The sequence below is a fragment of the Psittacula echo genome, assembly GCF_963264785.1.
Source record: "Psittacula echo genome assembly, chromosome: 3".
Lineage (NCBI taxonomy): Eukaryota > Metazoa > Chordata > Aves > Psittaciformes > Psittacidae > Psittacula > Psittacula echo.
The window spans coordinates 36,743,104-36,884,497 of record NC_137736.1 but is presented as its reverse complement, the minus strand read 5'-3'; the positions used below and the strand labels follow the sequence as shown (position 1 = coordinate 36,884,497).

The 141,394-nt window shown below is 41.7% G+C and overlaps 1 protein-coding gene across 1 annotated transcript; it reads right to left on the bottom strand.

Moving 5' to 3' along the window:
- Nucleotides 1-79,339: 79,339 nt before the first annotated feature.
- LOC308218713 (amine oxidase [flavin-containing] B-like) lies at nt 79,340-138,248 on the bottom strand. Its single transcript, XM_080613063.1, has 15 exons — nt 138,082-138,248; nt 112,407-112,501; nt 111,298-111,435; nt 97,415-97,519; nt 96,568-96,659; nt 93,711-93,852; nt 92,295-92,444; nt 91,463-91,622; nt 89,503-89,599; nt 88,659-88,712; nt 84,427-84,484; nt 83,280-83,377; nt 82,078-82,189; nt 80,248-80,310; nt 79,340-79,838 (listed from the first exon to the last, which is right to left on the bottom strand). Exons 1-15 carry the CDS (start codon nt 138,125-138,127, stop codon nt 79,683-79,685), a joined length of 1,566 nt encoding a protein of 521 aa, XP_080469189.1. The 5' UTR covers nt 138,128-138,248; the 3' UTR covers nt 79,340-79,682.
- Between the last annotated feature and the right edge of the window lie 3,146 nt (nt 138,249-141,394).

The following is a 141,394-nucleotide window of genomic DNA, read 5'->3' as shown; positions in this document are numbered from 1 at the left end:
AGCTATTCCTGAGCAGGAGTTCCTGTGTGCTGGGACTATCCAGTCATGTAATCTGACACAACCACAAAGTCTGCTTGAGGGGCTGGGGAGGGAGCTTGGTCTTGCTCTTGACAAGCCTTTTGTGGCATGAAATGGTTCTGTACCCTTACACACTTCCCCCAGGTGGGTATTTCCACCACCTGAAAAAACACTGTCCATATCTGTTAAAAAATATTCATCCATATTTGTATTTGTGGCAATCAGAGCCATTCATTTTTGTGCTGACTTCAAACTTGACATCTGAATTTCATAGCTTTTGTGTGCCCATGCAAAAGGGATCCCAAATCATCTGGAATACACCCATGAGCTGGCACAATCCAGCCTCATTTTTTCCACGCACATTTCTATTGCAAATTGCATTTTCAATTGCAAGTTCAATTCAGCTGAACTATTCTCAGACTGTTAAACAGGGCCAGGTACAATGTTCCCCACTTAGCAGGGAAAAAGCATGTCTCACTGCTGTGGGAGCGGTAAGAGGCAAATGAAATAAAAGAAATTGATTAAAATTGTCATTTCTGAAACTCCTGCAGCTCCCAGGCACCATGCTGCTGCAGAGAAAGGGCAGCATTTGTCAGTGACTATAGACTAGTTTCCATCCTGCTTTAATGCTCTTTCTGACAATCAGAACAATTTCCCTGTTTAAACATTAAACATTTAGCTTAAATATTAACAGCCTGGCATCTTTCTTAAACCAATTTCAAAACAGAATGGGACTGAGTTTATCACTGCTGACAAGTCTCAAAGCAAGCTGCTGCTGCTATTAAAACCATGAGGCTGAAGCACTGTGGAAACACCTGTTTCTGCTGGAGAACAAGTAGGGTCCTCACCCGGACCATGGAATGGGACAGCCTTTGGTGACCTTCCTTGAGTAGAGGTGCTCAGTGCCCTAGTTTCTGAAGGAAGAGCCCTGCACTCCCTTGGCAGAGTTGGGAGATGCTCTGTCCTCTCATAGCATGGAGTGAGATGGCGGAGGCTAGAGTCCACACCAAATCCCTCAGCACCAGGGAGGGAACTGAATTGCATTGACATGTCTGAGAAATGGGAAAGCCTCAGGTAAAAAGGCTGCTTTTTGATGCTTGGAAATAAAGCAAAGATCAGAGAAAGCACTGGCAGAAAGAGCAACAGCGGGGAAAGAGGGGAAAAAAAAACAACAAAAAAGGAAAAATAAAAGACTAATCCTCCATGCTAGCAGTGAAATAAGAAGCACCATGGAGCAGATCAGGTGGAGATGATGCATGTGAGAGAACCTACCTCTTTTTTAATTAAATTACTGGGTTTTCTTACAGATACCGCAGCAGCTATGCCCAAGCCCCTCACAGCAGGTCACATAATTAGACTGTCAACACCTTTGAGAGCCACAGAAATCAGCATCTGGGATGGAAAAACACTTCTGTGAGACTTTTACACTTCCCATTGCCTTTCTGCCCCTTTCCCCTCGGCTGCAGCTCCTGCCCCTGCAGGGTGACATGGCTGCCCCCTCTGTGGCTGCCACCAGCAAGCCACATGGGGATGGGGACCTTGGAACAAGACAAGCTGCTGGGCCACCAGGAGCTGGATGGGCAGGAGGTGCGGGAGCAGAGCTGCTGACTGGCTATTTGGCATCCTTGGCTCAGGAAGGCTTTTCTTCCCTCACAACCTGCCCATCACACAACCTCCAAAATGCCCAGCATGGGAACTGACAACCCAAACTCCTCTGGTTGGAAACCCACCATGTGAGAGGTCACGAAGACAAAGTGCCAGGTTGCAGGGACTGCATGCTTTGATGCAGTGGACATCAGCATCCCCCAGGTAAGGCAGCATTCCTCCAGCCATGCTCTAGCATGCAGGTAAGGACTAGGTCTGACCAGATTCACCTGGGATGTGCTAAAGGCACATCCAGACTCAAGATACACCATGGGCGAGCAAGTGCAGCTGTACTTGGTCTCTCTGATAGCTGTTCATCAGCAATACTTTCCAGTCCGTATTTGATCCAGCTCCTGGTTTTACGTTTGATCTCATTTCCCAGGATCAAATATACCCCCAAACACTGGCACAAATTAGCATTATATATTTGAACAAATATACCACCCACTGTGATGTGCCAACACTGTGCAGTCAGATGGGCCATAACGTGCAGGCTTCTCACCAGCGAGTTCCCACGTCCTATTGATCAGGTTCTGCTGCTTGGCAGCAAGGGCTTTCCCCAGCCAGAATCCAAGCTGGGAAACAAGCTGATGACTGCTCTTAGGTTCTCTGCGCAGAACTCACCTCCCAGGTCCTGATAGCAGTGTCAAGAAGTATAAATGTGATCAAATTCTGAAAGTCCTCTTCTGTGAAAACATCCTTTTAGTCGGTTTCCTTCTTTCCCTTTTGGACTGTTTCTCTTCCAGGAGCAGTTGGAAGCAATTTTGCTTTGTAAATGCTCCCTGCAACAGTTGCTTTCCACACACACACAGAGAAAGCAAATTTCATCTTGGTGAAAATCCAGAAGGGGGAATTAAATGTGCTCTTTGTTATTGAACTGTAACTTTTTCTTTTCCCTCTTAGTTCCTGCACTTGGCAATCAATGCTTCAGGCTCCAGTTGCAGCTCCTGTTCTGCTTTTTTTTCTTTGTAGTGCTTGGCTTCCCAGTTTCTGTTCCTCGCTTCTTGCTCTCCTTGAGTTTTTTTTAGCCTCATCTTGCACAGTAGAGAGAGACAGAATAACCCAGGGCACATAGAAGGAGCAGGGAAAAAAGTTTCTTAAGCAAGAGTGCCTTACTTATGAGAGGAAAGGAAGCTTTAGCAGAGCAGTGATGGTAGCTTTCAGTTAGGAAAAGAGAGAGAAGATATGAGCCAGGCCTCCCCATATTTATACTTCAGCCATCATCCTCCATACCAAAGAGGCTTTAACCATTTAGCTTGCTAAATTGCAGCACATGTTTCACACTCATGAATAACCTGGGCAATAGTGTCCATTGCTAAGTCCACCCCTCGATCACGGGCCCATCTCTATGTTGCATCTCTGCCCTGATGGCCTGAAGTGTCATGGGCCCACCGGGCCAAAAATAATTCACCTTTATGTTGCCAATCTAAGTCCATCTGAGCCACTTCAATCTTAGCAGCTTTATCCACTTGTTGGTTGTTCTGGTGTTCCTCAGTGGCCCGACTCTTGGGTACATGGGCGTCTACATGGCGTACCTTCACCACCAGGTTCTGCACCCGGGCAGCGATACCTTGCCACAGTGCAGCAGCCCAGATGGGTTTACCTCTGCGTTGCCAGTTGCTCTGCTTCCATTGCTGCAACCACCCCCACAGGGCATTTGCCACCATCCATGAGTCAGTATAGAGATAAAGTACTGGCCACTTTTCTCATTCAGCAGTGTCCAGGGCCAGCTGGATGGCTTTCACCTCAGCAAACTGACTCGATTCACCCTCTCCTTCAGCAGTTTCTGCAACTTGTCGCTAGGGACTCCATGCACCTGCCTTCCATCTCCGATGTTTTCCCACGATACGGCAGGACCCATCAGTAAACAAGGCATACTGCTTTTCTCTGCTCTGAACTGCCCATCTCCTCTTCCAGGTGTTCCAGGAGATGTGCTATGCCGCAGCCTATAACCATGGATGGGTCAGACAGGGGGATGAGTTTGCACTGCCTATGACCTTACTAAGCACAAGACAAGACAGATGTCCTTTGCCACCTCTATCTTCCTGCTGTTACTCTATGAAATGTAACTGTGAGCTCTGCTGCTGCTCATGGTACAAGAAGACAGCTTCCACTTGACATGGGGTTGAAAATGAAGCAAAGGACATAATTACTGCTCATGTTGGTGCTGGACTTCCATTGGACATTGGTGTTCTGGTTTCAGCTGGGATAGAGTTAATTTTCTTCCTAGTAGCTGGTGCAGTGCTGTGTGTTGGCTTTAGTCTGAGAACAATGCTAATAACAGACCCATGTTTTAGTTGTTGCTAAGTAATGCTTACCCTGATCAAAGACTTTTCAGTCCTGTGCTCTGCCAGTGAGGAGGGACATAAGAAGCTATGAGTAAACAGAGACAGGACACCTGATCCAAACTAGCAAAAGGGGTATTCCATACCACAGCATGTCATGCCCAGTATATAAACTGGGGGGAGTTACCTGGAAGGGACCAGTCAGTGCTTGGTTGGGCTGGATATTGTTCAGGAGGTAGTGAGCAGTTGCATTGTGTATCACTTGTTTTTCTTTGGTTTTATCCCTCCCTCTCTTTTTCCTATTAGCATTCAAACTAGTATTAATATTAGTAGTATCCTCCCCATACCAACGGGGGGAGTAAGCAAGTGGCTGTGTGGTACTTAGTTGCCAGCTGGGGTTAAATCACAACACGTGGCCAGACCATTCACTCTAAAACTCTTTGGATTATAGCCTGAGCACCATTATTTTCGTCAAAACTTTGGTTAAATCCAGGGTGTCCTGCTGAATTATGAAAGGCAGAGCCTAGCATTAAGTGGAGGCTACTGTTAGTAGATGCCAGCTGCAGACAGCTGTGCTGAAGTATAGCTGGCGTAGATCTGCTGCAAAGAGGGAATAGGCTGAAATAAAGGCTGCCATCTTCTGGTTATGTAATAGCAGTACTTTCTCATCCAGCAAACAAAAATGTGACAGAAGCTTAACAGTGATTTGCAGAAAGGTCTCAGTGGGTATTGCTGCACTGGTGCTTACCATTCCCTTTGGGTACCCAAAATATCAAACTCTGGAATGGAAACACACTAAAGGAAAGGAGTGCTACTTCCCAGCTTCAAGCCCCGGTTTTCACCCATCTCTAAGCTTCAATATGCCACACTGGAGGAAGCAGAGAAAGGCAGGGTCCGCCCCTGCAGCCTCTGATTCACGACACCAGCCACCCTCTGGCAGAAATCAGGACAATGAACTGGCTGCTGCAGTACCCCTCTGTCTGTGCTGCAAGACTTCCTCTGAAGGGCAGCTGAAGGCTTTTCTGTTGCTTGGCAGCATGTAGGAGCTGGAACAAAAGCGTGAGCGCAGATCCTAAATGATCCTAAAACCTGAAAACTCCTCTTCCCTGAGAATGGGGTTTCTTTGAGGGCAGTTTGCTTTACAAAGCTAGATAGAGGTATTGGCTCAATTACACAACCTCTGAAAAAGCGCTTTGGACAAACTCCAATTCATAGAGAAATTACTGGGAAATAACAAAGTTTCTAATTTATACTCTTGTTCCCCTTTGGGCTGAATTGGCAAGTGGAGGCTGAAGTAACTTATATCCTTGATTTTGACCAAGTGTGAGCATGCATTTCAGTTGTTGAAGATAATGACTGCACAGCCTGATGGGACATCGCACAGCCTCAGACCTGAAATAAAAGTTTCTACATCTGAAATTGTAATTTCTGCTAAATGCAACACTGCTGTGCAAAGTGTTTTCTTACAACTTGGAACATATGCAAATTGGGGATGAACAGCCTGAGAGCTGACAAGGATGCCTCAGTGCATTATTAATACTCTTCCTTTTCTCCCCTGTCCAGTCAGAATGGTTCAGCTTCATGGTAGACTCATGGTATTGCTAGGTCAAAACATTACAAATACTTGAACACATGCGTTCCTTGTTCCTTCATAGTTTATCCTTTCAAACTAGATGTAGCTATCCCATCTACAAAAAGACCCTGGAAGCCACTCATTTTTCCTCAAGAACAAGACTGACACTTAAGATGAATAAGGGCACTCCATATGAGAAAAGACAGCAGCTCTTACCAATCACTGCTTAAATGCAAGCTTATATTTCTATCTCAAAAAAATATCCTCTAGGACAGCAAGCCCAGGTCACTGCTTCTGTCTCCCATATCAACTCCGACTTCCAATGAGCATCAGATAAAGCAGTCAGTCCCAAGAAGAAAAGGCAACCATAAAATATCCCATAATTCCATATTCCATGAACTGCAGTCAGTTAACCCCATTCTTTGGAAACAGATGTTTCTTTTATTGGTTAGCTGGACATTTCTTTCTTAAAGTTTCTCTCCCCAACACAGGTAATGCTATAGATATTGGACATGGTGTGGCTGCATAGCACAGATACATAACAGTATTCTTCCACACATTCCTTAATAATGTGTCTCTGATGTTCTCCAGTCTACACCACCTTCAACCCACTCAGCTTACCCCCTTCTTAGCCTAGATTTAGGTGCTCTCAGACTTCCCAGTTCCATCTCTTTAAGCTGCCCATCCTTTCACAGTTATGTCCCCACATTGTCTCTAGTTTCTCAGATTCTTTAATGCAAGCTACCTTCAGTCCCTATGTTTAAATTTGCTCTATAATTATTTAGTCTATGATGCTCTCACAGACTCTGCTTCCTTTTTTTCTTCTGTTTCTGGTCATATCCATGCTGACCCCGGCCCCAGGCAGAAAATTAATAGATTTTTGTATTTTACACTGGCAATGAACAAAACCAAGAATTTTGACTTTATAGCTCACTCAGAGAGCAGTACTGTCAGTGGAAAGGAACTTATACTTTGGTGCTAATAAATGTTTTAAATTTTTAATTCATTTTAAATTTCAAAGAACAGAAAAAAAGTGCAAAAAGTTGTCAGAAAAGGAGATTAACCACTGAACTGTGCAGCCAAGAAAATATGATGTTTCTACTGATCATAAGAGCCACTGCCTTTTGAATAACTAAGCAATTCAGGGCTCAGGACTTGTCAGGCTTGTCTTGACTGACTGTGGATATTCTTACGCTGTGACTGCAAAAACTGCTAAAGGTCAGGAGAGGGGCAAGAGGGCTATGTCCTTCAGATGATTAGTGACTCTGTAGTATCTTATTTCCTATAACTTGGCAATGTGATAGTTCTAGTCCACTTAATCCTGATTCCGAAGTGGAATGGCTGAATCATACGCGGTAATGAGCTAATAAAACTAAGTAGTAGGTAGGTGGACTATCTAACCTGTGAGCCAATGAGGAAAGAAGGAGAGACCAAACAGACTTTGTAACAAATAAGAAAAGATAAAAAATCTTTGGTGACCTAGGACAGAGGAGGAAGTAACCACTGCCTTCACCACCAAACTCCTCCCAGTGGAGAATCCTGGATGATAATGACCGAATGCAATTCATCCCCACTAATCCTGATCCCATTAACCTTTAGAGAGGGATGTAGAAAAGGTAGACGTAACATAAGGGCAAAGTTTTGGTACTATACAGTCTGTATATAACATTTTCAATTGCATCATGCAGGGAAATTAGTAGTAAGTGGATAATTGGACTGCATATATTAGGTTCATAGTAACTGAATATCCTTATTGTATTGTGAATAGATTGTCAAGACGTGAGTAAGACTAATAATAAAGTCGTACTTTTACACAAGTTCCCTTGCTCCCCTTTTTATGCACAGGGTTGTTTTTTTTTTTTTTTTTTGAGAATAACAGATTTTAATAAAAGATATATTAAAGTAAATAGGTGTAGCAGCTGTGTTTCAGGCTGAAGCAACTGCTGTCAGCAATTCGATAACCACAATCTGAACATTTGTGCTGGTCTCCACATGGCAAAAATAAAAGTATGATAAATTCAGAACAACTGGAAGGATGAAGTAAACCCAAATTACACTGGTTTTGGAGAGGTAAGTACCAAGAAAAAGGACTGCAGGAAGTACCCAAGCTTACATGTTTTCCTAAACTCATCTTGCTGGTTGCAGTATTAAGAACAGAATACTGGCCTAGATGAACAGAGGTTCACCCCACTGGTCAGAACCTAAACCATTCCTAATGTAAGGACATTGCATTAATGCCTGCAGAAGTCTCAGGCTTTCAAGCGGTTTTTTGAATTTGGTTTTTTGGGGTATTTTTGGTTGAATTTGTTTTGGTTTGTTTTGTTGGTTTTGGTTTGTTGGAGGTTTTTTTTGTTCGGTTGGGCTTTTTTGGTTTTTTGTGTGTGTGAATAGCATTCCTATAATGACAGGCAAAGCCCTGATTTATGAACTTGATCCCTACTCCCTGGGACATTTTGATTTTTAGTTGGTAGCAGTCAAACATGCACCTAGTCCAAGAAGAGTGGCTTGACATGTCATCTTTGTCTTAATATAACTGAAGGTGTGGTTCATTTAATCAGAAATACGTATCCAGGGATGTTTTGAAAGGCAGTACCAATCTAATGTGTGTCAACACACACCATGTCTGCAATCAAAGCTTCTTCTGCCTGACAAAATTTATCTTTAGTCTTTGGGTGCGCTTTACACAACTAACTTGACAGTTAGCTACTTCTAGATTTATCAGGACAAAAAATGTACATAATGGGCATTTCAGGTTTCTGTCTATAATCTAAACAGAAATACATAAAAATCTCTCTTCCCCAAAAAAGAAAAAAAAAACCCAAAACCCAAAACAAAACCCCAAAAAAAACATTTTAACTTTTAACTGAAAAATACCTGCAAACATATGTTAAGAATTCAAATTCTGCCTAATAGCCATCATTAGACAATTAAATATTTAACAATATTTATCACAGTGAAATATACTTTGCTATTGAAATTTTATAAAAAGGATTAATGTTTGTGATCTCCCTAGCTGTGACAAAAATCAAACTGTTTCATGAGACATTTCTACAATTACATAATAGTTTGTTGTCAGATACTTGCGTGCAATGATCACAAGCAACATCTCAGAGGTTCCTTTTCACTTACTTTAGAACTTACAGTCTGTCAGTCTCCTTTAACTGTAACACTTCTGGCAAGGGTTGTTTTGTTTGTTTTTTTCATTAATTATTTAATCTTCCTGATGTGCAGCTGACAATTAAATCAGTTTGTCATGTCAGATACTTGACTTGATTAGAAAGTTGATTAGGTGTTTGATTGGTAATTCAGATACTTAATTTTCATGCATTAAAAGAATTCACACGTAAAAAGAACTATCTGACAAAGCTGATAGAATACATACATATTCTAATGGATCTTTAATAATTGCAGTGGTTCCGTGACAAACTAATTGCACAACTTTATAAAGAATGAGGGCATTGTTTAGTTTCTCCTAAATTTATTCAACACCTGTCTGAAAATGCACAACTCTTTTTTCCCTAGTCTCATTTTCTACTGTAAACTTCTGGTAGCATAAATTCAGGAATGAATATTTTGCTGAGGAAAAAAATACGTTTTCCATGTTACTTTTCCCCTCTAAAGCTTCCAGGAGATATCTTATATAAAGCATACATTATTTCCTGTGGTCATTCAGAAAATACATTAATTTCACAAAAGCCCAGCACATAGTGCTCCACTGCAAGTTTTGTGTAACCTCCTTAAGATCAATAACTCTATGAAAAAAATAGCAGATAATGAAGCAAAAAAATTTAAACTTCTATCTGCTTAGATCCTAAGAGAATTAATGTTAAGATTATTGTAACTGTACAAAACTAACTCTTAGGCATTTTGAAAAAGCTGTGTAGAACCAAGTATTGAGAACTCAATTCTTCATGCTATACAAAATTTACACCTCTTCTGTGAGCTGTTTATTTTGTTTGCTTCAGGGTTTTTTATGAGCTGTTGTTGGGTTGGAGTTTTTTGCTTAGTTTTTGTTGTTCCATTCTTTTGTCTAGTAAGCGCAGATCTATATGCATGCACAAACACAAACTGATACAATACAATACACATATTACACACTGATAAAATACTCCCCAGATAAGATCATGCATGTTAATATTTTTTAATCTATGTCTACCACTTCCAGCAAAAACAAAATACTGCTTCTTCTCTGGACCTTCAGGAAGATGCATTTGTATCTAGGAGTTCAGTATTTATACGTGACAAAACTAGTCTTTGGGGGAATGCTGTGGGAAAACAGATGCTTCACACCATGGTTATGATGAAAAACAGTTGATGTTTGGTATGTGCGAAATGAAGTCAAACTTTTGAGCATGCGCCACATAGAATTCAGACATTTTTAAAACAGTGCTCAGCTGCTGTCCATGAAAACTGTCAGGAATACCTTGAAGAAGAAAACGGATAATACAGGCGTATCTCTATGTAGTAGAAGTGACATTATTTTACTGTATGGTTTTACACATGCAAAAGCCTAATACACTGGAATGTAAATAAAATCTGTTTATTTTAGAATAAACACAAAGAACTAGGGTGTAGTCAGTATTAAGTTATTTTCCTTGGAAAAAACTGAGGGAACTTAATCTTGATGCTATTAAAGTCTCTGGTGTTTGATGACACCAAGTTATGTGGTGCAGTCAGCATGCTGCAGGGAAGGTATGCCATCCAGAGGAACACTGAAAAACTTGAGAGGGGGCCCAATGCAAGATCAACAAAGCAAAGTGCAGGGTTCGGTACATGGGATGGGACAATCCCAGGCACAGCTACAGGCTGGGCAGAGAAGTTACTGAAAGCAGCCCTGCGGAGCAGGACTTGGGGGTGTTGGTCAATAAGAAACTGAACACGAGCCAGCAGTGTGCACTCGCAGCCCAGAAAGCCAATCGTATCCTGGGCTGCATAAAAAGGAACGTGACCAGCAGGTCGAAGGAGGGGATCCTGTCCCTCTATTCTGCTCTTGTGAGACCCCAGTTGGAGTACTGCATACAGTTCTGGTTTCACCAACACAAGAAGGACATGGAACTTTTGGACCAAGTCCAGAGGAGGGCCATGAGGATGATCAGGGGACTGGTGCACTTCTCATGCAAAGATAGTCAAAGAAAATTGGGGCTGTTCAGCCGGAAGAGAAGGCAGCTTGAATACTTCATAGCAGCCTTCTGATATCTGAAGGGGGCCCACTAGAATGCTGGAGAGTGACTCTTCATCAGGGACTGTAGTAATAGGACAAGAGGTAATGGGTTAAAACTGAAACAGGGGAGATCCAGGTTAGATATATAGAAGAAATCGAGTCATAAAGCACTGCAAGAGGTTGCCCAAAGAAGTTGTGAATGCTCCATTCCTGGCAGTGTTCAAGGCCAGACTGAACAGAACTTTGGGCAACATGGACTAATGGGAGGTGTCCCTGTCCATGATGGGGGTTTGGAACTAGATGATCATAAGGTCCTTTTCAACCCAAACCATTCTACAAGTATATGATTCTATTTATAGTGGCCTGAAAAATTAATGTATCTTAGTATATTAATACATCTGATAACATGATGTCGTGGTTTAAGCCCAGGCCGTAAATCAGAACCACACAGTCTACTTCCACCCCACACACACCTTTCTTCCCTCCGCTCCTGGAGGGGCAGGGAGGAGAATCGAAAAATGCAGCTCCCACGGGTCGAGATAAGAACAGTTTAATAACTAAGGTATAACACAAATCACTACTGCTACCACCAATAATAATAATGATAAAGGAAATAACAAGGGAAGAGAATACAACCGCTCACCGACCGGTACCTCGCCCCCACCCCGCAGCGTTCCAGCCCTTCCGGGCACTCTCTGTTCTACATCCCCAGGCATGACATGCTGTGGTATGGAATACCTCTTTGGCTAGTTTGGGTCAGGTGTCCTGTCTCTGCTTCCTCCTGGCTTCTCCTCCTCCCTGGCAGAGCATGAGACTCACAAAGTCCTTGGTCAGGGTAAACATTCTGACCAGCAACTGAAAACATCGGCTTTATCAGTATTATTCCCAGGCCGAAAGTCAAAACCACAGCGCTGCACCAGCTACTAAGAAGAAGAAAAACTGACTGCTGCTGCTGAACCCAGGACAGTATCCACCCCTTATTCCATACCATTCACATCATGCTCAGATCCCACATTTTCAATATACCGTCACTCTCATCTCAGTGCACTCTTATCCTAGTGCACGGACCAATCCCTATAAAGCTGCTGAGTCCATTCGGTCCATGATGTTGGGCTCCATCTCTTGTAACAGTCTTTCAGAGCAGGAGAGGCTGTGTGCAGTGTTCACACTCGTGAATAACCTGGGCGATAGTGTCTATTGCTAAGTCCACCCCTCGATCATGAGTCCATCTCTGTGTTGCATCTCTGCCCTGATGGCCTGAAGTGTCACGGGCCCATCAGGCTCAAAATAATTCATCCTCCCCTTCAGCAGTTTCTGCAACTTGTTGTTGAGGACTCCACACAGCTGCCTTCCATCTCCAACGCTTCCAAAGCACTGGAGGGGCCCAGTGGATTAGATACTCGCCCATACTGTCCCACACACCATGACACTCATGGCTGTCCAGCCTTGGGGAAAGCCTCTTGGTCCCCCTATATCGTCGTCTAACCCCAGACAAGACCCAAACCTGACTCTGCTTAACTCTCAGGATCAGACAAAATGGCCGTGGGTAGAACACACTCTGTGTGTGTGCCAACATGGTGATTCCCATCACAATCAGCAGGCAGGTCCCAAGGGTACCCAAAGGCCATTCAAAACCTTCAGAACTCTCAAATGCTGCTGCTGTACTTGTCACTGGGGCTGGTGTAGCTGCTGTGCTTGAAGGCTTTCTCACCACCAGGTTCTCTTCTTCTGAGTCCAGATCTTCCTGCTCTGCCTTGCTGGGAAATGCTGTGTGGTCTCCTGCGTCCTCCTGGGGCTCAAGCTCGTAGCATTTGGTGGGCAGCTGCCAGGGAATGCTCTCGGCCGCCGCGGGGCTGGGCTCGGCTGTGGGGCTCGGCTCCCCCGCCGCCTCCTTCCCCTCCTCGGCAGCCGCCTCCTTCCCGGCCTCTGGTCCCGCTCCCGCCGCCACTTGATTCCCGAGGCCCCTCTCCCGGGCCGCTTCGGCTGCCGCCGGCTCCCGGGGCTGCTCCCCTCAGCTCCCCACAGCCTCACAAAGACGGACGCGAGGACGAGGGCCAGGACAGTGGAGAGCAGCGGGACGGGCAGGTACAAATCCACGGCCACGTCCATCCCGCCCTGCTGCCGGAGCCCCCCCGTATCGCAAGCCATTACCATAAAATACAATGAAACAAGAACCTTAGCCCAAGGCCCACACTTGATAAACACTAACACAGCAAATGCTGGCTCTAAGTAAGCTACAGCATTCTGAAACTGTGACATCAAGAGAAACAACTTTGAGAGCCAATAAATCAGCATTGTGCCTTGGTCAGATCTGTTGTTATCTCAACACTTCATGCCCCACATTGGGCGCCAAAAAGAACTGTCGTGGTTTAAGCCCAGGCCGTAAATCAGAACCACACAGTCTACTTCCACCCCACACACACCCTTTCTTCCCTCCACTCCTGGAGGGACGGGGAGGAGAATCGAAAGAATGCAGCTCCCACGGGTTGAGATAAGAACAGTTTAATAACTAAGGTATAACACAAATCACTACTGCTACCACCAATAATAATAATGATAAAGGAAATAACAAGGAAGAGAATACAACGGCTCACCGACCGGTACCTCGCCCCCACCCCGCAGCGTTCCAGCTCTTCCGGGCACTCTCTGTTCTACATCCCCAGGCATGACATGCTGTGGTATGGAATACCTCTTTGGCTAGTTTGGGTCAGGTGTCCTGTCTCTGCTTCCTCCTGGCTTCTCCTCCTCCCTGGCAGAGCATGAGACTCACAAAGTCCTTGGTCAGGGTAAACATTCTGACCAGCAACTGAAAACATCGGCTTTATCAGTATTATTCCCAGGCCGAAAGTCAAAACCATAGCGCTGCACCAGCTACTAAGAAGAAGAAAAACTGACTGCTGCTGCTGAACCCAGGACACATGGGATATCTTCAAACCACATCCTGAAAGATTATGAGTTTCAGGTACAAAGTGGTGCTGAAGTCCCTCTCAACATTTACCAAATTCTAGTGGGTAGTTTGTATGATCTTCTCAGTCTAAATACAAATGCCTTCCTGTATATGGTAAGAACTGCACAAGAAATATAAGCATTCATAGCCTTGTTTGTTATTAAAGGAATTGGGAAGAAAAAAGGTTAACCATATGACCAGAAACAGCAGGATCATAATAATGGATGCTGAGCTTGGTTTATCAGCAAAATAATCAGTATCTTTTAAATATGTATGAAGATTTAGATAATTTTCTGTAATTTACCTACCTACTGCATATTATCATTGTATCGTCCTGGATAAAGAGAGGACCATGGATTATGGAGATTCTTGATTGTGTTATCAAGCAACTGAAAACATCGGCTTTATCAGTATTATTCCCAGGCTGAAAGTCAAAACCACAGCGCTGCACCAGCTACTAAGAAGGAGAAAAACTGACTGCTGCTGCTGAACCCAGGACACCACAAAACATTTACGTATCCATCTACAGATTCATTTATGTATACATGCATGCCATCTACATATACATGTAGGTGTGCACACATTTTGTGATATAATGAATTCAGGTTTTTCGGGATTCTTTTCAAAGTGTCAGTATTAAGATTGAGCATGTTTCTTTGGCGTGTCTCAGAGCTGTCACCTACAAAGTGACACCTTTTCCAGATTAGAATATGAAATTTTTAATCTGAAGCTGTCTTTAGAAAGGGTACAAGTAGCTGTGATATATGTTCTAGTCCTGCACCTGAGTTGTGGCAATCCTCAGCACAGCTACAGGCTGGGCAGAGAATGAATTGAGAGCAGGCATGTGGAGAAAGACTTGGGGGTGCTGGCTGATGAGAAACTGAACATGAGTCAGCAGTGTGCGCTCGCAAGCCCAGAAAGCCAGCCATGTCCTGGGCAGCATCAAAAGAAGCATGACCAGCCAATATTCAGCGTGCTTGGACCTTAAAGGGCTAATCTTTATGGACTGGGCTAAGTCTATCAGACAATGAACTGAGCTGTCTTCTGTACATTCTGTGATGAGCAATTTATATAAGAGGAAATATTTAACTAGGAGTAGAATAGGTGTCCCTGTAAGCAACATGGAACAAAGGGCATCAGCCTAGGCCCTGTTGAAACAAACTCTGGTAAACCACTGTTAAAAGAGAAACATTATTCTTGAGTTTCAAGAAATTATTTAAATATATATATGACTTTTTCTGGGAAATTTACTGAATATATATGTATTACTACCATATAATGCTTGCTTTCAGAATGCCAGGCAGAAGGATCCCCAGTGTCTCCAGTGCTGCAATAAAGAATGCCCATTTCCTAAGATTCCAATACAAGTCTCAGAGAGTTTTATTTGCCAACTTTCATGATATCACAGCACATGAAGGGGGGTGATCCTGCTCCTCTACTCTGCTCTCATGCGACACCACCTGAAGTATTTTGTTCATCTCTGGGACCCTGAACATATCAAGGACATAGACCTGTTGGAATGAGTCCAGTGGAAGGTCATGAAGATGCTCAGAGTGCTGGAGCATCTCTCCTATGAAGACAGGCTGAGATAGCTGGGCTTGTTCAGTCTGGAAAAGAGAAGGCTCTGGGGAGATCTTGGAGCAGTCTTCCAATACCTAGAGAGGGCCTACAGGAAAACTGGAGAGGGAATTTTGACAAGGGCATATAAGGATAGGACAAAGGGGAATAGCTTTAAGCTTAAAGAGAGTAGATTTAATTAGATATTAGGAAGAAATTCTTCATTATGAGGGTAGTGAGTGTTTCCCCTGAGGTTGCCCAGGGAAGTTGCGGATGTCACATCCCTGGAATTGTTCAGGGTCAGGTTGTACTGGAGGTCCCTTCCAACCCAAACCATTCCATGATTCTATGATTCTTTGATTATTCTTTCCGGAAGCAAAGACCGAGAATGGTAAAGAAGTGTAAAACAGTTGAGAACAGTGTGCTTGAAAGTAGCCAAAACACAGCCTGAGTTTTACAAAACCAGCATTCAGTTAGTACAATTATTTGCAAAGAGATTCCTGATGTCAGAATCTGTCAGAAACTGTCAGAAGCATGCTTTCTGCAGCAATCTTACTAACTAGACAGTTCATATTGGGGAACCTGGATTATTTAGTTTCTCACTTTCAGTTTTGTACTTGTGTTTCCATCCCAGTTTTGCATGCCAAATGCTCCAGCTAACTGGGGAAATACAATCACATTTTTCAAGGAGACATGAAAAAGCTAAAATGGAGGGTTGCTCCCTAGTGATACTCATTAAAATATTCAGTTTTACTGAAGGAAGGTAAAATTCCTTATGGACAGAAGGTCTAAACAGTTTTACAGAGATGGAGGTGTTCCAATGTAGATTTAGAATAAAAGCTTGAATTTGTCTTTGCCTTTAACAGAAATCCAGGAAGACTGGCCTTCTTAGTCATTTAACCTTTGTCTCTACAGGCTACTACTGTAAATATTATCAGCTCAGAAGTGTGGATGAGTGAATATCAAAAGGCAGCTCAGACAGACAATACACTTCAGAGGATCTTCTCAAAGCTCAAACAAAACTCAGCAGGTGGGGTGGCAGATAGATATTTTATATATATCAAGGAAGCCAGTTTAAGATTTCATCCACAGCAAGAAATTAAGAAACCAAAAATCTGAGAAATACGCATTCAGACAGAGCAGAAAATGAAGAATGGAAGACCTTATGCTTGCACAATATTATGTACATGTATCATCGTTACATTGCTTGGACTGAGAAATATGAGCTAAGTTGAATCAAAGATGACTGTGACATTTGAATGGTGTAGTTGTCAACCCTTGGAAACACTGAATCTTGCATTCATGTGCTCTGGTAAGTGTCTGTTTTAAAAAGACATCTTGGTTTGTTATTGAGTCTTCTAGCCATTTTCCGAAGGTAGTTTTCTTCTCTTTAACTGCTAATTCTAAAGCCAATGCAAATAATACAATTATTGACTGCCCATTCTATTGTGGTTTTAATCAAATTTAAAATTTTTCAGAGGCTTCAATCTTTGCTAAATGAAGCCTTCAACATTAAAAAAAAAAAAAAAAAAAAATCATGAGCACCCACCTAACTACTTTTAGGATATATTCCATCCTCATTTATGTGAGATGCTTTAGCTTCTTCAGTATGAAAAATTCGTGGAACTTGAAATGCACACTATAATTACAACTGAAGATACAAGACTGCTTGTACTCCATGTAGTTGTCCATTCTCTGAAGCAGTTTATAGCATTTATAAGGATTATACTGTAGACACTTGTAACATTAAGATTTATACAAACCAAATATAAATGTAAACATGACTATGTGCATAAGTACCATAAGGAATAGCATAGCAAGAGTAAAAGCATGGTCTGTCCTGATAAAAACTACTACCATTACAACATCTGAGAGGTTGATATCAGGAGTACAGTGCCAGCACTCTCATATGACAGCAAATGACTCTCCATTCTCAAAATAGGAGGCCAGTCACAAGGTGGTAGCATATCAGTTATGCCCTTGGTTTTCATGTTAGCCCATCAAAAAACCAGATCTGTTTCCGTCACAGAAAAACAGGTAATGCAACCTTGATGAAGGTTTATGGAGATGGAAATAAGAAAGAATGAAAGAACCATTCACTGAAAGTTGGTAACTTATAAAAAGCTATAAAATAACTGTCTAAACCCTAGTTTACCATTGCCACTCAAGAGGAACCCCAGTGGCGTGATGAAGACATATGTCACAGTTTAAGCCCAGCCAGGGCTACTGCAGCCCAGAAAGCCAACCGTATCCTGGGCCGCATCAAAAGGAGCATGACCAGCAGGTCGAAGGAGGTGATCCTGCCCCTCTACTCTGCTCTCGTGAGACCTCACTTGGAGTGCACAGTTCTGGTGTCCTCAACATAAAAAGGACACAGAGCTGTTGGAGCAAGTGCAAAGGAGGGCCACAAGGATAATAAGAGGACTGGAGCACCTCCCATATGAAGACAGGCTGAGAAAGTTGGGGCTGTTCAGCCTGGAGAAGAGAAGGCTGCCTGGAGACCTCATAGCAGCTTCCCAGTATGTGATGGATGCTGGGGAGGGACTTTTTCATCAGGGACTGTAGTGGCAGGACAAGGGGTAATGGATTAAAACTTAAACAGGGGAAGTTTAGATTGGATATAAGGAAGAAGTTCTTTACTGTTAGGGTGGTGAGGCACTGGAATGGGTTGCCCAAGGAAGTTGTGGATGCTCCATCCCTGGTGGTGTTCAAGGCCAGTTTGGACAGAGTCTTGATTGACACGGTTTAGTGTGGGGTGACCCTGCCCATGGCAGGGGGGTTGGAACTAGATGATCTTAAGGTCCTTTCCAACCCTAACTAATCTATGATTCTATGATACTATAAGCATCCATTTCCCAGATATCCCTCCTCTCCCAGCACATAGGGCACAAATACAGATTTTGAGACAGCAGAAAGAGCAGCGATTCATGTTTACCCAGTATGTACTTTTTTAGGAATAAAATCAGTATTGCACATTTAGTAAGTATGAATGCATACATAAGGCACATAGTTCTTACCATAATTCAGTCAACCCAGCAGAATGTAACTGACAGTGATCACCTAGAGGGCATCACAGTCAACTTGTGTGCTCCAGATTGTGCGTTCCTGTTTGCTCCAGTTTGTTCCAATAGGTAGAAAATATCCATAGGCATAAGGGAACATGTTTCAACTTCATTGTTCCCACCAGATAATTAATTTTCTTAAAAAAATAATTTCCAGTCTTTCTGTATATAAAACATATATTCCTATAAATATATTCTGCCTTGGTACATCAGTGTCATATTGTGAAAGAAACAGTCACTGAAAAATTCTCAAGAAAATCTAATGTTTAAATAATGTCTGACTGGCCACTTTGTTCTTGAAATTCATTATTTATTTATAAAAGATCAGACTCAATACCATATATTCACTTTTTTCCATAGAATCATACAACGGTTAGGGTTCCAACACCCCTGCCATTGGCAGGGACGCCTCACACTAGACCATGTTGCGAAAGGCTCTGTCCAACCTGCCCATGAACACCTCCAGGGATGGAGCATTCACAGATGACAAAAAATAATCTCCTTGCCATAAACAGAAGTTCCCTACACTTTTTAAATTACTCTCGTCCTAAGAGAGTCTGCAGTATGGCAACATGATCAAGAGATTTGGGGCTTTGGTACTAAATGTGAAGAAGGATGGAAGCAAACCAGATGTCGTGATTTAAGCCCAGCCAGCAATCCAGAACCACATAGCCACTTGCTCACTCCCCTTCTTTCTTCCCTCTACTGCTGAAAAATGGGGAGGAGAATTGAAAGAATATAAATCTTACGGGCTGAGATAAGAATAGTCCAGTAACTAAGATATAGCACAAACCACTACTGCTACCACCAATAATAACAATGATAAGGGAATAACAAGGGAAGAGAATACACCTGCTCACCACTAGCCAACCAATACCCAGCCTGACCCGAGCAGTGATCTCACCCTTCTGGGTAACTGCCCCCAGTTTATATAGAGGGAATGACGTGCTGCGGTATGGAATACCTCTTTGGCTGGTTTGGGTCAGATGTCCTGTCTCTGCTTCCTCCCAGCTTCCCATCCTCCCTGGCAGAGCATGAGACTTAGAAAGTCCTTGGTCAGAGTAAACATGACTAAGCAACAACTAAAAACATCGGTGTTATGAGCATTGTTCCCAGGCTGAAAGTCAAAAACACAGCACTGAAACAGCTACTAAGAAGGAGAAAAATGACTGCTACTGCATTTCTATGACACCAGATCATAGAAATACTGACCAGTGGCTTTCTGGGCAAAAGCAGGGCTTTTGTTTCTCAGATTAGAAGAAGTAGCAATGTACTCAAGTTCTTTCCCTGGCAAGACCTTTTCTGGGATGCAAGTGCCTCCTCAGGTGTTTTAGGAGAAAAACCAAAGTTCCTGCGAGAAAGAAAAGGCTTATACAAATGCAACCATTGCAAGACCTTTTCGTCTTCTTGGACAGGTAAGTATCAGACAGAGAGAGAAGTGAAACCCAGAGGTGGAGAGAAGAATAAAAGGGGAAGGGACTCATCCAAATACAGAGACTGGCCAGGTATGCATTTGACACTTTCTTTCTGTACAGAAATGGTAAAGAAAATTCAGAAAGGCATAAGGCATATGAAGCAACGCTGAGAACTGCAGGCAGTCTGTACAATGTATTCCAGCAAATGCAAGGGTAATACGCGTGTCGCAGTCACTCAGCTCTCTTTACAAACAAATCAGTCTGTGGACACTTAGATTTGAGACAGTTTTGTTTCAGACAGCTGGGACACCTCCTAACATCTCCCAGTGGCATTTAGTTAGTCTTCTGTTTATAAAGTATCACAATAAACACTGGACATCTATGGTAGATCACACTAAGATCTTGAGAGCTGATGTTTCTCCCGTCAGAGTGTAGAGAGATCTGAGGGATATTTTACTTTTTTTTTTTTTTCCAAAATAGGATTTAGGGGTTGTTGGGTTTTTTTGTTTGTTTGTTTGTGAGAGGATATTCATCATATTTCTGTATATAATTATACAGACAGATAATTCAAGGCTCACACTGTACTCAGTTCCATAGCTCTCCATGGTTGCTTTCTATCTAAAATGCTGAAGGCCAATTAAAATGGACAATTACCAAGATTTTATTAGTTCAGTTACATCTATGTAAGCTTTGAATTTTCCATACTCTGGAAGAGCTCAATATGCCTGAAGGTATGGTAGAATCTCCCATGGACCTTGATTTATGTCTTTGTCTCTAGTAAAATTATCAATTTTACTTCAATTACACAATTAAGGGAACAAAGTCAATGTCAAGAACTGCTGGAAGGACCAGCAAAAGAAGACTGACAAGTACCCAAAAAATTTTCAGCACACTGAGACAGTTTCACAGGTATCTATACACTGTAGGAAAAAGAAGAAATCAATGTGCTTATGCCAAGTGGCATTCAAGAACAGAGAGTGAAATTTAGCTACTTGTACTTTACAGATATGTCAGTCTTCATAGAGTCTTAGAATCATAGAATGGTTTGGGTTGGAAAGGACCTTAAGATCATCTAGTTCCAACCCCCCTTCCAGGGGCAGGCATGCCTCACACTAGACCATGTCACCCAAGGCTCTATCCAGCCTGGCCTTGAACACTCTCGGGGATGGAGCATTCACGGCTTCCTTGGGCAACCTGTTCCAGTGCCTCACCACCCTAACAGTAAAGAGCTTTTTCCTTATATCTAATATGAACTTCCCCTCTTTTAGTTTAAACCCATTACCTGTCCCCATTACCCTGTTGCTGCATTCCCTGATAGCAAGTCCCTCCCCAGCATCCTTGTAGGCCCCCTTCAGGTGCTGGAAGGCTGCTATGATGTCTCCACGCAGCCTCCTCTTCTCCAGGCTGAGCAGTCCAAACTTTCTCAGCCTGTCTTCATATGGGAGGTGCTCCAGTCCCCTGATCATCCTCATGGCCCTCCTCTGAACTTGTTCCAACAGTTCCATGTCCTTTTTATACTGAGTACACCAGAACTGCACACAATACTCCAAGTGAGATCTCAGGAGAGCAGAGTAGAGGGGCAGGATCCCCTCCTTTGACCTGATGGTCACGCTCCTTTTGATGCAGCCCAGAATATGGTTGGTATTGTGGGCTGTGAGTGCACACTGAAGCCAGCTCATGTTCATTTTCTCATCTACCAACACCCCCAAGTCCTTCTCTGCAGGGCTGCTTTGAATCTCTTCTCAGCCCGGCCTGTAGCTGTGTTCAAAACCAGACTCCTCCAGGCAAATAATTGTTTCTTCACTTGTTTCCATATATGATGTGACTGAGTAATAACAATCTGTGTAGCTCAGCATTTAATTTATTTCTAAACCCTAAGAGATTTCATAAATTTAGAGCTTTGCCACCCATCTGCTTGAAAGATCAGTCCACCAAGATTTTAGAAATTTATACAGTCCTTACGATGAACATATATGCAGCTCAGCTGCTGCTTTACCTTACTTTCAACTGGTAAACTTTTAAAGCTTTTAATTTAAAAGACAGATGAATGACACAAACACCACTTGTTTCCTCTGCACCTTCATCTAGACCTTCCTTCTCACTCCTTTCTCCAGCTTTCCTACATGAATACTTTCAATCTTTCACTAAATGAACTAAGATGGATTTGTAAATGGTTGTGTTCACAAAATCATGTTTTGCAGTACACCAACTGTTTGCCTAGAGCTCAGTCTGGAATGAAGAGAAGTAGCAATATACATAGAGAAGAAAAACTGTAGGTAGAGTGGCAGTTCATTGAGCAGTAAAATGTTTGAGGTGGACCTCTCTAACCCTTTTCTTTACAATAATTATTCCAGTAACATCAACAACTCATTGAATTTCTACGGACTTTTATCAGAATTTAAATGACAACAAGATAACTATTGATACACAGAAACTTCGGAGCACCCAGGTAATGCATATTTAAATTTTTTTTTTAACAAATCTTCTTTCCTGCAGTCTGTACACAAAGACAGACTTGATTTTTGTCTGCCAGCTTTCACTGTCTTCTTGTTTGCAACAAACTCCATTCAGTCCTCCTTGGGTCCTCAGGGCCTGTCATTGTGTCTCCATCACATCTCTAAGCTAGCATTGAGTCTCTAGGTCTCTGCTGAGGGCCTGTACTTGCAGCTTCTCTCATTGCTGTGTGAATCACCTGCACACGGCTAAACATCTAGCTGTACAAGCTAGTACCTCTCTGTTTCATCTGTTGCAGATGGGAAAAAAATATAACCACAAACATCATAGAACATAAAAGAAAGAATTTCCTGTTCCTTCCCACTCTTGAAAAAACAATTTTGAGAAGTTGTGTTTGTACAAGAAGTGTTAAAACAAACAAACTAATGAGATTTTAGGGTTTTACCTTCTCACAGGAAGAAGTCTTTCTTGTGCTTTACTCTTCACTCTGTTAAACCAAAACCAGATCCACAACCATTCTTTGTTTCTCCCAAATGAAACAGCTTGATCAACACATTTGTAACTCAGACATCTGTTATAATATTTTATTCTAGACAGAGTTATTTTTTGGCTGTATTATACGTGTGAAGATCAGTGAATGGTGAACTGTAACTATTAAAGTTCTGTCAAAAGAAACATAATCAGAACACACTAGTAGGATTCTTATTGCTAATATTCTAACACTAATTTAAAAAAAGAAACCAGAATTAGATCATGTGCCTTAATCAGGTTCGGTAAACCTGAAAGAATGATTCACTTTCTTTTAATATTGTCCTTTTTTTTCATTCACAATACCAGCTAAGGAAAATTATCCCTTACAAAATTTTGGCACAGAGGGACTGTCCTGGGTTCAGCTATAGCAGTCACTTTTCTCCTTCTTAGTAACTGGTGCAGTGCTATGGTTTTGACTTTCAGCCTGGGAACAACACTGATAACACCGATGCTTCTAGTTGTTGCTAAGTAATGCTTACTTCGACCAAGGACTTTGTGAGTCTCACGCTCTGCCAGGGAGGAGGGGAAGCTGGGAGGAAGCAGAGACAGGACACCTGACCCAGACTAGCCAAAGGGGTATTCCATACCACAGCACACCATGCCCAGTATATAAACTGGGGGCGGTTACCCAGAAGGGCTAGATAGCTGCTCAGGTCAGGCTGGGTATCGGTCGGTGGGTGGTGAGCAGTCGTATTCTCTTCCCCTGTTATTCCCCTTATCATTATTATTATTATTATTATTATTATTATTATTATTGGTGGCAGCAGTAGTGGTTTGTGTTATACCTTGGTTACTGGACCGTTCTTATCTCAACCCATGGGAGTTACATTCTTTCGATTCTCCTCCCCATCCCTCTGAGAGCAGGGGCACGAAGGGGGCAGGGGGAGTGAGTGAGTGGCTGCGTGGTTCTGTGTTACTGGCTGGGCTTAAACCACGACTGGCACAGGAAAAGTCTAAATGATAGATAGAGTCTGCCCATCAAGCCAGAGCCCAAGTCTAGGTCTTATGTCTTGGCAATGACAGAGTTACTTCAAAGTGGAGAGAGAAGCCAGAACCCTGAATACTTGATTTCTGGTCAAATCTTGAAGTATATTACCCAATTCCTGGAAAATGGAAATGAGAGAGTAAAGTCAGAACTGTATTAGGCCTGACAAACATCACCTATATTCTATATTTGAAGCCATGGAATTTTTTGCCAATCAAATTCCTTGGTCCTGTGAGACCATTGGGCTCACTCAGAAAAAGAATAATCAAAAACTGGGTCTAGGAAAGTAGGATGCCAAAGTTACAGTTATGTGGTCTTTACTGGGTCACCAGTTCTCCATTTCTCAAGATTTAAAAGCCAATGTTGTTAATTTCACTTTCTTTCTGGGTCCCAAAAATGCCTCCTTGACATGTTTGACTTTCAGAGGTATCTTCTTGAAGCTGTATTTATAGCTCCTGATGAATAGAGAAGTAGTTTTAGATGTTAGACTAAGATGGGGACCTTAGCAGTTTGGGCTGATGCTTTGCTCAAGCATGGTAATAAAATTTCTTAGGCCATTAACAGAGCTGTACAGTCTGCCTTGTATACTTAACATTCAACTATATTAATCATAACTGACATAATGTCTGCCTGCATAAGAAGTTTGGAAAGTGCATCTCCTGCTCTGATAATTACTCTTCAATCCACAGAATGTTTTCCATCAGTTAAAACAACGTAAGCTTGTCACATATAAGTGCCCCTGTGAAACAAACCATTCTATGAGTCAGGGAAATGTAAAGCCAATTTTCTGTAACATGTATAATTTAACACTTATGTCTTTATGAAAAACAATTTTAATACATTTGAAATGAGCTCAGTCAACTAGGTTATTTGGTATTACATATACATAAAAAAAATTTAAGTATAGTTAAAACCACTGCCAAATTCAAGATGGGAAAATAGATATAACCAGATCATCTTCATGATTTGAAGAAGAGAGAGACTTCTGCAATTTCCTAGTCCAAATGAACACTTCTGAAAGTCAGAGTTAGGTTAATAATGTGATAAAGTGAGAAAATGTATCACAGTGTATTTCTCAAATCTGCTGATCACATGTTTTACAGGATGCGATTTTGATATTGGATTACTCTGGTCTCAATTAACAACCTTGAAAAGAGAAGTGTTACTTCTTTTACAATGGCAATTAAATTAAACCAAATTTCTTTGTGACTTTTTTAATAATACTAATATCAATACTGTAAAAAAAAAGTTTAGGAATTATGTCACCATCTTACGAGTTGGAAGAGTTGATGCAAACCGGTTCTTTTGCTAAATTTCTTTGTGATTTTGGTCAGATGGTTTAATTCTGAGTCTCTCCCTGGGATAATGATACTTCCATCTTCACTAGGAGAAAGTAAAAAAATAATTTAGAAAAACTATTATGAGAAGGATATTGTAAATAGCTTTGGGAAAAAAATATGTTGTTTTTATTTAGGGATGACAAAAATATTAATCTAGGTTCATGCATTTTGGACTCTTACTCTGTAATAGCTTACCACATGAAAAAGGGACACTGTTAAAGATAAGTAGTATTTGAAAAATTCAGAAGATCATTTTTACTTTTGTTTGATGCATCTGCTAACTGAACTCCCAAATCAGTCTGCTAATTCTGGGCTAAATTTATGCATTTTGATAATTTTTTTTGCATTTATGCTAAATTATGCATTGCGTTTGACACTGTCCCACACGACATCCTTGTCTCTAAATTGGACAGACATCAATTTGATGGGTGGACCACTCAGTGGATAAAGAATGGGCTGGATGGTCGCATGCAAAGAGTTGTGGTCAATGGCTCAATGTCCGGCTGGAGACTGGCAACAAGTGGTGTTCCTCAGGGATCAGTGTTGAGACCGTTCTTGTTCAACATCTTTGTCGGTGACATGGACAGTGGGATTGAGTGCGCCCTCAGCAAGTTTGCCGATGACACCAAGCTGTGTGGTTCGGTTGATACGCTGGAGGGAACGGATGCCATCCAGAGGGACCTCGACACACTTGTGAGGTGGGCTGATGCCAACCTTATGAAGTTTAACTATGCCAAGTGCAAGGTCCTACACCTGGGTCGGAGCAATCCCAGGCACAGCTACAGGTTGGGCAGAGAAGAGATTCAGAGCAGCCCTGCAGAGAAGGACTTGGGTGTGTTGGTCAATGAAAAAATGAACATGAGCGAGCAGTGTGTACTCACAGCCCAGAAAGCCAATCATATCCTGGGTTGCATCAAGAGGAGTGTGACCAGCAGGTCGAAGGAGGTGATCCTGCCCCTCTACTCTGCTCTCGTGAGACCTCACTTGCAGTATTGTGTGCAGTTCTGGTGTCCTCAACATGAAAAGGACATGGAACTGTTGGAACAAGTCCAGAGGAGGGCCACGAGGATGATCAGGGGACTGGAGCACCTCCCGTATGAAGATAGGCTGAGAAAGTTGGGGCTGTTCAGCCTGGAGAAGAGAAGGCTGCGTGGAGACCTCATAGCAGCCTTCCAGTATCTGAAGGGGGCCTATAAGGATGCTGAGGAGGGACTATTCATCAGGGACTGTAGTGGCAGGACAAGGGGTAATGGGTTAAAACTTAAACAGGGGAAGTTCAGATTGGATCTAAGGAAGAAATTCTTTACTGTTAGGGTGGTGAGGCAGTGGAATGGGTTGCCCAGGGAGGTTGTGAATGCTCCATCCTTGGTGGTGTTCAAGGCCACGCTGGACGAAGCCTTGGGTGGCATGGTTTAGTGTGAGGTGTCCCTGCCCATGGCAGGGGGGTTGGAACTAGATGATCTTAAGGTCCTTTCCAACCCTAAGTGTTCTATGATTCTATGATTCTATTTATGTTTATGAACAGATCACCTTCCCCTTAAAGGGGGAACAAAAGATATATGAATTCCAAAGCTTACCTAGCAAATTCCCCCTAGGGAAGGGGAGATAAAGGTACTGGATGAAGGAGGAAAACAGTTACTGATGTGAAATTTCTCCAGGTTGTTTTGTTCCTCCAGTGTCATCTCCAGCATTCCAGGTGCATTGGCTAGTTGTTTATGCTACAACTTCTCCCATCAGAAGGATGAATTTTATCAGGCATACTACGAAGCCATTTTTAAGAAGTCTTCTGTGAAGACAGTGAGTAGCTCTATACCTTCTCATAAGCAAATCCATTTCTTGTACAAAGGACCTCAGCCATTGGAAGCATCAATACTGCCAATAAGAATCAATGAAGTTGATAACTTTAGCCATTTTGGTGTATTAAGTTGTGCACTTTTCATTTCATTCTTAGGGTACAGGACTTTAGCATCTCTCCTTGGATGATATTTTCTCTATCCAAGAAAGAGGGAGACTAAAGCTATTTAAAACTTTTGAAGGTGACAGCAGTTAAATGCTTTGCTCACTCTCTTAGGTAGGAATTCATGACAGCTATGACCATTCAAGTCATCCCTTGTCACTGGAACAACTTTCTTTTCACATGAATCATAATAATTTAACAGACTTCAGCAATAAATAGCTGGAAACAGTAAAACATTTGCTTTTCTGTGGTGAACAAAGCAGGAAATGTAACAATTGTTCCACACCAAAGAAAAATTTCCTATATCCAGCACCTCAGTTCAGAGATCTTCGAACTACATATGCCTGTATTTCTGAAATTACATCATGTTGAGAAAAAAAAAAAAAAAAACAAACCACAAAGCCCATTCCTGAAACAAGTGGATGTATATCACGTTTTATAATTTTTACCTAATTTGGTGTGAAAATTCACACTTTCTATTCCTTTAATTTCCCACTCCACAGAAAGAGCTCGCAATAAAGCTGCATGATGCATGTTTATATAAAGATAAAAAGATACTTGCTTTATAGATCTCACTTTTTAATGGCATTTCTCAAGGCTTTTGTTTGTGTTAAAAAGAACAGTCAAAATCACCATAATAAGATGGCATTCACACAATACACAAAGAAACTAAAACAAGAAACTGTTGTCACACTCTATTTACTATTTGAATTAGTCTGTTTCAAAAGGGTGGGAGACAACAGTGTTTTTTATTTTTCTTTAGCATGATCAGAAAATGACAAGCTGATTAACTAAGCTGTTTACTACAATATGCTCATTTAAATTATACTAATGTAAAATTAGTAGATGCACTGATAAATATGCTGTGGTGCAGATGACCCATTGTTTTTGTTTTCTGTTTTAGAGGACAGTCAGAGTAGGAAATACTTTAGTCTTTTGAAGGAGTTGGTAGCTATGCTAATCATGGTGATTCAGTCAATGTGACATCGAAGTTTCCATCAAGTTCTCACAGAATAAAAGGTAAGGTTCTAATAAAAAAATTAAAGAAATAAAGGCTCAGGTTTCTTAATAGAAACAGAAACTCATAGAATCCTACAAAGATATATATGGATTTCTGGGCCATTTAGAATATTCAAACATAAAAGTACAAAACTTGCAGTTGGTGTAAAATTATTTTGGGTAGTCAAAAGTAAAAAAAAAAAAAAAAAAAGCAATGAAATACAGAAAGATGTAATGATTTTAAATGACCATGTAAAAAAATGAAAGATGAAACTAAATGCTGATAAGCAAGAATTAATGAAAAGCAAAAAATATAAACTTGAATATATATTACAAGTCTGAATAAATTGAAACATTAAGTGTCTGTCCTTGATAGTGCAGTTGATTGAATGAACACTTCAAAATACATATTGTAAATAATGTCTTTTTCCAGTTATTCCATCATTCTTGATGCAATAATGCATGTATTTGTGGTTCGCAAGGATGGTTCAGACAGAATTCCCCGTAAATGAAGTCTTCATAAAACCGTCTCTAAATATTTAATTACTTGCTATTCTGCTATTCCTAGGTCACCTAAGTTACCTATAAGATCGATTTTGTTCTCCTGAGGGATTTCACATGGGCTTTCCATATTTCCAAGTGGCAGCAAATGGAATGCTTACTGCAATGTTAACTCTTTTACACTGCATATGCCCTAGGGAACTACAAGAAACACCAGAAAAAACACTTCAAAGCTGGGGTAGCCAGCCACCCCATGGCTCTGCTATACATTATCTTCTATGCTCCATTAATTGGAGGCAGAGAGTAGACAGAAGTATAGCTGACAATTTAATAAATGCCACTACCTTTTGCTGCTTGACCTGCAGTATTTCAGCCAAATTTGCAACCCGTTCCCCCTACAATGTATGCCAGCTAGAGCCTTGAATGCATTCACGACCCTCAAGGGTTTGGCTGCTGGTACCCAAGGCTGGCTCTGACACAGGTCAGCTCAGTGACCAGGGATCAGACTGGTCACTGCAGCATGAAAGAGGTGAAAGATGAGAGAAGCTTTATTTGGGCCCCCACCTATGTGCTCAGAAGCTTCTTTCAGTCTCAGTTCCTGGCTCTAGGTCCTTGCCTGTGCTGTATTCCCTTTGAATACTTATGATAACTAAAGAACTTTCCTACAATTAGAAATTAATACCTTCCACAAAAAAATTCTGAAAGAAACCACAGAGACAGTGGCATTTTTTCCTCAGGTATGTTTTGTGCTTTCTGTAATGTGTGGTATCTCTCCCTAAAAGTAGGGAAGAAGAAGCAGCAACAAAAATAAAAGCCAGTAAAATCTAGAGATCTGCAAGTCTTAAAGATTGTGCTTCCTTCATATTCTGTACACACTGGTAAATATTAATTTGTTTGATATTCCTATGATCTTTAGTGTGCATATTAATTTTCTCTACTGTGCACTGGCACAGCATAATTTATTTCTTTTATATATGAATCACACCCTTCCAAAGTAATTTATCTGTAGCAAAAGTTACTTGAGCGATACTTTGCAGCACTGCATTCTGACAGTTTTTCATCAATTGAAATACAGTAATTCTACTGTGAGAACTGATATCCCCATGACCTTTCTATCTTCTGCTTTTTAGTCCCCATTCACTGATTATTTCCATGAAATTTAGTATAGTTTAGACTTCATTGTTCTACTTGACAGCTCTACTTCATTACACATTTCTTTCCATATTTAATGGAAGTTTTATGTAACTCAGGTTTCGACTGCAGTATGCAATTGTTTGCTACAAGCTGACTACAATGTCTATGTGTTTGAGAAGATTATTAGAAAAAGCTAAATTCGTTTTCCTCTCATCTTCCTCCCAGAAAGAAAACACATGATGACTAACAAAGGGGGGAAGTCTGTGATACTTCCAAAATGTATATATTATTCACATGCAGAGCAAAGCTGAAAATCCAGGCAGTATCATTTACCTCCTCATGTTCATGTGAAACAGTCTCATGTTTCTTTCAAAGGGACTGTTGCATAAGTGAATGATAAACAATGCAAGTAAGGTTCAAATTTCTGTTGAAGATTTTAAATAAAAGACCAGTAAACACTGTACAAAGTGTTATAGATAAATGTGAGGGTACAGTAAGGTACAAATAATTATTTTTAAATTAAATTATTCTAAACATTAGGCTTCTAATGTTTCATTCCCTTTCAAAAATGTGCAAACTATTTGAAAATCATTAAAATTTGTGCTCTTAACTCACAAAGGTAATTTCAGGATACCTGCAGTAAGATGCATAGCATCTTCAAAATTTAAAAGAAATACTGCACTACTAAATATAAACTTTTAAGTGTTTAGCAACTATAATTTGAAATGAGATATATCTGAGTGCACAATACCTTCCCCTGTATATCCTCTTCTGCTCCTTTCCCTCAAGAAGGAAGAAGCTGATACCAATTCTTACTTCCTGAGATGATACTGTTTTGGAAAGATAATGAAAGTTAGTACTTGAGCCCTTGCTATCTTTCAGATTGAAATTTGAATGGGCTTAAATCCTAGAAGTAGCCAGGTCTGGGCTTCACAGCTGAATGATTCAATCTGTAGCTTTTTATAGTGCACCATGCTAATTACCTCTTACATGAATGATTTGCTCTTGAAAGATTTTCACTTTAATCCACTTTATACAGATCCCAATATTTGAGATACTCTGTGGTGTTTTGTTGGTTGGGTTTGTTGCTTTTTTTTCCTTTTTTTTTTTTTTTTTTGACTCTTCAGCTTTTTAATTTCCCATTGCCTTTAGTTGGTATTAAAGTAAAGGTATTTAGATGTGGGTAGTTGCTCAGTACTGCAGCCATAGTACTGTAGATTATATAAGAACAAAACTTTCTTTCAAGGTAATTTAATGTAGAAAATAGGGTGAAGAACCTTTATGCATTGAAATCTTTCATTATTCAGAAGTTCTGGTAGTTTTGACATTGGATCTTTACTGTTTTCCTTGGAAAGATGGTAATGCACTACATAGGCTGTTATAGAAAGAGTTCAATGAAATATTTCTGTATTCAGTAGCTACTTTGTTGATGGCAGTTATGTCAGACAAGATATTTGTTTCACTTAGGTTTAAATTAGAAGTCAGACAGTTAGAATCGATGGAGTTACTCTAGCATAAAATAGAGAAAGATGGGACTTCCAGAGATAGTGAGCAGAAGTGTCACCTGCCCGCACAAGTAAAAATAAGGGACAAAGTGAACGTTTTGGATGGAATTTCCAAAACAACATAAAGCTTTTTTGTCACTTCATTATACCTAAGCTAGAAAGTCCCTGAGACTCAGTCAGCAGACTTGATCCTTCTGACCCTGAAGGTCAGTAAGCAAAATATGGTGAGATGTATGTAAAAACCTGTACATGCTTTGTTTGTTCTTGTGTTACTCAGGGAACAGAGATGGTGGTGGCACCCAGTTATCTTGCATCTTATCATTGCACTTTGAAGTGGCATCATCCTCACACAGACTCACACCACACTTAAAAACACACAGCACATGCTCTCCATTTCACACAGTAGAACACTACTATGAAAGCTGTCACAAAGCCCTTGATTATTTCAGATGCTTTTAACTTAGGAAAAAATGTGCTTTTGAATAAGCAGACATTCACATGAAAAATGCCACTTAACCTTGGTTCCACCACTGAATGAGAAACAAGGCCAAGAACCGTGTAATGTAGACAGCTAGTTTGTGCTGGGGAAGCTAGCCCTATATATTATGCATGTAAACCACCCAGCTCAAGAATCTGTCCCCCCATTAGTTGTATAGACAAAGTTAAATGGCTTATTATGTCTCACTGGTTTCTAAATTTTATTTCCCTTCACCTATTTTAAAATAGAGAAGTTCAGTATTAAGTGATACTAAAAAAAAAAAAATAATTTTACTCTCCAGATCTACAGGCAAGGATACTTAATCTCTCTATAGTAACTCAAAATAGTGGTTGATGAGTAAGTGTAATTAGTATGAATAATCCTTCATTCTATTAGTTGTTGCTTCTTTTACATCTTGTCAATTAAGTCATGGACAACCTCTTCACAGAGAAAACGAACAACAATGCCCATTCTACTTCAATAGAACTTCACTTGTAACACTATGTTATACTTCTTTATAAAGAAAAGTTGATTGACAGTCTTTATTGACTTCTGATGGGAAATGTCAGTGATCCGGGTGGCAGGAGAGGAGGTGAGGCAAGGGAAGACAAGGGAAGAAAGGGAAGGCAAGGGAAGACAAGGGAAGAAAGGGAAGGCAAGGGAAGACAAGGGAAGAAAGGGAAGACAAGGGAAGAAAGTGAAGGCAAGGGAAGGCAAGGGAAGACAAGGGAAGAAAGGGAAGGCAAGGGAAGGCAAGGGAAGACAAGGGAAGGCAAGGGAAGAAAGGGAAGGCAAGGGAAGAAAGGGAAGGCAAGGGAAGGCAAGGGAAGACAAGGGAAGGCAAGGGAAGGCAAGGGAAGGCAAGGGAAGACAAGGGAAGAAAGGGAAGGCAAGGGAAGGCAAGGGAAGACAAGGGAAGACAAGGGAAGAAAGGGAAGGCAAGGGAAGAAAGGGAAGGCAAGGGAAGACAAGGGAAGAAAGGGAAGGCAAGGGAAGAAAGGGAAGGCAAGGGAAGGCAAGGGAAGACAAGGGAAGGCAAGGGAAGACAAGGGAAGACAAGGGAAGAAAGGGAAGGCAAGGGAAGGCAAGGGAAGACAAGGGAAGACAAGGGAAGAAAGGGAAGGCAAGGGAAGAAAGGGAAGGCAAGGGAAGACAAGGGAAGAAAGGGAAGACAAGGGAAGAAAGGGAAGGCAAGGGAAGACAAGGGAAGAAAGGGAAGGCAAGGGAAGGCAAGGGAAGGCAAGGGAAGAAAGGGAAGGCAAGGGAAGAAAGGGAAGGCAAGGGAAGAAAGGGAAGGCAAGGGAAGGCAAGGGAAGAAAGGGAAGGCAAGGGAAGAAAGGGAAGGCAAGGGAAGACAAGGGAAGGCAAGGGAAGAAAGGGAAGGCAAGGGAAGAAAGGCAAGGCAAGGGAAGAAAGGGAAGGCAAGGGAAGAAAGGGAAGGCAAGGCAAAAAAAGGATTTTACTGTAAACTTAATTTAGCTTTTCATACATCTGACAGTGATTTATTTCCCACAGATAGCTATTATATGATAATGATAATTATCAAAAGTGTAAGTAAATATGTGATTATATATATGGAAGTGTGTGTTTTCAGGAAATTTACCCATTTCTCAGCACTGAGTTGGAGCTAGTGATTGATTTGATAAAAGCTCTTTGACATAGGGGTTCTGTGCTTTCAAATTTATGTCATTTTGCTACTCACAGAAGTATTTTTTAGAATTAGTAACTGCATTTAGCTATCAAAACCCTTTGCAACTTTTATTTAAGAGTGGAGGATATGTTTTTTTATTGATCTATAAATAGGCAAAACCTGAAAATACTGTGATTTAGCAAACCTGTAAGGATAAAGACAATTGAAACATTACATTATTTATTCAAAACAAACTATTTCCTTTAGGAAACTCAGCTAATGAACATTATTTCATAAATTCTTGCTTAGAAGCAAAATGACTGCTTAAAACTCTTCAAGGTTAACAAGAAAGACAAGTAGTATTGAAGACTTCCAACTTTTCTTTGTCCCATTAATTACTACTGTGAGAATAGATTATTTTTCTTTCGTAAAAAAATTGGCCAATACAGTTTTAGGTTAAAAATATGTAGACAAACATACAGAAAAGAAACAAAGCAGACTGAAACTAGGGCAAGCTGAGCACTTTAAAAGCAAAACTAAGTTTTTTCTGAGCTCCATATCTGATTGAATGTTTCTTATAGTCTCACAATGTCAGTGTTTTGCAAGCAATTCAGGGCAAATCCCATACTAAGAGAGGCTCATATATATCACTGCCTAAGCAAAATAGAAAATGCTGATATTTCCTTTCAAAAAATATGTATGAATTATTCACTGATACTGTTTTGTTCTTTTTAAGGGCTATCAGTTTAACTTTCTTCTTTCATACTCATGCTTATAACTTAACAGAATGGAAGCTTTTGTTATGAGAAAAATGCAAAATATTTTTGTAATATGGCAGAGGAAAACCATTTTACTTATACAACTTAAACAGAAGCTGTACATCCACTAGCAAGACCAACGCTCAACTGTTCCATTAGTGTGACTTTTACATCAATTCAAGTAAGGTAGAAGATTTCCTATAGTCTTGTAAATAAGTATACATCTATTTAAGAAAAGCAACATCCTTTCTGAAAGAAGAGTCTTCACATGCTACCAAGACAATTACTGTGTAAGTTTTTCCAGTTTGAAGACTACAAGTCCAAACCTCGCGGGTTTTTTTTCTCCATTCTGCATAAACAGAAACCATCTCAAGCTTTAAGAATGTAAAGCTAATCTTTGGATTTTTTTTTTTTTTTTTTTTTTTTTAATGAATGAAAGTGTCCACAACTGATGAATCTCAACATAAGCAGAGTTAAATCAGAAATTACTTGCATTATTTGCATTATATATGAACATACACAGAAATGCAATCATTAAGATGAATATATCTGTTCAAACTAGAGCCACATCCAATAAAGAAATTTAGTAAGGTTTTAGTTCCAGACTGCAAAGAAGAACCTGAAGGTGCTCACATCAGTGATTTTGACTTTCTCTTACTTGACTAGACACAGATTTTTGGTTTACCTGTTTCTAATGAAAGTAAGCTTCAGCATAAGGGAGATAAAACTTATGTTTAAGTCATGATCAGAGAACCAAGTGGAGATATTTTCAAAGTCTAATGAGGGCTTTTCTCAGCTTCCTCCTCAAACTCTCCAGCAAGAAAGGCAGAAAGGGGAACCATACTGTCCTGGGTTCAGCAGCAGCAGCCAGTTTTTCTCCTTCTTAGTAGCTGGGTTTGACTTTCGGCCTGGGAATAATACTGATAAAGCCGATGTTTTCAGTTGCTGGTCAGAATATTTACCCTGACCAAGGACTTTGTGAGTCTCATGCTCTGCCAGGGAGGAGAGGAAGCCGGGAGGAAGCAGGCACAGGACACCTGACCCAAACTAGCCAAAGAGGTATTCCATACCACAGCACATCATGCCCGGGGATGTAACTGGGAGTTTCCAAGAAGGGCACGTTCTCTGCTCTGTTGGGCTCGTTTTTGGTGGGTGGTATCGTATTCTCTTCCCTTGTTATTTCTCTTATCATTATTATTATTGGTGGCAGCAGTAGTGATTTGTGTTATACCTTAGTTACTGGACTGTTCTTATCTCAGCCCGTGGGAGTTACATTCTTTCGATTCTCCTCCCCATCCCTCGGGGGTGGGGGGGGAGGGAGTAGAAACTGCATGGCTGACTTGCCGACTGGCTTAAACCACGACACATTCCAGTGTACTAAGAGGATCACTGAATGCCATCAGAGTATTTTTCTTTTCAAAATTTACCAGATGCTTATGTCCATGCTTTACAATTAATTCAGTCCCTAGTTCAGTGGTTGGAACTTTTGTTCCAAATAGGGCTTTCCTCATTGTGGAGAACTGAAGTCATCATCTCCAGAGAGGAAGATAACACTGCTACAAAGAGGAGCATGACTATTCAAAGCAGTCTCAAGGGCATTTAAGAAAAGATTTAAACAAGCAAACACCTAAAAACCAATCTAGTATTGTTGTGATTATAGAATCATAGAATCATAGAATAGTTAGGGTTGGAAAGGACCTTAAGATCATCTAGTTCCAACTCCCCTGCCATGGGCAGGGACACCTCACACTAAACCATGTCACCCAAGGCTCTGTCCAGCCTGGCCTTGAGCACCTCCAGGGGTGGAGCATTCACAACTTCGATTGTTTACTTCTTGATTACTTTTTAGTTGTTTTGCCTACCAAGCTGTCAGCGGTTTCAAGTGACAGCAAGTCACGGAGGTGTAGAATTAGATCATTAGTGGCCTTTGTCAGTGCCTGGAGAAACAGATGATGGCCTTCAGCTCCCTATGCTACTTTATGTGTTACTAATGCTGCTGTTATTTCTATTTGCCTGTGACATGTTGCATAAACCTTTGAGGTTGCATAAATAAGGAATAAGATATTGTAGGTTACCAAGTTTCATGTATTGCTTTGTCAGAGTGAGTCATTTTCTGCTTAACTGCTTTTATTGCCATTAGCAATAATGTCTTTCCGAGTTTTTCTGTACTTAGTGAGTTTAATATAAAAGGAGTCATTGAAATGGTTTAAAATTTGCACATCTCACACCAAAAGATAGGGAGGTCATACTTAGAAAACTACTTTGTAGCAGGGCTATTTAGTGAGAATGTAGAAGTCAGGCAAATGAAATTTATCTATTTATCTATTGCACTAAATCACTCTTAGTATTTTATTGATCTTTCCTTAACTTTCACTATCTCCTGGGGTAGGTGTTGATGGTATTTAATTGAGTTTGGCAGATTGAAATTATGCATTAAATAGTACAGCAAATTACGATTAATTGTTCTGTTCCAATACACAGAAAGCTGGTTGTTTCTGTGCAAGTATTTCTTCCCACACACATAAGTAAAAAACTGCTCTGCTGTAATTTTATAACCCCATTATAATTGCAGAGTAGGAGAAAAATATTCCGTATAAGGTAATTTAATGCTAGATGTTATGGTAGGTTAATGTACCTTGATAAAAGCAATTCAACACATTAATAGAAGAATAAGGGAGAATCATCCTCCTAAAATTATATGTCACAATATTTGCAGTATTCTAAGAAGCAAGTTATGTTTATGAACAGCTTATTGTGGTCTTCATGCTGTTCTTTTTGTATGAAACTTTATTTTAAACAGAGAGTGTGTTTGTGTGACACTCACACATGTACAGACAGATTAGCATACATACAAGAACGGAAATCTGTCCCTCCTATTAGAATAAGAATACACAGCAAAGTCTCTTATCCTATACGCTGGAATATTGTGGTCCAAGTAGAAGCATGCAATTACTGAAGTCTATTGTAGAATCTCTGTTTATTTTATTGTGGCAAAAATTCAATTCCACTGTATATATTCTTTGGTTTACTGTTCCTCTTGATGTACCTTTCCATAAAATTTCTAGATTTAATTTTGTCTTCATCTATTTTATCCTATTTTAGTTACTTTTCCCTTCTTACATTCTGCTTCCATCTGGTAATAACTTTTACATTAATTTAGCTGCTGAAGCATTAAGGGTAACTTGAAATCTAGTAGTAATATGTCAAATCATTTATTAAGACATCAGCAGGGACACCAAGAACTCAGGAAAACCTTGTACTCGAGTGCTGTAAAAGGCCATTTTGCCTTTTAAGATGTCATCCTCTCCACACAAATCACCCTGTCATGCACAGACAGCGCAATTGTCTCAGCTATACAGGTACAGCACTGTCCCTTTCCCACTGTGCGCACCTTTGGGAGAAAACTGTCTGAGAATGCAGCCTGTGTGTTTGGAAACAAAGGCTGGTGTGCTGCGCTGAATTCAAGGACACAACATGGAGGAATGTGATAACACTAAAAGCTGTGGGATACTACATATCCCTTTAGGCAGCAAACTCTTCAGTCTGTAAGGTGACCTGTGGAGAAAATCTCTCCTAACAACTCCTTCCAGGGTGAGACCATCCTCCTGCAGAGGTCCACATTTACTGTTAAGGCATTTCAATGCTTGTAAATCCAGATCAGATAGTTCTTTAAATCCTGCATCTGACTTCGTCTCACCTAATTTTGAATTTTAGGGACCCTCATAAATTAGGGGCATGGACAGTTTCAGGGCCAGCCAAGTCACGGTGCTCTGTTTGCCTGAAGATTTTACTGTGGTTCCTCTGCCCAGAATGTTTCTTGGGTTTCCACAGATCATTGTGTTTAGTGTGGTTAGCCTTCAGTTGCATAGCCTAAAAAACTGCAGTTCCTCTTATAACTGCACATCTCTTGTAGATGTATTTTCTTGCATGGCACTGATGATAGTCCTGAAGATTTTTACTTAAAATATAATACCAAACATCTCTTCAGAAACCAACAAATGTAGCACAGATTATCCCTCAGTGTTATGTAGTTGATTTATTGACATGTAGTCATCAGCTGGGGAAAAAATGTTATATTTGAAGACAAGGATAGAAAGAATTACTTGGACATAATATGCTTGATTTTTATATTGAACATTCAATATACAATTGATTATATCATTTTATTACACTTACATGGTTGTGCATCATTCTTTAATATCTTAATACTGTAACTAAAATTTTTCTACCTCCACTTAGACTTTACTGTACCTACTTTTACAACAGGCTTCTCTTATACAGCTTTTATATCATCCAGGTTTATATAACAATTCTATTTATCTGAAATTACCTCACTGAAAATCAGTGCCTGCTGCTTTATTTCTTCAGAAGCAGAAAGATTTGTAATACAGGGAGAAAAATATATTTTAAAATGTGCATTTATTGGTATATATTTAAATATAATCCAAGCATAAAATTTCATTATATTGAAATTAAGACTAAAAACATATATCAGCTCTCATGGTTGTTAAAAAAAAATCATAAGGGTATTTTATTTTTCTTGAACCAATATATTACAAACACAGGAAATTCATCATTAAGTTTACCTACGAAGACAATACAAAATTTTGAGCTGAGCTAAGCAAAGCAATCAACCTATCTAATTTTACTTCAGTACGGTAGGACTTTGTTTGTTTGTAAGGCACTTTAATGCTGGTGAACACAGGTCAGATTAAACTGTATTTTTAAAATCCTGAACCTGACTTCATCTCAGCTAATTTCTGCACTTCAGTGATTCTGACTAGGAGCCAGTCCATGGCTATCTCCAGACAGAGAATCCACTAAGAGTGGTTTGTCCCCACTTTATCTTCCATTTGTGGACACTGGCTGGTGTGTCTTGTCATCCTGTGTCATCTGATACAGATAAATCTAATAATCTCACATCTCCTCCACTTACTACTGAGGTAACATCTGCAGTCCTTTACAGTGAGTGGACGCATACTGTCAGAGGAAAATTCAGATTTTAAGGGGACTGAATAATTCTCTCAAGAAACATTTTTCATAAAATGAGCATATACTGCTCTTTGTATCCTGTTTAAAACACCTAAACTAAGTGCATAAAATTAGTTGGGATTATCTGAGTGGCATGAGACAGAACATCCAACAAGGAATAAAGTCATTGATCCTTTTAAAATCAGTGACATTTGAGCCAGATAATTAAATTCTAAGTGCTTTTGACCTTTATTTAATCTCTTTAAAAATCTTTACCATTATAATAAAGAAAACTGCTGCCTGCAGGTAAGTTGTAAAGGAATGATGAGTTGCATGAGTTGTCTTGTATGGCAGTGATTTTCCTTTTATTGTTAGAAACCTAGAATTAGCTGCTGTAATTATAAGTATTAGATGTCATTATCAATACTTACAGCAATAATTATCTTTTCTTCCCTAGGTGAGCTTTTTATACAGCACACTAGTTCATTTTAACTGTATAGTGCTTTCAGTACTCACAGTGTTCTTCCATTTAGATTGACAAAACATACAAAAAAATCAAGATAAAATGAAGTATATATGTTAATTCTATAGTTTAAAATATTTATATTATAGGTAATACTTAACTCTCTAGAACTATAAAAAAAAAAAGGTAATCTAAATGCCCTTCATTATTATCTTCTCCCTCTTTTTTTCTTTCAATTGTTCTTCATGTTTCTCCTTTCTCCATCTCCCTTCCCCTACAGATAATGATCTATGGAAGTTTAGAGTCACAGAACCAATCAAAACAGATATTAGACTGATAGTGCATCTGCACTACTATATAAAGAAGGGGGGGGAGTGCACAACTAAGAATGATAAAGAACTTGGATTATTTGAAATACTTTATGTTTTTAGCTCACTTCCCAATTAGCCCACATCCTTTTTGGCCTGCTGATCAATAATGTTTCATCAAAAAAAATTTTAGGAATGGGACTAGCCTTTCCAGACATAAATGCGAGATAATCAGTTTTATTTATCTTAGAAGCAAATCATTAGTCTTTTTTCACTTTAACATGTGGACTCAAACAGAGACATAACTGCATCTGGCATGATGATCTCTTCTTTATTTATGTAGGGGAGTCTGAAAACAGTTTGAACTATTCTTTACCTTTCACAGGCCCAGGTGGAGTAGTTAAGCCAGTGCCTGGTTATGAAAAGTTAAAAGAAGAAACAGAGTTCCTACAACTGCAAGTAAAAGAGTTCTATAAAGGAAAGTGCATCTTGGCTGAATTTTTTTTTTTTTTTTTTTTTTTTAAGCCAGGTTGGATGAGGCCTTGGGTGACATGGTTTAGTGTGAGGTGTCCCTGCCCATGGCAGGGGGTTGGAACTAGATGATCTTAAGGTCCTTTCCAACCCTAACTATTCTATGATTCTACGATTCTATATTTTTCTGACTGATATTCTCTGTTATCCAACAAATATTAGTCATAGACACATAGAATCATAGAATAGTTAGGGTTGGAAAGGACCTTAAGATCATCTAGTTCCAACCCCCCTGCCATGGGCAGGGACACCTCACGCTAAACCATGCCACCCAAGGCTCTGTCCAACCTGGCCTTGAACACCGTCAGGGGTGGAGCATTCACAACTTCCTTGGGCAACTCATTCCAGTGCCTCACTACCCTAACAGTAAAGAATTTCTTCCTTATATCCAATCTGAACTTCCCCTGTTTAAGTTTTAACCCGTTACCCCTTGTCCTGTCACTACAGTCCCTAATGAAGAGTTCCTCCCCAGCATCCTTAAAGCTCCCCTTTAGATACTGGAAGGCTGCTATGAGGTCTCCATGCAGCCTTCTCTTCTCCAGGCTGAACAGCTCCAACTTTCTCAGCCTCTCTTCATACGGGATGTGCTCCAGTTTCCCTGATCATCCTCGTGGCCCTCCTCTGGGCTTGTTCCAACAGTTCCATGTCCTTTTTATGTTGAGGACACCAGAACTGCACACAATACTCTAAGTGAGGTCTCACGAGAGCAGAGTAGAGGGGCAGGATCACCTCCTTTTGATGCAGCCCAGGATATGGTTGGCTTTCTGAGCTGTGAGCACACACTGCTGGCTCATGTTCATTTTCTCATCTACCAACACTCCAAGTCCTTCTCTGCAGCGCTGCTCTGAATCTCTTCTTCATTCTCACAGTCCCTTGATGCTTGAATGAAACCTTAAGGAGTATAAGATCCTACAGTTACCAGTAACAATATTCTAGAACCAGTCCTTGCACACACACAAAAAATGACAGCACTTGGATGTATGTCCTTGAATGAACAGTCATGTGTTAAGAATTGAACTCACTTTGCACTAGGAGGACAAAAACAAATAACATCCTAAAAGTAGTGACTAAAATGTTCCTTACTCTTGCCCTTGCTCTCTTCAGTTGTTTTCTCTTCTTCCTTTTATTTTCCCTTCTCACAAAGTGAATAAGTCTCTGGCTCTCTCAGGAAGTGGAAGACTATGAATAGTGTCTTGATTGCTGACAATTCAGTTTTGTTCTTGTAAATCTACACATCCTTTTTTATTTGCCTATAAGGAAAATATAATTACTTTTTAAAAATTATTTTGCCAAGTTTCTGTGCTTTTAGTTTGACTGTCATTGTTCAATTCATGATGAGCTAATAGGAAAGAATATGATATGAACTTAGGGAAAAGTCTGTGTAAAAGATTTGATATGGAGATACCTTCTATAAAGATCCACCAAAACACATAAGGTCATTCAGGGTTGCTGTAAAATATTCCATTTATAAAAAGGAGCATTTGTAGAAACTAAACGGTAGTTAGAATTCAGCGCTTGAACAGCGCTTCATTGGTTTCTGAAGCATATATGTCGAAACTTTTCTACTTTATGCACCCTTCAAGGTGTGTTTAACCTTTATAATCTGTGGAATCTTGAAACTGACATGAATAGGAAACCAGGCATTTGTTTGCATTACCAGTATAGTGTATATCAGACTGAGTATTCTCTGGCTCTGATTTTATATTATTTTCCTCAGGTAATACCAATCTGATGTATGACGTAAAACCCTGCAACAAGCAAAGAAATCTTGTGAGTAGATTGAAGCAGTTATAAAATACACATCTATATCCCTGTTCTCCCAGGTTTGTCTGGAGTTTGTTTTACTTTGTTTTTTTTTTATTTTGTTTTGTTTTGTTTTGTTTTGTTTCAGGTAAGTAGTGGTTTAAGCCCAGCCGGTAACTCAGAACCACACAGCTGCTCTCTCACTCCCCCCAGCTTCTTCTTCCTGGCTCCCAGAGAGGTGGGAAGGAGAATCAAAAGAATGTAACTCCCATGGGTTGAGATAAGAACAGTCCAATAACTAAGGTGTAACACAAACCCACTGCTGCTACCACCAATAATAATAATGATAAGGGAAATAACAAGGGAAGAGAATACAACTACTCACCGCCCACTGATCAATACCCAGCTTGACCCGAGCAGCGATCTAGCCCTTCCGGGTAACTCCCCTTAGTTTATATACTGGGCATGACGTGCTGTGGTATGGAATACCCCTTTGGCAAGTTTGGGTCAGGTGTCCTGTCTCTGCTTCCTCCCTGCTTCCCATGCCCCTCCACACTGGCAGAGCATGGGACTGGAAAAGTCCTTGATCAGATTAAACATTACTTAGCAAGAACTAAATACATCAGTGTTATCAATGTTATTCTCAGACTAAAGCTGAAAACACAGCACTGTACCAGCTACTAAGAAAGAGATAAATAATTGTTACTGCTAAACTCAAGACAGGTTAGGTGGGGTAGGAAGTGTGCATGTGTCTATATATGTGTTTAGACACTATATTATGCACATACTGGTTTCCCTGTAACACATTTGAAGAAAATTTAATGAGATGAGCAGAGGAAGTCTCAGCAACAACTTGCAGTCACTTTCAATAGCTTATTGAGAGACACTTTTTGTACCAGTCTAATAGGCATAGGAAGAACAACAGACGATGCCTCAGCTGGTCACTCCTTATATTCTAATAAATGGAAATACTGGAACCATTCACTTATATTGTTCTGGTTGTGAGGCATTGGTGGGGGTCACCATGCACAGTGCCATTACCATGTTACCCATGAATGGTGTTATTACTGCATCATGACTGTAACTTCTGTTCAATGAGTGAAAGGGCTTTGGTGTGTTCTCATATCAGGTGATATGTACAGTTTGTTTGAACAGGATTGAGACTGGGGCTTTATGCCTGGGAACAATACTCCATTTGGTGGTGCAGGCATGTGGGAGATTTGTCCTATAGATTTAATAGGAAGAGATGCACTCTTTTCAGAGTTCATCTGGCTGGCACAGTCAGACCAGTGATATGCAGTATTTCTTGACAACTTTGAGTCAAACAATAAAATTCCTTGAAAACGCACTGTAACTGCCCTTCCATCTAATAAAAAACACCCCAAACCAACCAATCAACCAACCAACCAAAAAAAAGAAACCCCAAAATAAATAAAAAAACACCCCAACCAAACAATAACAACAACAAACCCACCCCCCCTCCAAAAAAAAAAAGCTGGACACGTATCCCACTTGTATTCTCAAGCACAGTTTCTCTAGGCAATGAATCCCATTATTGGATAGGATGAAAGGTGTCCTTGGATGTGCCTTCACAGTGATGTTCTGTTGGATCTGAGGATGGAGGCCCTGGAGTATTATCACAGGGCATGCACACCTTCAGGTTCTCCTCATAGTGAAAAACAGCCTTCATACCTTTGTGCTATCAAGAAGAGCTACTGGCTTGTATTCCCACTCCAAAGTTTTCACCGCCTCCTATGTGGTTCCAGATATTCAGAGCTGGTTTTTTTCATGTAGGATTGCTGTCTAGTCCCTTCCTACCCACCAACAATCATAGAATCATAGAATCATAGAATAGTTAGGGTTGGAAAGGACCTTAAGATCATCTAGTTCCAACCCCCCTGCCATGGGCAGGGACACCCCACACTAAACCATGCCACCCAAGGCCTCATCCAACCTGGCCTTGAACATCGCCAAGGATGGAGCATTCACAACCTCCCTGGGCAACCCATTCCACTGCCTCACCACCCTCTCAGTAAAGAACTTCTTCCTTATATCCAGTCTAAACTTCTCCTGTTTAAGTTTGAACCCGTTACCCCTTGTCCTGTCACTACAGTCCCTGATGAATAGTCCCTCCTCAGCATCCTTATAGGCCCCCTTCAGATAATGGAAGGCTGCTCTGAGGTCTCCACGCAGCCTTCTCTTCTCCAGGCTGAACAGCCCCAACTTTCTCAACCTATCTTCGTACGGGAGGTGCTCCAGTCCCCTGATCATCCTCGTGGCCCTCCTCTGGACTTGTTCCAACAGTTCCATGTCCTTTTTATGTTGAGGACACCAGAACTGCACACAATACTCCAAGTGAAGTCTCACGAGAGCAGAGTAGAGGGGCAGGATCACCTCCTTTGACCTGCTGATGACGCTCCTCTTGATGCAGCCCAGGATACAGTTGGCTTTCTGGGCTGCGAGCGCACACTGAAGCCGGCTCATGCTCATTTTTTCATCGACCAGCACCCTCAAGTCCTTCTCCGCAGGGCTGCTCTGAATCTCTTCTCTGACCAACCTGTAGCAGTGCCTGGGATTGCTCCGACCCAGGTGTTGGACCTTGCACTTGGCATAGTTAAACTTTATAAGGTTGGCATCAGCCCACTTCACAAGTGTGTCGAGGTCCCTCTGGATGGCATCCCTTCCCTCCAGCGTATCAACTGAACCACACAGCTTGGTGTCATCGGCAAACTTGCTGAGGGCGCACTCAATCCCACTGTCTATGTCACCGACAAAGATGTTGAACAAGACTGGTCCCAACACCGATCCCTGAGGGACACCACTCATTACTGGTCTCCAGCCGGACACTGAGCCATTGACCACAACTCTTTGCATGCGGCCATCCAGCCAGTTCTTTATTCACCGAGTAGTCCACCCATCAAATTGATGTCTCTCCAATTTAGAGACAAGAATGTCATGTGGGACAGTGTCGAACGCTTTGCACAAGTCCAGGTAGATGACGTCAACTGCTCTGCCCCTGTCCATCAGTTTTGTAGCCCCATCGTAGAAGGCCACCAAATTGGTCAGGCAGGATTTCCCCTTAGTGAAGCCATGCTGGCTGTCATCAGCCACCTCCTTGTTTTTCATGTACCTTAGCATGCCTTCCAGGAGAATCTGCTCCAAGATTTTGCCAGGCACAGAGGTGAGACTGACTGGTCTGTAATTCCCTGGGTCATCCATTTTCCCCTTCTTGAAAATGGGGGTTATATTTCCCTTCTTCCAGTCGTTGGGAACTTCACCTGACTGCCATGATTTTTCAAATATGATGGCCAGTGGCTTAGCAACTTCATTTGCCAGCTCCTTCAGGACCCGCGGACGGATGTCGTCAGGTCCCATGGACTTGTGTATGTTTAGGTTTTTAAGATGGTCTCGAACCAGATCCTCTCCCACAGTGGGCTTAGGGTCTTCATTCTCACAGTCCCTGTGTTCGCCTTCCAAGACTTGGGAGGTGCAGTCAGAGCCTTTGCCAGTGAAGACCGAGGCAAAGAAGTCATTAAGAACCTCAGCCTTCTCCAAATCCTGGATAGCCAGTTCTGATATCTTCCGGAGGGGGCCTATGCTGTCCCTAGTCTGTCTTTTACTCACTACGTACCTATAGAATCCCTTCCTGTTATCCTTAACATCCCTAGCCAAGTTCAATTCTAACTGGGCCTTAGCCTTCCTCACCTGGTCCCTAGCTTCCCAGACAACATCCCTGTATTCTTCCCAGGCCGCCTGTCCCTGCTTCCACCTTCTATAAGCCTCTTTTTTCCCTCTAACTTTCCTCAGCAGCTCCTTATCCATCCAAGGAGGTCTCCTGGCCCTCCTGCTGCACTTCCTTCTAGTTGAGATGCAACACTCCTGAGCTTGTAGCAGGTGATCCTTGAATAACAACCAACAGTCTTGGGCCCCCCTGCCCTCTAGGGCTGTATCCCATGGAACCTTACTAAGCAGGCTCCTGAAGAGGCCAAATCTGCTCTCTTGAAGTCCAGGGCAGTGATCTTGCTGCACGCTCTTCTCACTGTCCCAAGGATCTCGAATTCGACCATCTCGTGGTCACTGCAACCAAGGCTGCCCTGGAGCATCACATTTCCAACCAGCCCTTCCCTGTTGGTGAGCACGAGGTCAAGCATGGCACGTCTCCTTGTCGGCTCCTCTATTACTTGCAGAGGGAAGTTGTCTTCCACACAATCGAGGAACCTCCTGGATTGCTTGTGCCAGGCCTTTATGATTAACTTAATCGTAAAGTTACCAAACTCCTGATAGTGCCAGAGGTTATCCTTCCACATGAGAAATTCTTGGCTTTTTTCACAGCATTGATTTACAAGTAGCATAATTTCCTTGAAGCTTCAGGTTACTTCTGCTTGAATTTCCTGAGCAGAAGAGAAGGTTGTCATTGGAATTGCAGAAACAAGAATATGAACTAGAAAAGATGTAATAAAAAGATGTTTAAAAAAACCCCAACAAAACAACAACATAATAAGGGGTGCGGAGAGAAGACTAGTAATAAAAAGTAAGTCAAGATTTCGCCCAAAATAGTAACTAGCCAAACTGAGTTTATATGTAATAAGGTCTTACTGAGGGGCTAGTGCACTAGAGCAGAGAAATTCACAGAATTTCCGAGGAAAACACACACACATGCAAGCATACTGCTTTACTCAGTTCTGAAGAACTTGCTGTCAAATCGTTTGGGAAAAGTGAGGGGCCTGGACAGGTAGAATCGGATGATAGCTTGGACCACAAGTAAAGTTCTGGCTCTTGGGGCAGGCAGAGAGAAGAGGCAAATCTTTCTCTTTCAAATCTGACAATTCCACAATGAGTCTGGAGCCATTCTCACACTAAGAGTCCCTTCCTGTCTCTCTCTGACATCTTTGAATTTTCAGATAGTCATTGGCCATCGGCCTTTACTTCCTAGAGTGCATATTCCACAGTATAGGAGGGTGTTACTTTCCCAGGTTACAGCAGGTGTTTTATCCCACTGCTGAGCTGCTTTTTTTATGTTGTTTAATTGCTACTTCTTTTCCTCATTATATTTAAATCAGTCTTTTCCCCAGATACCAAGGCAGTGACAAATGCACTGTCATCAATAGTTCTGGAGCCTCTGCTTTCAGCCTTTGTCTACTTTCAAAGCCTTTACTGCTATCCCATACTAAAACTGTGGATCATTTCAAAAGATATATGGCTTACAACTCATTTTCACCCAGTGAGTTCTCATACCAAGGCAATCACAAGTCTAATAGGCAGAGTGGGGCTTTGCAAAGCAAATGTCTTTGCATTTGCACAATAGATTGAGCAAATGGCCTCTGATTAGCAATGTTAATACTATTTCTGCTAGGCGATTGTGTAAAAATGGAACAAAGAGAAAAGATCTGTGGAAAGAAAAGGAAAGAACAGCAACAAACTGCAACGAACGTAATATGTGCTCATTGTATAACAGAAGAACCGCTTCAGATATTATGCGGCCTCTGAGTGATTTCAGAATCCTGTAGGGACATGCGTGGTAGGAATATGCTAAATTTTTCCATAGTGGTGCAGTCCTCAAATTGGTTAGAAGCATAATGTCTCCACCAAGTTTTGGAGTCCTGGAAAAGATTTGCTGTTTCAATTTCCTTCAAAAGGAACTACTTTTTCAAAGCTGCTAAAGGACTGAACAAACAGAAACAAATGCAGGCAGTAAGGGAATTTGCTTCAGACTTGTGTTGCAGCTCCAAAGCAATGGAATACTGTACAGACAGCCTATGCTTAATGCACTCTGACTCCCATATAATAACAGCTCAGACACCTGGCTAACCGTGTTGTGATAAACAGTGTAAATAGTTTGCTTCAGCAAAAGCTTACTTTATCTTTGTTTTTGCATTGTATCCTGCTTAAGCACAATTGTGTAGGAGGATGAGAAGAATGTAAGCTCCTGAAACTGTGAAACAAACAGTAACAAGGGACTTTTATGGCCAGACGTAGGATATACGGCAGTCATGCTTGATCGAACCAACATCTTATCTGGAAGAAACAAAACAAGTTATATGATAACGGCTTTAGACACATGCACAGGGTTAAGTAGATCAAAAGTACGTATAAAAGAAGACTGCTGACCCTTATCAACTAGCTGTTAAAAGACCCTCATAGATAAGTGCAGAAGAAAGAATGAAGATTGCATCAGCCATTGGGAGGTGGGATTTGTCTTCCTGAAAGTCCTATGAATATGTAAAAGGCTTGACTATAAAAAACTTTGACTCTGTACTCACAAGTGTGCATGAAGTATATGAAGGCATGCACCCAGCACTGTGAATAAATCTTTGCTCCGCTTTGTCCCCAGTTAAATTTTTTTAAAGGTGAGCTCATTTCTCACAATGTGGACTCCATGTGGACTCTTGCACTTAGATGTCAAAATCCTGAAGCTGAAAACAAGACATGGTGATGTGAGCATAATACTGTGAACCTGGACATCAAGTGTTACCTGGGAGACCTAGACTATCACAACTTATCTCCAGCTGCTTCAGCAGAAGGTCATAAATCTACCATGAGTCCGCTGGTATATTTGCCATTTAGGATTCTTGCATATCTTGCATAACATATATATGTTTCTCAAATGGCACCATTGTCATTCTGGAAAACTCTATTCCAACTCTGTCTCTGCCACATTCTAAGGTTTTCAAAACAGCAATGAAACTCACTTTTTTTTGAGGTTGCTAGTCCTCATTTGTTTATACCCAGTTTGGGATTCTGAAATTCTTAGGACCTGGAGACTAGAAGTGCTGAAGTGATGAGAACACACACTTGGCTAAAGTTCACAAAGATTGGTTTCTGAATATTATTGAAATTGCATGAAATTCTGAGCCATCTAAAATATGTGCCATGGCACATTTGAATTAGTGTACACTTTCATTTTGATATATAGGATTAATCTGTCCAAATTTAAATATCTATGTTATTTATAGGTATGAATCCATAGATATTACAAAAAAAATGGAAGGAAAAATGCTAAAATGTACTAAAGCAGGAAACTTGGCCAGATAACTTTCTGCTGAATAGTGCATGTCTGGCATTTCTATTTTTATTTGAAGAAGCATAATACAAAATAGAATATATTCCCATGTCAGTCAGAAATAACGTTTTAGGGAAAGTGAAAAAAAAAAGGATACGTCCTTGAGCATATTTACTATATTATTTCTGATTTAAGTGGGATGAAACATGAAGTTTCCAATCTAGTACAATTTCAGGAATTCCTATTCTAATTCTTAATCACTAACATGGAACTAATGTTCCATAGTTAGGCAATTACTCGAAAATAAAACCAAAATCAAAACTCCCCCAAAAATGTTTTAGAAAACTAGAAATAATGCATCTAAAACCTAAAAGTTTGCTATTTGAAGACCAGAGGTTTGATATTTTTTTTTTTTTTTTTTTTATGAGACTGGTTTTTACCAGGGTACATTCCACTACATCCATTTTAGCTGATCCTAAGATAATTTGATGTTTTAATATATCATTCTGTCTTTTCTCTATCAGCAATTGCAAATAAGTCTGTTGTAATACTGCATCCAGAATTTGTTGTTTCTATTTTGTTACATTTTACATGCCTTATGCTACATTTTGTTAGGAAATAAATGTGGTTTATACAGGTTGCAATGACTTAAAATTCAAACTAACACGTTCATGTTGGTCCTGTTCTAACAATGGAGCATAAAATATGGAGGTATACAAATATTAGACAACATTTTAATAATAAAGCTAATATTAGACACCCTTTTTGATGCTTGCAACATCCTGTGAAACAATGCCAATCAAATCAGTAGTTCTGCTAGATAACTGAGGTAACATACAAAGGCTTCTCTAACAAAGGACCATCCATCCTGCTTCTCTGGGTGGTGAGTCAGGACTGATAACGAGGAGCATCAAGCTCCAGTGTTTGGATGACTACCCAAAAGAAAATGGGCAGTAATTAGGTAAAAGAGAATTCTTGCAGAGGGCAGCAGGACCACCAACTCACAGCCCACTGACTCAAGAAACCCACCGACTCAAAAGAAGAAAAAGACTGAGCATGTGTGCCTGCTTAGCATGAGACCTTTAACCAGTAACAGGTGGAATACTAGTCAACTTTCAATCCATGGACATTTTGTCAAAATGTATAAATAGCTTAAAGTTACAATAATAGGTGTGCTTCATTTGTGAAGACTTCCACTGAGCACCCTGCGCAGAATGAATAATGTCTCCCTTCCAAACTAGACTCTGCATCTTTGTTTAGAAAGCCCCACTTCGACCCATCCAGTTTTAAACTGCTGGTTATCTCAGTACATGCCATTTAAATTTAACTTAAAAAAAAAAAAAATAAAAGAATAAAAGAAGTATTATAGTAAAAATATTTTCATTATTTTGAATGGTAACTGGTATCCTGTAGGTGTACTGGATGTGTGGAAGGAAAATTCATTCTTCTGTCACTTTTCAGTGGTGTATTTTTCAGGATACTAATATAACACTGTGAGACAAATGCACTAAAAATTATCATATAGTTCTAGTTAGCAATGCTATCTTAAACTGTAGGAAAAAAAACAACAAAAAGAACATTCTTGAAAAAAATAACAATGCATAAATATCAAAATACTTTCAGGTTATTTCCCAGAACTGTTCTCTTTGTAAATATATTTTACCTATGGTATTATCTTTTCAGCATTGTATACATTTATCCTTCAGCAATTCTACAACATTAATAAATGATGAGTTCATAAACACTATATTAGAGACATCTTCCAACAACTATAGTATTTTAAAAGTAAATATGAGGCAGGTGGAATATTTCCAATATACACTCAATTGAATTTATTCTTTGCAACATCTTGGCTTGACAGTAAAATGTGATTTGACACAAGAATTGCAAAAATAGAGAAAGGCAATATTATCAAAGATTAATGTAAAGAGATGGTTCTTCTTACTGCCTAAAGTACATAGTGTGGTTAAGCTGTGCTGCCTTCCCATTCAATATGCAGTTCTATATATTTTAGTAACTGTTGGTCACAATTGATAATGTAGCATTTTACAGGTAGAATTGTCTTGGTTATGCATTCCATTGTCCCTTTCATCTGTATAGTGACTACTCTCAGTTGTCTTACAACCTTTTTCTTGAAAGGTGGGGGAACAACTACAGGAGGAGATAGCCTACCTTAGAAAGGTTAATCACACAATGGCAAAATTTAACATCCTGATTAGTGGACTTACTATGACTCTGTACAAAAGATACTGGTAGTATGAAGGGTATAGCTGGAGAAACCAATGCATTGTCTCTCTGAGTTATTGCCTTCGCCAGTTATTTTCTATCCACATTTGAAGACAAGAGACACTGGGCAGCTCAGACCTCTTTAGAATATTGTACATTGTATAACTACATTGGGTGATCTTCTCCAGTTTGAGAAGCTGGAATGCAACCATGAAAGGATGTTGACTTTTTCTCAGCTTTATGAATATAGCATAGGAGAAATAAGGAATGATTGTCACTTGATCTAGACCTAGATACATTCATACAATATTTAAAACAGTGATGCATGTCTGCTTCTGTTGAATTTGCCTGCTTACCAGCAAAATGCAGTGACAGTGTCCCGGGCTTTGCAGACTCTATACAGGCTGTTTGTACTGTGTAGCCTTAGGCATTTAACTAAGAAGTCAGCTTTGACTTGGCTGTCTATACCATTAATGAAGACAGAGGAATCATTCAGAAGGTGATTCAGAACAGGAGCCTCCAATTATGCTTAAGTTAAAATGTCATTCTGAGAGAAATCTATCTCTCATTTAAAAATGTGTAAAGGACACGTGAGCATGTGTAAAAGATGTGTAAAGGACAGTAAGGACACAACTATCATAAATGTCTTAAAGCAGACAATTGAAGTCAGTTTGTGTACACATCTTCTCATACTTCTGTGAGATGCCAAACCATAGATCAAGCATGGTGGAAGATACCAACCCTGGGAAATCAGTTGCGAGAAGACAAAAACATTTATGTGGCAGAAATAATACTTGCTTTACAAAGTCTTCCATTTCCCAGTAGTAGGCTGAAACTTCTTTTTGATACTTCGGAAGATAAAATTACATCATCTTTGGAGGTGAGAGTATATCACTGGTATAAGGACAATGAACTAGGGAGACGAGATTTTGCAAACTGCTTGGACCCATGCTAGTTTTGGTTGGGATAAATGTAATTTGCTTCATAATAGCTAACATGAAGCAACATTTTGATTTGCATTGAAAACAGTGCTGGTAATACAGGGATGACTGTTGGTTTTGGTGCCCAAAGTGTGGCTCAGAAGGTTCAAGATAGTGACAGATTTAATTGGAATGTGCTAGATTGAATTTCTAGCTGTTACTGCTGTTTGACTATTAATTGACAGGCTTCAGTGGTTGCCATAGGGTTTGCCTGACTTATTGCAAATTAGTGCCTAGTGCTCGTTAGTGGACGCTTTTTGCTTTCACTGCTTGCTGTAGTGCTGTGCTGTTTATCATCTTACCCTGCTGTGCCTGAGAACATTTTGATAACAGCAATGGTGATGTGCCTGGGCTGGCAGATGTCCAGGGCATTGCTGCTGTTTCTGTGCTGCTGTATTGGACAGGCTGGAACTCCAGTGAGAACTAGAGTCGAAGGGTCTGTGACCTGTGGATGAGACCATGTGGGAACAGGACCCTCTGAAGTATCCGTGGCCATGAGTAGGTCCACACCAGAGCAGGTAGATTTCAGTGTCTGTGGCCATGGTTATGCCTGTGCTGCAGCACATATACCTTTGATGGGGTTGTGGCCCAAGAATAAGTCCTGGAGAAGGTACACCTCAAGCATCTGTGGCTAAGTCCATGTTGCAGCAGGTACACCCGGAAGCATCTGTGGCTGTGCATAAGGACATGCTGAAATGCTGTCTATTGACTCCTCCCTTTCTATATCATCCCATTTGACAAGGTGCTTAATCATATAATTTTAAGGGAGCAGATACGCTCTCCTTCCACATACCCTTACAAAGACCTGAAATGATAAAACTTTGCATAACATAGTGTGGCCTCCAAGGGTGATCTTGCATTGAACAGCAGGTTGGCCTAGTGACCTTCTCAAATACCTTCCAAGCTGAATTACCTTGTGTTTCTACATAGAGCAGATAATGCTAATTTATGGATTATGTCCAGGCTGGTAATACTTACTCCCTGAGATCAGGGGGAAGGAGACCTTCTTCATTAAACTGTGCAACATCAAATGATATGTAATCGATATTTGCCAAGACCTCATTTAAGAATATATTTATATAAGTATTTGGATTATTTTTTTTTCTCCATCTTGAAAGTAGTATTTCAATTGCTAGTGATCTAGACTAGCTAATGTTTCAATACAATCTGAAAAGAAACATTGACATACTGAAGTTGACATGTTAGAATCATTCCCACAGTTCAGGACAGGTGCAATCCCCTGAAGCTACACCTTTATATAGCTTTACTGCAGAGATGCTATTACTGCACGTATAGAGATTTCAGCCATTTTTAATTACTCTTTCAGCAATATTGGGAATGTAATTTTGTATTATAGCCATGAGTTTTTCTTCTTGGGGGAAGGCAGATTTGTTGTCAGGAGGAATACCTTGTACTGGGTTTACATGGCACGTTTTTGCTAGCAGGGGTGTGTATCTGTTGTGGAGGTGACTTCTGTGAGAAGCTGCCAGAAGCTATCCCCATGTTGGACAAAGACAGTTACAGCTGTCTCTAAGATGCACCCACCGCTGGACAAAGCTGAGCCAATAAGAGACGCTGGTCTCTCAGATAATGTATTTAAGAAAAGGTAAATATGCTGCACAGCAGCCATGAAAGAGATGTGAGAAAATGTGAGAGAAACAGCCCTGCACACATCAAGGTCAGTGAAGAAGGAGGACAGAAGTTTCTGCAGGTGCTAAAGCAGAGATTTCCCTTCAGCCAATGATGCAGACCATAGTGAGGCAGGCTATCCCAATGCAGCTCATAGATATCCATGGTGGAGCTGATATTCACCCTGCAGACCATAGAGGACGCAACACCTGAGCAGATGGATATATCCTGAAGGAAGATACATCCCATAATACCTCCCTGCCAGATACATCCCTGCCAGAGCAGGCTCCTGGTAGGAACTATGGCATAGAGAGCAACTCATGCAGGAGCAGTCTCCTGTTAGAACCTGTGACACATGGGGGAGCCATCCTGGAGCATTCTTGAAGGACTGTACCCCTTAGGGGACCAATGCTGTAGCTCTCTGTTCATGATGGACTGCACCATATGGAAAGGGCACATACTGAAGCAGTTCATGAAGAACTGCGGTTTGTGGGAAAAACCCACACTGAAGAAATTTGTGAAGGACTGTATCCTGTGAGAGGGACTTTATGCTAGAGCAGAGAAAGAACAGGAGGAGGAAGGAACAGCAGAAATTAAGTGTTATGAAGTGACTGCAACCCCCATTCCCCATTTCCTTGCCCCATCTGGGCATGGGGGGAAGCAGAAGATTTAGGAATGAAGTTAAGCCTGGGAAGAAGGGAGGGGTCAGGGGAAACTGGTTTTAGTTTTGTTTTGACTTCTCACTATCCAATTCTGTTACAATCAAATGGCAATAAATTAATTTCCCCAAGTTGAGTCCATTTTGCCATGATGATAATTGGTGAGCTATCTCCCTGTTTTTAAAAGCTCAGCCCATGAACTTTTTGTTCGACTTTCTCCCTTCTGTCCTGTTGATGGAGAGGGAGTGATAAAGCAGCTGGGTGGGCATCTAGCAGCCAGCCAAGGCAAACTCACCACACTTCTCTAAAAATAAATTTCCATAGAGAAGAGTAAGACTTACTCATGTAATTCCAGCAGCTTCAGTGCCATGTGAAGAAAAGTTACTTTACTGCCCAGCGGTGAGGCTGTTTCTCATTCAGCTTTGCAAAACTCTTTTCCTCTCCTGAATTTAAAATATTCTTTCAGATTTACAGATGTACATTCACATCTATATGCACATATTTCATATATCTCCTCAGGTGTTTAAGCTGATATCCTCAGTCCAAGAATATAGGGAAATAATGCAAGGGAATATATGGGAATGCAATGGCGATGAATGTAAAGGAGTATTTGTGGACATCTGAGTCTGAGCTTTTAATAGGTCTGGCATTTGTAACAAAGTCAGTGCAATTTCAGAGAGTTACTGCTCCATTTACCCTTAGTTATAATTTCTATCATATTTCTTACCTAAGATATTGCTGATGGCTCTTTTGTGTTTTTCTTTCTCCTTTCTCCCTTTAGTTTTCACTGAAAATCCAAACCAAAAAAAGCCACCCCTCTTGCAAATTAGTTTAATTTCAGTATTTTTAGTTAGCCTCTCCAAAAATCACTTGCCTTCAATGTCAGAGCTAGAGCTTTTCCATAATATTATCTCTTTCAGCCATAATTTTAGACTTGTTATGTCACCAGCACACAGTTCCAGAATAACACTTTTTAAGAACTTGTGTTATTTAGGCCTCGTGGATGGAATGTTCAAAACCAAATTACTTTACTTATGGCTTAGCGTTGTAGGGGACTGATTACTCAAAACCTCCTGAAACAGTCTGGGGAATCATCACATGAATCATCAGCATTTGCTCAGCCCTTGCACAACCCAACTGCAATGCAGCAAATGCAAAATAATGCATGTCGTAGCCATTTTCACTGAATGGTAATGCAAACTCAAGAGAAGTATCTCGTTTAAATGTGCTTATAAATTGTGCTAAGAAGAACTAGACATGAAGTGTAGTCAAATAAAAATCAATAAAGGCACACATATTTCTTTTAAAAGTATTGCATTATTCTCTACCCTGACCACAGACAGACACATCAGAAATAACTTTTGGTTTAGGTCACAGAGGTCAACAGCAGAAAAAAAAACCATGCCAAAAGTGTTTTCTTGGGAGTTCATGCAGTGAGTCTTTTTTCCTTGATGAATGATAATTTGTCCCCATGGGCAGCAAAACCTTAGAGATTTAGTGTGAAGTACAGAGAAAACAGAGTTGAAATAAAAGCACAAAAGGATTTTTCCAAGTTAAAGTATTTCCTGTTATCAACAGCTCAGCATTTTGTGACTTATCCTTGATATTTCTGTCCTGCCAGTGTCATTCAATACTCACCCTTAGTTTACTTCACCTGACATTAACATAGCCCCATGAGTGTAGACCTCACCTCTCAAAATCCTCTTCCAAAGTGCAATCTCCAGCTTCTAGCAAGTGTAAAGGAGAACTGGATTCTCAGATACTCCAATAGAATAAAAAATAGCTCCATTCTGGAAGACAGTGATAAGCAGATGGAAAATGCAGTTCAAGGGCTTTGTTAGCCTAGAACATTTCATAGAATCATAGAATAGTTAGGGTTGGAAAGGACCTTAAGATCATCAAGTTCCAACCCCCTTGCCATGAGAAGAGACACACCGTACTAAACCATGTCACACAAGGCTCTGTCCAACCTGGCCTTGAACACCTCCAGGGGTGGAGCATTCACAACGTCTTTGGGCAACCAATTCCTGTGCCTCACCACCCTTACAGTGAAGAACTTCCTCCTTATATCCAATCTAAACTTCTCCTATTTAAGTTTGAACTCATTACACCTTGTCCTATCACTACAGTCTCTGATGAAGAGTCCCTCCCCAGCATCCTTATATTGTGCAACACTGCTGTTCATTGTTTTCTTTTCCTTTTCCCCTTTTATTTTTATATACTCTGCCCTTGTTATTTCCCTTATCACCATTATTATTGGTGGTAGCAGTAGTGGTTTTGTGTTATACCTTAGTTACTGGGCTGTTCTTATCTCAACCAGTGAGAGTTACACTCTTTTGGTTATCCTTCCCATTTCTCTGGGAGCAGCGGTTGGGGGGGGGAAGAAGGGAGGGAGCAAGAAAGTGGATGTGTGGTCCTGAGTTACCAGCTGGGCTTAAACCACGACACACACAGAGAGGATTCTATAAGCAAGCAGGAGAAATCTCTGGATAGGTAGCTCTTGTCCTTCTGGCAGATTTCCATTTCCCACACCTCAGCTGGCAATACCATACTGTTACTGCTGGGACAAGTGAGGCTGCGGAATTCCTGAAGTTTGAGGAAGGCAGCTTCTTTCCACAAGTATGCAGTGAGCCAACCAGGAAAAGTGGCCTTCTAGACTTGCTCTTTGTGTATCAAGAGGGATGCATGCGAGGTGTGATAATGGTAGGAGGCTGTCTTGGCCACCCTAATCCCAAAGACCTTGAGCTTGAACTTTTGGGTGTCATGAGGGAAAAGTTCAGCAGAGTTGTTACCCTGGGTATCAAGAGAGCCAAACTGAAGCTGCAGAGGGACCTCCTTGGCAGGGTCTCCTGGGCATGAGCTTTTGAGGACTTAGGGGACCATGAGAGCTGCTCGCTTTTAAAGAACCAGCTTTTGAAAGAAGAGGAGAAGCAATCCCATCTTGTCAATGGAAGTCAAGCAGGCAAAGCAAAAGAGCAGCTTGGAACTCCTGCTAGAACTGTGGCGGGAACAGAAATTGTGTGCTCTCTAGAAGCGAGGTCAAGCTTCTCAGGAAGACTACTGAGCTGTGGCTCACACATGGAAGGAGACATCACGAAAGGCCAAAGCTCAACTAGAGATGAAACTGGTCAGTGTTCCCTCAGAAAACAACAAAAGGCTTTTTGAAGCAGCATGCTTCAAATAACAAGCAGAGGCCTAAGGAAAGTATCAGACCAATCCTTTCTGAAGATGGCGACTGAAAAGTGGGGATGAAGAAAAGACGGAGGCATTTAATGCTTTTGTGTTGCCTCAGACTTCAGTGTGCATGGTAGACCTGGGGCTCCCCAGGTCCTGTGACTCGGAAGACTGTGGCTGCAGGAGCCGTGACTTTCCATTGGTGGACACTGCAGTTGTAAGGGAGCAGTCCCTGAGGCTGGGGCTGGGGCTTGACATGGGCATCCTGGGGACAGCCTCACAGGGCTCTGCCCCTTGTGGGCCCCCGGGTTCCAGAACCGAGGTCACAACCCGGTGCTGGCCTAGTAACAGCTCCAGTGCCTGCACGGACGGTGCTGCAAGCGGCAGCACCAGCGGCACGGGGGTGCTTCTGTCTTGTGGAGGAGAGCTCCAACCCCGAGCGTTACGAGTTTTTTGTTTACAAGTCTTCTCGTGGCCCTGTCAGGATGGGGCAGTGGCTCTGCTGCTGTGGGTGCAGGTGGGTTCCCCCACAGCTCGGGGATGTGTCGGCAGAGCTGGGCCACACAGCAGCCACCTTGCTCATGCCCGATGCCGTCTGTCCTGCAGGGATGAGCATGGCCCTGAGCAGCAGTGTGAGCCTGACCCTGCATCGTCCGAGCCACTGCTCCCAGAACACATGCGGGTGACCCAGGGCTGTGGCCAGAGGAAGAAGAGAGACCTCCTCCTCTTCAGAGACACCCTGGTCATTGCCAAGACCAAGTAAGACAGCCAGAGCCCAGCTGCCTTTCCTCCCACGCCCTTGCCTTGGCACCAGGGCACCAGAGCAGAGAAAGCCAAGGAGCAGCCGCAGGGCCCCAGCACCCTGGTGCTGGATGCACCTGTGGCTGTGTCCGTGGCAGGCAGGCGCTAGAGGGGAGCCAGCGGGCTCAGCCACCTCCAGCTCACTCCCTGCTGCTCCTCTCTGCAGACGTGGCAGCAGCCCGTGCCCGCTGCTGTGCCTGGCCCTGGGCCTGCTCCAGGTCCTGAGCAGCGGGAAGGGCTCAGCTGGCAATGCTGCCGAAGAGGAGGAGGAGGAAGGGAAGGCCACCAGTTCCCTTGTCTTCCTCTGGCCCTGCGGCTCCTGTGTCGCCACCTTCTGGTGAGTCCCGGTGCAGCATCCCACCAGAGGAGTGGGCAGTACCTCTGACCTGCCCCATGGGGCATCATCCGCTGGGGCACAGCAAGCACTCAGGCTGTTTCTCCTCTCTTTTGGCAGCTCCCGAGTAGTGAAGGAACTCTGGGTCAGCGCCCTCCTTGGGTAAGCCCTGCCTGGCACTGCAGCCTGGGCTGCCCATGCTCCCATCGTGGGGGGATGCTGCATGAGTGGCATCCAAACAAACAATCATAAAACACCTCTGCTGAGCTGGGCAGAGGTGCCCCAGAGCTGCAGGCAGAGGTGCCCCCACTGCTGAGCGGGCACATCTGGTGAAGATGCTTCACCCAGCTGTGTCCAGCCAACACCTGCCCAGCCCCATCCTCGCCAGTCCCGCTGCTCCCACTGCTGGGTGCTACTGGCTGCTCCAGGCAGTGTGGAAGTGCTCCACAGGCTGGCAGCAGAGAGAAGAGCTGGCTTGGGTCTCACACAGCTCTTTCTCTGCCCCTTCCCCGTGCACAGACCACCGGAAGGAGTTCAGGGAGCCCGGGTGACCCAGCTGCCATCCATAAGGCTGGTGCTGAAGGAGCTGAGTGGCCGCCATGCTGTGAGTGTCCCTCCTGCCTCTGCTCTGCCCCCAGGGGCTACTCCAGCCCAGTGTCAGTTTCGTTGCTCTTCACCTTCTGCTCTTTCCCTCTTGCCTGGGGGACGACCCTGGATGCCGGCAGCCTGGAGAAGCTGCTCCAGCGCCAGGCCCAGGTCAGGGTCACTTGCGATGCAACCTCACCCATCCCCACCTCTCACACACAGCCAGGAGCTGATGCAGCTCTCCAGGGGCCCTTTCTGCTGTGGGGCTCCTTGGTGAGCGCAGCCCATTTCTTGCAGGCTGGTGCCAAGCAGCTGCCAGTTCCCATCCCCTCTGGTAGTGAAGGCAGACATGGCCACGTGGATGGTGAGTGTGGAGAAGACGGGGGCAGGATGGCCCTTCTCTCCTGCTTTTGCAGGCAGGCATTGCTGCTTCGATGGGGCTGCCACTGCCCTTCCCGCAGGGCATGTCCATCCCCATCACTCTGCAGCAGGAGAGAGCTGAGCCCCAGGGCCCCTCGGTTCCAAATGATGCTGCTTCTCCCGTGCTCTCGGTGATGGGGGAACAGCACTGAGGGAGTCAGGGAGCGCTCTCCTGCTGCTTCTCCTCCATGGCCTTTGCTCTCTTTCCCTTGGCAGCAGGCGGGACCCGCAGGACCAGGAGGAGGCTGCCCTGGCCATTGGCATGGCGAGGGACCTTGGCTGCAGTAGGGGCACCGGGGCCATCAGCATCTGCTGGTGTGGGAGCTCTCTTTGGCCGGACCCTGGCAGATCTCTGCAGCAAGGATGGCATGCTGCCACAGCCTATCCAGGTAAGCCAGCCGGAGCAGTGGTTCCCCATCCCATCCCATCCCATCCCATCCCGCTGGCTCTTCCAGACAGAGGCTGTGCCCAGCACCTACCTCAGGGCCTGTCTCCAGCCCAGCAACTCTCCTCCTTTGTGTCCTCAGGACCTGCTGGCTCTGCTCAATCAGCATGGCCCATCCATGGAGGGGATCTTCTGGCTGGCAGTCAGCCAGCGCGCCTCCTGCGAGATCAGGGAGGCCCTGGACAGCGGGGTGCTGGTGCAGCTGGCAAACCAGCCCGTGCTGCTGCTGGCTGTCTTCTTGAAGGTGAGCCCTGCTGACCCAGAGCCCTGCAGCTCCCAGCTCTCTTGGTGCTGATGGGCACCTGCGGGAGCACAAGCAGAAACCCAGCCGCCTGCTCATGAGCCAGAGGCCCGGGGATGCTGCGCGTGCTTCTGGGGGCAGGGGCCAAAGCGTCACGTGGACCCCTTGGCACCGCAGGACCTCCTCCGGCGTATCCCCTCCAAGCTCCTCGACATCCAGCTATACGAGGAGTGGATGCACACCATGGAGAAGACCAGCAGGCAGGAGAGGATGGCAGCACTGAAAGAGTAAGTGTGGCAGCAGCCAGCAGGGACTGGCACAGGCTGGGACTCCAATGCATATCAGTGGGATTCCTGAAATAGCTACGGCTCCTGCAAGCCACCTCCTGCTGCTTTGGGGTTTATGTTTCCGGGGAAAGGGGCACCAAAAGTCTTTTCTCTCCGTGGAGCACTTCCCACAGGCTTTGTGGCTTGCTTTCTCTTTCAGAAAGGCAGGGAGGGATGGATGGAGGTGGCCACATCTCAGCAAAGGCAGTCCCTCTTCTGTAGAGCAGGCAGTGGCCTTGGGTGAGATCAGCCTGGGAGACCTGTGTTATCAACACCGACTTCATTAATGCTGTGCTCCTGTTCCCTCAGGGTGGTCAGCAAGTTACCAGAGGCCAACGTCCTTCTGCTCTGGCGCCTGCTGTTGCTGCTTAGCAGCATCAGCAGGAACGTGGCCACAACGAAGATGACGGCCGGGAGCCTGGCCATCTGCCTGGCACCAAACCTCCTGAGCCCACCCCAGGAGCTGCCCCTGGATGTCCTGACTCTGGAGATACGGAAGGTACACTGTGTTCACCACCCACCTACAGAGTCTCCAGCCCAGCCCAGCTTTGCTGCTCAAAGAGCTCTGGCTGCCTCCTACCGTCAGCAAAGCCATGGTCAGCAGCCGGGAAGAGCAGCCCCACGGCTGCACCTTCCTGCACAGAAGTGCGGGTCAGGCTGGGAAAGGCTGTTTGAGCCCTCATCAGCCCCCTCAGTGAAACCAGTGGTTTGCTGCGTGCAGGTGACAAAGCTCGTCGAGTTCCTTATTGACCAGCAGGAGGAACTCCTTGGAGAGCAGCTGGCAGGGCTGGCCAGCAAGGGGGATGAGGAGACACCAGCACCGCAAGCAGAGCTGGAAACAGCAGAGGTAAGTGAAGTGTGCAAGCAGCGTGACGACAAAAGCCTCCCCCCCCAGCAGATGGGGCTGCTGCTGCAGGGACAAGCACGTTCATCCACCAGCCTGCAGCTCTGCAAAGTGCAGAGCAAGGCTGATGCAGGTTGCCCATCCCGCTTTGTGCGGTGATCCCACCATAACTGGCTCGGCTGAGCTGAGCACACCCATCCAAGAGATGTGCCTTTTAGAGCTAGGGTAGCAATTGTGCAGGGAGGTCCTTGCCCCCTGCTAACATACACATTTGCATTGCAGGTGCCTCCCATTGCTCCTGATAGCAACGAGCAGAAGAGCTTTTCCGGGGAGAAAAGGTAGAACTGCCTGGCTTTGCTTGGTTCAAGGTAATCATGGCTTCACCTGTCTAACAATCCTGTTGAATGGAAAGGTTTCCAGGCTCTTCACGCAACACCAGGAAGTGAAGAGCAACCTGGGAAGACTGCAGCAATGGGCCACTGTGCCAGAAGAAGACCAAAACTGAGCTGTCAGGGATGGGCAACTGAAGAAATTCAAGCAGGGGAAGAACAAGGCACCCAGGTATGTAGCAGAGCCTGTGTTCCATCTTTTTGCCAAGCTCCGAGTATAGGAAACACTCCTGAGGTGCACAGGATGATCCTGGACAGGAGGCATGTACCTGCCCTCGGGGAAACATGTATGTCAGGAAAAACATACTACGCCAGCATCGCCTGACAACCTGTGATTTTTGTATGGCAGAGAGAGGGATGCTGCTGCTTGGGGTTTGGGAAGGACCATATCCCAGCTTCCAAGGGCTCCCTGCCGAGCCCAGCTGCCTGGCAAGGGGGCACTGCACATCTCTGTCAGCTTCCCATGCTCTGAGGGTATTAGATGTATTGAGAAGGGACCATAGCAGCACTGTAGATGCCAGTAAGGAACCAGTAAAGGAGCCTCTCTCCTGTGCTAGCAACGACCTGTTTTACAGCATACTTCCGAAAAACCCAGGAGCCAAGTCCCGCCTGCTCCTGCCCTCACGGCTTCATCAGCGGTTTCTGACTCTGCCCTTGTAGGTGCCCATTTACTACTTTGGATTCTCCAGATGAGCTCTGCTGCCTGGGCTTGGAGTTCCACCCTGCGGCCCCAGCACCACCTCAGCAGCGGCGAGGACAGAGCCACCATGTCCTTCTGCTCTGGATGGAAGGTTCCACCACCTCGCCCTGGAGCCAGAGCAGCACCCTCAGATCCATCCCAGCCCTCGCAGGAGGCATTGCTGGCTCACACCTCAGCTCCGACAGCAAATGCCCGCCCGCTGCAGCATCTTCCCAAGTGGAGAACTGGCCTCTGGACCTTGATACTATCATTGTTACTACCCTTGTTACGACGTTTGTTAATACGCTTGTTACTGTGTTTATGTTTGTTAGTCTATTACTATGTCTTTTTAAAACAAATTTCAGGACATACACCTTAGGATACTTTTAGGCTACAGTTTAGGAAACGCATTATAGGATATAGGATAGATTTAGGATATAGTTTAGGAAGCATGTGATAGGATAGTAGTTATTTCACTTTGTGTTAGTACACACTTCATAGGATCATAGAATAGTTAGGATTAGAATAGGATAGTTAGGGTTGGAAAGGACTTCCCTTAGTTTCATGTTATGTCACGAGGCTATTCTTCAAGTGGCTTTTCAGCTGTAGCAGTAAAAAACCAGAAAGAATTACGAAAGCCGTATCTCTCTGCCTTGCCATCTGCATCCTGCAGAATGGAAAACAGAAAAGAAAGTCTACTGAGAGAATCTTTGGATTAGGAAAGAAATGACAGAAAGAGATTTATGAATGCAGAAAAACTGCTGCTACACCTTGAAAAAGATTCAGACAACTTGCTTCTGAAAAAGAATTGAAAAGATTCAAAACTTGCTTCTGAAAGACAATGCAGACAGGCAGCAGAAAGGAGCACTGAATTGCACCACTGTGCTTTCATTGACAACTGCTCATGGTGGGCAGAGAGATGCTGAAACAGAAACACAAGAAACAACAATAAGGAAACAAAATTGAAAAAAAAATACAAAACCAAACAAAAACACCTCAAAACCCCCATATTAAACCACAACAGGCAAAAAAAAAAAAAAAAAAAAAAAAGCCAAACCAAACCAAAAACATCAAAAAAAAAACCAACAAAAAACCAAACACACCACCCAAACAAACAAACAAAAAAACCCAACAACCCCTAAATCCTATTTTGGAAAAAAAAAAAAAAGCAAAATATCCCTCAGATCTCTCTACACTCTGACGGGAGAAACATCAGCTCTCAAGATCTTAGTGTGATCTACCATAAATGTCCAGTGTTTATTGTGATACTTTATAAACAGAAGACTAACTAAATGCCACTGGGAGATGTTAGGAGGTGTCCCAGCTGTCTGAAACAAAGCCTTCTCAAATCTAAGTATCCACAGACTGATTTGTTTGTAAAGAGAGCTGAGTGACTGCGACACGCGTATTACCCTTGCATTTGCTGGAATACATTGTACAGACTGCCTGCAGTTCTCAGCGTTGCTTCATATGCCTTATGCCTTTCTGAATTTTCTTTACCATTTCTGTACAGAAAGAAAGTGTCAAATGCATACCTGGCCAGTCTCTGTATTTGGATGAGTCCCTTCCCCTTTTATTCTTCTCTCCACCTCTGGGTTTCACTTCTCTCTCTGTCTGATACTTACCTGTCCAAGAAGATGAAAAGGTCTTGCAATGGTTGCATTTGTATAAGCCTTTTCTTTCTCGCAGGAACTTTGGTTTTTCTCCTAAAACACCTGAGGAGGCACTTGCATCCCAGAAAAGGTCTTGCCAGGGAAAGAACTTGAGTACATTGCTACTTCTTCTAATCTGAGAAACAAAAGCCCTGCTTTTGCCCAGAAAGCCACTGGTCAGTATTTCTATGATCTGGCTATGCTTTCATTCCAGCCTTCTTCACATTCAGTACCAAAGCCCTAAATCTCTTAGCCATCTTGCCATCCCACAGACTATCTTAGAAAGAGAGTAATTGAAAGAGTGTAGGGAACTTCTGTTTATGGAAAGGAGATTGTATTTTGTCAGCTGAGAAAGTTAGAAATAACAGGAAAGTTACAAGGGGACAGCCACTTCAGATCTGCCTTATCTAAAAAGTAGCTGATGAATTAAAAGCTATTCTCTATTAGCTGGTGTCGTGGTTTAAGCCCAGGCCGTAAATCAGAACCATGCCGTCCACTACCCCCCCCAGTGGTAAGAAAGACTCCTCAACTTCCTCAGGGAAAAGTAAAACCTCAAAGCCGTACAGGATGTTGGCCAGGGATGGAGCATTCACAACTTCCTTGGGCAACCCATTCCAGTGCCTCACTACCCTCACAGTAAAGAACTTCCTCCTTATATCCAGTCTATACTTCCCCTGTTTAAGTTTGAACCTGTTACCCCTGTCCTATCACTACACTCCCTAAGGAAGAGTCACTCTCCAGCATCCTTATAGGCCCCCTTCAGGTACTGGAAGGCTGCTATGAGGTCTCCAGGCAGCCTTCTCTTCTGCAGGCTGAACAGCCCCAACTTTCTCAGCCTGTCTTCAGACAGGAGATGCTCCAGTCCTCCGATCATCCTCATGGCCCTCCTCTGCACTTGCTTCAACAGTTTCATGTCCTTTTTATGTTGAGGACACTGGAAATGCACACAGTGCTCCAAGTGGGGTCTCACAAGAGCAGAGTTGAGGGGCAGAATCACCTCCTTTGACCTGCTGCTCACACTCCTTTTGATGCAGCACAGGATACGGTTGGCTTTCTGAGCTGCGAGCGCACGCTGCTGGCTCATGTTAAGTTTCCCATCAACGACGGTTCTTTTTGGTGCCCAAAGTGGGGCTTGAAGGTTGAGATAATGACAGATCTGACCAGACTGTGTTTGGTCATATTTATGACAAGCATTCATTGTTTTGGACTAATAGTCACAGTGTTGATTTATTTGCTCTCACAGTTGTTGCACTTGACCTCAGAGTTTCAGCATGCCATGCCTTCTTACAGCCAGTATTTGCTGTTTTAGTGTTTATCAGCTGGGGGTCCAAGGCTAAGGTTATTGTTTTGCTGTGCTTTATGGTAATGACTTGTAATACAATAGTATCATTGATCGTGAAGCTGGTCTAGCTTGCGTTCCCAGCATGGTCATCACCTCTATACTCTGGGAGGCATCGAATGGAATTTTTTAGCAATTACATACCTTTTTTTGCCTCCTTGGTGGGTCAGCCTAAGAAGGAGACATTCCCTCACACCCCCTGTTCCCCCACCAAACTGTTTACAGCAGCATTTGAGAATTCTAAAAGTTTTGGAATTCTAATCCCTTTACACAATATGCAAGTGGAGAATCACAATTAGAGGGGTCCTACTTCCAGCCAGGTGGAGGAGAGGGACAATCAGGTTTACTGGACTGTGTGGATCAGATGGCCTGGCATATCAGTCCCACAGGAGTATAAGGCTCTAATGGATACTGGTGCACAGTGTACCCTAATGCCATCAAACTTTCAAGGGTTGAAACCCATTTGTGTTTCTGGAGTGACAGGAGGATCCCAAGAGTTGACTGCACTGGAGGCTGAAATCAGCCTAACTGAGAAGGAGTGGCAAAGCACTCTATTGTGACTGTTCCAGAAGCTCCATGTATCCTTGGCATAGACTGCCTCAGGAGAGAGCATTTCAAAGACCCAAAATAGTACCAATGGGCTTTTGGTATTGCTGCTTTGGAGACAGGAAACTAAGCAGCTGTCCACCTTGCCTGGTCTCTCAGAGAATCCTTTTTTTTTTGTGGTTGCTGAATGTCAAAGAACATCAAGTTCCAATCGCGACCACAACAGTGCACCGGCGGCAATATCGCACCAACCAAGACTCCCTGATTCCCATCCATAAGCTGATCCGTAGACTGGAGAGTCAAGGAGCGATCAGCAGGACCTGCTCACCCTTTAATAGCCCCATATGGCCAGTGCAAAAGTCTAACGGAGAGTGGAGACTAACAGTAGACTATCGCGGCCTGAATGAAGTCACACCACCCTTGAGTGTTGCGTACTGGACATGCTAGAACTTCAGTATGAATTGGAGTCAAAGGCAGCCAAGTGGTATGCCACGATTGATATTGCCAATGCATTCTTCTCTATTCCTTTGGCAGCAGAGTGCAGGCCACAGTTTGCTTTTACTTGGAGGGGTGTCCAGTATACTTGGAACCGACTGCCCCAGGGGTGGAAACACAGCCCTACCATCTGCCATGGACTGATCCAGAATGCACTGGAACAGGGGCGAGCTCCAGAACACCTGCAATACATTGATGACATTATTGTGTGGGGTGATACAGCGGAAGAAGACTTTGAGAAAGGGAGGAAAATAATCCAAATCCTGCTGAAAGCCGGTTTTGCCATAAAATGGAATGAGGTCAAGGGACCTGCACAGGAGATTCAATTTTTGGGAATAAAATGGCAAGATGGACGTCGCCAGATCCCCACAGATGTGATCAACAAAATAACAGCAATGTCTCCACCAACTAATAAGAAAGAAACACAAGCTTTCTTGGGTGCTGTGGGGTTCTGGAGAATGCACATCCCAAATTACAGTTTGATTGTAAGCCCTCTCTATCATGTGGCCCAGAAGAAGAATGATTTTAAATGGGGCCGTGAGCAACAACAAGCCTTTGAGCAAATTAAACGTGAGATAGTTCATGCAGTAGCCTTTGGACCAGTCCGGACTGGGCCAGATGTAAAAAATGTACTGTACACTGCAGCTGGGGAGAATGGTCCTACCTGGAGCCTCTGGCAGAAAGCTCCAGGGGAGACTCGAGGTCGACCCCTCGGCTTTTGGAGTTGGGGATACAAAGGATCTGAGGCCAGCTATACCCCAACTGAGAAAGAGATACTGGCAGCCTATGAAGGGGTTCGAGCTGCTTCGGAGGTGATTGGCACTGAAGCACAGCTCCTCCTGGCACCCAGGTTCCCCGTGCTGGGCTGGATGTTCAAAGGCAGGGTCTCCTCTACACATCATGCAACCGATGCGACATGGAGTAAGTGGGCTGCACTAATTACACAACGAGCTTGAATAGGAAATCCCAGTCGTCCAGGCATTCTAGAAGTCATCATGGACTGGCCAGAGGGCAAAGATTTTGGAATGTCACCAGAGGAGGAGGTGATGCGTGCTGAAGAGGCCCCACCATATAATAAACTGTCAGAAAGTGAAAAGCAGTATGCCTTGTTTACTGATGGGTCCTGCCGTATTGTGGGAAAGCATTGGAGATGGAAGGCAGGTGCATGGAGTCCCTAGTGACAAGTTGCAGAAACTGCTGAAGGAGAGGGTGAATCGAGTCAGTTTGCCGAGGTGAAAGCCATCCAGCTGGCCTTGGACATTGCTGAACGAGAAAAGTGGCCAGTACTTTATCTCTATACTGACTCATGGATGGTGGCAAATGCCCTGTGGGGGTGGTTGCAGCAATGGAAGCAGAGCAACTGGCAACACAGAGGTAAACCCATCTGGGCTGCTGCACTGTGGCAAGATATCGCTGCCCGGGTGCAGAACCTGGTGGTGAATGTACGCCATGTAGACGCCCATGTACCCAAGAGTCGGGCCACTGAGGAACACCAGAACAACCAAGCTGCTAAGATAAAGCTTCTAAGATTGAAGTGGCTCAGAAGGACTTAGATTGGCAACACAAAGGTGAATTATTTTTGGCCCGGTGAGCCCATGACACTTCAGGCCATCAGGGCAGAGACGCAATACACAGATGGGCCCGTGACTGAGGGGTGAACTTAGCAATGGACACTATTGCCCAGGTTATTCATGAGTGTGAAACATGTGCTGCAATTTAGCAAGCTAAATGGTTAAAGCCTCTTTGGTATGGAGGACGATGGCTGACGTATAAATATGGGGAGGCCTGGCAGATTGATTATATCACACTCCCACCAACCCGCCAAGGCAAGCGCCATGTGCTTACCATGGTGGAAGCAACTACCGGATGGCTAGAAATGTATGGTGTGCCCCACGCCACTGCCTGGAACACTATCCTGGGCCTTGAGAAACAGATTTTGTGGCAACATGGCACCCCAGAGAGAATTAAGTCAGACAATGGGACTCGTTTCCAGAACAACCTTATAGACACTTGGGCCAAAGAGCATGGCATTGAGTGGGTATATCACATCCCCTACCATGCACCAGCCTCTGGGAAAATCGAACGGTATAATGGGCTGTTAAAAACTACACTGAGAGCAATGGGTGGGGGAACTTTCAAACATTGGGATACACATTAACCAAAGGCCACCTGGTTGGTCAACACCAGAGGATCTGCCAACAGGGCTGGCCCAGCCCAGTCAGAACTTTTACATATTGTAGAGGGGGACAAAGTTCCTGTGGTGCACATGAAGAATTTGCTGGGGAAGACAGTCTGGGTTATTCCTGCTTCAGGTAAAGGCAAACCCCCTCATGGGATTGCTTTTGCTCAGGGACCCGGATATACTTGGTGGGTAAAGCAGGAAGAGGAGCAAATCTGATGTGTACCTCAAGGGGATTTGATTTTAGGGGAAAACAGACAATGAACTCAATTGTATGCTGTTGCCTGCTATGTAGCACCTTTATAGCCCACCAATTAGATGTCTTCAGGTCACCAGTGCCTGGCCCTGACTTCCCTCTGACCATCATCCCAACAGAGAATGAACTTTGATGAAACCACACAAGCTCAGCAGTGACAAGACAAGTTCTGTGTCATCATCAGTAGGCAAAAATCCAACACTGCATACTGTCTCTTCTCTCTGAAAGACCGTTACAAGAGATGGATCCCGACATCATGGACCAGATGAATTCAGCAGCTTCACAGGGATTGGTCCGTGGACTAAGGAATGATATCTTGGGGGGGGGGGGGGGTTGTATTTATATATACATATATGTGACACAAAAGCAATGGTATATTGAAAACTGTGGGATCTGAGCATGACATGAATGGTATGGAATAAGAGGTGGATACTGCCTGAGTTCAGCAGTAGCAGTCATTTTTCTCCTTAGTAGCTGGTGCAGTGCTGTGGTTTTGACTTTCAGCCTGGAAACAAAGCTGATAACACTGAAGTTTTTAGCTGTTGTTAAGTACTGTTTACTCTGACCAAGGACTTTCTGAGCCTCATGCTCTGCCAGGGAGGAGGGGAAGCCAGGAGGAAGCAGAGACAGGACATCTGACCCAAACTAGCCAAAGAGGTATTCCATACCACAGCACATCATGCCCTCTATATAAACTGGGGGCAGTTACCCGGAAGGGATAGATCACTGCTCGGGTCAGGCTGGGTAACTGTTGGAGAGTGGTGAGCGGTTGCATTCTCTTCCCTGGTTATTTCCCTTATTATTATTATTATTGATGGCAGCAGCAGTAGTGATTTGTGTTATACCTTAGTTACTGGACTCAACCCGTGGGAGTTACATTCTTTCAATTCTCCTTCCTATGCTTCTGGGAGTGGGGGGAGGCAGAAGTGAGAGGGGCAAGCGAGGAGCTGCGTGGTTCTGAGTTACCAGCTGGGCTTAAACCATGACAGTAGCCAAGTACAGAATTATTTTTGCAGGTTATATTAGACTTAAGGGGGTTTAATTCAAGTAATGCTTCCAAATACTCGTGGGTATTGGTATCTTCTCCCACCAGTGTTATAAATTGACTTCCTTACGTAATCATGAACTTGGCATTGTGCAAGCTCTGTAATTAAAAGTCTAATTCCACAGGAAGCTTCATATATACTTGAAAAAAAAGTGAATGTTCTGAGTTTTGGAAAGAGAAATAAACCTTTATTTTAACACCATTTTCATATTACATCCACAGCAAAATAAATTATTTGAAAGTCCTTCTGCAAGTATATCTAAATAAATATTTACTGCAGTGCTCCCTGTGAGCTCTCCTACCTATTTCAGTCTCTTTGTCTTCTGCAAAATTATACGATAATTTTAAGATCAAGACACGCTTTTCTTGGATAAAAAAATATAATTGATGCACTGGGAATTCATTAGAAGAAGGCCTTTATTCTCTGTATCAGTCAGAAGGTAATTCAGCTCTGCATAGTTTAGGAAAAGTGTTCAGGGGTTTTGTTTGGTTTTGTTTGGTTTGTTTTTAGTTTATATTAAAATATTAGATGTTAGATCCTAAGTAAAGATTATGTTGGTGCCATATGAAGAGACAGCTCTTGCTCTCAAATATTTTTAAACAATTTATCATCCTAAGAAGCATTTCCTGACATTTAGCTGCCAAGTTGTGTGACACATAATGCCTGGTTAATTTCTATCTAAAAGCTCATTACTTTGCAGCTGTCTTGATTTTAAATTTTACATCTTTCATTTCTGCACCTGTTTGGGCAGAAATTTGTAATGCTTTGCTTGTACCAAAAAATGTCTGCATAGTTAATAAAATCATAACTTAATGTACATGGCCCAAATTAATAAAAGAAAAAGTTGAACCTCACTATACTATCAGCTCTTATTAGCTACGGCAACTCTACTACACCCTACATTTAAATCCTTTCCAACATAAGAAGTTCTGACAAGCATATTAATTTAAGAAACACAAAGGTTAGGTTTCATGTAAAATGCTATTCAGCAGCAACTATGCTGCAGTAACAAAGTGGGAATGCTTAATTATGCATGCTGATCTGCCTGTGTGGGTCTAAATGTTTTGTCCAGTCACAACTGACATTTTTGGCAAATGAAAATTCCCCTCCCCATGAAGAGAAGAAGACATCGATGTCATTGTAAGCACAAGTTTTAACTCAACTTTCCAGTGTGCTTTATGATCTTCTAAGGATGGGTGTCCTTTTGGTTTCGTTTGCCTTTTTTTTTTTTTTTTTTTTTTCACCCTTGGGAGCAATAACTGAATAGTAAAAAAAGTGGTAAAGGCATTGTCAAGATTAACTTTAAAAAGATTTTGTATTTACACATTAAAGCCAGGTTATATTCTCTTTTACAGAAGTGTTCCGTGTCATGTATGTGTTTGTATGTTTTTACAGGTAGAATATGCATATATTTTATCAGGACTGCATTCAACATGCATGCTATAACCTCAAGACTATGAGCTCTGGACTTTTAGTGGTGTAAGCTTGTTCTGTACACACGCTGAGATGAAATACAAGTCTAACTTCAACTTTAGTGAGGTTAAATACATAACTGACTTTCTTTTTCCTCATTGTAACTTTTCTATTACCATACTTCTGTAACTATCAGAATATAAAATACAAGCAACCACAATGATAAAAGAGACTAAAATTAAAGTCATCTAGCTTCACCTATCTCAAAATGTATTCCAAATAGCTGAAATGAGATAGTTTCTTCATCTCCCTTCCACTCCCCCAGTTTCTGCTGTGCCTTTTCAGTTTTCATCCTCTGCTATCTCTACCATTTTTCAGACCACAGTGTAAAATTCACTGGTGCAGAAGAAAACAAGATAAATGGCAAAAGCAAAGCAAAAAAATAAACATAAAGTAAACAAAAAGATAGGTTTGCACAATTATGACTTTGACCAATTGAGGATTGAGAGCTCCCTTTCCCTTTATAGGAGGGGAGCATACTCAAGTGCAATGCTGATTCCCATTAGACAGTGGTGCAGGAGCTATTTGACAAATCCCATCAGCCAAAGGCTGGTGTTTCTGTTGGGTGCAGCTTTCTCAAGTGCTTCTTCGACAAGTCTCTGCTGCTGCAGGGAAATGGCACTCAGTGAGACTCCTTCCCTAAAGTTACTGCTGCCCTTCAATGGCCTTACACCCCTGGGCTGGAGAGGCTGGTCTGTATTTGCTCAGACCCCTTCTGCTATAGATCAGAGGAAAAGATCGCTTGAATTTGTATGAGGCTTTCCTCCCTCCCCAGAGTTGTGAGGTGGAGGGAGGGAGCCTACACAGCCTGTAGATGCCTTGGATAAATGCAGCTGGATGGATATTGATTATTTTGTTAGGGCAATTCTCCTAAGTAGGGATTGTAAATATCGCTAACAGAAATTTCCCTGTACAAATAGCAAAAACCAACCCAAGGTGAAAGCTAATAAAATTTTACTTCTAAATAGAAATTTCTAATTAGAAAAGATATCTCTCACATTCTGCCAAAACACAGAATGAGACTGTCTTTGAACTACAATGGAAGTAAAAACTCAAACCAACTTTGTTTGCCTTTTCAGCAAAGCCAGGAAGAATGGAAAACTGGGATAAGCCAGCACTGCACTGGATAAAGACCCAGTGGACAAGATCCTTAGTGTGTGTTTCACAGCTTATCAATCACAGCTATTTACAATTAATTTTTGAGTCTATTCTAGTCTTACTTTCAAAATATCTTATTGCTACTGACTTTACAAATAATGCAAACTAAAATCAACTTACAAACCCTCATATTTTTTATAGCTTAACTTGGTGCTCAGCTGTTAACTGAAGGCTTTTCTAACAAACACTACTAATACTCTGACTAGAATATCACACCTTTTTCTTTTCAATGACCAACAAAATCAATGGCTAACAAAATCATTGTATAGCCTGCCTGCACTAAGAACAGCTACCTATTAACATGCAATTTATTAACTTGCATCACTTTAGATTCACAGGGCCTACGTTATCAGTGTTTGTATTTCTCCATAGCTGAATACCCCAAGGAAACATTAAAGTACCTAATTGCCATCAGCAGTTGGTAGGAGGTAGAAACTGCCTAATTCAGTATCCAAAGAGCATCTGTGCCACCTTCACAGGGCTGGTTTAGGACATAAAAGCTCTGCATATGTTGTCACCCTTCATAGCAGCAGCTGGAGGCTGGACGGGGGCCCTCAGATGTCCAAGAGCCACAAAGCAACTGTGTTTTGATCCCTGAATTGGTCTCTAGGTAGGTATCACATGCTTTTTGAAAATATCTAACCTTGCTATCAGCGTCTTTGTGGAACAAGTGGAACACATGCATTAAAGTTCAGTTAATCCCATGAATCTGAAACACATAGGTAAGATGCTGAAGTCAGAAACCCCAACAATTTTAGGTATCCTCCCACACAGAGACCAAGAGAGAAGGATGTGTTTGTAGGACTCCTTCAGTCCTGCACGGGCTGGACCATGAGGCTAGGAGCTCCTTTCTCCCTGCTCACCAACAGAGGAGGACCAGCCAGACAAGAACTGGGTCTCAGCAACCCTGCTGACCAAAGTACCTCAAATGAGGAAGCAAAAACTTGGACCTTAATGCACCGGTCTAAATAAAACAGAAAGCCTCCCCTTGTTTCGAGAAAGATACCAAACTGTACCTTGTTTCTGTACAATCTGAGGCCAGTTTGCTTTTCAGTCATGGATGATTTTTTTCTGAGGCCCATGGGGAATTTATCCTGCCTTAAGCCAGAAGGCAAAATAACTCATTAGTCCCTCAAATGTTCAGCATTTGCTTCAGATCAGAAGATTGGTATAATTATACAAGGTGAGAGGAAAAAATAATCCTCGATTCTCATACTAGAAGTGAGTTTTGTGTGGATTAGCCAAATAATTTGGAAACACAACCAATCATCTCCTAAAGAATGAGTGGGATTTCTAGTAAGTTTCTCAGGAAATCATACTACTATCTTCTATAGATGTTCTACAGAATACATTTCTCCTATATTAATCCATCCAAATTAATTTTCTGTGCGCTGGACTGCTGGAAATAATGAAGTGCTCCTTGGCTGACATAGTCTCTGCACACTGAAAGCTTTGTAAATAAATAACTAACTACTACTGCTACTACTATTTCAGTACCTCCTCTGGGATGCCACAGGGTATGTCTGAACAAAGGGTTAAAGAGGTAGTTCAAATCTGACCCAAGGCAGCAATGTTTAAGACTCATAACCATTTGTGAGCTGCTTTGAGGGCCTGTGAAATGTGTTGCTGGTTCCGATACGTTTCTTAGGAAACAAGAGGCTTTATAGAGCATGCAAAGGATTAGCTGAGGATATTTGCTCTCACGGTATTTGTGCTCCTTTATAACTTGTAAGTAATACTGAAAGTTAAGCCTATACAAAGAGCATCGTATGCTTTTGATGTGTTTTTCACATGGATGGTTACGCTTTTTCTGGTATTCATAGACTGTATTTTTGTGAAACACAGGTCCATTTCCAAGGCTGAATTTGTTCTTCAGTTACATTATCTGTCTAGTACTGACACTGAGCTGCTGAATGAAATTAAGCCAGTGATTTTTGAATGTTTTGTTTTTCATTTTATTTAATGTTTACACCACATAGTATTTGGTACATGATCTGTTTCTTCCCATGTTCAGCTACAGCCAAATACCACCTGCTCTTGACTCTGATAAGTAGCTAGAAAATGTGTCCCTGCCCATATGTGTTCTGGTAAACAAGGTGCTATGAGAGGGATGTTCATGCTGGGGACACTACAAATCCATCTACAGCAATAAAAGCTAATTTTAAGTGTAAGACAGTTGGTCATCTACACATTAGGAAGAATTACTCTTGGGGGGGTTGTTTGGTTTGGGGTTTGGGGTTTTTTATTATTTTTATTTGGGGGGGTTTATTTGGCTTGTTTGATCCTTGTCTCTTTCTTTAAAGTGCTGTCTTAAATGAGAAAAGCTGAAGATACCTCACTGGCTTCAGTATGAAATGCAGAATATTGTGTTACTAAGTAATAACCATCACAACCAAGTCAAAAGGGACTGGCACAAAAGAAAAGCCTCAAACAGTAAGTGTGACATGACAATATTTATTGATCCTAATTAAGGTTAAAAAAAGTTCACAGCTGTCCGATAAAAGTATCTGCAGTCTATTGAAAAGGGAGCTTAAGAAAGAAACCAAGGGAGACAGTCACCACAGAGGCACTTGAGAATATGCTACAGTTATAAAAGGCACAAATTCATCACACACACAGTATATATATTCCTGCACAGTGAAGTCACTCTTTTTTTTCCAAAACACAGAGGCAGGCATCACTGAACACTGACCTGTACATGACCACAGGAGACACGCTATAAGCGGCAGCCTATGACAACGCCTAAACAACTTGACTGCAGAGATACTTTGAAAGCAAGACTGCTTTGGCCATCACATTTTTATCTCTATTGAACAAAACAAATTGTAAGATCAAGGTGACCATAAGGTCGTGGAGATGGGAGAGGTAATGTTAGTTCATTTAAATGCAGGTCAGGTTTATTTATGAGCACTTGCAATCTGCAATTTAAGTGGCTTTGCTTCTTGCCTGAGAGCAGGGGCAGACCTGTTGTCATTTCACCCTGGTTTCCTTTTGCACCCAAGTACTTTTGGAGGACATGCAATTTCTTCTTTCTCAAAAATATTTTTCATTCATATCTCAAAAAAGAACCCCAAACTTAAAATTTCTGCACTTTTGTAAAGTTTACCTCAGTGCAACAACAGTCCCACAAAAGTGACTCCAGGCCTTGGGTTTCAGTGACAGACAAAGATCAGGCATATACTTAATTGTGATTAATACATCTTTTACAAACATCTACTGTTGTACTGACAGTAGATGTGCTATTTGGAGTCAAAATCAGCATCGAGAAAAAAACTCACAGTAGTTAAAGGAAAAAGACAAGGGGCTGCCTCAGATCTCTCACCTCCTTGTTATTGTAGTTTATACAGTTAGCTTTCAAGCACTTTGGTTAACACAGATTTTCATGCCATTACCCAACGTTCCTTGCAATATACAGTTGCTATCAGAACTCTTAAGAGCCTTACAAAATACGCATGATAACACAAATCAGTCCATAAGAGACAATGTAATTATTTCCATGGTTGTTCTATAATACATTTTATGAAGCTGGTAAACTGCTGGAACTTTCATGATAGCAGATTTCTCATCAAACATGTTAAGAAATTAATAATATATCATGACTGGTTACCCATTAAACCAGACTTCATTCCTCTCTTTGAAGGGTTGGTACGAAGGAATTTTAAAAATGTAAGCCAGCGCTAACACTTCCCTCCACCCATGGGGAAGCATCTTGATTCTCTACATACATTTGTCAATGTTCTCATCACACTGGCATCCACATACACAAAGTGCCACATATTCCTTTTATGTGGAAGATGTCGAGAAAACAGCAGCAAATCCTTCTTTTTAATCCCATGGTGGTGATAAGCTCCACAGCATCATCACAGCAAGACACAGCTGTAAATACAAAGAGATTATTCCTAAGGCTTTGGCAGTCTGGAATGAAGGAAGACAGAGACTTTTGAGTGCTAATACAGATGTGGCAATTCAGAACTCCCAGCTCTATCAGATTTGGCAAGAAATCTCAGGGAATCCAAATTTAATTTGTGATTTTTAGTTGCACATACTTTTAGTTGCAGCAGAATAACAGAAGAAATGGTTTGTGGTTTTGGGTTTTTTTATATTTTTGTTTCACTTTGAAACTAAGATTAAGAAAGGTTTATATACATTTTATTTCTCATTAAAAGCTTTGGTTGCGATTCAGTTCAGTTCTAACTATAATTAACTTCTTTTTTTCCTTGGCTTTTCTGTCCTTATGACACACAACATTGTCTTGTTAGACTGGGAAAAACCTCTGCCAGACTCAGTAGCACAGAAAAGAATTACACATATCAGACATGAATAAAACCAGTTTATCCTCATTAATTTCATGGATTTGTTCCCCTTTAGAGATCTGCAGACTATTTCTAGGGCAGAAGCACGATTTGAATTCCGAACAGTTTTGGCAGAGAAATCATCTGCAAATGCAGCAGTTCTTTATATGTTAAGTATGTATTCACTGTCTAGCACTTACAAATATTGGGCCAACACTTTAAAACTATCTTCCCAAATTTAGGTTCCTATGTTTATTTTTGGCCTGAGAATTGTCTGAGCTACAAAAGCTCTGAACTTACCCCTTCAGCTTTCAGTTCCTAATTAATTTAGTAAATAAATCACAGAGAGAAAGCCATATACAAGCACTTTGTGGTAGGCAAATGTCCCAGCCAGTTACTGCTCTATGTGATACAATGAGAAAGGCCATATGTACACTGCTGCACTGTTCTTCTGACTTAAAGATCTTTATGTCTGAAAAGTTCCCCTATGCATTTTAAAAGGCTGTTATGAGGATATTCATTTGTGATAAAATCCAAGCTGCAGCTACAAGAAGGTTTTTAAATGGCACATCAAGTTAGAAAGAATGAAACCTAGGGGCCAGAAATCAATGTGCTGCTAACAAATATTACAGCTTTATAAGTGGTTCACTGGATTTCCATGGGACTATTTGAAGAATGAAATACCACTCTGCACAAGCAAGATCCAATGGTAGCCCAAAAAGTCTGCCTGAGACTGGTGATACAGTTCCTCTACCTTCTGCTCACATTAATTGCTAAAATATTATTGTAATTCCCTCCATGGCTTTCTACTGCAATATAATATTTTACATATAAATCAGCACTGATTGAAGGGAGAAGTGCAGCAAACAGGCTCAGAAAAATTCCAGACATCTCAGACTTCATGTGCACCCAATCCTGTTCTCAGCTGTACTTGTGCAGCTGTAAACCAGCAGAAATGCCGAGAGCAAGGTAGCATCATGTTTACAGGTAGGCACATAAGGTTATGTGTTTGGGGTCCCTCCTGTCTTTTCTATTCTTTTTTTACATTTAGTGTGAGATGTCCCTGCCCATGGCAGGGGGGTTGGAACTAGATGATCTCAAGGTCCTTTCCAACCCTAACTATTCTATGATTCTATTCCATGATTCTACGATACATTGCTTGAAAGGTACCAAGCAAGGGGGGGCAGAGTACTTGCATGTGACTATCCTTTCCATGGTTCTCTGATCTCTCTATCATTTATATCTTTCATTAGTTGCCAAAAGTGCAGAGTCAGTATAACACAGCACAGCAGGCAGAAGTGGAAGTGCTAATCCCATCAATACGGTTGTTAGGCGAGACTGAAGCTCTGAACCAGCTAAGCAGTGTTCAGCATGAAGCAAATGTTGGGTAGCAGTGAAGTTGCGGTTTTTGTTGGATTGCTTTAATGCTCACACTAGATTTTCAAGTCCATTGTGTCCTACCAGGCAAGAGACAGCCTCAAGGTGTTCAAAGTGTAAATTTAAGTAGACAAAAGAAAGGAAGGTGGTAAGAAAACAAATACGTAAAAGAAGTTTTTAATTGAGATCTTTACAACCTCTTGGGGTAGGCAGAGGTTAATTTGTTCTCTTGTTATCTTGCAGCAACTTAGGGAGCTAAAAACAGGACCCTGGTAGCAAAGAGATGTCAGACAGGGCAAAAAAGATTTGAAAGGTTGTATCTGTACATTGGCACTCTCAGGTCCAACGGCCTGGTCTGCCATACTGCTGAACATATCAGCTGTTTTCTGAAGCCTGCCAATTTGCTAGGCTTTGCTAGAAGAGATTCAGTCCTGCACAGGGTGGACGAACTCTGATGTTCCAGGCACTGTGAACAAAGATGTGGAGCCTAAAATTCAACCATGTTGCCAAAGGCAGTAAAAACGTTGTTAAACTTACTGTAGGAAAAACATGTCACCAGATATGCCAACAACCTGTGGCCACACTTGAATAGTTTGGATGGATAAATTTAGCCTCACTTGTCTGTTAGGTGCTGCCTGGGCTCTGGACATCGGGGTGAAAAAAAAAAGCATTAAAAAGATCCTTACAAAAGATCCATGTAATTTGCATGAACTAGTTAATTATTCTTTAAGCTCTGGATTTCTTTTCTCAGTCTACCACATAGGAAGGCAGAAATCCTTTGTTTACAACTAGAGATGGAAGGGCCTGTGAGGACTTGGAGTTCAGGGTCTGATTCAGGTATGAGTGTAAAAACAACTGGAATTCTCACCAGAACAGGCTTTAGAGCACATTTTTGCAACTTCTGTTCTGAGATGTGGATAAAAACCTCAAGGTGATAACGCTTGACACGGCATCCTACAAATTCAACAACCAAAAAGGAGCTGCTAGAAGTAGGCCTGAATTCAAGGGGCTCTTTTTCAATCCCCTTCCTTTATCCCTTCCCTTCAGCCTTTTCCCTCTACTGCCTTCTTTTCCCCAGTCCTGATCTGATTTTGAAGACAGGGAAGTACATGCCAAAAAAAAAAAAAACAACCCTCTGAAAAAAAATCAAAACTGCTCAAGTGTGAGGCTTTGCATTGGCACCTTTTTCAGTTTCGAACTGAAAGTCCCTTTTTACAGGCAAATAACCCAGCTGCAGCCACAAAGGTGAAGAAAGTGGAAAATCCAATCAGCTTTAGCAGTCCTGGCACAGATGGCAAGTTCCTCTCCCAGAAGGTTGTAGTGATGGGCAAAGCTGGAACATCCTGTGGGAAGAGCATCCATGATCAACACAACAGTATGTCCACTGTGAGAGGCAGGGTGTAAATAGAGATTCTTGTGGCAGAAACAGAACTGGATTGAAGCAGTTCATGTTATCAAGAAGTATCAAAATTTTCTGCTCAGTTAAAGGGGAGAAGAGTAGACACACGGAAAGGTTTCATAGCCTAGTTAAAAGTGTAGTTCTTTCCAATCTCGTGTTACAGAGTTGTCAAATGGGTGCCCTGTCTGAGTTTCTAGTATGCTTCTGTCGAGGGAACGGCAGTTTTGGTGAATAAATAAAAGTTTATGGTGGCTTTGATACAGTGAAATTAAATAAAAATGGCCATCAAAATTTTATCTCATCAGCAAAAACCGCATGAAAAAATAATCCATTTAACCTACAGAAAGACTTACAATTGATTCAGGTTCTGGCTTCCAAATTTCACTCTCTGGGATTTTCCTCATAGCAAACAGTATCTGCAAATAAATAACATTCCCTAGTAAGTACCATCATCTTCTGAAAGGGAAAAAGAGCTGGCTTCAATTTTTGTTTTAAAATGGCAAGATGAAGAGAACAATTGAGCACAAACATCACTGTGTATTCAAATTTTAGAAGAAGACTCAACCTTTGTGCAACTTATTTGTGGGGAGGCCTGATATTTAATAAGACACTCCTCCTAGTGGAAAATAGAAACAGTAACAGAAAAATCACACTATGCTTAGTTAGTCTATGCAAGATATTGGAACTTGAGTAGTCCCACGAGGAACTAGTGACTAAGAGTTAGGTATATACTCATGGCAAAGTGAGGCATAGAACATAGAACGGCTTGGGTTGAAATGGTCTTTAAAGATCATCCAGTTCCAACCTCCCTGCCATGGGCAGGGACACCTTCCATTAGACCAGGTAGCACAAAGCCCCATCCAACCCGACCGTACATAAACCAGCTACAGCATGGGCAAGCTACATAAACAGGATTAGCTTGTTTTACAAATTTCACCATGACATAGGAGGAGGAACAGAAGCCTGTGAGTGATGACAGACTACCACTTTTATTCAGAGATGAGCAAGACTAAAAAGGGAACCTTCACAATGGAAAATTAACCATTCAAAGTATCAAAGATACCAGACAGCAGTAGGATAGCAAGGATTATCTGAATTATAGTTATGGAAGACAGCAAAATTAACTTCTTCTGCAGTAAAATAAAATGGAGGTTTATGGAATACTGGTTTTCCTACTCCAGGCACTTGTAGATTTACAATTTGCCATCTTTTATGATATGCTTTTATTCTAGACAAGATTCATGGACCCCGTCAACTTTTCAATACAGGAGAGTGAGAAACACCCTTGCACAAGATTTTAAACATATCTTCCTTTCACGAGTAACTGAGGAAAGGAAAATATTTTTAGCAACCAAGCTCACTTGCCAACTTCTCTGCTGAGGCTTACGGAGGTTCTGCTGTAATGTCTGCACATTAGAGAGGTCAAGAAGCACTACCTCTGGAGGTTTCAGGGACAGGTTAGGTACCTTCACAAGTGGGACAATTGATCCCTGTCTTTTGGGGCAGGGGTATGGGCTAGACATACTCTCCAGTTCCCTTTCAGGCTAATTTCTGTTCCACTATTGTAGCTTTTTAGCCACAAGATTCCCTTCACTTCATAAAACAAAGATGAAATTTCTTTTGCTGCACCATAAACTGTAATATTCCTGAGAGTACTTGAGGAATTGACATTTTCTCAGAAGCAAAATATTTAAGTCCTTGTTTGATGACTTTATGCAAGGCTGTCTCAATGGTATGTCACTGTCAATGGTATTGGAAACAATTGAGGAAGTGACTATCATGGTGTGCAGAGCTGCAGAACTGAGCTGTTTCTAATGAGGCTAAGAGCCATGATATCTCAATACAGTGACTAACAAAGTGCCCATTTTGGGAAAAAAAAAGAAAAAAAAAAAAGACTCGGTGAGAATTTGGGACCGTTCTATTAAAGAAAGATTTAATACCTGGAAGCAGAAAAGAGTTTGATGAAACAATTAAAGCCCTTCTTAAGCATTCCAAATCACTGATTTGCACTCAGGAAAACCTTCATCCTTTTTGAAGTCTGTCCCCTTCACAAGGATTTGCATCAAGATTTCAGAACACCTGAATCTGTCAATATTCAGCTCCCATTTCACCTCCAACCAGAAGATCTTTCATTTTCCATAGGATATTTGACAGTTCCCCCTGGTTTATGCTTGCATTTGTACCTCTCTGGCTGCTCTTTCTCCAGCCTGCACAGCACCCTCCATATATCCACTCCACTCTGTGGCGGTCTCTGTGCCAGCAAAATAGATCCTACCAACTGGCTGTCGAATAATCCTGGAGGGGGACAAGCAGTAAGTCATATCAGCCATTATCAGGAGAGATAACTGAAATTCATGGGTTAATATTAGAATAAAAGTGTTTCAAGTAACAGCAAGCACTTAGAGTAACTTTGGGTGAGTTGAGCTCGAGGAGGAGTCTGTGTTGCATTTCATTTCTGACAATAAACACACCAGTGTTCATATTTTCTAAACATTTACACTGCTCATATGTGTAAAAGACAACTAGTTTGAGACTTATTCTATCTCTTAATTTTAGCCAGCATCATAAATACTAATGCTAGGCATTAGTGGCACAGTGTAGCATTCTGAAATACATCCCCACAATATCTAAAAGCAATAAGAAAATAATATTTAAATAAGTAATTAATTAAACAAGGTGTTCTTGTTTTGTTGGGTTTTTTTCTCTATTTTTGCTAGACTTCGCAATTACTTTAAATACTAAGGCCTCCATAAGTTCTTCATTACAATTGCTTTATTGTTTCCAGTTCCTTTTAAATTGTACAAACTTATACGTCAAAAGTAGGGCTATGCCATCACATTAAAAGCTATGTATCTGAACCTTATAACCAGTCTGACCTTTTTTTTTTTCTTTTTCGGTAAATCTTATTTTCATGTAAAAACTTAGGTCAGAGAGGACTGTATACCATGGCACACAGATTACTATATTAAGCCTTGACTACTAACAGGAAAGAAACAGTCTAAAGAAATCACTCATTACTGTGAATGTTGGCAAGAATTAAATGTCAGTATTTATAAAATATGACTAAAGGTGTGCCAGAAATGGTAATACTAATCTCAAATATCCAAAACTAGTTTTGTAAACAGATTTTGAAAGCTTTCTAGCTCTCTTCCTACTCAGCTGTATTCACTGAATAACAGAAGTGAATAAACCCCTAATGATACTGTACTCATCCATCATAAAGCCCAGCTGAGACAAGTGACTATAATATCTATTTAAAATATTCCCCAGTGATCTTAAAGGTATAAAGTGAACAGTGACAGAGGATTTATGACCCTTTCTGAGGATATTTATTAACTCAGTCTTATCTTACTACTCCAAAGCCCACTATAAATAGACACTATACCTTCCATACTGAGTCATTATGCCTGGTGGGAAGTAGGCTGTGTAGCAGCCCCCAGAATACTGCTCTTCACACCAGTTCTTCTCTTCATAATGCACTGGCTGTAAAACAGAGATTAATTCACTCAAGGAAAGGACAAAGTCCTGAGGAAGCTAATAACAGAATTGAGGAGACAGCAGAGAAGAATAGCTTGTGATTTGTTGCATGTCAATGTCTGACAAGAGGAGCACATTTAACAAATCTTTCAATGCAACATGGATTCGACACAAAAAGCCTTAATTTTAGACACTGCTAGCTATTTTTTAAAAAAACCCAGCTAATCTGGCTACTGTAGAACATAATCCTCTTAATCTGTCAGTGTGAATGCATGCTTTGAGCATAAATTTATGCTTTGAGACATGTAAAGCAAAATTAACCTCCTGTATACAAAGGTATAACACTTGTAATATGTACACTGGATATAAATATATACTGTTAAAAATGACATGAATGGCATTTGTATGGTTTTACGTACAATATCTTTGTGTTTTAAATAATGTAAGCTTGAGATTGGTGTCTACAACATTTAACTTGTGTAAAATTGCTCTTAAAGGAAAAATGGCATTGATCACATAAGCCAAGTGTTCACACAAATCCTCAGTTATTTTTATTTACCATTACACAGAAGAGAAGGCAAGGGGGAAAAAAAAAACCAAAACCAAACAAAAACCAAAACAAGCAAAACCAACCACCCAACCGAAGAAAAAGCCAACACAAAAAGCAAACATTATATGCAGGAATGGATCTTAGCAACTAGTAAGAGAGAAGAAACATTATGCTCAACATAGACTGAGGGAAAGGCAAGCCTGTCACATCTGAAAACAGTTGAGATGTATGGTGGTAAGCACTGTGAATGACACTGTTGAAGCTGGACAAGAACACACCTGCCTTTTAACTGTTTCATAAGCTCATTCTCATCCTCCTCTTCAAACACAACCCAAGGCTTGCCATAATCTTCCCTTCATTCCTCTATATGGTGTAGCAAGAACTTCCATAGCAGGTCTCTTTTCCAAAACACTGCACAGGACTGTTCAAGGGCACTGCTGTATTCAGTTTTATTCTGCCCTTCCCTACCTCAACAGTCTGACACTGGTTTAGATTTTGTACTTACATGTAGAGCTTCTTCTGATCCCAGAACCTTTGCATAGAGCTCACAAAGCCTTGTCTTCCTGCAAAAGAAAAGCAGCAAAAGACTTTTGTGTGAGGAAAGACAAAACCAACCACTTCTAATACATCCTAGTTGCAAGAGGACAAATATTAATATCTGCTTGAACTTGAGTTTCCAGCTTTTTGTTATCTATCCTAATTGGCCAGCCTTTGGATCACTAGAAATAACACACTCAAACTCCTCTGCCGCTTACTAGCTATAATGCAAGCTGTTCCCTTAAATCCAATCATTATCCAAAGGTCCTCCAGGCTGTAAGGAAAAGAAAGTAGTAAGGCATTGCACTTTTCTGTCTTTGCACATAGTTCAATGTATGGTCTGTTCCTACAAAGAAGCAGGTATTGATAGACTGAGGCTCTCAGGGAATCAGTACTTTATTTCTGTATGAAGAAAATTTCCTGCTGTTTTTGTTTATGAGTCTATAAACCCATGAATATACTTCATTCTATAGCAAATCTCAAGTGCAATTAAGATTTTCCTACAAGCTTTTGGGTCTTAACAGTTCTACTGCACTGCACCAAATACCAAACACAAGAAGATCAAGATGAAATGAAAGTTAACAATTGCAAGAATTAAACATGCAAACACAATGCTGTAAAGAAGTTTATTTCTGGAAGCAAATCCTGTGCTCCACAGATAGCCATGCTGGGCAGAGAAATAGAGCAGTCTCACCTCTGTAACTGTATGAGCTACATTTGCAGCTATATCAGTATATGAGGAAACCATATGTATACTGCTGTATGAAACAACCCAGCTGTACAGGAGGCAAATTATACTTATGAGTAGCTGAACTCGAAGAGTGCTATAGAAAAGGGATGAGGGTCAAAGAAAACCAAACAACCAAACCAGGAAGACCTTGAAGGTCATCCTGGGCAGGTGGGGGCTTGAGCAAGAAGACAATGGCTGCTACAGTTCAGGAAGAGCCATGGCCCTGGGATGATTTTACTGCTGGCCTATGTCAAGCCCAGCAGCAGCAGAGTGGAAGGAAGCAGCTCCTTCCTTCTGCCCAGAGACAGAGGACAAGGGTCAGCCTGCTCCAGAAGCAGAAATGCATGGTGACACAGTGACTGACCAAGCAGGCTCCAAGAGATGCAGGATCTATATATATGAACATATATATGAACATCCCTCTGCAGTCAGGGGCGACATGAATCCAGCAACAGCCATAATAAAGGGAACATTTCCTCCATCTCTCCATCTCTGGATGATGATCACCGTACCCTGCAAACTATCAGCACTGATCACGCAGTGTCTGAACAGACTAAAGCAACTTTAACAGCACGAGTTAGCAAGGCCTCAGCTGAGGTCTGCCTACCACCTCTCCCATATGCCCACCAGCTCCTGCTTTCAGGCGAATCAGTAACACCACAGGGCTCCACAGGAAAGCCGGTTATCACCTTGGGACCCACCTCCTTCTTCTCCTCCCAGCACCACAACAGGGGTGAGATGGATCCCTCTAGATCTGCCTGTGCCCTTCCCTTTTTCCACATGTGACTTGCAGACCCTCCAGGGAGCCTGGAAATGGCATACCAGAGGCTGGTAGGGATTCTCATGTACAGCCAACTGCAGAACTCCAAAAAGGTGCAAATCCACCACTGTTTCATAAGTACATTGCTCATATAGATAAAGATAGCAGTGCAAAAGAAAAGGTTAAGCTTCAGGTCAGGGGCATCTTCAGACTTTTAAGAAATTTCAACCTTGAAAGAAATTATTCATCACTAAGGTATTATTTAACAGAAAAAAAAAAATAGAAGAGAAGAAGAAAAGAAGAAAAAAAAAAAGAAAAAGGAAGAAAAGAAAAACACCACAGAAAAGCAGTATCTAAAGGATTGAGTTGTACCAAATTAATCTTTCACTGAGGACATTCCCCCTAACAAAAACAATCCTTGCAGACGAGCCAGGGTCTCTGCAACATCTGTGCTATTTATCCTGGAACAATTTAAATACGTACTTATTTATGCATTTATGGTTAATGCTAGCATTGAACATATGGAATACACAGAGGTTAAATCCTTATTTCTTGGCTCCAGGCTCAGCTGTGAAATTGACACCAGCACTAAGTAAGAAGAATGTTATGCCTGGAGCTACCTAGGTAGGTCCTGTTGAGAGTTACACTATGCCTGGTGTGGAAGTGCACATGCAGACAGACACTCAGTTCTCCCTGGTCTCTTATTCCATGGCAGTGTGTGATGCCACCACATTCATTGCACAGCTATGAAAGGTAAGGCACAATCTAACCACTGAAAATACTCATTGGCACCTGGCCTGGGAAGACCAGCAGGAAGGAAGCAGTGAGTTTTACTCCTTTCAGTCTGGTTCAGGCTCTAAAACAACTTTCATCCTCTCTCAGAACAACCATTCTCAGTAATGATTTAGGATAGCTGCCATGGACTCCACATCCTATTCTTCAAATCCAAGGATTTCCAAAAACCTTACCCTATCATCAGTGTGATAAAAGGGGAGCCCAACTTGTGTTGATAGGTGAGCACAGAATCTCAGCAAGATGCATCCTCTATAGCATGCCACAAGAAGCCTGTCCTCAGAAGAGATCCCTCCTTTGTGAACACCATAGTCCCCATATAAAAAACATAAACTGGTTGCATCCTGAGTGTATGCTGGGAGAAGGTCCAGGTTCAAGTTCTGCCTTCTCCTGGACCCTGATTCCCACTGAAGGAGACTTGTGCTCATGTGCAGGGAAAGAGCTGCAGTGCAGCCCACAAGGTTCCTGACTTGACTGGCTGTGGCCAAGACTGCGGGAATCAGAGGGGTATCCCTACACCAGGGTACCATCTATCAGGTACCACCCCAAGCATATTTTATAACCATTCTTTACCAAAGCAAAGTCTTTCCTAGTCTGAAGTTGATTCCTCCGAAGACAAGAGTTTAAACTCCTTTTGTTTAAAACTTGGCTGTAAGCAGCAGTAGAGTCAGACAATTGTGCTAATACTTTTAATGTCTAGGGAAAGGCAACCTTTTCTTCATGTTGCCTCACAGTCAGGATAGCACTTCATTTCACAGAAAAGAGAAGCCATTCTCAAATACTGCAAATGCTCGGTTATATCTAATGCATTGACATACAGACCAAGACACCATTTGGTGTTTATGATGGCTTAAAATGCTGGGCACACTGGATTTCAGAATACTACACTATTTTTGTTATTGGTCACCTGCTGGGGGTCTGTCTCAAAAACTGAGTGCTGAGGAAAAGGCTGCCTTGTCCATTCCTGACAAAATTAAAAATGCTCTGTGGTACCAGGCTGTCATTTGAAAAGACTGGGACATTAACAGCCCCATTTAGACTCATTATCCACAGGCTGCCATACTACCTGCAAAGCTAGTCTGAGATGACTACATCTTCTCTAGTTAGAGTAGTTATTACTGTAACAATGTTTACCTGGACATCATATTCCTTGTGGCTTTAAAAACAAATTTATTTTCTCCATGTCCAAATAAGGCTCTCCTCATATCCACACTCTCTACTTGTAGCTTTAATTTCATCAGATACTGTGAATCAGCGTGATGGAAAAATCTCATTACTTCGTAAATTCCATTTCAGTAATAAACCAAAAAGCACTAGTGTATGCAGCGATTTGTTTCAAGGAGACAGTAAAAAGGACCTTCATCTGTGTCTGAAGGGTATTTTTTTCCCAAACTAAAGGTGGAGAGACGGATGTGGCTTTTTGACCCCTTCACAATGCTGAGATCTTATTTATGGCAGCTATAGCAGCCTCAAGGTTGTACTAGGTTACAGATGCTGAAAGGACCCTCAAGGGTGATTAGAAAAGAAATCAAGCACAGTGGCCAAACATGTCCCTTCTGACAAGCTTTCAAGAGCTCAGTGCACTTGCAGGAAGCCAGAGAAGTAGCACTGGGGTAGAAAGAGGCTGGCCCTGGACACTTTCAAGCGAGGACAGCAGAGTATCTACACTGCTTTCAAATTCAGCAGCTTTGAACCATCCTTTTGCTGGAGTCACATAAACAGAGAACCCCTGCTGAAAAGCGAGAACCAGAACATAATCCAAAACCAGCTAAGGTGGCTTCTTGCTTAGTGATATGTCTGCCTACTGTCACAAGGTTACAGACAACTTCCTTCAAATTGGGCATTTTATTCCTGCTCTGGTCACTTATAACAACATTTTGACTCATAGTCCACAAAGATCTCCAGCGTTTGTACTTACCTTTCTTCTTTTGTGAGACCTGTCAGTCTTCTACACTTCCGAGCAAGAATGAAGCTATAGGAAGACCACAAACAATTTACTTCCATTATGTTACATTCCCTGAATTATTTAAAATGCCAATACCTTATGATGGGATGCTGTGATTCACAGTATTAGCTTTTGGGTTTCTCTGCAGAGAGGGGAAATGGATATTTTGGATAATGTTATATTTCTGCCTGCTGCTTGTAGAACTCAGTGTGGAAAGAATCATCTGAGATTCAGATTAGAATAACTGTGTGAGCTGTTTCCCAATAACCTTAATTTTATACAGCGGTGGGAGCAGGCATATAGCAACAACAGGTGAAGCCTCTGGCTGTTATAAAACATAAAACAAAACAAAATATAATTCCAGAAAACAAACTTTCATTTAAAGAACTGGAAAATTTGGGGAAGGCAAAATATTTGGAGAAAACTTTATATTTCTGAAATCACTCTTCTTTTTTTTTAACTCCTTCCCTTCCTCTTCTCCATTTTTTTACTTTGCCACATAAAAAGGCAAAAGATAACAGTGAGAAAAAGCAGATTTTTTTTTTTTTCAATTAGCAATTAAATAAGAGAGAACTTTATTTGAAAGAAAAAAAATCATAGAATATATTCACCGCCCTTGAGAAACTAAACCCTTCAACTATTTGGAAGTATTTCCCTTCAAAAGCAGCAGTTCCCATTTCAGTTGTTGCCTCTAAGACAAAACAAAAAAAAAAAAAAACCAACAACCAACCAGCCAACAGCAAACAAACAGAACATAACAAATCAAAAAAACCCACCAAATAAACAGAAACATCTAGACACTTTCTTTGTCACTTACCCTATTATGGCAGGAAAGCTGCCATCAGGCTTAGTATCATCAAGTGTTAAACCAATTGCAGCATCCTCATCTTCAATGATCATGGTACCACAATAGCCTGTTAAGCACAAGGTGGAAAAAAATTAGGATACATGTATTCAAACATAGGAATGAGCTTTCAAGAAGTTGTGAAATATTCAAAACTGGACTAGAAAAAGCCCTAAATAACACTGTGCTTTGAGCAAGGCATGAGACTAGATGACATTCAGAGGTTCCTCCCAATCTCTGTCATTCTCTGGTTGTAATACAGGGAGATATGAAGATAAAGGAAAGGAGAACAGAGACAATTTTCTAAAAAAGTAACATGACTCCCATTAAATGACAAAGATTAGCACACATCCCAGATCTAAACCTCGTCTTCTAGAGAGGATCTGGTGCTTGAGTGAGACAGGCGCTTTTTCCTCTCTAGAAGAGAAAGTTTAGATCTGAGATGTTCTGACAATTAACAAATCCTTTTCAATCATCTTTAAAACAGAAAGTCAATATAGGAATCTCTTGTTGTTGAATTCATGATAAAAAGTAAAGCTGGATGGTCACACTCAAAGAGTTGTGGTCAATGGCTTGATGTCCAAGTGGAGATCAGTGACGAGTGACGTTTCTCAGAGGTCAGTACTGGGACTAGCACCATTTCACATCTTTGTCAGCCACATGGACAGTGGGACTGAGTGCACCTCAGCAAGTTTGCCAATGACACCAAACTGTGTGGTACAGTCGACACTCTGGAGGGAAGGAATGCCATCCAAAGGCACCTTGATAGGCTCGAGAGGTGGACTAGTGCAAACCTTCATGAGGCCAAGTGCAAAGTCTTACACCTGCATCAGGGCAATCCCAAGCACAACCAGAGGCCAGGTGGAGAATGGATTGTGAGCAGCCCTGAGGAGAAGGACTTGGGAGTGTTAGTTGATGAGAAGCTCAACGTGAGGCAGCAGTGTGCGCTTGCAGTGTAATATGGCCAGCCACGGGGCTGCATTACCAGGAGCACGGCCAAGCAGGTCTAAGGAGGTGATTCTCCCCCTCTACTATGCTCTCATGAGACCCTATCTGGAGTACTGCATTCAGCTCATTCAGGCTTCTAACACAACAGGGACATGGACCTGCTTAAGCAAGTCCAGAGGAGGGCCATGAAGACGATCAGATGGCTGGAGCACCTCTCCTATGAAGGCAGGCTGAGAGAAGCTTGTTTAGCCTGGAGAAGAGAAGATTCTGGAGAGACCTTAGAGCAGCCTTCCAGTACCTAAAGGGAGCCTACAAGAAGTCTGGAGAGACTAGAGCAGGTAGCAATAAGACAAGGGGGGATGGCTTTAAACTGCAAAAAGGTAGGTTTAGATTAGGTATTAGGAAGAATTTCTTTACAGTGAGGGTGGTGAAACACTGGCACAGGTTGCTCAGGGAAGCTGTGGCTGCCCCATCCCTGGAAGCATTCAAGGCCTGACTGGACAGGGCTTCGAGCCACCTGATCTAGTGGGAGGCGTCCCTGCTCAAGGCAGGTGTGAAGACACCTTCAATTAATCTTGCTCAGTGCATCCAGAAGGCAGAATTTTTGCAGGCTGACAACTGATGGGATAAAACCTCTTTCCATCACACATCACTTGTACCTTTACATTACTGTACAAGTGGGAGAGGCTTGTCTCATAGCCAGGTGCCACTGCAAAAAGGAGAGGACAACAAAGAACAATGAAGGCAATAAGCAACAGGTATGAGTTATTCCTCCATGCCTACCTCCTTCTTTTTATTTTCCCATCCCCGTCTTTTCCCAAACAATCTCTCAAGTTTCTCAAACAGCGGAAGGCAAAAACGGCACAGAAGTGTACGAAGTCTTCTTCTAAGGTTCAGCATCCTCTAAACACAAAATCTACTCCATTACAATGTACCCTCTTCCCTCTCTCTGTCACTACTACTCCTTTCAATTAAAATGTAATACCCTTCTTCCTCCAGAAAGTTTCCTTATAGTACACAATGCACTTGATGACTGAGCCCATAGGGATTCGGTTGATGAGCTGGTTTCTCATTGGGGGCAAAGGTGGGTTGAAATGAATCTTCAAACCAAGAGCTGGAGGAATGGCACTGATCACATACTTGCCCTGGAAAAGAAATTATATATAAGCCAAATATATTCTCCACTACTTCATTGTAAGTATATTGCTCTAATGAGATTGGCAGACATCTGGGGAGGCTGCAGCGTGTGTCTTCGGAAGCAATGTTGGCATTTAGCATAAGAATTGCAAAACTGAACCCTCACAAAAACCTGCTTGTTCAAATAACAAGCATTATATAGGCATCCATCTGTTTGAATGATGGGAGCTCTTCTTTCCCCAGCACTTAAAAAAAAAAGCACTGTGCTGTAAGAGTCCATTGGTCTCCCTTCCATCTGGACTCCTCTGTTACAACTTGGAAGCAACACCTGCAATGTCTTTCACAGAAGACATTGTGTTGACAAGCAAGCACAGAGAGTTTATTACTAAGCTATGTTTTTGTGTTCACTTTACAATTATCCCTTATTTTGGAAGGTAACTGAACACAAAGAAGGGATGCTAGCAGAGTATGAGTTCAAATATACACTTTGATTTTCAGGCATCACTTTAAAGCTTTATCACTGCTCTTATTTTGGGACAATCAGAAAGTGCTACTTTCTGTCACAGTCACATCTCTGCTATGTTCTTGTACAGGACTTTTGAGAAGTCAGAAAAGAAAAGCAAAAGGTTTTCTAGCCATCCCAGCACAAACAGTTGCTTAAATGTTACAGATTTCATTACCTCATATAATTCATGATCTAAGGTTTCCACTACAACACTTTCACCCGACTGGTCAATACGGATGACTGGCTTCCTCAGCTTCACCCGGCCTCCGAGGCGCTCCATTATTTTCTCACTGATCTGGCTAGTGCCTCCAACAAACTTCCTCTCCTGAAACACAGAAAATAACTTCGCAAAGTGGACTCAGCAGAGCAGTGCTTGTGAAGTGTATCAACACAAACAAACATTTTGCTTGGTGCTCAAAACAAACCCCATTCTGTTGTTATCAAAACATTTCTGGGAAATTTGGCAAAATTTCATCTGGAAAACTTATCAAAATCAGTGGATATCTCATGAGCTCCTCAAATCCTTCCCATATTTGACCACCAGCCAAAACTAGAAGTATTAGTAACCTCATGAGAAAACCCCTTCTCATGTGGTCTCCAAATGGATTTCACAGACCTGTGTGAATCAGCAAGACTACTGAAAAGTGCTCAAACTTTTAAACCTTTCTCCGAGTTCAGTCTTATCCCTGTAGAGGTCTGTGTATCAGAAGTAGGAGCCCCAAGCATCATAATAGCAAGGTATAAGAAGTGATGTAGCTCACACCAAAATGTCTCCTGCAGTATATAATCTAACCTAATTTAAACTCAAATCACCTCTAACTTAATACAAATAATATTTTACTTGATGTATTTACAGTTAAATTATCTATAATTCTTGCCTGTCTATTCATATTTATGTATTTTATCATGTTTTAATGTATTTTATTTATTAATGATTAAATGCTTCGTATTTCTAAAAATATAATTTGTCATACAATTAGCAAAATTTGCATTTCTAAGAAGACCATTAATAGCGTCTTTACTTTCTTGGAGTGCAGAAGCAGCACTAATATACTCGACTTCAAAAATTTCAGAGCAATATCATATTTAAGCAGGGGTGTTCATTTCTCCTCAGACTAATTTTAACATCTTAACAGTTTGAATTCTTGGAAGCTTGCATCTTTAGGAACCCAGCTCTGGGCTACGTTTTCAGTACTAATTTGGAGTGCTCTCCAAACTCGTGCAGCTCCATTAAGTGCTTCTGAAGTGGTAAGGCTTGATTCAGCCTCGTGACAGAAATAAGTACAACTTTCATTTTTCAACATGGATAATCAAAGTGTGTGTTGTAACCAGAGCCCAAAAGGAAGCCAGTGTCAGGAATAGATATAAACCTACTGATCCTTGGACCAATGACATTAGCAAAGGAACATCCTTCAACACTGGTTTTGCAAGATCCAGATTAACGTGCTAATTAATAGAACTAGTTGTCAGTGTGCTACTGGCTCACAATCATGGATTTCTCAGTTGGTCCTCTGAACTAAATTATTCAAGCAGAAGAATAAAGTTAAATCAGGGCCTGTCATGAGCCGCAGAATGTGATGGGTAACAGTACCTGTCCTCCATTGCTCGTTGAGAATATCCTTGTTGTCCCCCCACACTGCTTCACGTACCACAAAAACCAGAGGGCAGAGACCTCATGGGGCTCAGAAGTAACATCCACGTTCACAAACAGAGTTGCAAAACTCTTGGCAGCACTGCAGCAAAGATAATAAAGTATGTCAATTTAAAAACCCAAGAAGGGTGACAAGATTGCTCTCAAGTACTGTCTTTGGAACCTCTTCATGAAATCTTATGTTAGTTTATGCTACTAATGCAAAGTTAGATTCTCATTCTAGATTCAGGACTAAGGGAAGCAAGCCCTCCTGCCTTCACTGGACTCTAAAACTATCATGTCTTTCCATTGTTCCTGGGTTACATACAGGATTTGCAGCTCTGTTTGCACCTGCTCCATTCCTGTCCCTCAAACACACAGCATGGAGGTTATCCAACACTTGTCATAAAAAAAGCTAGAGATATTGTTTAAGCTAATTATCTAAACTCTCTGGATTAGTCAGCATTCCCTTACTGCCTGCCCCTCTGCTGTGCTCAGGGAGGGTGATGCAGCTGGAACACAAGGAAAGAAATGTAAATAGAAAGCCATAGTGAAGAAACAGTATATACATATTCATGCAAAAGTCTTGGCAACAAAAAGGAAAGGGATACTTTTGGTTCCTCAACTTAGCATTTTAAACAGTGGTCTGGTAGCCAGTGGCAATGAACAAGGAAGGGGAAAACTGGTCTGTGTCTCAAAAAAGTCCTCTAGTTTGTGTTTTCATAACAGCTTTTCTGAAAATTCCTGTATAAACCTGCACAAGATTTTGGGGTGCACCAAGAGAGGAGTTAATTAAGGCTTAGGGAAACATTCATCCTGTTAGAAGTAAATCCTTCCTCTGCCTCAACCTCAGGAGTTTAAAGGGACATGGAGAGGACCAGGAAATGCTCTGCTTAACTGCATTGTGATTGACAGGTACTGAGATTCTATAGTTATTTCATATGCAAGACATCAGGCAATCAGTAACTTCCCAAGCCAGTACAGAATCCAATTTCAGTTGCTTCTCTCTCTTTCAGTCTTTGAACTTCGACAAAAAAAAAAAAAAAAAAGTGAAAAGCATAGCTCAAACATACTATTTCAAACAGCTGTAGATCTACATAGAAGAAAGGCATATTCTGTTCTTTCTAAAAATGCAAAGTCCCACTGAAGCAAAAGGCTGACCCATTTTCTGAAATACAGGCGCATTCTGGTTTCATTCTTGACAGCCAGAAATAATACAGAAAATATTTATCAATTTTTGCCTGTATAAACATACTGTAAAATATGACCAACTTTGAAAGATATTTTGTCTAATGGAAGAATTAGTATACGTATTTATTAATATTTCATGAGCAGAAGCTATTAGATGGTGGTTAAATTCTCCTAGTTCCTGCCACATTCTCCCACTGCTTTTCAGCATTCCAGTTCTCCAGGTTCCCCTGGTACTCTACCTAGAAATGGCAGCATGATTTCAACCGAGAGCACTCGAGTATTTCCAGCATGCAACTGTGCAACTGTAGCTAAGAGCAAATCTGTATGGTCTGTTAGATGACAGACAGTAAGTAGAAGAAGATTATTCTTCCGGATCATTACCTTCCAGGGTGGGAAGTTTCTATGGCACGTTACCTACATCTTGAACACAGTGGGCAAATCAAGCTGAGATGCACATATAAAATCTGAAAAGCATCTTGGAATTGAGGGAGGCTGACAGTTATGCCAATATTCAGGTAAAATGTCAAGTCTTATTCCATCAGAGTTTGAAAGACATATGATTGTAGTCACATAAGCTATTGGATGTTGAACGACTACCGATGCGCAGCAGTTTGCTAACTTTTGTAGTTCCTTACCAAATCAGAGGGTCAGATGGCCAGCAGAACTGCCAGCAGATATTTCTACTTGGTTTTACTGAACATGAACTGTGATACAAACAAGAAAGGCTTTCTATATTCTTTCATGCAATTGTCACGCAAAGCAAAACAACCAGAAGATTCAAAGTTTTTGGATAAGAGCCTTCTGTCCATTAACAATAATCTTGTTGCTCTCTAGAGGCTGGCTAAAGCCATGAAAAAATGCCCCAGTCAATGACAGTGTCAGCTTGAGTGGGTGCTAGCAGGCTTTTGCACCAAGCTCATGAAGGCTCGGGGCAGCCTTAGCAATGCTAAGCTGTGTTATTTGCATTTGCAGTGCTTAGCAATTCTGAAGAGGTGGCTGCAGGAATTAACCTGCCCCACAGCAAGGCAGAATCAGTGGATTTTATTTCTTCAGTGCAAAGAAAACCAATCAAACTGTTGTTGAGTAGCAACTAAAGAAAAATTGCTTTGATGTATACATAAAAACAGGAAGCATTTTCAGTTTCCCTTGGTAGTATATAGTGCAGCAGCTAAACAATAGAATGATGGGTGTTAGAGTGATTTAGTGCTATTTCAAGACAAGTGTTATTTTTTACAGCACTTTGATAAGATAAACGTGTATTGCTCCATCAAAAGTTTGATTCAAAACCTACTGTAGCCAGGGCATTTTTTCTCTTAAAGGTTAAACATGCAGTAAGGAGAGGGAAAGTGCACATAACAGATGAAGGTACTACCTATCTCTTCAGAAGTAACCTTCCCCAAATACATTGTCCTTTTATCTTTATTTTAGTCTAAAAAGTTATGGAAATATAACAGAATCTACTGTATGCGCTGACAGCTGGTGTGATCCGTTACTACAAGATTTTCTCACCTGATTTCTTTAGAATAGCTGCATTCTAGTGACAGTTATATCTGTTTGCAAAGCAGTGATGTTTATTTGGAGCTGTAAGGTATATAAATACAAGCTCTTATATTTCATAGTTTCTTACCTTGTCCAGCAGATTTTATTTATGAAATCTTGCATAGTCATTTTGTCCCATTCTTCTGCATGTGGAGCCTTCCATGGGGCTTCACTGGGAATCTAAGGAGACATAAAAGAGTGTTCATCAGCAAATGAATGAGTGGTATGAGAAAGACAACAAACACAAAAAAATCTCATCTTTACATGGTAATTCATCTTATAAATTACTGTTGGTAACACAGCAAACAACAGAGGATGCTTTTAGGTTTTCTGTTGTTTGTTTGCTTAAGACATATATCTTTTTTTTTTTTTCTTTTTTTTTTTTTTTTTAAGATTGAAGAATAGAGAGTACTTTTAAGAGCTATGACTTTTGCCTAGAAAGGCAAAGTACAGTGCTGGAGAATATCTTATATCTCACTCATACACCAAGTAAGAGTAATCTCTTCCCAAGTCCTGTAGCTCAGTCAATGGAAAACTTACACTACTGATAACAAACTAAAATGGGGAAGTTGAACTTAAAGGTGGAGAAGGGCATACATTTGAGTTGTACAAGCCTCTTTCAATACCACTTAAGCAATCATCAGGCAAAGTGCTAAAAATCACATGCATAAACCCTAATGTTCATATATTCAGAAATATGAAGGTAAGATTGCATCAGCTTGACCTTCAAGAAGAGCTTGCCAAGATACCACTTATACACATGCACTGAACATCAGCAGGTACCAAAATACATGGTGTGATGCTGCTTTTGGCAGCACCAGGTTTGTTCAAGCTAGAGCAGCTTTGCCTATCTGCATTACAGTCCCATCTTCAATCTGCCCCTCCTGGAGGCAAAGCTGAGCTGAGACAGTCAGCTGCAATTCTTCATACCATACCTCCTTTCCCATTTCATCCATGGTCCTCCACAAGTTGTTGTAGTCCAGGTAGGCCAATGGATTCCACATAGGAGGGAATGGACCTTTAAAGGGGTAAGACTTACCCTACAAGATGAAAACCAAACAAAAACATCATAAAACCTAAATACAAGCATAATCATGGCTTCTGTGTGTGGGAAGCTGCACCAAGTGGTTAAGTGTTCACTGGAAAAAAAAGCACAAATTTAATCAACACATGTTAACAGCTAATGCCAGATTGTACAAGAGGAACTGAAACACAGGAGGCTCCTTCTGAATATCAGGAATCATTTTTTCACTGTGATGGTGACCAAGCACTGGCCCAGGAGCCTGTGGAGTTTTCATCCTTGAAGATATTCAAAAGCAGCCTGAACATGGTCCTGGACCACCTGCTAGCTCTAGGTGGCCCTGCTTGAGCAAGGTGGGTAGACAAGGTGATCTCCAGAGGTCCCGTCCAATCTCAGACATTTGGTTATCCTGTTATTCTGCATATGCAACTTGAGTGTGAGAGAAAATTGAATTATCATAGTTAATTGAATTATCATAGAATTCAGTCACTTGTGTGCAGAACTGATACTGCTTTGTATCTTTAAAGCTTTATATCGGGCATTTCTGGGAAATAAATCTAACACCCTTCAGTGAAATCGCTAAATTCAGACAAAAAAAAAAAAAAGGCAAAGAAAAAAACCAAATTAAGAGATGGAACAACACAGCTCAACTTAGATGAAAAATTGGCTGTTTGTTAATGAAAAACAGAAATATGTTACTTTTTTCTTTTTTGTCCTAGCTGTTGCTGAAAAACTGCTGTTAATTGTATTTAGTGTTTTGTTTCATTTTTTCCCCTTTCAAAATCAGACAAAAGCAGCTATGACAAGCTTTATTATACACTAAAATAATAGCTCAGAGACCTTCTGGAAAAAAATAGTTTTGGTCAACTTAAAAATCCCCAGGCCTACAGAAAATATAGCATTTACTACTAAAAAGTCATTATTACAATCCAACACCCCTGGCCATAAATTCCTGAGAGTGATAATTAGGCCAATACAAAGGTCCCCTATCTTCACTATTAGACATTCAGAAAGTCTAGCTTAACCAAGAGTGGAAGACAACAGGTAGTTTATAGTGATTTTTATTTACATGGAATTTCCTTGGCTGACTATATGAACGGCAGCATAACAGCTTTAAAAATTCAGAAAGAAATGCTCATTAGCATTACATGGTTACTCAGTTTTTCACAATTCATTCTGGACTCTGTAACGTAGATAAATAATAAAGGCCATATTGTTTGCTGCAGCTGATTTTCAGAACTTATGTATTTAAGCGGGGACTCCATCAGCATGAGCATGAATTGGTAGAAGCACTAACTTTTAATAAATATTTGATGTAGTCCTACACCAACTCACCACTAAAAAAATATTTACAGTGGCTTCAAAAGAAATACTGCATCAAGATTTAATATTTAGAACCAGGTAACAGCATCACTGTGTCCTGTTGAGAACTATCCAAAGACCACTTACACAAAGAAGCGACAGGCTAGCTTTGATTTAGCCTCTTTATTAATAATGTGAAAGAAGGGTCATTATTCAAATTTGCAGATGTTCACAAGCACCAGAAGAGACAGCAAAAGGGGAACTTGAAAGGCATCTTGAAAGACTTAAAACCTGGTCCAGAAATAACAAAATGAGATATAACCTTGGAAAATGCTGGCTAATAACTTTGAGGACTTCTAATTCAAATTATATGAAAATACTGCAATCAAGAAAACATCCCTGTAGATGGATATGAACTCAATGAGTTTGTTTCATCAGAAGCACTTGGTTCCAACATGGACATCTGAGTATTATATGCAACCTCTTAAACTGAAATTAATTTGAACTGGGGCACACCTTCATAGTCTGCTGCCAAAGGGCTATAAAAGAAGAGCAAAAGCTCTCAGACTCATTACTTTCCCACTGCAGGTAGTAACATCTGAACCATGCTGGTAATTACCTTTTAGGTTTTTTTAGGCACAATAAAATTCCATAACTATTATGGCAGAAAGAAGTATTACCATGTTTTCTTCTTAACACCGGAGACAGCCTTCACTAGTTTAAACACTGTGTAGGTATTCCAAAGACAGAGCATATCAGCTTGCTTTTAAGTACCTGGTATTTCCTAGATTTAGGTTTATGAAACATGCATACTGCTGTGCTCAAGAAAACCGGGGCAGCATCAGAATGGGTTATTCCAATTACTGATTTTGTTCCGAGCTTCCTGCTTATGCCAGAGGCAATCCTAACTGAGTTATCCCCTCTGAGTTAACTCATGTTCCACGAATTCCCCATGGTGCTTCCTCATGAGTACACTGCTAAAAGACACACAAACCACATCTTTGTTTTATTATTCTCCTATTTCACTGTGTTTGAACTGCTGAAAGGGAAATCTTGGGTATGTCTCTTGTGCAGAAATCTGGGGTGACAAGCCTCTTAAAGCACAAGAGAAAACTTCAACCAGGAAAAATGGAAAAAATCATCAAAGTCAGGGAATCTCCTGTGAAAATTACTTTGAAGAGCTCCTATGACACTACCTGATGCTTATTTCCTACACAAACAAAACTCCAACAGCTGTCAATCAGAATTTTGTTTGAGAAGAAACTGCAAGACTAGGCTCTACAAAGAAACAAAAATAGCAGCATCAAAGACTACACATAGCTCTTAGTTTCCCACAAACTGAAATACTTCAGTCAGAAATATTTCAGTCTCACAGAGGTGAGACCAGTCAGTCTCACCTCTGTGCCTGGCAAAATCTTGGAGCAGATTCTCCTGGAAGACATGCTAAAGCACATGAAAAATAACAAGGTGCTTGGTGACAGCCAGCATGGCTTCACTGAGGGGAAATCCTGCCTGACCAATTTGGTGGCCTTCTATGATGGGGCTACAAAACTGATGGACAGGGGCAGAGCAGTTGACGTCATCTACCTGGACTTGTGCAAAGCATTTGACACTGTCCCACATGACATTCTTGTCTCTAAATTGAAGAGACATCAATTTGATGGATGGACCACTCGGTGGATAAAGAACTGGCTGGATGGCCGCATGCAAAGATTTGTGGTCAATGGCTCAATGTCTGGCTGGAGACCAGTAACAAGTGGTGTCCCTCAGGGATCGGTGTTGGGACCGGTCTTGGTCAACATCTTTGTCGGTGAGACGGACAGTGGGATTGAGTGCGCCCTCAGCAAGTTTGCTGATGACACCAAGCTGTGCGGTTTGGTTGATACGCCGGAGGGAAGGGATGCCATCCAGAGGGACCTCGACACGCTTGTGAGGTGGGCTGATGCCAACCTTATGAAGTTTAACCATGCCAAGTGCAAGGTCCTACACCTGAGTCAGAGCAATCCCAGGCACTGCTACAGGTTGGGCAGAGAAGAGATTCAGAGCAGCCCTGCAGGGAAGGACTTGGGGGTGTTGGTCAATGAGAAAATGAACATGAGGCAGCAGTGTGCGCTCGCAGCTCAGAAAGCCAACTGTATCCTGGGCTGCATCAAAAGGAGCGTGACCAGCAGGTCGAAGGAGGTGATCCTGCCCCTCTACTCTGCTCTCGTGAGACCTCACTTGGAGTATTGTGTGCAGTTCTGGTGTCCTCAACATAAAAAGGACATGGAACTGTTGGAACAAGTCCAGAGGAGGGCTACAAGGATGATTAGGGACTGGAGCAAAGAGAGGCTGAGAAAGTTGGGGCTGTTCAGCCTGGAGAAGAGAAGGCTGCCTGGAGACCTCAGAGCAGCCTTCCAGTATCTGAAGGGGGCCTACAAGGATGCTGGGGAGGGACTCTTCATCAGGGACTGTAGTGAGAGGACAAGAGGTAACGGGTTCAAACTTAAACAGGGGAAGATTAGATTGGATATAAGGAAAAAAATTCTTTATTGTTAGGGTGGTGAGGCACTGCAATGGGTTGCCCAGGGAGGTTGTGAATGCTCCATCCCTGGCAGTGTTCAAGGCCAGGCTGGATGAGGCCTTGGGTGGCATGGTTTAGTGTGAGGTGTCCCTGCCCATGGCAGGGGGGTTGGAACTTGATGATCTTAAGGTCCTTTCCAACCCTAACTATTCTATGATTCTATGATTTCAGCTCTACTGAGGAATTTGCACTTTTGCAAACACAACAACCTTTGTGATATTTAGGCAAATTTGCCTATTTCTATCACTGAAGTACATGCTGAAGAACAGGATTCTCCTTGCCTCCTGGTGCTGTATCATCTCTAAAGAAAAACAAGACACAGATGAAAAATATGCCCTGAAATGCACAAAACATTTCCTTTTCAAATATTCAGATCAGAGCAGTATAAAACCAGGTATTATAACCCCACCTTCTGATCATCTAGCATATTTCAACACCAGTACTATAATGCTTGGAAGGATTTCTTAATTTTTTTATTTTTTCTAGGGCTTAGTGGGATTTAATATAGGCATATATTTTTATTAGAAACTGTTTCATGATGCCACTTGCAATGCCTCTAGAAGCAGAACACCAGCATCAGCAGTTGGAGGTCTACCTGCTGTTTCATGGGTCACTTGATGCTTACAAAGGCTGCTGCTGCAGTATGGGCTAAAGCATAATGAAGAAGCTGAAACTATAAGGAGGAAACTCATGTACCCCAGCTGTCTCAGGAATAAACAAACAGGGAAACGAGAAATCCAGACTTTGTCACAAATATTACAATTCCCAATAGATTTTCTCATCCATCTGCTTCACATCAACTGACATTTGGCTTAGTTACACTGGACCCATGCAATATAAGTGGTATAGAAATAAACTATCTGCATATATGAGCTCTGTCTCAGGTCAAATAGCTGACATAAGTGTGTTTTTACAGGGAGAAAAAAGCCCCACACCACGGTAACTTAATATTAGTAGCCCCTTGAATATCAACCCCAGCACTTCAGAGAGCACAGGGACTGGATGCCACATACCTCCTCCTGTGAGGGTGACAGTAAGTGAATGGCTAGGTCTGCCAGGAAACATCATCAGTATTTCAATGCACAGTGGGATCTCAGGATAAAGTCTGCTTTTACAGATACAAGACAACTTCATGGTGCCCTAAACATTATGTAGCCAGGCAGCACCTGAGTGGGATGCAATAATGGTGAACTGAAGCCCCTGGTGCCAATGATCCATGCATTTTTTATAGTGTGGTATAAACATCCTATAAATATAGTCAGCTTTCATTGGAAGAAACAAGATGGTGTGGTGCATTCTCTGCATCACTGAATGAGCACAGATATTCTCCTAGCTAAATCATCCGAACATTGGAGTAACTGATGCTAACTTCACCAAGATGTAACTCTGCATGTTAATTCACAGTTACACAGGTTTACAGGCACGTAGTGCCCTCTGCTGATTCACAGCTATGGTACATCACACACACCTTGTTCTCTCAACTAAAAATCCTAGTATTGTCATTATTTAAAGCACAGAAATGGTAAGACACAGAACTGTGAGAAGGAAAACGAGAAACAGACAACAGTTACAACACTTCAGGTTGTAACTCTGGTAACTCTGTACCTGTCTTTGATACTCAGTTTCTCATCTGCTGCCTTGTGGAAAACTACACTTTTGGTTTGATTTGAGGGGGGTAGTTTTTTTAATCCATAGCATCTAACAAAATATGGTTTTGGAACTAAGCCTTCTGTGTAATCACAAGTCTCAATAAAAGATGGCAATTAACTGTACCAAGCCAAGAGAGGTACATAAGCCTGCTTAGAAAACTGTAACAGTGTCGAGCTTCATTTAAGCTCCCTTCTTTGAGAAACTGTTCAGAAGCTCATACACTCAGCTGGTTACTCTACTGACAGATATCCTATAGGTAAAAAGATATGTAGGTTAGAAAATACAAATGCAGCACAAGAAAAATCTGGATAACTAATGGTGCAAAGCTACAATATTAAGACACAACAGAATATCCTCCAGATATCTTTCAATATTTGACGTGAGATCATCAGCTGTGAATGCGAGAGTGCTTTGTGGAATTTTGTCAGCAAAAGTAATTCTATTTTAAGTGTAGCAGAGACAGACACATACATCCTGAACAGGAAAGGAACTCATCAGGAATTATTTGTTTCTGCCATATTGCAGAAATAAAGTCCATCTTCACTCTGATGTATCAGTCATGCTATCCCTTGAATATGTGTCTTACCTCCCCCCCCCCAAAAAAAAAGGAAGAACGAGAAAACCAACAACACTGAAGTGATTTAGAAAGGGAAATTGAGGATCTGCTCTGAAATTAAAAGGGAATATAACTATTTGTTCTAATCAGCTAAGAAAATAGTTAACTAAATCTCCTTCCTACAAGAACAGGAAGTTTTTTTGTTTTGGTCACTAAAAAGCAGTCACATGTTTTATGAAGCACATATTTACAGACACTTTGTTTCTAAATACTCTTTGAAACTGGGCCTGCATGTGCTTTCAACACCTAAATTAAACCTGCCAACAAAGTGGATAAAAGCAGTAAGAAAACTTTTCAGTATTTCTAGAATTAGTCTTAAAACAAACCTTTTTCCCCTCTCAAACACGAATAAATAAATGAAATAAATGAAATGAAAACAGGAGAAAAGAGGAGTTTCATTTGGGAGAAAGCCATCAAATGAGCATCTGCCTATAGCATAACCAAGAAGACAGGGTACACAAGCTCTCTCAGAATTAAAACATTATATTTAAAGCAGAAGATAATGCTGGACTTACTTGCTTTGTTCCAGAGATACTCCAGGTTATTAAATTTCTTACCTAAAAAAAATCAAATCTTACATAAAACATTAGAGTTTTATACATACAGCTGCTCCTGTATGAAATACATATTTCTCTAATTCTCTTTTTCTGTGGACCTCAATTAGCTTCTCAAGGGAAACAATAACTGGTGCTTACAATCAGATGCAATTGGAGCTTTTCTCCCAGCAGCCTGAATTAAACAAGCTAGGTGGAAGCACTGCTCCTTTTCCTTATCTCCTAGAGAACAGACCCTGGGGTCTGGGAGAGTTAAGGCTGAGGAAGTTTCTTTTTGTTCAAATTTAATTAAGAAACACATGCTTTATTTCCAGTTCATTTTTCTTACTGCTTTCATTTTCATGCTACCATTAGGTCATAGCTGCCAGTCTACCAATCAATCTTCTTGATCAACAAACATCTTTTGCAAGACCTTGTTTTACAGTCCCCTTTGACAGAAATCACTTCACAGATTTACTGCACAAAATCTTGATTCCTTAAAGCTGCTGTAACACAAATACTATCCATCTTTTACTTTAAAAGTCCTAATTATGAATCTCCTGCTAGTAATTACTGCTAGGTGGCTGGCACAAAAAGGGAAAATAGCCCTTTATTTACAGGGCAGGTCCAACAACACTGAAACAAGACAAGCCTTTCCTGTACACCTACCAATAACTGCTCTTCATTTAAAATATGAAGGATATCCCTTGTGATAATCTGGAAGATGCTTTCACCAACCTTAGCCTATTCAATCCTCAGACTCACTTTTGAGGCTACCAGTGAGTGTGATAAATGATACAGCATCTTGTGACAGGAATGCCTACATCCTCATATCTAGAAAGAGTTAAAATAACATCAGTCTGCATTCCAAGAATGTCTTGTGAAACTACCAAGGCCTAGTAGCAACTTAAGCATCTTTTAATTTACTTAGCTTCCTAGACACCAAATGCCCAGCTTCTTAAAAATTCAGATGTATTCTTCTCAGCTCCCCAAGTGCTAGCTTACAAATTGTCAGCAAAAAGGGGAAAAAACAAAATATGTCATGCCATTTTGTCTTGCTTAAATCGATGGCAACCAAGAGTCTCACAGACTTTTCATTCTCTGACTGCACTCTAATTAAGATACACAAAGAAAAATGAAAGCATTTTAATCTAAGTCTTTCAAAAATCCATTTAAGCTGTTACGCTCTATACTACAGACTATGCCAGGAGATACTGCCCTTAGGTTTGCAGAGAAGCAGGTGAAAAGCTTAAATAAATCATATTGCGCATATATCACTGATATCACTGAAGAAATACCACTAAATTCTATAATTTTAGGTACAGCAGTCACTTATCCAGCTGCTAATTAAATCCCAATACAACATGACCATCACATTTTTAATTCATGAACAAGACCACAGCAAAGTGCATTTTAATAAGCACGGTAGTGCTGAAATGAATGACACCCAAGACGGCTGTAAATTTTTTTTTGTGCAGATCTGTTGTAGATCAGTAGGTAACCTGGCAAAATTAGTGCAGATTTGTGGACCTAGTTAAAAGTACTGCACATGTAAGACTTAACATTCACCTTCAGTGTTGTGCTGCAGGCAGGGTTCACACTAGCATTCTTCCCAGAGATGCCAATTGTATGTACTTGTATGAAAGCAGTGCTAAAATTGAAGCGGGCATGACAGGCATTCAGATACCTCTAGCCGGTGCTGCTGGGAGATGAATGAGTGTGAAGGAACTCCATCCTCCCACAGGGAACTTAATTGAGGTAATGAGGTACTGGCAAGTTGCTATCAAGAGCTTGTCTAGTGACTCGGGAGGGAATGCTTCATGTTTCACCCAGCATTTTAGCTTGGAAGACCTCCCCTGGATGTGCCAAGTGTGCCTTTTGGAGCTAAGGAAACTAGTAGGACTTATCTCAATTATAATCACATGAGAAATGTTTTGGATGCAACACTAAGAACATAGCTGGCTACCTAAGCCAGCTGCTAGCACTGTCTGCAGTCTGCACTAAGATAACACAGATTAAAAGGCATAAGTGTTTTTATCACTTTCTAGTAATGATGCTATAATCTGGTGAAATTCCAAGATGGATCATGGCATTATCCCATAGAAAGCTCTATTGGGAAAAACATCTGTAGAAAAATTATACGGAGCATTAATGGCAGTGGGGGGGATCACAATAGACTTATTACTATATTCTGAGAAACAGGCTTTGTTGGTCGAATGTAGCCAGGGAGGACTCTTGTTGCCAGTCCATGGTCCCAGGTTTTCACGCAAGCTCTCCATCAGCGAAAATGGGACAAGAGGATGTTTAGCTCTTTGCCCTGCACCACAGCAGGACAAAGAGTGGATCACCCTTCATGTATTTGAAGGAATCAAATTCTAAAAAGATGAGTTTGGCAAACCAGTCATACAAAGAAATGTTTGTTTACATAGATTTAGGGTAGCAGAGTAAACCAGTTCTGCAATTATCTTACTTAGCAAAAGAACCTGTGTTACATTTGATAACATTGGCAAGTTTGTGTTTTAAAAGGCAAGAACTTTCTGTGGCTATTGGAATGCACAAAAGTGAATTGCAATTTGAATTAACCAAAAAAAAAAAAAAAAAAAGGAAAAAGAAAAGTTGATAATTATACCCTCAAAATAATCTACCTGCTTTCATATTTCAAAACTTCTTTCCAGAGCCTATTGTGTGGCATAAGTAAAAATTACCTAGACTATGTTTAGACTAAATTATCTAGACTATACTTTGGCTTGTTTTTATGAGCGAAAAGCTGTCGTTTTGGTGAGGAAAGCAGACATCACCAGTCAAAATTTGAAATCTACCTATCTAAGGCAGGGTCCTGAATCCTCTCTTGAGTAGCTAAGGAAAAGTTACCTTATTTTAACGATTGTTTTACTTCTGCCTATCAGTCCAATGGAAATACTGGTATAAGATGCTGACTTCTCAGATAGTTCTGCTTTTGCTTCTTAAATCTGGAACGACAAACCTAACTTCAGTTATGCTACTGAAAAGCAATGGTGTTCAGACAGCAATTTGTCCAAATACTACTTGCAGAGCTATACTAATTTTCTCACTAAGGCTGATGAACCAGTATTTACACAAATGAGAAGAACATACTGATCTCCTTTCAAAGACCATGAAAAAGGCTGCTTAATAAGTGAAGGGAAATAAAAAACATGTGTAGGGTAAGAAATATAATTTTGAGTTTCTGTGAATATATCACACACAATATAAGTGAGACCAAAAATAATCTCAGAATAGAACCTGACATTAAAAAAGATTAAAGGGGGAAAAAAACCACACAACCCAATCAAGTGGGTAAAGCCTAATTAGCAGAGACCCACCCAGAGATCAGCAAAACGCATTCTTTTCATTTTGTAGTATAAAGAAGCTGCATATATTACTTGTATTAAAAAGCCTCTAAAATGAATTTAATTAACTATGAAAGGCTTGATTTTGCCTTTGGGTATATGCAAAAACAGCAGCCAATTTTACAAGATGCACTGTGATGCCTGCTTATGTAGCAAGAGAAGAATTAAAACCTTCAGATTTCACTGCCTCTGAGTTCAGAGAATTTTGTGGTCCAGAATTTAATTATATTTGGCCACAGTCACAAAGCTTGGGTCAGCATGTGAATTCAAACTCACACAGTGGCAACAGACCTTTGCCTATTTTAGAGACTGATTTGCAAGCTATGACTTGAGAGTACCACTTAGATTTCAGGGAGCACAAAAGAGCATTGTCAATTTGCATGTAAAGCACGGGCAAGCCCCATGGCTGAAAGTGAGATACCTGTAAGGAATGTATTACAAATACGTGAAATGCAAAAGGCAAAAGATTATTATGCTAAACTGGCCACACAACTATGCATATGTCTGCTACACAGTGCTCATGGTCCAATACTGTATTTTAACTTCGACTATATTGATTATTTTCCACAGTTGCATAAACACAGAAGAGAAAAGAAAAAGAAAAAAAAAAAAGAAAGCAAAAGTTTTAAAATTAATGCAATTAGGAAAGTCAAAGGAGATTCTACTGACTCTGGAATATATCCCTTCTTTACCGCCTGCTTGGTTACCAGGGAGTCCTGCTTTCACTCATCTCTCTGCTTCCTCTCTTCAGGAGCTCTCCTACAGACAGTCAGCCACATTGGGAGCCTGAGGCTACCAGCTCTGCCTGAATCCAACCTGCAGGCTCTTTGCATGCCTTGGGAGCACCTCAGCCAGCATCTCTCTCCTTGGAGACTTTCCACACTTGATTGGGAATGGCCCCAGGGAACATGATCTAACTGTGACGTAGACACTGCTCCACAACCAGGGTGGAGTAGGAACCTCCAAGGGTAACTTTTTCCATGTAAGGTGTAGTGCCAATCTCACACATGCCTGCCAGCACTCAGACCAATCCATTTGCCTGTATTGCTACGGATGCTCCATTCCTCTGGCGCATCTATGAGCATTTCTCAATAGGTCTTACCACAGGCACATGTGTGCTGGAGCAAGTCCAAGCCCCCAACCTTCCTCACAGCTACCCCAGGATCTCTTTCACAGATGCAGACATTAACCAAAGTAGCAAGCATCCAGTATCTCCAGGCTTGGATGGCCTGAATGCCTCCAGAAACAGAGTGGTTTCACCTACCTCTGGATTTCTGGATACAAGTCACATTACTGCATTCCCTGGACTTGTCCCCTAATGCCTTAGTGTTCCAGTTCAAGGTTCTTTATACATGCAACATACAGGCATTCCCCTCTCTTCCAGCCTGGGATATGACCCTGAATGCCAGCAAGTCCTATCAGTGCTGGGTAGAGAGGAAAGCTGAGAGCCTTGACTCCCACCAGCACTCACCATCCCCAGCTAAAATGTATCCACAGATGATGGAAAAAAGCCATGTGCAACCTCTGGCAACTCATTCAATAAGACACCTGTGGTCAAGGGAAGGACAGATTGCCCTTGGCAAGAGCCCAAACTCCTGTGCCATTCTCCATTTTCCTCACTGTAAATGCCTACTGCAAAACAAAACACTATTTCAACCAGCATAGTAATATCAGTATTTGCCCACAAGCTGGCTCCTAGAAATCCTAAAAGAAAGTGAGGTCTGGCTTACCAAACAAGCTGCATGCTTGACTGGCTGCTGAAAATGAGTCAGGCCTGCACATCAGCTTCACCTCTGGCTTCAGTGACTTCTGATAGCATTTTGGATTGCCCCATGCTAGGATAGTAAGGTTGTACTGAAAGCTGGTCACACTGACTGGCTGTGTCAATTGTCTTTTACCATTAGGGTTTTCCCCCATGGCATGACCTCCTGTTGCTACTGAGGAGACTCTGAAGGCTAAATAGTGTGAACAAGTAAAAAATCTGGCTTTGAGGGTGGTATCAAAGGTATACAAAACAGAACAGTATGGAGGTACCACCAGTTCTACCACAGCAGAAGTAATTGTGGACAGTCAGCACAGCAAACCACTTTGAGAACATCTTTTTCATAACAACTGAGGGGAAAAAATATCGGAAAACATATGACAGAACATCTTTTCTCTATTGCTATTTTTAAATCTGTCTACGTTTTCTTTAACCTTTGATCGTATTCTGTGATTCTGTGATCAAACAGTTACCGTCTGGCAAATATTTTGCCAGTCATTGCACAATGGCTTTTCACAAGCATATAATCATAGAATCATAGAACAGTTAGGGTTGGAAAGGACCTTGAGATCACCTAGTTCCAACCCCCCTGCCATGGGCAGGGACACCTCACACTAAACCATGCCACCCAAGGCTCTGTCCAACCTGGCCTTGAACGCCGCCAGGGATGGAGCATTCACAACTTCTCTGCGCAACCCATTCCAGTGCCTCACCAACCTCACAATAAAGAATTCCTTCCTTATATCCAATCTAAACTCTCCCTGTTTAAGTTTTAAACCGCTACCCCTTGTCCTCTCACTACAGTCCCTAATGAAAGAGTACCTCCCCAGCATCCTTGTAGGCCCCTTTCAGATAGTGGAAGCCTGCTATGAGGTCTCCATGCAGCCTTCTCTTCTCCAGGCTGAACAGCCCCAACTTTCTCAGCCTGTCTCCATACGGGAGGTGCTCCAGTCCCCTGACCATCCTCGTGGCCTTTCTCTGGACTTGTTCCAACAGTTCCACGTCCTTTTTATGTTGAGGACACCAGAACTGCACACAATACTCCAAGTGAGGTCTCATGAGAGCAGAGTAGAAGGAAATTCAATGTTAACTTCCTCAGGACTAACTTAGAAAGTTTCCCTTCTGAGGGAATGCAACACTGCTCTATATCAGAAAAGCAGAAAGGATACTCTTTTGGAGAAAGTACAGTACTAATACTGAGAATCTGTGGGCTTTTTAACAGCTCCACCATAGCTGTCCTGTTTCAGATCGTAAACAGATCATTTAGCTCTGCCTCCACAAGACTGCTTGCCTCCTGTAGCCTTTTGCAATTACTATCACAATACCTTTTCCTACTTTGCATGATGTTCCCCATCAGCAAAAACAGACTTAAACTCTCATGCTTCTTTCAGTAAGGATAGTACTTGTCACTGGTTTAGGAAGTCCATCCTGAGAAACTTTCAGCTTGATTAAAGACCCTTTTGGGACTTCTGAAAGGGACTTTCAGAAACCTCAGGCAGTATATTTGAGAGCTGACCTGTACAGAAGACTCCCAGTTGTACTGTTCATAAACAGTCAATATTTTTGAGAGCTTTTAAGTAAGAGCTCAGATCTGAACCAAGGCATCAGCAAACAGGATGTGTCTACAGGGTACACACATAGATGTGCATGCATATAGTAATCTGTATGAGTTCTTCATTACCAACATAGAGTCCTGGAATAGTTTGGGTTGGAAGGGACCTTCAAAGTTCATCTAGTCCAACCCCCCTGCAATAAGCAGAGACATCTTCACCTAGATCAGGTAGCCCAGAACCACATCCAACCTGTCCTTGAATGTCTCGAGGGATGGCGCATCTACCACTTCTCTGGGCAACCTGTACAAGTATTTTACCATCCTTATTGTAAAGAATTTTTTCAATACATACTTAAATATGTACACTCCACTGTAGCATGGATGAAAAGCAATGAGAAAGGAGATCACTACAAGTTGCCTGTTTTCAGCAGCATGCTTGACAGCATCTTACCTTGACATGATGTATCAGGTGCTCCACTTCATTCACTTTATATGTCTCTATTCCTAATTCTTTAGATAACCGCAGGAGACGATTCTGTGTTGGTCCCACATAAGCTCCTCCAAGGTCCACATATTTAACTTGCTTATTCTAGTTTATCACACACAACACACAAGAGGGAAAAAAAAAGGCGGGGGAAGGATTAGAAAAAAAAAAAAAAAAGATAAGCCCTTTGTAAATAGCACACAAGTTAAAAGAGCAATCCCAAGAAAGTCTTTAAATTAAACACTGCCAGAGCATTTTGGCAAGGTTCCTTTCCCCGTAGAAAACTTTAATCCTTTGGTAGAGTTCTGGTGTGGCAATAACTGAGAATCTTGGATAAAGATCATAACCATCTTAGTTGGCCTGATGTTACATTACAGCCTTAACAAAAATGATAGAAAAGAGTCTGACAGGCAGAGAAAGAAGAAGAAGATCAGAGAAATTTGTGCAGTTCCTACTCAGGCATCACAGCAACAACTAGTTCAAAACAGACTGTACTAGGAAGTAGCACAGGTAAGATATTCCAATGAGCAGAGAGGAAGGGGGTCTCCCAGGTAGAGGTAGGGCAGAAAGTAAAGAAGTGAAGGAAGAAATGCTGGTACTAGTTCCCAGCCACCCTTGCCATTCCTCTAGCCTACATGATGCCTCACATCGCTTGTTACAGTTTTGCTGAAGGCTCTTCATGGCATGGCTGGCCTTAAGGATGTTTCTTTCATAGAGATTTCTCCAGTGCCTCTCTCTGGCAAATTATTCTGAAACTTAGCTAATAATGTTCTCTTTCCTAGAGGAAAGAACTGATGACTCCAGAGCCTGCAGATCACATGGAAGTATTCTGCCCCCGTCATCATGATAGCCTTACCCTACTCTTTCTGGTACAACATCAGTAAATTTCCCACCTGCTAGTGCTCTAGAAATTTTCCCTCAAGTAGGCCTTCTAGCTGTAAAGACAAATACATTTATGTACACTACTCATATACTATACTACAGTATACATACATCATATAAGTGTAAACTGTATGTACATATGATATATACTATATGTACACGTATGTAATATAAAAAGCTGTGGAGATAATTACCCTTACAGTGAAAGTTCTTCCACCAACCCTGTCATTGGCTTCCAGCAACACCACATTCAGGCCTGACTCAGTCAGCAGTTTGGCTGCTGAGAGACCTAAAAGATAAAAGAAAAACTATTAGACAATACTTCTGTACATGCACTCCATGGCTTTTGTGACTTTACGTGTAAGCTCACACAACTACCCATCCAAATCCTGAATATTTCATTCAAACACTTTGACAGGGGGTGAGATGAAGATGGAATAACTAAAAAAAAACCCAAAAAAACACCAAGCAAAAAACAACCCACCAAAAAAACAAAACAACGAAAAAACCAATCAAACAAAGAAAACCAACACCCCAAACCCCGAACAAAACCAAACCAAAACAATAATCATGAAATGGAACTGAAGCCACATAGTAAAAAATTTTGTGGTCAAATTTTACATGTGCTGAGCACCTTTTACACCACATGCTCAGCTTTTCTGATGCATACACCAGCACCTGTTGTGATAGTCCTCCAGCCAGGTGAGAATCTGGCTGCATTTTTTCTTTCCTAATTTTCTGTTTTCTAACATCAGCACATCATCTTTTATAACTCAAACAAAAAAAGGAAGAAGTGGAGTTTTATTAGGCCTGTCCTAAATTTCAAAAGTTTTCCTGAAGCATGTTGTATGTGTTCAGCTCTCGATATTTTCAGCACTCTCAATATTTCCAGCTCTCAATATTTTGATGCACATTAGCAAAGTTCCAACACAGTCAGTTCACAGGTTTCTTCTCCTGAAGAGCACATGGTCTGATTCAGAAGAGACATAATAGGCACTTATATACGGGTAAGTCTACCTCAAAAATTTCATTCCTCGGCCATTTTCTTCATACATTTTTATCTCCATCTTGCAATTCTTGAAGCTGAGACACCAAGAGAGGGAACAATGGGAATGTAGGAGGGAACATCTCCTTTTAGTTCTGATGCCATAAATCCCCGTAATTGCAGAGGAAAATATTAGCATCAGGTACTTCAGCAAGTGTGTCAAGACACTACTGGAATGAAGGGAACTAGAAAGGGTGCACAACATAGAAGGAATACAGTATGCAACCTCTCAACTTCTTAAGATCATCTCTGCCCTTTACTTCAAAACACAAACTGAGATTTGTGTAAACTGGGGTTCTTACTTTGGCCACATGTGAGTGATTTTCTGGTGGGACATCAAGAGTTATATTCTAGAGAGCTGCATCATCCTCTTGGACTCATAGGATGTGTTGAATACAGTTCAGCACGAGCCAGGCTAGAAGCCACACTCACACATCATAACTTAGCTATCCTTATTGGCTCTCCGTCTAGTCATCACCAGAAGGCAATCAGCTTCCATTCTGTGTCCTAGTACATGTAGTTTTTGAGAAGAAGCTGTCCAAGCAGATTGTTCCAAGTATAAGGCAACCGTGGAAGAAATAGCAGAAGTGCTGGCAAGAAAAACAGATAGCCAAAGCTAGCATGGCAGGACTGAATGAAATGATAATGAAGAAAAAATAGCAGCCCTAGATAGAGTATTAATGAGAGCTACTAAAAGTGATGACCAGGATGTCCTGTAGCAACTAGTGACTTGGGAGTAGAAGAACCAGGTCCATCTTCATGGGTTTATTTATCCTGGGTTTTCATAAGTGTTAGTGAGAAAACCAGTAATGACACTGATAGAGGTCCTTCCACACTTCCTGATTAAGGAAATTACATTGCAAAAACATCTGGCTGGATCAATGGCCTTGACTACACTCACAAATATTTGAAGATACCAAGGAAGAAAAAGATACAGCAAACAGTCATGCTACACAAACACAGACCATCCCTGCAAACAACCTTCAAAAAGAGATCGGCTCCTGAAAGAAAAATAGACAACAAAACAGCTTACCAGTTAAAGGAAAACTAAAAGAAAAAAAGAAAGAAGTTTCTCTTTTTAAAAGACAAATATTTCATCAGTTGGGAGAGGATCAATAGTAGTTATTAATAAATTACAGAAGGAATACATAATCTGAAAGCTGTTGCCACCTTAGGTTTCTATTGGCTTATCATGCTAACAGATATTGACTAATCAATTAATAGTATTCAGTTACCAACACTGATTAAGGAATATGAGATTTGACTTTCTTTATTAAAATCTAATGAATAAATATTTCAGTACAGCTGGGAACAAAGGCAGTTTATTCCCAGGAGCTGAATAAACAGAGAAGGTTGTGAAAAGATAACTCTAGACTCAGCTGAAAAATGGCTGATGCTCAGTGGTCAGCCCAGATACCATTTCCTTGTTTCCTTATGTACCTTTCATCCACCTGAATGCATCTACCAACTGTTTACTCCCTACTGTTTATTTTGGGACAGGTGTCAACTTCCCCCACCCTGCATCCCCACCCCAAAGATTGACAGATGTACCCGTTAGAGATGGATAACAGTTTACTCTTTCCTGATGCAAATACATAAAAATCCAACCAAGTGTTGAGAGGAGGATAGGGTTCATTAATATCTCGCTGCCTTATGCCAATTCTCTAGCAGATCAGATCCCTGTAGGCAGAGGGACGTGTCCTTGGAGCATGATTCCATAGTGAAAGCTAAAGTCTAGCGGGTTCCCAACCTAAGCACCACCTGACCACTTCTTTTCAAGGGCTGGCGGTCCACCTCCTTCTCTCACCTACATGACAGCTCTGTTCTTGTACACAGTTTTCTGGAGAAATTATACAGATAATTGCTGACAAAGATGGGGAATACAGACAATCTCTAACTCCTCCTCTCCTTCATCACAAACATGTAACTGGAGAAAAAGGTGGATTAACGGAAGGCAGAGGCCCTATAGGGTCAAATGGCACAGCGAAGGACCAGATTATGTCTCAAAGCACGTACAGTACAGGATAAGGCAAGACTGTGGTCACGGATACCACATTACAGTGCAATATTGACAGGTGGGAATGTTGCTAGTTTTGGTATCTCACACAGTTGGAATCACAGTACTGTCACATCACCCTGTACCTATTCCCCGAAGCTGGACTCAAGACCCCAAATGGGCTCTTGGATAAACACTGCCAGACGACTGGATGCTGTGGAGGGAAAGCTCAAGCTGAAGTGGTAAAAGGACATATAAGGCATCAGGAACAGTAACAAAAACATATTAAAATGGAAATGAATACTAGCACATGAATATTGGGGCTCTAGGTTGAGGTTTGATTTTCAGAAATGAAACACTGCTGCAAGAAACTCCCACAAATCACAACCTCCTTTTTTGGCAAAGGTCAGACGGGCCTCTCTCTACTTAATACTACAATTGTCATACACAGAGCATGCACGAAGCCTGCGAAGCAAAGCCTGAAAAAAATCTTTCATACATGATGTAAGATCTCCTCTTCAGAGGTTTAACCCTTCGCAAGTTTCACATTGCAGCCCTGCCACGTGCTTACCTCTCACTCTCCTTTGCATCACTTACCAAAAGGTATATCTTTAATATTGTCCCATTCCTCACTAGTGAGGCAGTCACTTTCAAATATAAAGTTCATTCAAAAAACGTGAATGATGCATATTTCCTGTACAATGTTTTGTCACCAAGTGGCACTTTCCCTTCCTTCCCAAGACTATTTCAACAGCAATATAGGGGCTCAATCACTTTTGCCACCACTTTGTAGAGGACAGTAATTGAGTCCAGTTTCCACTGCTTGTCAGCCTTCTTCAAGGGGCAACAGAGAGGCACATATATATATATGGGCAGACAATTAATGTAAGCAAAGAAGCAAAGATTATAAGACTTATTTAAAGCCCTAGACTGAAAATACTGTTGTGCTTAGAGGATGTTTAACCAGGCAAGACTTCATCTGTTACCATGGCAATCCGGTACCCAGATGCAGCCACTCAGAGATGCTGGTGAGAGATTGCCTCCCCCAGAATTTTATAATGCAAGTTCAAGCCGCGAAAATTGGTTTTTCATCATGCAGCATCCTGCATTCACACAAATCTTACCTATATGTAATAATTACAATAATGATTTCACCTTCAGTTCCAACTTACTTCTTTCTTGTTTGGTATCTCTGTACCTGCTAAACATCCTAAATTGCATCATTTGATTAAATAACTTCATTGCAACCTCAATTCCTACCATTAACAGCTTTCCTGTAGTAAGAGAACAAATAATTCGTATTTTTTGAATATTTTTTTAAAGAGAAAAATTTTAAATTTTTGTGCTAGGGCAGAATCCAAACTCACATTTGGATTGACAAATGTGATAAGTCACGTTTTTCATCTGACTCCCTGCTACAGTGAAGCCTTCCAACCAAACACATCTGACTATCTAAAAAAACAATTTTAAAATAGATTTTTAAAAATCTGATTGAGATTTTTTAACACCGGTCTGATTCTGTCTGGAATCAGCAAATTTACTGAGATACCCTTTAAACCTTAGCATTTCCACAAAAATTTTTCTAGAAAGAACACAATTGGAAGTTGTACTTCTCTAAACAATACTTTGTCTTCTTCCATCTAGGTTTGCTTTTTTTTGTTTGTTTGTTTCTTCCAAGGATATTTCTGTCATGCTCTGGATGGCAATTATATGGAATTCCTGCAGTTCCTGATGTAATTTCTCTGTACTATTCATTACTTTATCATGTTTCCCCATATTTATTACCTGCCTTTTAAGAACAAAAGAAAAATTCTCTTATATACGCAATCATAAAAATCATCTACAAATTCTAAATTCGAATACATGTAGGGAGCAAAGAAAGAGCCTCTAAGCTACTGGCATTCATTAAACATCTTTCAAGATGGCTGTCAAAAAATTGTTTACTTTATAACCTTAAATTTTTTTCTCCCCAACTAAAATTTCATGTTGAACAAGAAGAAAGGCCTCCATCATACTGTACTAATTTTCAGGTCTTACTGCAGAACTTACATGTCTCACACCTGGACTTTATTAGATGCATGAAATTTGCTGGTATTTATTTCTCCTCCTCTTTATTTATTTATTTTTACACTAAAGAGGTGTTTACAAAGTACTTCCCAGGAGAGTTTTAGTGTTTGCAGCAGATGCCAGCCAGTGGGGCTCTGCATACAGACATTAGCTATACATGTAGATTAGAAACATCCAACCCTTAAAAGGATGGAGGTACAGAGATGTTTTTTACTTTTGTTATGCCTTCACAACTCGAATGTTCAGGTGTGAACAAGCTCTATACTGGCTCAGTTAACTGCTGACAGCATCCCTCTTGATATCATGTGTTCAAGCAGGAGCTAACACCTTGTTTTCCCAGTGTATTTGCAAGAGCAGCAGCTGCACTGCCAGTCATCCTCCATGCAGTCAGCAATGTCTGCATGAGAAATGGCTGCTGTACTATACCTTGTAAATAAAGCCAAAACTGACAAGCTTCTTGAGGACTTTTTCCTTGCTCTGAACCTGTTCAGCCACATCTAAATCACTGTCTGCAGAGACATCAGGTAACAGATGCTTCTCTACCCTGAGCAGTGAGCAGAACAGCCTGCAGCACTGGAGTCTGAGCCTGACCACAGCAATGGGGTCCAGGGCAGTAAACAAACATAGCACAAGGCTCAACATGAGGATCTGTCACAAAATGAACTTTGGAAATGGCATATACCTTAGCCTGCAGAACAAACACAGTCCTCTGCCCTGGGGTTAATGGAGAAATTATGGCATGTAAAAATGTTTCACAAGACTGATAGCACAAAAAAGGAAACATACCCTAATTCATTATAGGCAAACAAGTAACAGTTACGTTCAGGGTCACTCAGGTAAATGAAAACAAGTATTGCTTAATGTAAGCACTCAAGAATATTAATCAGACCACCTTTGCCCATTGACGTTTAACATCTTTTATGTTATTTTAGAAATCGCAAGATTCTCCTTGATCTTAGTCTCATTTTCACCAGAGGGATCAGGAATTTAATTCCTTAAAGAAAGTGATGAGTCTCACAAAAATCACAAAGCCTGATGTGGCAGAAATGTTAAAAAAAAAAAAAAAAAAAAACAACCAAACAAAAAAAAACCAAACCAAACCAAACAAAAAAAAAAAAAAAAAAAAAAAAAAAAAAAAAAAAAAAAAAAACAGTAAATTGGTCTAAAACTACAAAAAGTTACAGAAGCTGGTGTTGCTGGGGAATCATGTGAAACAACTTCCTCCACTATTAGATGCCTTCATACAGTAACCCTTACCTACCACCTCTGATGCTTAGAAATACACGCAAAATGCATACAGCAAATAAATGAGCTTGGCCAAACAGCTGCACTGTTCCTAGTGAACAAAACTCGTATGTCTTAACACTACAGAACTTTTGAGGAAAACCCCTTTGTTAATGGTCAACACAGTTGCATTGTTTGACCCAAAGACATAGGAAGCAATAAAGAGGAATATGCCCCAAGCTGTTGAGGTAAACTGTGAGGGAAGCAGAAAAAACAGTCTTTTAGCCAGGAATATTCTCTGGATAAGTTCCTAGCATTTAATAATTAGCTAAGCTAATAAAAGAATCCTGATTGATGTTGCTTATGCCAAATTACTTTGAAATTCAAATAAAACCCCTTCTTGTTTATACTCAGTGTTCTCTGACCTCCTTTTAAGAGATATCGCAAAACCGTCCTGTTAGTTCAATGCCATTAGCGTAATACTGTTTGCTTACTGTTGCAATACTGAAGGGATGGAGGACAGAACCCGAGAAAAGGCATGTTACTATCTTGCAGCTAAGTGGCTATTTTGCACCAGTGGGTTTTCTTCTTCAAGTTTTCCATGGTTTCTTTATTACATTACTGTGTTAGAAACTGCAATTTAATAGCATTGGTTTTGTTTGTGTTGCTGTAATGAACACAATCCGATTACTGCTCTGCCACTGAAAGACTGAACCTGGCACTGGTCACCTTTACCTTTGTCACTCATCATTAGCCAGCTAAGTCATTTTAATTGAAATAATGGCTTAAGACAATAATGCCTCTAAGGCATTATAGATAAGGATTGTAAGCAAAATAAAAATGAAAACAACAACAAAAAAGCAAAATCAACATTTGCTCAGGGTCTGGGTGAGTTAAGGTGGTACAGGCATTTTTTGTAACTTCGCATTATGGAAAGGTCAAGGGATTTTGCTCTGGAGAAAAATAAATTTATAAATTTATGTTTTTATTTGTAAATTGAAGGGACATGCTCAGAGTTACAACGGGAGCACTGCAACAGAGATAGCTAATTGCACACTGCCTGAAACTCAGTTCACATCAGGCTGGCACAATGCTATCAAAAACAGTGAACATGAACAATAGTTAGTATTCCTGGTTCATTGCTTTCTTAGTCCTCTGCAAAACAAGGCACACAGCATTCAGACTGCTCCAAGAGTTGTCTAGGTGACAATACTTTTTAAAAGCAAAGGACTACAAGAACGAGATAGTGAAAAACAAACAATATTTTTTATTAACTTAGCCCTTCACCTACAGCCATATGCTTTCAGGGTGAAGGTAATCTTTTAACTTCAATAATTTGGGCCACCGTTACAAAGGTACTTTAGATATCTGACTCAATCTCATGGAAGAAAGACAAAAATATAGTTCAGAACCTAAAACGTGGTAGAGCCGGGTCTCTAAATTGTCACTCTTGGTTATTCTCAATGTCTTACTTTCATGTGCTGAACAGTACAGTGAAAGGTATCAAAGCAACTCTTTCTTAATGCAAGTATTTTGACCATGGGGAAAGAGACTTCCTCTTCCTAAGCTGTATCACTGTGTAGCAATGAACGTAAACTATCACTCACCTCCAACATCAGAGAACTTAAAAAATCATAAAATAATAAAATTAGTTTCAGAAGCTCCGAAGAAGACATACCAATCTGCCTATCTGCTTAAATGTACATTTACTTAAAGTATTTCTACAAACGACAAAACATTTCTGCCTAGGATACGGTACTACATGAGCAAATATGATTTATTTCTGTTAGTGTTTCATTGTCTAGCCAAGGCAAGGCAATGCATTTTCTTATCTGTGGTGGTGCTGATTCTGTAACCTTGTCACTGAGGTCAGTATGAGTGTCTCCATGAGTTAAAGTGACTTTACTCGAGCATAAACTCTAGTCCCAGCTTTCTGTGTGTGATCTCTTCTCTCTGGCAGTGCCCCTAGATGATTCATCCACAGTGCAGGGAGCAATATTTATTAAGCAGAATTCTTAAAACCAACATTACAAACAAAGTCTACATTCATCCCAGGCATCACACCTGGTTAAATGATATAGAGCCTAGACAGTTATAAGTGAGACCACCAAAGTAGTGGTGCCTTAAGCTCAAGCCCTGCCAAGCATGGCATGAAGACAGCTTCCTGCATTCGGATGGAAACCCAGCACATTCAGTGTGGTGGCACCCAGGATCAAATGCTGAATCCACAGCAGTTCTGGCCTTGCCCATGGCTTCCTGTTAGTTTCCATTGCATTTTTACACTTGAAGTGTCCAATGAAACTTTAGATTGATAAAACTGGGCACTCCAGCATTTCAAAGGATGAGTATTTGTAGTATCAATCATTAACTCTGCATTCTGTTCATTTTAAGGACTTGTCATGTCTTACACATAGAGCAGTACACCCATTCAGTGCCCATCTCACACTTTGACAAGAAAAGTCAGAAGTCTGTCTCTAGGTTCCAGTCAGGTTTAAAAAGAAAACCTGACAAACCAAACCAAACCAAACAAACCAACCCTACAAAAAAAACAACACCACATTCTTCATTTCCTTTGTTATGGCTCTATGACATATTAACAAGTTAAAGTTAATTGCACTATTATAGTTATAATCTCTACTCCAGTATTATCCCCATACTTTCAATCTCCGACCCTCCTTTGCTTTAGATCATCCCTTTCTGCCATTTACAACCTAGGCTGCCTCTAAATATGACAGCAGGAAGAAACAAAGCAGATAAAGAGAACTGAAAAACAAGGTAGCACTACAACAAGCAAACCATACCATTAGAATAAACAAAACCTAGTACAACGAACTGGCTGAGGCACTATAAGGATAGTTTACTAAAAGTATCCTTTTAGGGATTGCTATTATGAAGAGATATACAAATAAATAAAAAGCCAGCCTGAAGAAGAGTTTTGCCTTCCATACACAGCAGTGTGGGAAAAAAAGGCTAAGATACATCTGGAAAATTTTGCAAAATTATGCAACAGTTTCCTCAAAAGAGAAATGCTTATCTCTTGTGCTAAATGTTGCCTGTTCTCAAGCAAAGTTTTTTTTATTATTATTTTTAGACCCCTGAGAAAAGTAAATGTACAAAATACATGACCAAGTAGCAGACGTGAACTTAAAAAATAAACAGACTATCATTCTTATATCTTGACATTGAAGAATAACACGTAATTTTCCAGATTTCTCAGTATCTGGTGACTCACAGGCATCCATCCAGAGAAAGTCACTTCTCACGGCAGCTAGCAAAGCCATCAGCAGAGGCACCATGCCCTCATTCCATGTGTATCCATTTTGTTTCATGTTTTCCTTGATCTTCAGCTAACTATTTTCACCCAGTTACACCTAATAATTAGGGATTTATATTGAGCCTATCTCGGTATCACTTTCAAATACCCATCAAGCCATGTCCCAGTGACTCTCTGGAAATTCCTGTCTTCATCATAGCACACATATACAAGAAGGTAAGTGTACACACATATGCACACACAGGCTAGACACTACTGGCGTGCAAAGCTTACAAGGATTTGTGAATATTTTATCTATTTGAGCAACTGAAAAATGAAGATAAATGCTACTACTTTTCAGCATCCTGTATAATCACCTTTTATGTCAGCTACCTCTTTGCTGAAAGCCCACTTCATCTCTTGATGAACCATTCCCTGGCTGAGATACCAAAGGCTGAGAACACAGGTGTCAACCACAGAAGCCCAAAAGCAAACAACTAAACAAGAAGATTTTCAAGTGCCTGTCTTCCCTCCATCTCTAAATGCAGGCAGGGAAAGCCTGAGCCAGACAGCTCATAGAAAGGTTAGTGTAAGGAAAATAAAAATGCTACTGTTAGATTTATACCATTCTGATAAAATGCATGGGGAAAAGAAAAAAGGTGAGGAAAAGAGAAGTATCTACAGTGTAAAATAAAGCAATTTACACTCTTTCCTTTCCTTATTTGTGCTAACTATTTAGCATAACTCACTGATTCAGACTCTGGCTAAACTAGCCTTATAAAAAATAACTCATATTGGAATAAAAGAGGTGTCTTGCTCCAGTATTTAATATGTTCAAACACAAATCTATCACTCTAGCAATGTAGCTTGCAAGTTTATATGCAAGCTATCCAGGTAACCATGTTGCACAGTATTCAGCGGCTGTTTGATCAGCTGTTGCCATGTGCAGTCAACCAAATAGACTGCATTCAATGCTTCACGTATGAATTATACCATCAAAATAAAGACCAGCTGGCTGGGAGGCAGGAGGCTAAAAAGGCACCTTTCCTCTACCCCCTCTCCCCTACATCCAACTGGGTTACATGGTAGCAACTGAAAAATATGAAGAAGTTGAATAGTACAAAGTAGTATTTGTAAGATGAACAGGTTTCGAATGAATTAAAACTTTATGGAATTCTTCAACCACCTGAAACATGAAGTGCTGAACAGTGGTCATCACCATAACCTAAGACTTGCAACTGCAAGATGTCAGAAGCTCTAAGGAATCACAGCCAGACTCTTCAGTGTTAAGTCAGTGTTAAAAATTAGCACATCTATGATGCATTGTGCCATTTACACCAGTTATCAGAAATAGCTCACGAAGTCTCAAATTTTCTAGATTGGACTACTTTGTCTTCTGGTTATAGTAACAGTTCGTGGAGTGAGCAGAGTTTCTATGGGACTCCACACTGACATTACTGGTAAGCAAGCTGTTCAAACAGAAAACTGTCAGGACAGAAAAGGTTGCACAAAATACAAGTGCATGGGTGGATTATTTAAAAGGATGCTAGAAATTAATGTTTTAAATACCAACATGGTGTCGTGCACTCTCATTGACCACTGAAATCAGCAAAAAAACTTGAAACGAGGATCATGAAACATTACAAAATTATAAACCTTGGACACAAATCAGTCCATAAGGAAATAAAGCCAGCCAATTAGATGAAAAATCACATCTCTTTAAACCATCTCACAAGGCAGTAGGAACCTTTATATCTGACTTAAGTTTGCAGAGATGAAATAGCTTATCAGCCCAGAATGAAAATCATGTTAAGTTCAAAAATGGCTACATAAAAATTAAACTATTTAAACTGTGATGAGGTTAATGTAATTTCCTCAGGGACTGAAGCCTAGCTGAAGCTCTGGAGCCCTCAGCATTGGAAAGACATACACCTGTTGGAGTGAGTACAGAGGAGGGCCACAATTATCAGAGGGATGAAACACCTATAAGAACAGGCTGAAAGGGTTCAGGTTGTTTAGCCTGGAAAAGGCTCTGGGAAGACCTTATAGCAGCCTTCCAGTATGTAAAGGGAGCTTTATGTACTGGAAGATGAGGACAAATATTTAGTGAGGCATGCTATGATTGGACAAGGGGTAATGGTTTTAAACTAAAAGAGGGTAGATTTAGACTTGCTATAAAGACTAAATTCTTTACAATGAGTATGGTGAAACACTAGCACAGGTTGACCAGAGAAGTGATAGACGCCCGATCCCGGGAAGCATTCAAGGTCAGGCTAGATGGGGCTCTGAGCAATCTGATCTAGTTGAAGACATCCCTGTTCATCAGAAGGGAATTGGACTATATGCTCTTTAAAGGTGCCATCTAACCCAAACTATTCTGTGATTCTATGGCTGATGACTGATTTAAGAAACATAACTGAGAGCTCTAATATCATCAAGACACATTCTCTGTAAAGGAAAACCAAAAGAAGGTCTTCAATCCACTATGGCATTGCTCAGCAAATTTTTATAACCATGGTAAATTTCACCATTGTATCAGAGCACTCTGTGAAGTAGCTGCTGAGAAAAAACACAAATGCAAGCCACTTTCTTCTGGGAAAGGGCAGTGAGAATATGGCTTTTTATCTTCAACTAACAGAATTACTAGCCACAGTTGTCCCTTGTGCTACAAAGAATGAAGCTGTGCCAGAGGAAAATGTGCCAACACCGCCCAGATTGTTTACATACAGAACAGTAACTTCTGAAGAAGAAAAGCCTTCTCATTTGACTAAATTATGCATAAGATCTTAGTTATTGTCATTAACTGCCGCGTGAGATACATAAACATAAAGCAAACTCTCTGATAGTTTATGATACTATAAACAGTGCTGGAAGTTTACCTCTGTGACTATCAGGGCTGTGTAAGGCAGCCTGAGCAGTGTGGGCTACTTAGGCAGTACAAACATGCCTGCTTAGCTTTTTGCCACAGTTCTCCACCTTTTGATAAAACTACCTCCATTCATCAGTTGTCCTTAAGTCCTTATGTACTCCTGAGATCCTGTTGGACAGCCTGAATGCTCCCAGGATGAAGCCAGATCAATGGGCTGTTCCTCACAGCCTCTGGACTGTGGGCACCAGCTTTTGACCCAGACTTATATCACTGTGGCTACTGACATTTTCCTATTTGCTGGAAACTGACACTCTGGTCACTTGCTATAGCAAGCGAAGCATGCTGCATTATGTACCTCTAAAATTACCCCTGTACTTGATGCTGCCAAGGAGTAATATGAGCAAAAAAAAATTAGCAAGTGCACACGATGCGGGGTTTTTGGCAATCTCTTCACTTTACAAGAAAAATAAAGAAAGGAAAAAAGTAGGCAAGAAGATGTAGAGGACACAGGTGTGTATCTGTGGTCAGGATGACCAAGTAAATTATTTTGAACTGTATCTTCATGGAAGAAGAGCACAGAATTTAACTGCTTGCTCTTTCCACGTTACTATTTTTGATCCGCAAAACTAAAAGTATCCCAAGACAGAAAATTCGCAGTGTCTGTGTTAGCAAATAGTGCAGAACAGCAGAATTGACAAGTGTAACAGTTCTTACCCTGAATATTCAGTATCCCTACTATATCCATGAAAGGGGTTTTATTTCAGACAAACTCTTGCATGGTCCTACAGGTTCAAAAGGTGAGCTCCTAGAGCATGTCTTAAATTCCAGTCTCATGCAAAAAGTTATCCAATGCATATGCTCTGATCCTGTTCTTCGGTGCACACCACAGTAAGTAGCTGTCCTGGGTTCAGCAGTAGCAGTCAGTTTTTCTCCTTCTTAGTAGCTGGCGCAGAGCTGTGGTTTTGACTTTCAGCCTGGGAATAATACTGATAAAGCCGATGTTTTCAGTTGCTGGTCAGAATGTTTACCCTGACCAAGGACTTTGTGAGTCTCATGCTCTGCCAGGGAGGAGGGGAAGACAGGAGGAAGCAGGGACAGGACACCTGACCCAAACTAGCCAAAGAGGTATTCCATACCACAGCACGTCATGCCTGGGGATGTAACTGGGAGTTACCCAGAAGGGCACGTCCTCTTCTCTGTCGGGCTCATTTCCGGCGGGCAGTATTGTATTCTCTTCCCTTGTTATTTCCTTTATCATTATTATTATTGGTGGCAGCAGTAGTGGTTTGTGTTATACCTTAGTTACTGGACTGTTTTTATCTCAACCCGAGGGAGTTACATTCTTTCGATTCTCCTCCCCATCCCCAGGAGCGGGGGGGCGGGGGTAGTAGAAACTGCATGGTTCTAATTTACGGCCTGAGCTTAAACCACGACAGTTCTTTTTGGTGCCCAACGTGGGTCTCGAAGAGTTGAGATAACGACAGATCTGACCGGAGTGTGTCTAATCGTATTTGTGATAAGCAGTCAGTGTTTTGGATTAATAGTCACGCGTCACAATGCTGATTTATTGGCTCTCAAAGTTGTTGGGTTTGATCTCACAGTTTCAATATGCCATAGCTTACTTACAGCCAGTATTTGCTGTGTTAGTGTTTTTTAAGTGTGGGGCTTGGGCTAATGTTATTGTCTCATTGTATTTTATGGTAATGACTTGTAATACAATAGAAAAATTGATCATGAAACTGATCTGGCTTATGTTCCCAGTGTGGTCACCACCTTTATACTTTGGGAAGTATATAATACAAGTGCTTAGCAATTACACATCTTTTTTCTCCTTCCTGGGTGGTCAACCTACGAAGGAGACATTCTCTTACCCTCCCAGTGCCCCTCCCAGACCGTTTACAGCATCATTTGAGAGTTTTGAAGTTTTTGAATGGCCTTTTAATATTGTTGAGACCTGTTTGCTGATTGTGATGGGGATCACCATGTTGGCACGCATACAGAGTGTGTTTTGTCCACAACCATTACGTCTGGTTTCAAGAGTTAAGCAGAGTCAGGTTTGGGTCTTGTCTGGGGTTAGACGACGATATAGGGGGACCGAGAGATTTTCCCTGAGGCTGGACAGCCATGAGTGGCAAGGTGTGTGGGATAGTATGGGCAAGTATCTAGGTCAGTGGGCCCCTCCAGTGCTTTGGAACTTCACCACCGAACAAGTGCAAAATCCAGAAGAATTAGTAAAACACTTAAATGAGGTGTGTTGTCATCCTGGTCGTACCAGAGAGGGACAAATCATGTCAACATGCTGGGGCTTGGCCTATGCTCACTGGGCCTTGATCAACACTATCCAGCACCTTCAAAAGGGAAAAAATGTCCCTGGATCTGAGGGCGAAGCAACAGACAGCGCAGCTACTCCAGCTCCGAGCACAGCAGCTACACCACCCCTAGCGACAAGTACAGCCACTACTCAAACTTCGACTGCAACAGACAGAGAAGCTACCCCAGCTCCAAGCACAGCAGCTACACCACCCCCAGCAACAAGTACTGTTGCTACTTAAACCACAGTGATGATGACTGCAGCTAAACCAGAGGACCAATTCGTACCAATATCGATTGCCCCTGTACGCAAGAGAAAAAGCCAAAAAGAGGCAAGAAGGGTGAAGCAAGATGAAGAAACAATGTATTCACCACCCGGGCTACCATCTGATCAGGAGTCATCATCACATGACGAAGAAGAAGAGGTGACTTCTCGACCTTGGACCTCAACCGAGCTACGGAATATGCGAAAAGATTTTACCCGTCAACCAGGGGAGCACATCATCACCTGGTTGCTCCGATGCTGGGACAACGGGGCCGATGGTCATGAACTAGAAGGTACGGAAGCCAAGCAGCTGGGATCACTTGCTAGAGAAGGGGGAATTGACAAAGCAATTACAAGAGAGAAAAAGTCCCTCAGTCTTTGGAGGAGGCTCTTGGCAGCTGTGAAAGAAAGGTTTCCATACAAGGACGATGTTACGAGTCATTCAGCCAAGTGGACTGCTTTAGACAAAGGCATCCAGTCTCTGAGGGAATCAGCCATCGTAGAGATGATCTATCACATCAAACCGAATAACGGAGATATACCCATAGACCCAGATGAAGTCGAACGTACAAGACCCATGTGGCGAAAACTTACACGGAATGCACCCTCATCATATGCCCATTCATTGGCAACAGTAACCTGGAATGACGTATGTCCTGGGTTCAGCAGTGGCAGTCAGTTTGGTTTTTTTTTCCTTCTTAGTAGCTGTTGCAGCGCTGTGTTTTTGACTTTTGGCTTGGGAACAAAAAACTGATAACACTGATGTTTAGACTGACCAAGGACTTTGTGAGTCTCATGCTCTGCCAGGGAGGAGGAGGGGCCGGGAGGAAGCGGGGACAGGACACCTGACCCAGACTGGCCAAGGAGGTGTTCCATACCACAGCACGTCATGCCAGGGGATGTAACTGGGAGCTACCCGGAAGGGCACGTCCCCTGGTCGGTCGGGCTGTCTTTTCCGGCGGGCGGTATCGTATTCTCTTCCCTTGTTATTTCTCTTGTCATTGTTATTGTTGGTGGCGGCAGTGGTGATTTGTGTTATACCTTAGTTATTAAACTGTTTTTATCTCAACCCGTGGGAGCTGCATTCTTTTGATTCTCCTCCCCGTCCCTCCAGAAGCGGAGGGAAGAAAGGTGGGGGGGGGCAGTAGACTGCGTGGTTCTGATTTACAGCTTGGGCTTAAACCACGACAACGTAATACCACTAACAGTGGATGAAATGATTCATAAACTCCGAGAGTTCGAAGACAATCTCACCCCTTCCATCATCTCAGCTGTGGAAAAACTGTCCCAGGATCTCAAACAATTGAGGGACGATCTATCTGATTTATCCAGCTCCTCACGTGTACCAACACACGTCTCAGCTGTTAACAAAAGACATCCTATTGTTCGAGAGAGAAGATAGAGAAGGCATACACCACGGGCCACCCTATGGTTTTACCTGCGGGATCATGGAGAAGACATGACGAAGTGGGATGGAAAACCTACTTCAGCTTTGGAGGAAGGGGTGCGTGAATTGAAAATAGGAACAAGGGTCAAGACTAATCATCCCATGAGAGCTGCGGCTTCAGTCTCTGGTGAGCAGGTTCCCAGATGGAGCGGAAGAGCTGATTTTACTCCAGCTCCTGTGATAACGAAGAATAATCCCTTTCAACACGACTTAGGTGTCCAACCTTGTGATGACTGTTAGAGGGACCCTGCCTCCAGCCAGGTGGAGGTAGGGGACAATCGGATTTACTGGACTGTGTGGGTCAGATGGCCTGGCACATCAGTCCCACAGAAGTACAAGGCTCTAGTAGATACCGGTGCACAGAGTACTCTGATGCCGTCAAGCTGTCAAGGGGTGGAACCCATCCATATTTCTGGAGTGACAGGAGGATCCCAAGAGTTGACTGTACTGGAGGCTGAGATCAGCCTGACTGGGAGGAAATGGCAAAAGCACCCCATTGTGACTGGTCCAGAAGCTCCATGCATCCTCGGCATAGATTACCTCAGGAGAGGGTACTTCAAAGACCCAAAAGGGTACCGATGGGCTTTTGGTATTGCTGCTTTTGAGACTGAGGAAAATGAGCAGCTGTCCACCTTGCCTGGTCTCTCAGAGGATCCTTCTGTTGTGGGGTTGATGAAGGTCGAAGAACAACAAGTGCCAATCGCAACCGCAACAGTGCACCGGCAGCAATATCGCACCAACCAAGACTCCCTGATTCCCATCCATAAGCTGATCCGTAGACTGGAGAGTCAAGGAGTGATCAGCAGGACCTGCTCACCCTTTAATAGCCCCATATGGCCAGTGCAAAAGTCTAACGGAGAGTGGAGACTAACAGTAGACTATCGCGGCCTGAATGAAGTCACACCACCATTGAGTGCTGCCGTACCGGACATGCTAGAACTTCAGTATGAACTGGAGTCAAAGGCAGCCAAGTGGTATGCCACGATTGATATTGCCAATGCATTCTTCTCTATTCCTTTGGCAGCAGAGTGCAGGCCACAGTTTGCTTTTACTTGGAGGGGTGTCCAGTACACTTGGAACCGACTGCCCCAGGGGTGGAAACACAGCCCTACCATCTGCCATGGACTGATCCAGAATGCACTGGAACAGGGGCGAGCTCCAGAACACCTGCAATACATTGATGACATTATTGTGTGGGGTGATACAGCGGAAGAAGTCTTTGAGAAAGGGAGGAAAATAATCCAAATCCTGCTGAAAGCCGGTTTTGCCATAAAACGGAGTAAGGTCAAGGGACCTGCACAGGAGATTCAATTTTTGGGAATAAAATGGCAAGATGGACGTCGCCAGATCCCCACAGATGTGATCAACAAAATAACAGCAATGTCTCCACCAACTAATAAGAAAGAAACACAAGCTTTCTTGGGTGCTGTGGGGTTCTGGAGAATGCACATCCCAAATTACAGTTCGATTGTAAACCCTCTCTATCATGTGGCCCAGAAGAAGAATGATTTTAAATGGGGCCGTGAGCAACAACAAGCCTTTGAGCAAATTAAACGTGAGATAGTTCATGCAGTAGCCCTTGGACCAGTCCGGACTGGGCCAGATGTAAAAAATGTACTGTACACTGCAGCTGGGGAGAATGGTCCTACCTGGAGCCTCTGGCAGAAAGCTCCAGGGGAGACTCGAGGTCAACCCCTCGGCTTTTGGAGTCGGGGATACAAAGGATCTGAGGCCAGCTATACCCCAACTGAGAAAGAGATACTGGCAGCCTATGAAGGGGTTCGAGCTGCTTTGGAGGTGATTGGCACTGAAGCACAGCTCCTCCTGGCACCCAGGTTCCCTGTGCTGGGCTGGATGTTCAAAGGCAGGGTCTCCTCTACACATCATGCAACCGATGCGACATGGAGTAAATGGGCTGCACTAATTACACAACGAGCTTGAATAGGAAATCCCAGTCGTCCAGGCATTCTAGAAGTCATCATGGACTGGCCAGAGGGCAAAGATTTTGGAATGTCACCAGAGGAGGAGGTGATGCGTGCTGAAGAGGCCCCACCATATAATAAACTGTCAGAAAGTGAAAAGCAGTATGCCTTGTTTACTGATGGGTCCTGCCGTATTGTGGGAAAGCATCGGAGATGGAAGGCAGCTGTATGGAGTCCTCAATGACAAGTTGCAGAAACTGCTGAAGGAGAGGGTGAATCGAGTCAGTTTGCCGAGGTGAAAGCCATCCAGCTGGCCTTGGACATTGCTGAACGAGAAAAGTGGCCAGTACTTTATCTCTATACTGACTCATGGATGGTGGCCAATGCCCTGTGGGGGTGGTTGAAGCAATGGAAGCAGAGCAACTGGCAACGCAGAGGTAAACCCATCTGGGCTGCTGCACTGTGGCAAGGTATTGCTGGCCGGGTGCAGAACCTGGTGGTGAAGGTACGCCATGTAGACGCCCATGTACCCAAGAGTCGGGCCACTGAGGAACACCAGAACAACCAATAAGCGGATAAAGCTGCTAAGATTGAAGTGGCTCAGAAGGACTTAGATTGGCAACATAAAGGTGAATTATTTTTGGCTCGGTGGGCCCATGACACTTCAGGCCATCAGGGCAGAGACGCAATACACAGATGGGCCCGTGACTGAGGGGTGAACTTAGCAATGGACACTATTGCCCAGGTTATTCATGAGTGTGAAACATGTGCTGCAATTAAACAAGCCAAAGGTTAAAGCCTCTTTGTTATGGAGGACGATGGCTGACGTATAAATATGGGGAGGCCTGGCAGATTGATTATATCACACTCCCACCAACCCGCCAAGGCAAGCGCCATGTGCTTACCATGGTGGAAGCAACTACCGGATGGCTGGAAACATACGCTGTGCCCCACGCCACTGCCCGGAACACTATCCTGGGCCTTGAGAAACAGATTTTGTGGCAACATGGCACCCCAGAGAGAATTGAGTCAGACAATGGGACTCGTTTCCAGAACAACCTTATAGACACTTGGGCCAAAGAGCATGGCATTGAGTGGGTATATCACATCCCCTACCATGCACCAGCCTCTGGGAAAATCGAACGGTATAATGGGCTGTTAAAAACTACACTGAGAGCAATGGGTGGGGGAACTTTCAAGCATTGGGATACACACTTACCAAAGGCCACCTGGTTGGTCAACACCAGAGGATCTGCCAACAGGGCTGGCCCAGCCCAGTCAGAACTTTTACATATTGTAGAGGGGGACAAAGTTCCTGTGGTGCACATGAAGAATTTGCTGGGGAAGACAGTCTGGGTTATTCCTGCTTCAGGTAAAGGCAAACCCACTCGTGGGATTGCTTTTGCTCAGAGACCTCTATATACTTGGTGGGTAATGCGGGAAGATGGGGAAGTCCGATGCGTACCTCAAGGGGATTTGATTTTAGGGGAAAACAGACAATGAACTCAATTGTACGCTGTTGCCTGCTATAGTCCATCAACTAGAAGTCTGCAGGGCACCAGCGACTGGCCCTGACTTCCCTCCGACCATCATCCCAACAGAGAATGAACTTTGATAGAACCGGATGAGTTCTACAGTAAAGGAACAATCAGCAGCAGCAGGCAACGATCCAACACTGCACACAGCCTCTCCTGCCCTGAAAGCCTGTTACAAGAGATGGAGCCCAACATCATGGACCGAATGGACTCAGCAGCTTTATAGGAATTGGTCCATGCACTAAGATAACAGTGCACTGAGATGAGAGTGAGGGTATATGGAAAATGTGGGATCTGAGCATGACGTGAATGGTATGGAATAAGGGGTGGATACTGTCCTGGGTTCAGCAGCAGCAGTCAGTTTTTCTCCTTCTTAGTAGCTGGCGCAGCGCTGTGGTTTTGACTTTCAGCCTTGGAATAATACTGATAAAGCCGATGTTTTCAGTTGCTGGTCAGAATGTTTACTTTGACCAAGGACTTTGTGAGTCTCATGCTCTGCCAGGGAGGAGGAGAAGCCAGGAGGAAGCAGGGACAGGACACCTGACCCAAACTAGCCAAAGAGGTATTCCATACCACAGCACGTCATGCCTGGGGATGTAACTGGGAGTTACCCAGAAGGGCACGTCCTCTTCTCTGTCGGGCTCATTTCCGGCGGGCAGTATTGTATTCTCTTTGCTTGTTATTTCCCTTATCATTATTATTATTGGTGGCAGCAGTAGTGGTTTGTGTTATACCTTAGTTACTGGACTGTTTTTATCTCAACCCGAGGGAGTTACATTCTTTCAATTCTCCTCCCCATCCCCAGGAGCGGGGGGGCGGGGGTAGTAGAAACTGCATGGTTCTAATTTACGGCCTGAGCTTAAACCACAACAGTATCATCAACCGAAGATTTACTCAAGGTACACACATGATCCAAACCAATACATTAATGCAGATGACTACCTTCCACCATATGCAGCGTGATTAGGTTCTAGTCAAGTGCTAGTCTAGACTGAAAAATCTAACAAACTAAAAGCACCACGGCAGGTGGTTGTCCAAGTAAACAACGTACTGAACTTCCTTACAAAGAACTTTCAGCCTCTCTTGTGTTTAATCTTGTTTGTTAAAAACAAAAATGAAAAAAAAAAATATGCAATTCAGCAATAGAGGATAGAGCCCCATGGTCTGTGCAGTTTGTAACCCTGACATCAGCTTCTGCACACAAACTTGGATTCTCCATCAGTTATTTCCATAACACTAAGGAATCCCTTGCCCAAAGTTTTGGCACCCTAACTTACCTTTTCTGCTCTTTCCATGGTGGTTTTCATATTCTGTTGAACAGACTGAATTAACTTTCTCTAATACCACCCTTTCATAATGGTTAAATAAGCTAATGTAAAAGCTTTCCTTAATGATGCATTTCTCTGAGCCTTGGGAGATGGGATGGCTCCTGCAGGTAGACTCAAAAGCTTCTTATCAAATCAACTTTCAGACCAATTAGGAGTGAATCACAATCAGTGAATCAGTCAGTGAATTGCAAGTACTGTCCCTGCTGCCAAGGCTATCAAAATATTTCACAGCATTATGCAGCTGCCTTCTGTCCTGTTTACTGTGAATTGTCAAGTGGTTTTGTGAAATATCTAGAAGTCAAATAGCAGGCTTCACCTAACTGCCTCAGACTCCTTTGCAGTAGCCATGAGAGTAACTGAATACAAAAGGAAGTACCCCCTGATGGCAGATACAGAGACAAATGACCAAGAATGTGAATTAAGAGCTTCGTCACATCAACTGATGCTGACATGGATTCCCTTTGCCAGCATGCATCCCAGAGAGGGTGAAATTGCTGGTGACGGTCATAGTACTCCCACAGATGGATCCATTCCACTTCATTATGTAGAGCTATTACATTCATGCCACATTTTGTTTTGGTCTGGGGTTTTTTCCTCTCCAAATGGGTGTCTAATATAGGACTCCAAAAACAGTGGCTTGTTTAGCAAACTATCTTTTCAAATTAGGAGTACTATGACACAGTAAATTACTATTAGAAAGCAAAGAGAAACAAGTAACTAGTGGAGGTTATGTGTCCCATGTATACTTTTCTTACAACATCCCCTAGTTTTGTTTTGAAAAACAGTTTTGCCCTCAGTTTCAGTCTATTTTAAAACAAATGGAAAATCTTCAGATAATAGCCCCCAGAGCACCTGATCTGTTTTGAGTTTTTGTTTTGTTTTGTTTCTTTTACAGTAATTTGAAACTGGCTCACAGATGCAGTGAGAGCTGCTGTAATTATACGGAACATTAGATGACCATATAAATATAAGCAAGGCTTAAGAAGAAGAGTAGAGAGCATAGTGCTATCTCAATAATGGAAGAACAGGTATCTAAATATTAGATATAGATAAAATATTTCTATTGAAATGTTAAAGTAGGTTTTGGTTCACCATATTTAAGAAAAGGCTTCACCTTTCAGGTTAAGGAAAAAAAAAAAAAATTAACCTCACTTTGATTGTAAAATCTGTGCACCAAGAATTTAAGAGCAGCATTTTCTCAGGTAGGAGTGGTGCTAACATTAGGATGAAATCTGGTAACTTCTTTAAAAACAATAAAAGGAAACAGGTCCCCATAGCAAAAGCAGGGACCAGAAGGCACTTTTGAAAACAAGTGGAGGAAGTATTTAAATGAAACCTCTTAACAAGATTCCAAAATTTGATTTTAAGAAAATTTGTCACCAGTGTCTCAGTTAAGAAGATAAGCAAGTTTGATGACATAACCTCACAGTTTTCTCACAGTCATTTCCACCCTCTTGCTTGAGGAGCCCTTCAAAGAAAAACGGTCAGCTCTGAGCAAACAGAAGAACCTGTCACAATGCAAGTTCCAGCTCCATGAGGACATTTTATGCTTCTGATCTAAACAATCTTTAATACCAGACATGCTACACAGTGTTTTCACACTTGCATTTTTAAGTTAGAAAATTTTTCTTTCAAAGTATTCATTGTTAATCTACACCATTCACAAAAATTTCAAGGACTTCAGCAGATGTTTTACTCATACAACAGAATCTACTCCTTAGTAAATTCTCCTTGTTCCTCAGAGGTTATCAGCTCTGTTGACATGATCTGAGATCTTCAGAGAAGCCACAGACCATAATTTTTATACTTGAAAGAAATTAATGAAGACTAAATTAGAGTAGATTTTCATTACAGAACACTTAAATTAGCCAGTTCTTTAGTTTTATTCTTTGCTTTTCAACAAAAGCAAAAAGGATGCTGAAAATGATTCAGCAAAGGAAGTGGTATCTTCAGACACAACACCAGTCCCTTCAGAGGAGAATAGTGATTCTCAGGGTTGTGAAGGTCTCTGCACTGCTATTCCATTATCAGGTTTCCTTACTCCTAAAATTTTAGACCATACTAATTAAATCCGGATAAAAAGATGGGCAGAACTGCTGCCAAAGAGGGTCAGAGCACCGCAAAGGGACAGCTTGCTTTAACTTAAATAAATAAATAAATAAGAAATAGCTGAGTGACATCTCTGCAACATGTTTGCTCACATCAGCAAGGCAACTCTTTATTTCTTCTGCAATCACCTGCTTCGTTTATGGCTGGAGTGGATAACTCAAGCACACCTGAATGCTATGAGCACTTTCTGCTGTTTTACAGCTGTGCACCGACTGATGCCTTCCTCACCTAAAGGCAGTAATCATAGAGTCTTGGTTGGATGCACCTCAAAAGACTCAAAACCAGCAACTTTCTGAAGGAATAATCATCAAATCTGGAGCAATAACAAGCCTGGTCTCTGAGGAGTGACCCATTTTAAAAATCACATACTTTGCTCTCCAGTGGACAGGAGAAGAGACCTCTGCAGGAGTTTGGCACATCAGCAGCAGTTTTCAATCTGAGCAAGGAGATACAAAACTATAGCTTCAGCACCTGGCTGCAAGGTCAATGATTCACAGAAAAGCATGTGGGCAGAAGACAAAGGTGAATCAGGAGCAGTACAAAGTAGTGAAAGAGACTGAAGAGAGCTGCTTAGTCAATTTTTATCTGTGCAAAATTTCCAGTCTCTGTGGCCTCTCCTGGTTTTCTCCAGCTAAGAGAAAAGTTGCAACAGCATGAAACCAGTGACTTAGTGGGGATTTAGTGTAAAAGGAAGTAAACATAAAACTAGTTCCTTACACTCCCTCTGCCACTTGCTGCTGTCTGCAAGCAGCGAAGAGTGAAGCGCATGATTTAATATGGTATAGCACTGCTTCTCTGCTCTAACTGCTGCTTCGGAAAAACATGTGGGCTGTGCAGACCTGCCATGAAAATATTCCCATGGCAACCATGAAAGATAAGGGTATGTTAAAAGCTGTTACACTAACTCCTTCACTCCAACTCATTCAACAGAGGGAAGGTAGCGCTACTGCTGCATAAAACCATATCACTGGAAGTGTTTTTGCTAAGAAGGCATGGCTAGATAGTTACCACTGGTTAATTTTCATACTTGACTTTCACTGCAAAACACAGCACAAATTAAAAATTAGCCATAACAGAATCAACCTTGCTTCATAGAAAAGCAATCACCAATTTTTGCTAATCGCATAAACATACTTGAATTCAATAATTATTCAGCAGTTTGTTATCAGAGTCACACTTAGGAAAAAATGCCAATGATTTTGTACCTCATTTGAATTGCACACTGCACACTTTAATATAGTGGTTAAACAAACATCTAGAATTATATATAAATAAGTAGTGAAAATTAAAAGCCATGTAAAAAAAAAAAAAAGATTAATAAAATCATGGTTTTTCACATATCTTGAATAATTTGTTTGCAGTTTGGCAAGAGATACTACTTGGATCTTTGGCCGTATGCATACTCAGTACAGGATCATAAAATCATTTAGGTTGGAAAAGACCTTTCAGATGCACTGAGATTAACACACAGCCCAGGAGTTATCACACTACATACCTCCCAACACTAAAAAACCAAAACGCAACTGCTTGACATGTCAGAGGCACAAAAAAACCCCAAACTGTTGCACATAGACAATTTATTGGGCACATGTATCTCAGAACAAAACATGAGACAGATTGACTCTGGGCAGACACAGAGGTGCTCTAGCCAGGATTAGGTTAAGAACAGCAGATTGCTACTCAGTGCAAGATGCCTTCCAGGCCTGCTGTCCATATATTCTATATATAAAAACCAGAAAAGATAAAGTAAATAAATGATAATAAATTAAAAACAGACATATTAATAAACTAATAAAAGTATCTAAATAATTGTAAAAAAATAATAATGTGATAACAATACAGCAAAAATAATAATATACAAATTAGAAAAAAAGATTAAAAATGTATTAAGAAATAATAAAATAATGAAACAAAGACAATAAAATCATAAAAACAAACCAAGAAATAATAAGATTAAAATAAATGATATTAAAATTAAGAAAATAAAACCCGATAAATTGAAAAATAATAAAATGAAAATCAATACATTGAAAATTAATTAAACAAAATTTATTTACTTTAATAAGAAAAAATAAATTAAGAATAAGAGATAAAATTAATAATATTAAGCCTTGCTTAAATAAAAATTAATAAAATTAATATTAATTGACATCAGATGAAGTGTAAGAAAATCAAAACCAATAAAATACTGCCTGCCCCATGTGGCCTTCACCCCCAGTTACGGGGACTCCACTCCGCTAGCTTTACGAGCCGCTCAGGACGCGGTCGCACCTCCCGCTCAGGCCGAGGAGGAGGATGAGGCGAGCGACAGCACAGCTTCTACCCCGCCACGCAGGTACCGCCGCTTACCCCGTCTGGGTGGCCGCGCGGGCCGACGGCTGTGCGGGGCGCAGGGCGACAGCTCAGAAGCAGACTGCGCCCCGGCTGCTGCAGCCACCCCACCCGGGCTCGGCACCCCAGGGGCTGACAGCATCCCCCACCCTGTGCCGCCGGACCCACCTGAGATGCCGCCCCCGATCACGACCACGTCGTATTTCTGAGCCATGTCACTGCGCTGGGTACCGGCCGCTGGCTCGCTCACTCACTCCCGCAGCTCCAGCCCGGCTCTGGCGTCCCCCGGCGCACACCGCCCCTCCCCGCCCCGGTGGTGGGTGCCGCCTCACGCCGCCCGTGCGACGGCCGAGGGCTGGCGGTGACACGCAGCGGGGACTGTGCGTCGGAGGGTGATTAAGGATCCTGCTGGGTGAGGGTCCGCCGACCCTCTAGGTGATGGCTGACCTCTCGCATTAGCTTCACGGACCCACAGCGAGAGCCGTATGTGTTGTTATTTTCTCTCCTACCTCCCGGAGGGTTTGGGGAGGAAGTGTGCCCTTATTTGAGGAGCACAGCGCCCGAGGCAGAGCAGCCGCGGACTCGCTGCCCTCGGCTTCCCAAAAGCCATGGAAATATTGGAGTCTACTTCTGCACCCTCTTCAGCCTCCCTGGAGTTGCCAGAAGGAACCAGTGGCTTCTGAGGCTGTATGGACTCTGGAAAGACCAGTTAGCGGTTTCCTTGAGAGCCCCTCAAAATGTGCAGCACCTTGTGCCAGCCACGGTTTGTGCTGTGCGCCGGTGGCATGTGTCAGTGCTCTTCCAGATCGGCAGCGGCACTGAGGGGTCTGCCGAGACTCCCGAGAGGCTCATCAGGAGGCAAGAGGACTGGCTCATTCAGAAGCAACAGATTATCGAATGAACCTGGAGCCTTTAGGCTGGTCCCCTGCACACCCATCTTTCTCCAGGCTGTGTGCCAATTAACAGATGAAGTCCAGCTTTTTGGATGAAAGCCCCAAAACCTGTAGAACTAGCAAAATAAACCCCATGATTCCAGCATAAGGGGAAGTTTGGGTTAAAGGAAAAATTGAAACAAACAAACAACAAAACCCAAAACCTAGAGAAAGAGCAATGTCTAGCTGAAACTAGTTTATCACAGTTCTCAATATCTGAAGTATGAAATTTTTATTTGATTTACCTGATATCTCTGTTAATTTGTGACTACCAGATTAATAACTTCAGTAGTGATACCCAGCAAACAAATTCCCCCATGATGACGACTATTTTCTGGGACAGCTGGGAGAAGAAATGCCAGAGGTGCAAGGGATGTCACAGTGTCAGAGATTGAGCCATCATCTGGAGGGCTTTTTATATGCTTATCAGAATGCTATATTTCTATTTCTGAAGTTCAGGATGGTTGCTGGTAGGAGGAGAGATCAGGGTAAATAAGGAGAGAAGGAAAAGAAGTGAAAGAGTAAGAGGAGAGGGCAGTAGCCCTGATTTATTTGCCTCTTTTCTGTGCAAAGGTTTTTTTCATTCCCTTTTAATTATTTTCTGAAGGTGAGAAATCCACCAATATACTTCAGAACGTGAACTGGATTTCTTTCTGAGGATGCTGGTCCTAAGAAGTAGTTAACTAGTACACATATTCCTTTTGATGGGAGTCAGCCATACCTAATATGTTTAATATCTAGGATATTTTAGTGTACATGGAATTTGGGTCTCATTTCATCCGTGTAGTTATGAAGATCATAACTGCGATTAGGTGCTGTATCTGGCACTGCAATTCCAGATTATTTTAGACATTCAATTCTATTTTGCACTGGTGAAGTCTGCTTTGATCAAACTGATCTTTTGCTTTAAAAAAATATGAAAATTTGTGGAGGGAAAAAAAAAATAAGAAAGAGAGTATTGCTCCTTACCCCAATTTTCTCTTTTGTTCTTATTCCATCTAAGGTCTGTTCTCTAGATCTTTGCCTAGCTGTTTAATACCCTTTCTGTGTACTTTCAGATGTGATCTTTTTCTTGTTGAGGCCATATAAGTATCAACATCCTACAAAAGAAAGCAGTGTAATGAGAGTATCTACATTTTTACTTTTATTATTGCATTTCTACTTAGAAGATATGTGAAGACAAGAACCTCTGCCTCATTAAAAGTGTCATAAGTGTCTCCCTCTCAAAACAGTTTTCCTCAGTGATACTTGATCTGCCTGAAGCAACAGTACATGATTGATCATTTGCAAGGAGAAATTCTGTGTTCTGTGAGAGACGTGGTTAGTGGAGAAGAAAGAGGCCTTTCCAAACAGCTGGAATGAAAAGTTACCAAGGGACTGATGAGGCTGAATTAATAGCCAGAAAATACTCAGAAATACATATTCTTACTCTCATTAAAAGAACCTGTCTCATTCAAGGATGAATCAAACTCTAAGACCTCTTCATAATGGGAGATTCATAACTATCCAATGGCTGTCAGAAATAATAGTTATAGAGATTATTTCAAACCCCATATGAACCACCGAAAGTTAGGGGAGGCTATTTCAAAAGCAGAAGTAGGTGATTTTATTTGGGCTGTTCACAAAGGTAGCTATGGTTACATCTTTATACTTAATGCCAAGTGCCACAGATTCCAAATGTCCGCAATATGTAACACTTCTTCCTGGGATTCCTCTGGTCCCTATCTCCCTCCTGTGGTGCTAAGGAATAATTATTTTATTTTTTCTTTTTTTAATGAGAGGGTTTGAAACAGGGCTGTATTGCTTTCATCTGAGGGTAGATGGTTTGTGCCCTAGAGCCACATGAAGGTCCATGGAAGTGTCTGAGAACACAAAGTCCTCAAAAGGCTGCTGTTGATATACAACGAAGCAAACATCTGTGTCATTGAATCTGTTTTTTATCATCATGGAGACATTATGTATTTCTCTAATGAATAAATCTATCTCTGTCTAGAGCAGGTCAAACAAAAGTTTGGCCAAACCCAAAGCCAGGTAGGTAGGCTTTCCTTCCTTTCTGCCACAAAAAGTCTGTTTCAAGTGTTGATTTTTCTCATCTCAGTAGTTTCTGCTTCCAAAATGTTTACACCATGATGCATTTAAAAATATACTCCTCTTTCTGCTTTTCTGTTTGCAATGTTGATGCTTGTCAAACACACTAGTATCCTCACGTACTGGGGTACGCATTTGGTGCTGATCTTTTATATACCTGAATTTGTCTAAACATATCTATCCTCAACAATTATGACCAGAATGGTAGACATAATCCTAATAAAGCCTCTTTTGATTACATACAAATTTGATTGTGTTTGTTTGTTTGTTTGTTTGGTCTGGAAACCTCACCTCTAATCACATTAGGATTCTGTTTCTGGTTTTTATGGCCCCATTACTTCTTTCATCCCATGCTGCTGTAACTAATTAAACAAGTAAAAGAGTCTTCTGCCTGGATTTTGGAGCATTATCCTTTGAATGTATAATGTTAAATGTTAAAAGCAGAGCAAACTTTCTGAGAA

What these genes read in the sequence shown, in the direction of transcription:
- LOC308218713 (XM_080613063.1), bottom strand. Translation starts at nt 138,127, where the DNA reads ATGGCTCAGAAATACGACGTGGTCGTGATCGGGGGCGGCATCTCAG. An exon ending in GAAGAACTTTCACTGTAAGG is followed by an intron (nt 111,436 to 112,406) that starts GTAATTATCTCC and finishes GTGATAAACTAG; the next exon opens with AATAAGCAAGTTAAATATGT. An exon ending in GATCAGAAGAAGCTCTACAT is followed by an intron (nt 83,378 to 84,426) that starts GTAAGTACAAAA and finishes TCTGTTTTACAG; the next exon opens with CCAGTGCATTATGAAGAGAA.